At 45.3% G+C, this 114,353-nt stretch overlaps 9 protein-coding genes, 1 long non-coding RNA gene and 1 other non-coding gene across 21 annotated transcripts; 5 read left to right on the top strand and 6 right to left on the bottom strand.

Moving 5' to 3' along the window:
* Window positions 1-6,115: 6,115 nt before the first annotated feature.
* On the bottom strand, window positions 6,116-25,686 carry LOC100843050 (transcription factor MYB3R-2). Of its 5 annotated transcripts, none has more exons than XM_024459630.1 (10): window positions 25,444-25,686; window positions 25,140-25,336; window positions 21,640-21,687; window positions 11,088-11,139; window positions 10,842-10,899; window positions 10,273-10,367; window positions 10,081-10,184; window positions 8,887-9,015; window positions 6,733-7,993; window positions 6,116-6,504 (listed from the first exon to the last, which is right to left on the bottom strand). In XM_024459630.1, the coding sequence occupies exons 2-9, from the start codon at window positions 25,295-25,297 to the stop codon at window positions 6,754-6,756; spliced, it is 1,884 nt and encodes a 627-aa protein (XP_024315398.1). In that variant the 5' UTR covers window positions 25,298-25,336; window positions 25,444-25,686; the 3' UTR covers window positions 6,116-6,504; window positions 6,733-6,753. The 5 variants fall into 5 exon arrangements, with proteins under 5 accessions (XP_024315398.1, XP_024315399.1, XP_010231306.1 ...); XM_024459631.1 differs by having other exon boundaries at window positions 25,140-25,297; XM_010233004.3 differs by lacking the exon at window positions 21,640-21,687 and adding an exon at window positions 10,469-10,534 and having other exon boundaries at window positions 25,444-25,683.
* Window positions 25,687-33,221: 7,535 nt separating this feature from the next.
* LOC100842747 (transcription factor MYB3R-2) lies at window positions 33,222-42,883 on the bottom strand. The gene is made up of 9 exons (XM_003568260.4): window positions 42,630-42,883; window positions 42,337-42,518; window positions 40,514-40,565; window positions 40,269-40,326; window positions 39,690-39,784; window positions 39,497-39,600; window positions 35,896-36,024; window positions 33,859-35,117; window positions 33,222-33,638 (listed from the first exon to the last, which is right to left on the bottom strand). The coding sequence occupies exons 2-8, from the start codon at window positions 42,477-42,479 to the stop codon at window positions 33,893-33,895; spliced, it is 1,806 nt and encodes a 601-aa protein (XP_003568308.1). The 5' UTR covers window positions 42,480-42,518; window positions 42,630-42,883; the 3' UTR covers window positions 33,222-33,638; window positions 33,859-33,892.
* Window positions 42,884-45,734: 2,851 nt separating this feature from the next.
* Window positions 45,735-65,406, bottom strand: LOC112271063. The gene is made up of 3 exons (XR_002963851.1): window positions 64,085-65,406; window positions 47,174-47,244; window positions 45,735-45,749 (listed from the first exon to the last, which is right to left on the bottom strand). It is a non-coding gene; the product is annotated as an uncharacterized LOC112271063 (long non-coding RNA).
* Window positions 59,060-63,510, top strand: LOC100842440. Of its 4 annotated transcripts, none has more exons than XM_024459969.1 (4): window positions 59,060-59,469; window positions 60,429-60,506; window positions 61,510-61,682; window positions 62,302-63,510. In XM_024459969.1, exon 4 carries the CDS (start codon window positions 62,431-62,433, stop codon window positions 63,112-63,114), a length of 684 nt encoding a protein of 227 aa, XP_024315737.1. In that variant the 5' UTR covers window positions 59,060-59,469; window positions 60,429-60,506; window positions 61,510-61,682; window positions 62,302-62,430; the 3' UTR covers window positions 63,115-63,510. The 4 variants fall into 4 exon arrangements, with proteins under 4 accessions (XP_024315737.1, XP_014753516.1, XP_003568307.1 ...); XM_014898030.2 differs by having other exon boundaries at window positions 60,602-61,682; XM_003568259.4 differs by having other exon boundaries at window positions 60,597-61,682; window positions 62,305-63,510.
* Window positions 65,407-67,587: 2,181 nt separating the features above from the next.
* LOC100842131 (kinesin-like protein KIN-10C) lies at window positions 67,588-71,500 on the top strand. The gene is made up of 13 exons (XM_003568258.4): window positions 67,588-67,955; window positions 68,149-68,314; window positions 68,421-68,621; window positions 68,712-68,883; window positions 68,982-69,187; window positions 69,263-69,564; window positions 69,651-69,736; window positions 70,136-70,368; window positions 70,453-70,499; window positions 70,625-70,646; window positions 70,740-70,808; window positions 70,888-70,926; window positions 71,026-71,500. The coding sequence occupies exons 1-13, from the start codon at window positions 67,783-67,785 to the stop codon at window positions 71,068-71,070; spliced, it is 1,761 nt and encodes a 586-aa protein (XP_003568306.1). The 5' UTR covers window positions 67,588-67,782; the 3' UTR covers window positions 71,071-71,500.
* Window positions 71,501-74,021: 2,521 nt separating this feature from the next.
* Window positions 74,022-81,204, top strand: LOC100841835 (protein ESMERALDA 1). 3 transcript variants are annotated; one of them, XM_024460290.1, is made up of 12 exons: window positions 74,022-74,708; window positions 75,373-75,442; window positions 76,172-76,239; window positions 76,377-76,465; window positions 77,088-77,285; window positions 78,125-78,320; window positions 78,421-78,588; window positions 78,767-78,934; window positions 79,014-79,204; window positions 79,295-80,150; window positions 80,293-80,439; window positions 80,989-81,204. In XM_024460290.1, the coding sequence occupies exons 1-10, from the start codon at window positions 74,316-74,318 to the stop codon at window positions 79,479-79,481; spliced, it is 1,728 nt and encodes a 575-aa protein (XP_024316058.1). In that variant the 5' UTR covers window positions 74,022-74,315; the 3' UTR covers window positions 79,482-80,150; window positions 80,293-80,439; window positions 80,989-81,204. The 3 variants fall into 3 exon arrangements, with proteins under 3 accessions (XP_024316058.1, XP_024316057.1, XP_003568305.1); XM_024460289.1 differs by having other exon boundaries at window positions 74,026-74,708; window positions 78,116-78,320; XM_003568257.4 differs by having other exon boundaries at window positions 74,030-74,708; window positions 78,116-78,320; window positions 79,319-80,150.
* A 680-nt stretch (window positions 81,205-81,884) lies between these two features.
* LOC100836751 (fasciclin-like arabinogalactan protein 4) lies at window positions 81,885-83,734 on the top strand. The gene has a single exon (XM_003566135.4). The coding sequence runs from the start codon at window positions 81,906-81,908 to the stop codon at window positions 83,493-83,495; it is 1,590 nt and encodes a 529-aa protein (XP_003566183.2). The 5' UTR covers window positions 81,885-81,905; the 3' UTR covers window positions 83,496-83,734.
* Window positions 83,735-99,501: 15,767 nt separating this feature from the next.
* Window positions 99,502-101,135, top strand: LOC100840421 (60S ribosomal protein L36-3). Of its 2 annotated transcripts, none has more exons than XM_003568253.4 (4): window positions 99,502-99,597; window positions 99,689-99,803; window positions 100,404-100,603; window positions 100,927-101,135. In XM_003568253.4, the coding sequence occupies exons 2-4, from the start codon at window positions 99,702-99,704 to the stop codon at window positions 100,958-100,960; spliced, it is 336 nt and encodes a 111-aa protein (XP_003568301.1). In that variant the 5' UTR covers window positions 99,502-99,597; window positions 99,689-99,701; the 3' UTR covers window positions 100,961-101,135. The 2 variants fall into 2 exon arrangements, with proteins under 2 accessions (XP_003568301.1, XP_014753561.1); XM_014898075.2 differs by having other exon boundaries at window positions 99,570-99,591.
* Window positions 101,136-102,824: 1,689 nt separating this feature from the next.
* MIR5056 (microRNA MIR5056) lies at window positions 102,825-102,968 on the bottom strand. Its single transcript, NR_126839.1, has one exon. It is a non-coding gene; the product is annotated as a microRNA MIR5056 (primary transcript).
* A 1,509-nt stretch (window positions 102,969-104,477) lies between these two features.
* On the bottom strand, window positions 104,478-108,088 carry LOC100839302 (probable mediator of RNA polymerase II transcription subunit 37c). Its single transcript, XM_010232998.2, has 2 exons — window positions 107,748-108,088; window positions 104,478-106,425 (listed from the first exon to the last, which is right to left on the bottom strand). The coding sequence occupies exons 1-2, from the start codon at window positions 107,956-107,958 to the stop codon at window positions 104,687-104,689; spliced, it is 1,950 nt and encodes a 649-aa protein (XP_010231300.1). The 5' UTR covers window positions 107,959-108,088; the 3' UTR covers window positions 104,478-104,686.
* Window positions 108,089-110,477: 2,389 nt separating this feature from the next.
* Window positions 110,478-111,311, bottom strand: LOC104583149 (GATA transcription factor 15-like). The gene has a single exon (XM_010234904.2). The coding sequence runs from the start codon at window positions 111,309-111,311 to the stop codon at window positions 110,478-110,480; it is 834 nt and encodes a 277-aa protein (XP_010233206.1).
* Between the last annotated feature and the right edge of the window lie 3,042 nt (window positions 111,312-114,353).

Raw genomic sequence — 114,353 nt, 5'->3', positions numbered from 1 at the left:
TTGAGCCACGTCTTTGACGTGAAGATAAGACCCGTAGGATTCCTACTGGACCTAGAAACGCACCAATTGTTCTTATCCAGTTAATATCGAGTCCCGGATCACACCCGAAGTCACATTCACGACGTGAAGGTAAGACCCGTAGGTTTTCTACTGGGCCTGGGATCGCACCAGCAGCGCCATTCCGGTTGAACACATGCCCATGGCATGACTACTATTCGCGACGGACGCGTCGAGTGCCCATACTCTGTACTGGAATTTGACTCTGTAAGACCCCAGCAGGCTAATTCGACCTACGCCAGTTACCAGGTTCGAGCCCGGGGACTCGAATGCTGATGTAGGCTAACGTTGTTTTTGTCCTAGTGTAATTAACTGGACCCGATCAGTCGTGTGTTCCATGCGCGTTATGTCATTATCCCTATGACTACAAACTGGCTAAAATCAGCAGGGCATTGATTCGATGCACTTCCGAGTCAATGGCGTCCCTCCGTTTGTTGTCACATACTATAACTTGACTCGACAAACTCCCGAGTCAGTGACTTCTCATTCAAAGCTGAAGCCTCGACTCGACGCACTTCCGAGTCGATGGTTCCTCCATTCAAGATTTTCGACTATGACCGGCTCAACGCATGACGAACAAATATTTCGGCTCTAAAGTCTCTACTTGAGTCACGTGGGAGTGACCCACCGGATTCTCATCTTTGGTATACCCGCTGTGGCCCAGCATGGAGCCCATGTAGAAGCCTACTATGACTTCAGGAGTCCGGATGCCTAATCTTGCGACTCAAGATAAGGAAGCTTAATTAGAGTATATTTTTCTAGGGTTTTTTACTTCTGTGCCCTCGGTTCCTTAGTTCTACTCAGTTTTGCCCAGGCCTTAGAACACTGCTCGCCTCTAGCATCCTCCTTTGCGCAAATGCTCGCTTTTACCATCACGGAGCACCTCCTCACGGTCAACTCGGTCAAGCCGTTAGTTGCTGACGGGTGGGACCGGGTATAAGCCTGACGGGTGGGACCAACGCACGCTGCTGACTGTGCGCCGGACTGGGCTTCGGTGAGCTTGACTCTGGCCACCCCAACGACGGCCGCTGCAGCGTGGGGATCGGCGTGAGCACAAGGACAAGGACCGGGATGGGGACGTGGACGCAAGGATGCGCCGCTAGGATGCTCTCGGTCGTCACGACGGACGCCAGGATGCGCCGCTGTCGCGCGCTCACGCCGCGGACACAGCACAACACAGCCATGGAAGAAAGAACCTAGTTCTAATATTCCAACAAGGGCTTGCATTAACGACATTAATTTTGAAAAAAAAACGCCGATCGATCACTCACTCTTCGGCTTCGGCTTCAGATTCCTCCACAGGCGGCGCAGGCCCCTCGACAGCCACCTCCACAGGCGCCTCCGCCTCCTCCATGTACGGGAGGCCGTGCATCTCGTCGGCGTGGGGGAATGTGGTCGTAGTGTTGGTGTACACGTTGTACAGCTTGAATGCGATGAACTCGTATCCAAACCAGTACACGCGGCCAAGGAGGTAATCGGCGTCATGGCTGTTGGTGAGGCGCACCAGGAGGGCGGTTTTGACACCGTGCTCGCGGAGCCTCTCCAGGCAGTACATTGGAGGGCCACCAGCCTTCAGGTGACTGAAGCCGGTGTTGAGTTCCTGGCCAGCGCCATCGAGCTCCGGCTGCGCGACATCGCCCACACCTAGAGCGTCCGCTCCACACGCACGCCAGGTAGGAACAATGCCTCGTTAGTGAGGGGTGGCGGGTTGAAGGTGAGGCCTTCGAACGCCATTGCTTGTTGTCAGTGGGGGCGTTGGGCGATGGGTTGAAGAAGTGGAGTGGAGAGCTGTGTAGAAGAAGGAGAAGAATTGAGAGCAGTGTAGAAGAAGGAGAAGAATGGAGATCTGTGTAGAAGAAGCAGAGCCATGGCGTCGGGTTAAATAGCGATGGTGACAGGGAAAGAGGAGAGGTTTTCCGGCGATCGGTGGGCTTTGAATGCGGTCGCCGGCGCAGTATGAAATGCATGGGAAACTGGCGTACGTGGGAAGTTGGAGTGAACTGGAGTCAATAGCAGGCGTGCGAGGCGGCGCGGCCCAGTGAGAGCGATCCCAGCACGTTTCCCACTCGCTCTCAATAACTGTGAGATCGTCCCGTCAGTTTCCTCTCCCCACTACTCTCTCGGTCCCGTCGGCTTCCTCTCCCCACTACTACTTATGTGCGTGCCCAGTAAATTGATTCTCTCGTCTCCTCTAATCTCATCTACATTCTTCCTGTCACTCTCTATCGAGCTCTACCGCTTCTCTCCACCATGGCCAAGGACAAGGAGCTACTAGACGGTACCGAGAGCTCGGCTGGCTGCGGCTATGGGCGTGAGCTGGCCACCGCTCCGCTGTCTGGCACCCGCCAACATGCGCCGGCAGCATTGTCCCATGCATTGAGCATGGACGTCGCCGCTCGCCGCCGCCAAAGCGTGCCCGCATCGATGTGGACGTCACGTGCTCGTCCTGCGGCCGACTCCCCCTCAACGACGACGACGACGACGACGAGGAGGCCGAGTGTGAGATCAATCGGCGCCACGTCGAACTCCTGCACACCCTCCAGCAGCGTGTGCGGGAAGCCGACCGACGACACATGGCTGTCGCGAAGGTGGCTTCCGTGGCGGAAGATTTCGCCAACGAGTGCGGCCGGGAGGCGGCGGAGGCGAGGGAGCGGTACGAGTTTGAGCTCGCGATGCTAAACTTGGAGAGGAGCAACCTTCTCAAGGAGCGGGGGAGGAAGAACGTCCGGGAAATCCGGGCGGAGCGCGACGCCATCTTCAGCCTCAATGACGGCGACGGCGATGACGCTGCATAATGTTATCTGTTATTTATCTATAGCTGCATATGTATATGTTGCTACATATCTCTATTTTTATTCCTATTTTGTAATCGATCTTGCGTACCCATCGATATATATATATATATATATATATATATGGAATGTTATCCCTTTTTCTCTTATATATATGGGTATGGTAACGACATAAGGTTGTAGTATTTTGAATGAAACAATGTTGGTAAAGTAAGGCCGGTCACTAATTGATTTTGGTCTGAATTTTTTTTTTCAATTGGCAGAATAGGCAAAAACGGTAGTTTAGGTGCAAAAAGAATTCAAATGCATTTGTTATATTGGTTCCACATCGATTTGTGTGAAGTTTCATTGAATTTTGAATTATGAGCCCAAAAGGCTGGAAATTCAAAGAATGGACGAAATATCGTTCCTGAACTCTAGAAAATCTGACATTTGGAGAAAACATCAAGGATGAACACTAAACACTATGAAAATCTTCTTGGACGAAAATTGTGAATCTAAGTGCTGATTGAGGTAACAGTTCCCCAGATTTGTTTGAATTTGTAATTCACAAAATAGGTAAACAATTCATATTTGAACAAGCTTTGAGATAATGACATTAATAGGCATATGTGACTAGTGTGCAAAGTTCGAGTTCATTTGGAGAAAGTTTTGTGATTCAATTCCAAAATTTACAGCGAACTTCGAACATCTCCTTCAGAGATTCTAAAACATCCCAAAGAGATGTGCTAGTTTGAACATCATGCATGTCATCACAAATTAATTTTGGTCTGAATTTTTTTTTGGTGACAGGTGTTGACAAATAAAAAGCCCATGCAGGTTTTCGGATTTTTCCGGATAAAATTTCCTATTATTACCGAAAAGGCCGAAAATTCAAAGAATGCACGAAATATCGTTCCTGAACTCCAGAAAATCTGAAATTTGGAGAGAACATCAAGAACGAACACTAAACACTATGAAAATCTTCTGGGATGAAACTTGTGAATCTAAGTGGTGATTTACGTAACAGTTCCCCTAGATTTTTTGAATTTGAAATTCAAAAAATAGGCAAACAATTCAGATTTGAACAAGCTTTGAGATAATGACATTAATAGGCATATGTGACTAGTGTGCAAAGTTTGAGTTCATTTGGAGAAAGTTTTGTGATTCAATTCCAAAAATTACATTAAACTGGCCAAATAGTGGGTCTGGTCAACAAAAATCAACTTTCTCAAAACAATTTGAAATTTCGTCATCTTGCATAACTTTCTATTCGGATTGCATCTGTGCTAAGAGATCAATTTGGAGGAAGTTCAATTTCCAAGCTTCCTACAAAATTGTCCATTCCAGTGAACTTAAAGGGCAAAAAGTGACTCTTTCTCCCCCCGGTGAACAAAGGCAGCTCATCTTCCTGGCCGCTCTTTCTGCCGTCCATCGCGACACCGTCGCTTCTCAACTCGGCCGCTAAACCTTGCCGCTCTTTCTGCCGTCCATCGCGACACCGTCGCTTCTCAACTCGGCGCTAAACCTTGCCACCATGACCTCGTAGACATGCCGAAGCTGTATCCGCAAGCCGCGCATCCTCTCGTGCTCTATTCTGGCCAGAACGTGAACGGCGTTCGCGCCGTCCAGAGCACGCTCGCGCGCCGCTGCTTTGCGCCGTCAAGGCCAGCGTCCTCCACGAGCCTCGCCACCTTGCCCAAGAGACCTGCATCGGCTCGAGAATCCTTCCTGCAGAAGTAATCGACCCGAGGTGCCTCCAATCGTTGCGTCACCATCTTCTTCCTGACCTCCTACCGATTACTGCCACCGAGTAGATCTCCTTCTCCGACGACCTTCGTACTCGACCGCCGCATCCCTCAGCTGCACCTGATCACTCTGAACCTTCCGGTGATTCTCATCGAGCCTCGCGTGGTCCGAGTCATCCCCGCGTTGTTGCTCCTCTCTGCCTGCCACCCGCCGGCGTCGAGGTTCTCGCGCAGTGCTCCTCCACCCTTTCCAATGCCTCCGTCAGATTCGTGATGACCTACTCATTCTTTTGCCCCTATTTCCTGCCTCTCCCGTGCTCTGTATCGCCCCGCCTCCTAGCAGAGCCCTCCGCCACCGCAGACCGCACGAGCCCGCGGCCAGCAAGATTTCAGCAATGAGAAGCTCCAGCGCCACCTCAGGGTGAAGCGCCCTTGCGCCTACTAGACACGCCACCCCCTGCCTCGCCTATGTCGCGCAGGAGAGCAACTCCAGCGACGGCAAAGCGTCTGCGAGGCAATGGCCAGAAGCCGCCTGATTTTTCCTTCCGACGGTGGACCCACTTGCAAATTAATCATTTCTTCTACAGTCAAAGGGATCATTTTCCTATTGCTTCAGCCCCACATGTCAGTAGCTAGGTTGGCCCCACTCGGCAGGATTTAACCTGGCCCCATCCGTCAGGAGGTAACGGTCAAAGGCCTTGAACGTTAACAGGTCCGCCATGAGGACATTTGTGAGCATTTGCCAAAGAACGAAGTGTAGAAGCGAGCAACGTTTTAAGCCTTGGGCAAAACTGAGTACAAGTAAGGAACCGAGGGCACGGAAATAAAATACCCATTTTCTATTGTAACCGACCTGGATTTCACCCGAGAACTGGACTCTTGCATGTATAAAGGACCAAGAGGGAGATCCAAGGAGGATAAGACGCCTAGACGCACTCGCCAAATCTCATCTGCGCACCCTAACCTCCGCGGCAATTTTGTAACCTCTGCATCAATATTAGATCAGACAAGCAAAACGTAAGGGTATTACCTTCCGAGGACCCCAAACCTGGATAAAACAATGCCCCGTGTCCTTGCTAGCCGATGAAATCACCAACATACACGCAAGTCGCTCTCCCTAAACACAAATCCACTTAACTTGGGCATTGCCAAAGTGAAATTTCATCAGTGGGAATGTGTGCGCCTCTTCTGCATTACCCTCTCTGCCTGTTTCTTCTTTTTAGAAACACAACTAATTTCATTGTCGCTTTTATCAATGCGACAACTTTTGTTATTTTAGAAACATCAAGTACAACCTAGCGGTACACCCATAAATTTACGCATCAGTACCAAATATTAGTCTTAGAGCATTAAGATTGACCGAATCATCAGACTCCCTATCACCTGGCAATCATTTTCACGAGACGCTCGTGATGCCAAACCTGTTGTTTGATCTATACAATCACCTTGTTGTCGACAACTTTAACCTGTTTGGCGAGGAATTCATGCCAAATCTACCTAATTTAATACAGCAGGTAAAGCTAGCGAAGCAAAACTGTGTGACCTATGAACCATCAGAACTCCGTAAGAGAAGGTATACAATGAGAAGAGATTACAAGTCCTTGTAGAGCCCAGTACAGACGTTGATTGAAAAATAACTACCAGGAATCTTATTGAACTGCAAGTCTGTAAAAGCTGGAGTATGATTTATTTTAAATTGTACACAGTTTGATTTCCTAAAATTGCTGTGCTAACTATGAGCTCACAGATTGTAAAAAGAAATGTTTTTCTGTTGAAAAAGTATCACTGGAATATACACCCCGTCAAGGAGAGATGGCGAGGCAAATGATTCTTCTGTACCCGGTAGATAAACAACTGCAAAAGGTTATGTTTCCCTGGTCACTGTCTATGAGGTCTTCTTGTCCTCTTCGGCAGAACACCTGCTGTTTCTGCAAGGTGGGAAAAGTAAACTAAAAATTAAGTTCATGATCGAATCATTTCAAGGACATCCATGCATGCCAAATTTGTGTTTAACTGGTTAAGTCAAGATCTAGCATAGACAATATAATTTGTTCATCGTGTATGCAAAGTGCACAACTGGAAAGACATGCAACTTCCCATTATGTATGTGGTAAATGCATAAGTCCGCAATTAAAAGACACACAATACTATCATACCTGACTCTGAATACTGCATAATTAGCTTGCATCTAACTTTCTTGTGTGTGCAAAGTCATTGATTAGAGTTTCCAATCCAATCATATGCCCAGCACCCATTTTCTCATCTTCCACGCTCGAAATATCTGTGCTGGAATTGATGCTTTCAGAATTCCGGCATGCAGATTTCAAAACCCCAGAAGTATCGCAAATATCCATTGCATCAGACGAAAAATCTAGATGTTTCTCAATGGTTTTCAAGACAGCCATTCTTTTTGACCTTAGTCGGTATGAAGGGGAAACATCACACTTCCCCAAATCAGCAGGCAACCCCTGGTCATCCAGATGGCTAAAGGACAAAAAGGATGCAGTTTTAAATGAATGTGGGCTATCTGTAGTGAAGTTCCCTATAGGAGTCTCAAAACTATCACTATTGGTCTCAATCCTAAGCTCACAATCTTGAGCAGGCGTTGGTTTCTCCCTTTTTCTTCTCCTCAGTATAGAAGGAGTACTTGGGAAGTTTTCAGCGGCGCTCTTCAATATTGATTCAACACTTAGCTGGTCTGATTTCTTTCCCTCTGTGGGAGAGGGAGTAGTATAACCAGTGGGTGATTGAAATCCAATCCCAGAGTTTTCCCGTACATTATGTGTTGAGAAAACTGGGGAATGAGCAAGGTCAGTATCATCCAGCATAGGTATCCAATAACAAAGAGAACCTAAGGACCCAGCTTCATTCTGAGAGGGTGATTCACATCCAATGTTGGCTATCTCACCTTCTGACTTACCTAGTCCTGAAGGTCTCATTTTATTTGTTATGAGATCAATTTTCAGGCCCCTCTCATTTGATAAACTGATTTCCAGACTGTTCTCAGAAACACATTTTAGTTGCATGTCCTTGTCATGACCAGAATCCATTTTCAGCCCCATTATAGCTAAAGCAACAGCAGAATCATCAGACACTGATGCCTCGCATAATGTTAAAGGCTGAGCTGTTGGCATGGCAAGAGAGAGGAAGTCTGAACAGCCCTTGATATTTTTCAAACTGCATACCCGTGGACTCTGGATAAGATCAGAGTGATCAACTATTACCGGGCGGTCTTTCAAGCTGATACTTGGCTCTTTATTCAAGTCAATATGGTTCTCAGCAGATGACAGCTCTGCTGCATGTTTCAAATCAATATGAGTGGCATGTAGTGGAACTGGCATCACTGTCCTGGTACTGTAGTCATCTATCCTTTTTCTCACTGAACTGTTCCAATGGTTCTTGATTGAGTTATCTGTCCTGGAGGCATGAACAAACTTAAATCAGCACAAGGTGAAATATAAGCAGTTGCATGTGTACAATTATTTGATTAAAATGAGATAATTTCATTAATAAAAAGGTACTCCCTCCGACCGGTATTACTTGTCTCAAATTTGCCCAAATACGGATGTATCTATGAGTAAAAAGCGTCTAGATACATGTAATATTTCGACAAGTAATTCCGACCGGAGGGAGTAAAATTTTATGCATCAGGCCATCAGGTAATGACAAAATGCAGTAATGCACTCACGACTGATACTACATGGAAATAATGTGTCTTTCCATTTTGAATGCTACAAGGAATAATGTGTGAAGCATTGCCATTTCTCCATACGTCTACTGGAAATTACAGTTCTTGATCATCTAGCCACAGTAAGAGCAACACACATTATTTGCTTGGAACAGCCAGCTGGCAGAACCTGTAAAACTATAACTGTCCATTCACCATATCAGGTGTAGGTCAAATTCTGTATATGACAATCAATATCTTCGCTAAGACTTTCATTTTATTGAACAAATGTCGACCTTACATCTACTAAGTTGTTATAACACGAATGAGCACAAAGGGAATGGAGCATCAAATAAAGAAGATAAAACAATGTTTGTACAGAGGGCTTGTCCTAAACAAGGGCTTCTATAATCTATTCCTGAAAGGAGACCACATAAAACTTCGAAAGGGCTCAGACTGTTCAAGTCCAAACTAAACTTACTAAAACTCTAGTTGGTGAGACGAGACAGAATAGGACTCCTAAATAGTATAGTCTATTCTCAATTTCTCCCATACTAGGCATGACAGACGGATCATCAGATGACAAGCAACATGATTCAGTATAAACTAATGTGTGAGCAACAAATTTTTGAAGAGGAGGTACCTTCCAGGAAGAAGTTTTGCTATTTCTGCCCATCTATTACCATGCAAATGATGAGCTTTAACAAGCACTTGCTCCTCCTCAGTAGTCCAAGCTTCTTTCCTTATTTGTGGATCCAAATGATTATGCCATCTAAGTTATAAGAGTAACATCAAAAGTAAAGTGAGCTGTATGTTATACTACTTCTGTACTTATTCCGTCAAATTTATAAATAACGTATGCAAGAAACCTTATACAACTATAGATATTAGATAGTGTAATTTCATATTGAGCTAATAGCTTAAATCAGCCTGATGGCCAGTTGAGAATATTTAGTAAGAATCAGTAAACAACGTTCTGATAAAAATTACTCATGCAGAAGACACTAATTTCTGGCTATGTACATAACCCAACAATTGTTTTTTAAAATGGATTTAAGACACGCCATTCACATTTCAAGGATGCTGCAAGTCTGCAACTAAACATAATCACAGCATCTTTTATTAGCTCTATGCCACAATATCATGGATATGTCAGAGTCCACAGATCATCTCCTAACCTTGTGCATCAAAGCACCCCTCATGGTAAGTTAGACATACACTATTTGCAAAAAAACTGAACAAAATGGTACACCTAAAATGGCCATGAAGGAGCATGTCAGCCAAGAGATCCCTTGTCCCCCAGGGATGCAGTTGCACAGGAATGCTGCACCAGTGATTTTTGGGGTTCAGAAGACTGCAAGTTCTTGGATTAAATCTTGTATTGTGAATAGGAGCTGGACCGTATGTTTCTATGGGTGTGTCTAGACAGTAGACACTGCGGAGGACACTGAATATTTTTTAGAACAGTTAGGACAATGTCAAGATATCATGAACAGTTGCTAAATAATTTTAACTCTCTGTAGTAATAGTATCCTGCCGACAATTTAAAACACAATAGTTATTGCTGAGACCCAGAGTTCCATTATTTTTGTGACTAAAAGAAAAGGATTTAGGTCTCATCTATAAAGATTTTAACTGCAGCCCAAATTACCCCGTAACCTCCGTGAGCAGTTTTGATCCCTCAGAATTTGGCTGAAACATTTTTTTTTATTAACCACAATTTATATGAGACAAGAAAACTCAACAATTACTAATTATTAGATCTATGAAAAAACGTGCATTGAGCTGCTAGTTTGTTGATTGCAACATCATAAATGTTACATTATGAAATGAATACCTCTCTCGGCACTGTTTACCAATACGACCATCTAGTGACTTTGCTATAAGAGACCATTTCCTTGGCCCGTGCTTCTTCACCATGTCGACAATAGTGTCATCTTCCTGTAAGAGAACTTAATGAATGTACAGATTACAATATATAATACGCAAATTCTGATTCAATGCAATACAAATTACAAAATGCAACAACCTCTTGTGTCCAAGGCCCTTTTATTAGTTCAGGGTCAAGAACTTTTTGCCATCTATGTAGACATTGTACTTCCGTCCTATCAGGAAAAGATTCAGCTGCATACGTAGATACAAAATTTGTTCTATGAGATTATGGTACTTATAACGAAAATATTGTACAGTTTCCAAAAGTAAGCACGGAATTTATCCTAAGCTACCTTTCATGTTATGAGTAACTCATCTTCAAAATGCGCCTCAAATCCTATAGGGGTGGAACATGAGTTCTGCCGCAAAGAGTAAAAATAAAGGAGGAATATATTTTTTAAATGACTACATGCCTCTAAACCCCAATAAAGTAAAATATAATAGAAGTGTGAAGCCTACCTAGCAAGAAGTTAAACTCTATTCTACCAACCACAGGTACATTAAACATATTTATTGCATGATAAAAATAGACAAATTTTCTGACAAGAGAACAGCACATATAAAACCAAAGAGTGAATAGAATTATCTATGATTATTGACTACTAGTTTTATGGAATTGCTGGTTGAATAGTAACTACTGATGCAGAGCACGAAGGAGATCCACACCTATCTTCTTCCAATTTTTACCCTTGAAAGCATAAACTGCCTTGCGCAACGTTTCATCCTGCAGCCAAATGAGAATAGCTAGGTTAAAAGATGGAACAAAAGGCCCAGACGCACTAGCAGAGCATGATAATAGCAGATGCCAGGTAACAACCAGTTCGACACCAGGAAGTTGTATTACAGATACACTGAACAGATCGAAAATGAAGTAGAGGCGACTTATTTGAGAAGAAAGAGTTAACTGCAAACCTCTTCAGGTGTCCAACCACCCTTAGCTCTCCTTACAGGGCCACTTGTTCGCCTGACACATGTACGAATCGATTAGCAACATATAATATAAGACATTAATCATTATAAAGGAAACCAACGAAGATCCAAAACAGAGTAGCTAGTTGAAAGAAACAACGCAAAGATGGGCAAGGCAAGAATCACCATTCACCAAGTTCACATGAGGCCATAGCCTCGATTTCTCAACACCGACTGTTTTTTTTTTCTCATCATCAAACAGGTTACATGAGTATGGAATTACTGACCCATGACCACAGACATTAGAAATATATTAGCACAATGAATGCACTTTGTTTTAGCAAAGTATCATAGTAAAACTGCTAACTCAAAAAAAATCTAGAATTAGGTATACAAAGGACAACCTAAGCATGGCTGTCAAAAGGAGAACGATTTAACTATGTTAAGAACCTATCGGCCTATTCCACCTCCATTACTAGCACGTACATACACCATAAATTAACTTGAATGAAGCTATATCTCCTAAATGTCCATCTCGATAAGCCAAAATTGGCATGTTCCACTGCTCAGGAAACCAAAAATATAGCATTAATTGCATTATTACAGCACTATGTTTCAGCTACCAAATGACTTCCAGCAGCATGCACTACTAATAAATTTGGTAGGCGACCATTTACTACAGTTGAATAATTCCATCACACCAAGTATGTGGAGATAATTGTCAACTGGCAGAACATATAGCAAGTGCAAACAGAGAAAACCTGCACATTTGCAAATTAGAATCACTAAAACATCAAGAACAGCATAGCAAACAATAAAAGAACTGCTTCGTTTTCCAGAAGCATCTTGTTCTAAATGAAAAGAAACAATTTATTGGCAAACTAAATATAATAACAATTTCGAAATCATATCTCATTTAAGAAAAGCATCTCAATAAATAAGTCAATAAATTGGCTGAGACCATGATTCATCAGCAATTCAGCATAGCACAGTGCAAGCTACATACAGTGAGCCAATCAAAACAATGAGTTGAAAATTTAAAAGGTATTAAACCCAATATAAATCACCAGTTCACCAGTTCCACTCATTGAGGGTTAGTGAGAAAACTTCCACACATTGAGGGTCAGTGAGAAAGCATCCTTCGACTGACCCAACCAGGTAAGCATACCAATTTCTGAGCCAATGGAACTTAAAACAAAATTATCGAACGAATCTGCATAGCAACTTGACACTTGTACCAAACGGACCTCAGAAATGCACTCCGTTCCAAACAATTACTACCCAACACCTATAATACGTAATGATTTAACCAAATGGACAAAATAAGCATCACAAACATATTATATAAACCAGAGTTATATCATAATCAGTAATTGCTAAAACTGAACTAGGATTCGAACGAATGCTGCGTCAGATCCGTCCGGAATCCCACAAACACAATGAATCAATCAAAGCAAAACAAGCGCAGAGAAACCGACGAAAAATTCAACTCAAAGGGTAGAATCGCTAACACATCTCCCTCTCTCGATCATCCTCGATCGCTTATACATCTCCCTCTCTCGATCATCCTCGATCGCTTGCTTATCACCTCTCTCGATCAAACAATTGGTGAACATGAGGAGGATGACGGAGCGAGAGGAGCGAGCGACGTGTGGGACGAGAGGCTTCGCCTCGAGGTTTTGGCGATCTTCTCCAGATGCGGGGGTGGAGGGGATCTCGAGCGACAATGAGGAGATGGCGAGACCTTCTCCGCGCCCCTCGCTGGGGGACTTCATGGCGACGACGATCGATAAGCATCCTCCTCGGCGGAAGTTTGCAACGGGGGGATGCGGTGGTTTTGCTCATCGAGAACAGTGGTGGAGTCGCTTCTCCGCAACGTAGATGGATCATTCAAGTCGACAAGTGGTGCAGATGAGCGAATTGGGTTGGGGCAGATCAGTCGAGCACAGCAGATCCGTCGCGGTCTGCTTCCAATTTGATGGCTCAGAAGGTCAGGGTGGAGGATGAGGTTTTGGAGGAGCGATCTGTTCCTACTTCTCCAATTAGGAGTATGCAGGCTTTGGCGGATGGTGATCCGGAGGGTTCCTCGTATGAAGAGGGACCTGCGGATTGGGGTGGGACGGTTCTGCCTACTGCCACCATTGATGATGATGGTCGTGCTACAGTGACATGCCAATGGAGGGAGATCGTTTCAAATGATTCCCAGGCTGTATTGGTGGGTAGGGGCGTGGGTGTTGGGCTCCCTGAACCTGGCCCAAATAACTTGGTCCATATGGATCCTGGTGGCCTGGTCGAGGAAGGTGTACAAGATACTTTGGGGAATTCTCCTCTCGCCCATCTATCTCCTGTTTTCCAGCATCTAGGATTTCTGAGTATGTCAAGTTGAGGATTAAGACTGCAACAAGGATTTCTGAAGATTCCAATAGAGTAAGTAATGAAGATATGCAAGTTTTCCAGCAGACCTTGATAGGTAATAACCCCATGGTATATAGATACTCACGGTAGACGTTGTTTTGGGTAGTAGACATTTTCCTCCCCATTTAAATCTATTCTTCCCTATCTGAAAACCCAGCAAGAGCAAGGTGAGGACCATACTCAAGCCATGTCCATCTAGTTGTGGAATCACAAGGAAGCAAGCCAACATGATTCTTGGAGTGAACATGAAGCCTACAAGAAGTTAGTACGCAACTCCGAGAAGCACCCAATAAACCTCTTTAGTTTTGGGTTGGACCATCAAGCTGAAGAATGGCGAACCTACAATGCAACATTCACCCTTGAGAAGGAATGAATCACCACTTGGATATTTTACACAAAGAAGAAACCCAGCCTAACCTTGCGAGAGAAAACAAGTAATAAGGATTTCCTAGTGAGTGATGAGTGAACTTTCTCCTCTAGCCTCGTTGAATCTCGGGGTCGAGATTCTGTTTAAGGGGGGTAGTTTGTAACATCCCAAAATTTTCCCATTTTGGAATGTTAATTAATATTAATTATTTTATCTAATTTGTTTGATTTGAACATATTCTGGTTGAGAATTTTTGAGGATTTTAAATTTTTCGGGACTTGTTTGAATTTTTCTCACCATGTTTGAATTTTATAACAAAAGAGTGGATTAATATGACTATCCAAATTATATCACATGGTTGAAAGATTTTTACCAATTCAAAAGTATTTAAGTTGGATCCATTTTTGCATTTTATGTTGTTGTACGGGATTTCAAGAACCAAAATGAATCCTATTCGTTTTTGGGGATCCTATAAAGGATTTATGGTATCCCAAATTTCCAATTTGAATGCCATGACCATTCGAGAGCATCATTGGAATTTTCGAATCAATTCAGAAGTTTCCCCAATTTATTAAATGATAAAGAGAGGGAATAATATGACTTTCCCAAGTATATAGTTGGAAAACAAATTTAATAGTTCACCTATGATAGATTATTATTTTGGTTTACTCTTTTCATTTCCTAATGAAATGATCAAATAAAGAGAAGAGCGTAACATGACATTCTCGCGTGAAGATGATTTTTCGACATTTATTCAAGAGTGGGAATAACGTGACTTTCCTAATCCTATAGTTGAGAAAACATTTTCAAAAGTATGCATGTTGTTGGTATAGCGTTAAACTCTGCTAAATGGTTTTTCCAACACTTGCGCTTTATTTTGTGTTACATACCCATTTGGTAATTTCTCGGCCATCCATCTCTCATCCAACGGCCCATCTCTCTTTCTCTTTTCTTTCTTTTCTTTTTCTCTTTTTCTTTTTCTCTCCTTCCTTTCTTCTTCCTCACGTACACAGGCACACAATATGGGAGTTCTCTGCCCGTGCCCCTCCTGGACGAGAGCCATGGCCGCTTGGCCTCCTCTGCAGCTCGTCCCTGGCCGTCTCCGCTATTCTCCGCCGGTCGCCGCCATCCCTGCCCCTGCCCCTGCCCCTGCCCGCGCAGCGCCACAGCCGAGCCCAAGCTCGAGCTCGAGGACGAGCAGGACTCCATGGCCGCCTCCACCTCGAATTCCAAAATCCGAACCGTTTTTCTCCGGGTTTTCTACTCTAATTCGTGACCCACATGGCAAGGAATCCATCCCAACAAGAATCAAACCATCCCGGACTCTATCTCGTCCGAATTTTAAGCGAAACGGATCCCGTTCAAATCTCACCCGCCGCCAGCCTTATCCCGAGCGCCCCGCGTCCTATAAAAGCCTCTAACCTGACGCCCTCGAGAGCCCCAACCTATCCCTCGAAACCTAGCTCGAAGCCGCTGTCAGTCCCGCATCCAATTTTGAGTTTTCGTCGCCGTTTCCATGCGAACTCCGGCGAGCAATTCCTACCACCTCGCCCCAAATTAGCCCGAGCCATCACCACCACTAGATCCCTCTCGAACCCTAGAACAGCATCCACCACAGCCTCGCCTTTGGAAACCTCTTTTTCGCCGAATCCCATCAACTCCGGGGAACTTCATCTTCTCCGGTGAGCTTTCTTGCTCTGTTTACGAGCTGCAGTCTGTTTTGATTAGCCTACTTCGGTAGCTTGTAGATTGTCAACCGTACATCCTATTTAGCCGATTCTTTCTGCTATGCTTAGACCACGTCGTTCTCTACAGATTAGATCTGTTTGCATGCGTCTGGATTATCTTCAGTAGTTAATCTTTATCTGAAGTTGCTATTCACAGCATTCTGCTTCTGGATTAGCCATGTTTCAAAATTCGTGTAGAATATTACATAGATCCGTTTGGTCTCAAACCTTCGGCAGATTATCTACTACATCATGTTCTACACATCAGTGTACTTCTTGCACAAGTTCTGTATCATCTACACTAGTGCATCGTCAACCAAAGTTGCTACCTGTTAACACTGTTACATGCTATCTGTGTTGAAACATTGGTTAGTTGTATTCCGAAGTCCCTAATTTTTGATCCATTGCTCCAAATTAGATGATTCTTTCTGTCTTGACAATAATACATCAAACCCCACACTCTGAACCCCTTTGTGCACCTTTTCATCTTCATCTACAGTATCCCATGATCCATAGAAGTTTGTATCTGTTAACAGCCAGAACTTCACCGTTTGAACTCCAATTCAATCCTAGCCTTTTGTATTGATTTCTAATCCAAGTTTCTTATTTCTAATCCGAGTTTCCTTTGCATCTATCACATGTTATGATCTGATCAAACATGTCCTTGTCTTCAACTCATTTAGATTAGTTTCCCTTTCTCTATTTTGTCCCAAAAAAACTTAGAGATTCTTTTCTAATCTTGATTATCAACTCTAGGTTCTTCATCTATCTTTTCTAGGTCTGGGTATCACTAAAGTAGTTTGTGTAAATCTATTTTCATACCTATAAATTGCATCATGAGGTTTATGTCATAACTAGCCTTTGCATGTTAATAAGCAACAACTAATAAAATTAACTCTCATATAGCTTAATCAATTTGCATTGATAAATTAAATGTATAGTTGCGTTTGCATTGCATAAATGAATTTAATGCATTGATATTAATTACTTTAACTAAATAACAGCAGCATAGCATGCTAGAACAACAATTAACCTGATGCTTTTTTTTATTATCTGTCATGTTCACCTAAATGCATAGTTTGCATGATAGCTTTGTCATATTGTTGCATATCTTGCCATAATTTAGTTGAATCATGAGATGTGCATTGTTCATGTTTTCATAAATAAAACATGTGGGATATTAAGGGCATAGTATAATTCTTTAGTCATAATTCCTATCAAAGTATTCCCATCTTTTCCGGACCCTATCATGTGCTTTAGCAATAAAGATAATCGTTGATTATCACTTTTGGTTCTTCATTTGGATTTATTTGGAGTTATCGAACAATGTCGTTATTGTTGTTATTTGTTCTTCACGATAGATGATTCGGAATGCGATTGTACCGAGTGTCGTGAAGAAGTTTGTATCAACACAGGCCAAGGCAAGTGATACCTTTGATCATCTGGTGCATATGCTACTTTGTTCTACAAATTGTAAGAATGCATGTGTAGGTCTTATTCTCTATAAAGTATTTTCAAAATGCGTTTGCAAATTATTAGTTATGACCTATGTAGTATGCCTACAGGTTGTTTGTCATGCCACCAATTACCCTAAGCTATTACATGTAAGATTTTACAAAGTGCTTGCTATATTATTGTACCGGGAGGGACCCAAAACTATTTCGAAGTATTAAGTGCTCAGTTTGAGCCGGCATATGTTTGGCAAAAATATTTTCAAAATAAAACCCAAAAATGTTTTCCACTGGGCGGAGTGGTATGTCTGAGACCATTTTTGGTTGTCGACAAGGGCAGCATCCAGTTCGGCTCTACAGATGCTCAAGATTTTCGGTGGGGACTACCGTCCAGTATCAAAAAGTTCAAGTCTTTTCCAATGGAACCCAAAAGCTTACCTGTACAACCACCTGCTATTATGGCTCTGGCTTAGTCGAGTAACTAGCGGGAAACCCTTACTTGGGTATCGTCATCCGGAGAGGGGCCAATGTGCTCATATGGGGTGGGCGGTGCCAGGATTAAGTATAGGGGGCTTCTAGTGAAAGACTTCGTCACAATCTTTACCTGTTGCGCACGCTTGTCGTTAGGCAACACTTTGGACTGATTGTGTCTGGTGAGTAAAGTGTACAAACATCTGCAGAGTGTCAATCTAATCGATTAGCCATGCCCCTGGTTACGGGCAAATTTTGAGCTACTAAGTCTGGTCAAAGAGGAGATTTTCTAAGTTTTGTTTTCAAAATCAAAAACTGTTTTGACTCGATGGTATCCACAGAATGAGTTTCTACTCGATGGAAGTATCCACAGAATGAGTCAGAGGGTTACTATGTGAGTGTCAGTTTGACCCAGAATGCATAGTAAGGGAAAGCTTTGTTGAGTCATCAAAGCACTGATGGCAGATCACAGAGTTAAGTCTTGTGGTGCAGATTTCCACTTGACATATTAGTTTTCAAAAACTATTTTCTACAAAATTCTAGAGTATTTCAAAGAAAAAGTATTATGAGTATTTCAAAATCCAAAACTGGCTTTTTGCAAAAGAAACCGTAGAAGCCTATTTAGGACTTATCCTTAAGCATGTACTTGCATTTCTCCTAACCACACAGGTATCTACTTGCAAGTACATTCAATGTACCGACCTGCACCTATCATGTGCAGATGTTGACGTATGAAGAAAGGTTACGCAGGGTCGCGGGTCTATACTCAACAAGCCTGTGGCGTTGATGGACTCATTGGTGTTCAATTTGATTTTTCCGCTGTGTATTATAAAATATGTACTCTAGATTTTTGTTTATCGTTAATAAAAAGACATGTGTTTTTGGTATTTCATCTTGGACTGTGTGTACTAGCTATTGATCCAGGGACTAGTACAAAATACACAGAGATTCCGGATCCTTACAGGTCTGGGTCGCCACACGGGCTATGATTCCAGAAACTTCAACAACCAGCGGCTGCTGTCTGGGCAGAATCTCGGTAAATCAGAATCTCCGTCCTCAATTGCAATTTGCGAATCAACAGCACTTTGCACAGAACTCTCAGCCGCAACATCAGCAGCAGCGACGGGGAGTGGGTGGGGGTGGGTTTGGGCAGAACAACCAGAGGCAACACAATTTTCAGATGGGGCAAGGGCAATCCCAAATCCTGTATCAGAGGGTGGTTGGTGTCAATGCTGGCGATCAGGGTTTGCCTCGGGGAGGTGCTACCTCAGATGTTTCTGGCATTAGATCTGGTGGAGGAGGTCAGGGGGATTCAGATGGGAATCAAATGGTAAAGCAAGCTGGAGTGGGTGTGCAAGGACATGGGGCTGGCCCTAAGAAAATTCTGCTGTGTCAAAAGTGCAAAGATTTGGGGCATGCTGCTAAGGAGTGCACAACTGTTGTCCGCTGTGTAATCTGTGCCAAGGATACTCATGCCACTGAAGACTGTGTCAGGCCTAAACAAGTGAAGCCTGTTGCAAGTTTTGTGGGATATGGTGCTCCTGGCCTTGGCTGTTTGCTAATTCATAATACCAAAGCCTCCAATCTTAATGAACATGTCAATCCAATGGCAGTCATTCATACCAGAGGTGGGAATGTGGATGAGCAGCAAGTGGTGATGGGCTTTCAAGCTATGTTTCGCTGGAATTGGGAGTGGAGAGCTAAAAGCAATGGGTCAAACCAATTCTTGATGAGGATGCCAAACAGAGCCAAGTTAGAGGAACTCTGTAATTTTGAGGATTTTAGACTGAAAGGCACTGGCATTTTTGTCAAAGTCTCTGAATGGGCACCTGCTGCAAATGCAAATGGGAAATTAAACACAGTTTGGGTGAAAGTTCATGGTTTACCACTCTCTGAAACACTATATGGGACTCTGTGAAGTGGGCTCTATCCTGGGTCCTGTAATAGATGTGGATATGGAAGGTCTTAAAGGACAGAATTTGGTCAGGATAAAAATGGGCATAAGGGATCCAGCAAAATTGCCAGTTCAGACTGAGATTGTTACAAGAGACTTGCTGATGTATGACTTGTTTTTCACCCTTGATGCTATTGTTGAAGAGGGATGGCATTGCAATCTGCGAGCTGTTAATGTGAGGAATGATGACAGATTGGAACAAGGAAATCCAAAAAAGCAGAGAAAAGATTTGAGTATTAGAGAGGTTATTCAGTTGGGCAGTCCATCGCTGGCCCAATTTGAATCTGCTAAAAAGAATGCCAGCAATGCAGTGGGGAGCCGGTTCATTCCTCTGGTTGAGGATGAAGAGATCTCCTCAAGAGATGGGGGTCAGCTCATGCAGTTGGATAAAATCAAGCAAGTTGAGGAGGAGTTGTCAAGGAAAGCTGCTCTGGTGGAGAGGGAAAAAAGAACTCTGATGGAATTGGCGCAGGAAAAAGCTAGAATGGAATCTGAATTACAGCTTCATCAATCTCAATTGGAGAAGACCAACAAGCAGCTGATGGAGGTTCAGAAGCTGCTTGACATTCATAAGGAATATGGTGTGGAAGCTCCTAATAGTCAGAATTCTCAGGAGCAAGATAGGAAAGATGTTGATGATGATGAGGAACTTCTGGATTACACTACTAGTCAGGAGCTTGAGTATCAAAAGGGCAATGTGGAAAATGAGGCTAGCCAAGAGGAGGGGAATATTGAGGAGAGGAATGGCAAAGAAGAAGTACCATTTCCAAGAAGATGTGGGAGACTCAGAGCTAAGGAGCTTAAGAGGGTGGAAGATATGGCAATTGATAGAGCTGCTGCAAAAGATAATGTGGGGAAAGGTATGACTGATGATCTATCCTTTCTTTCATGTGATGATTTAACTTTGCAAAAAATTGCTTCAAGTATTGGGATTAATCTTGGGGTAGCTATAGACATGGTAGATCATAATATTGGCTTGCTTAGAGATTTTGAGCAAGCCAGAATTAATTTGTATACCCAGCAGGAGAGAGTGTCTGATTTAGATAACTCCGCTGAGAAGTTTAATATTATTTCTGGTGATAAAGTGCTGAATGAACTGCTACTTGAACTAGATGAAGAGAATAAACAAGCTGAGGATCTGGATCTGGAAGGATTTCAGCTTGTTGAGAATAAGAAAAAGACTAAAAAATCAAAAAGGCAGTCACCTGATCTTATCAGTGTGAAAGCTCTCATGAAAGTAAGAAAAGGTAAAAGATGAAGGGTGGTTTCTGGAACATTAGAGGGATGGGGAGGGAGGAGAAACAGAGATATCTGAGAGAGTTAATTAGTGAACATCATCTAGACTTCCTGGGATTACAGGAAACTATGAAAAATGAATTTTCTTCTGCTGATCTGGCTAGGCTGGGAGGAGGGGGCCTCTTTTCTTGGAGGTGGTCTCCTTTGAAGGGAAGGTCAGGTGGAATATTGGTGGGGGTTAAGGATACATGCTTCGAAATTGTGGAACAACAAAATGGGAATTATTTTGTCAGACTACTTTTGTATGACAAATATAATGATACCAGATGGAATCTTATTACTGTCTATGGGGCTGCTCAGATTGAGCATAAGGAGGAATTCTTGACTTCACTTGCTCAAGTTTGTCAAGATAGCGCCTATCCTTTGCTTATTGAAGGAGATTTTAATATTATTCGGAAAGAAACTGAGAAAAATAAAGAGGGGGGTTATAATAGATGGAGTTTTTTGTTTAATGCCATTCTGGAACAAGCTGGGCTAAGGGAACTTGCCTTGAATGGAAGACAATTCACCTGGTCCAGTGAGCATGATGATCCAACTTACGAAAAACTTGATAGGATTCTTATGAGCAATAATTGGGAAGATCTCTTTCCTCTCTCAATTGTCTCAGCTTTGGATAGAATCCTGTCAGATCATGTCCCTTTAGTGTTAGACTCTGGGGTTAAGTTGAGGAAGGATCCTATTTTTCGTTTTGAAGCTAGTTGGCTCTTGAGGGATGGGATTAGGGATATTGTTCAGATTGTGTGGTCTTCTGTCCCTGTCTACCTTCCTATATTGGATAAGTGGCAGTGGATCCTTAGAAATCTCAGGAGAAAGTTAAAGGGTTGGAGCATAAATGTAGATGCTTGGTATAGAAAACCCAAGAAGGAAATCTCACCCCAGGTGGCTGAGCTTGATCTTCTGGCTGAAACTTGCTGTTTGACTCCTTTTCAGAGGGAACAGAAAAAAAAAGTCTAGAGTTACAATTTAACAGACTGCTGAAACAGGAGGAAATTAAATGGCAACAAAGATCAAAAGAGAAAGATGTTCTGGATGGGGATAATAATACTTAGTATTTTCACGCTAAAGCAAATGGGAGGAGGAGAAAAAGCTTAATACTTTCTCTGGAACAGGACGAGGGTACAATAAATGGAGAAGATCAGTTACTTTCTTACATAACTGATTTTTATAAAAAACTTTTTGGGAAGCAAAATCACTCTAGCATTGCTCTAGAAATTGATAATGTCTACCCTCTGAGGAATAACCAGAGCGAGGAATTGGTTAAACCTTTTCCAATGGATGAGCTTAAGGAAGTTGTTTTTCAAATGGAAAAACACAAATCCCCCGGACCTGATGGATTCCCAGCAGAGTTTTACCAAGAATTTTGGGAGATAGTTAAGTATGATCTCTACCTCCTACTGGTAGAGTTTCATAGAGGGAATTTGCAAATAGAACGTCTGAACTATGGGATTATCACCCTTGTTCCTAAATGCAAGGATGCTAAACAAATTCAGAAATTTAGGCCCATCTGTCTCCTTAATGTTAGCTTTAAAATAATCACAAAGGTCCTGATGAACAGATTGTCCCAATGTGTGGGTGATGTTATTTCAGCAACCCAAACTGCTTTTCTGAAAGGGAGGTATATAATGGAAGGAGTGTTGGTTTTGCATGAAACTCTGAACTTCATCCACACACATAAACAATCTGCAATCATGTTCAAGGTAGACTTTGAGAAGGCTTACGATAAAATTAAATGGCCTTTTGTCTATCAAATGCTTCAGTTGAAAGGTTTTCCTGATATGTGGTGTGATTGGATGATGAAAATCATGAGGGGGGGAAAGGTGAGTGTTAGAGTTAATGATTGTTTTGGGCCTTTCTTTCAGACTCACTCTGGACTTAGGCAGGGGGATCCTATGTCCCCTCTGCTTTTTGACTTAGCTGCAGATGCTTTAGCAATTCTGTTGGATAATGCTAATAAAGCTGGGCTGATTAAAGGTGTGATTCCTGAATTGATTGAGGGAGGCCTAAACATTCTCCAATATGCGGACGATACAGTTTTTATGATGCAAGATGATGTTGAAAGTGTTAGGAATCTAAAGTTTGTGTTATGTGCCTTCGAGCAAATGTCAGGACTTAAAATCAATTTCCATAAGAGTGACCTGTACTGTTTTGGGGGAGCTAAGAACAAAGAAAAAATCTTCAGCAACATTTTAACTTGTAAGTTGGGGGAGTTGCCTCTGACCTACTTGGGGATACCTGTTGATGCTGTAAGGATAAGGAATAAGCACTGGAAGAAAGTAGAAAACAAGGTAGAAAACAAGTTAAGTTGTTGGCAGGGGAGACTTTTATCGGCTGGGGGGAGAAATGTCTTAATCAATGCTTGCCTTAGTAGTATCCCTCTTTATATGATGTCCTTCTACGAGCTTCCTGTGGGTGTTCGTAAGAGGTTGGACTATTATAGAGCTAGAATGATGTGGCAAGAAGAGGAAGGTGTAAAGAAATACCATCTTGTGGCGTGGGAGAAAGTTTGTCAATTAAAAGATCAAGGGGGACTGGGTATCTTGAATTTAGACATCATGAACCAAGCACTTTTGGGGAAATGGATCTGGAAGCTGGCAAACAGTTCTGGTCTTTGGCAGACTGTTTTCCAGAAGAGGAATGTTAGGGGGGGATGCCTGGGGGGAATTAAACATAGACATGGTGACTCCATGTTTTGGGCTGGGCTATTACATGTTAAGGATAAGCTGCTACAATTCTGTAAATTTAGGATTGGGAATGGGAAAAATGCTTGTTTCTGGGAGGACTGGTGGATGGGGAGCAAGCCTTTAAATCTTCAGTTCCCTAACCTTTATGAGATTTGCTTCAGTAAAAATGTCTCGGTGGCAAGTGTTGTCACTAATAGGGGGGCTCGTGTGGGTTTCAGACGAATCCTGTGGGGGGACCTGTTTTTGGATTGGGAGAGAATTATGGCTGCTTGCTCTAAAGTGAGACTGACTGATCATAGAGATGTTCTGTGGTGGAATCCTGCACAGAATGGGCAATTCTCAGTTAGTTCTTTCTATCGCAACCTCATGTAGCAGGATATTGATTTCCCTCAGAAATTTCTGTGGAAGATCAAGATTCCTCTCAAGATCAAAATATTTTTGTGGCTTGTGAGCCATAAAAGTATTCTAACTAAAGATGTTCTTTTACACCGAGGATGGAAGGGGGACGACAGGTGCCAATTTTGTAGCTTAGCAGAGACAATTGACCATCTTTTCCTACATTGCTCATTAGCTAGGTTTTTGTGGGGAGTGGTGAAATGTGCTTTTGACCTGCCCCAATTGCCTTCTTCGGTCTCTGAACTCTGGGTTTCCTGGCTCCCTGGGTTTCATGGGAGAACAAAGAAACTGGTGTGTGTTGGACTGGCTGGACTGTTTTGGGTTATCTGGAATATCAGAAACAACGCCTGCTTTCGTCGTGCCAAACTAGGCTCGCCGTTTGGGGCTGTGAAACTTTTGTGTTACTGGCTGAACCTATGGTCGATCTTGCAGAAAAAGGAAGTAAATCAAAATCTTCGGCGGTGGGGGACAAGGCTGGTGGAGCAAGTAGCTAAGGAGGTGTTTGAAGCTGCTAACAGGTGGAATCCACTGCAGAGAAGGATCGTGGGGAGGTGATGATCGAAGTTCCTGGAGGTAGATGCTGTTTGCTGGGTCTATCTTAAGCTTGGTAGCTCTTAGGTGAAGATGTGAAGATTGGGAGATTGAAGTACACTGAGAAGCAGTTGACGGTGATGAGGAGGTAGCTGTGTGCTCAGCTGCGTTCCTGTTCTTCTGCTGTAATGGATGATGGTGTACTCCTTTTTCTGTTTTCTTTGCCTGGAACTTGAGCTTCTCTGTTTTTTTCGATCTTTCAGTTTTGTACCAGACATTTAGTGTGGTTTCTTTAATGGAAGCCGGAGGGGGCGAGCCTCTCTTTTTCAAAAAAAAAAGAATCATAATCAATCAAGCAAATGACAACTAGAACGGCAAGGCCTCAATCAAATTGCATTTTTGCATGCTCAATCAATCACTAAGCCACACACAGACAGCATGCTTAAATTGAGATGATCTCAAGACCATGATTTTCTCAAAAACACCAACAATGATCCGAGACCTCCGGTCACAATTCAGTGCAAACTACAGTCCCCGCAGCAGCCATCACACTGCACACGGTCCAAAGATGGAAAAATATTATTGAGAACACAGAGACCTGCCGTATCATTTCAGAACTGCATCTGCTAGCTAAGCATCCCATAAAAAAAATCACCTTTCCCAGGCAAATATGCAACCCAAAGCAAACGAGCATCCTAGTCAGGTAAGCAAACACTTTTACCGAACAGGACAATCACAGGCAGTTGGCAGAGGTGGGGAGGAGTACCTACGACCGGAGATGGAATCCGCGGGGCTCGACACCGCGGGAGACATCCGCGCGTAACCGCCATAGCTCCCCTCTTCCGACGCCGATGGACTCGACAACTCCAGATGCTGCCGGCTCTCCGTGCACCCGCCGCGCTCCTCCACCTTCATCTCGCACATCTGTCAACGAGACCACGTCATCAACAACGACGCCGCCACCTAAAACCACCACCAACAACCAACAAACAAACTTCACATCAAAACCCCCCACAGAGACACGTCGAGAACAACAAAAATCAAAGGGGCGCCGCCGCCCGCTCACGGACCGGGTTACTCCTCCCCCAGATCGGGGGAATTGGGAGGATCAAATCGGGAGACGGCGCGAAGCGGGGGCGCAGGGAGGGGGGTGGGCCGAAACCCTAGGAGGGCGGGGGGGCCAAAAAGAGCGAGCTTTCGCTGTGCTTCTGCCCGCAGGGGTTATCTGTCGCGTCGCACCGTGGCTTCGGTTGTGTGCTGGGGGAGACGAAGGGGAAGAAGATACGGAAGCAGGAGGCGGCTTTCAAAAAACCTCGCCCGTTGAAGCAAAAGGGAGGCGACGAAGCAGAGACGGGAATAAGTTACTCGCCCGGTTTGGATCTTTCCACATCGATCCCTAGACCTTTTTTGTGAATTTGCATTTTTTTTTTAAAAAAAACTGATCAGTCGGTATGTTAGTGCTGAACACTAGCAATTCGAAGAGACAATTTAAAATGCCAGTCAAATAACTGCACTTTCAAAAGTAACAGTCCAATTCAGTTTTTTTATGCAAAGCACTACCGTCTACGCTCAATTGTCGAACCGTCAAGAAAACTAACGCGGAGGTTATACCACCCCAAATATCTGCCCCCATCGTGCTAGCGGTTAGACCATGCATAGGGGCTTGCTGTGCCGTTCATCTGCAATTTGGTTTACTGTGTCTTGTAGAGGGGGGAGATGATTAGCAGAAAAGAATACTACTTTATTTATGTCTAGCAGACTGTTTTGACGTGACCTTCTGTCCTGCTCGTGACACCTTTTCTTTTTCCTTCGTTTCTTTCTCTATCTTTCTTGTTGCTTCTCTAATATGTTTTTTTTGTAGATGAAAATTTTGGGGAGTCATTTATTTATTTTTTACTAATTTTATTCTTTGGTACATATTTCATCACGTCAGGTACATGTACACCAAACATAGTACATAAACAAGTTTTTAAGTACATCATGGTTACCTTAGCAATTTTTAAGTACATTGTGGTATGTGACATGTACCTTATTAGTTTTTAAGTATCTCGTGTATATGAACTTGTGAGATGAGTACATCATATGCTACATCACATATATTTAGAAAAAAGCACAGTACAAGCATATCTCCAAACTTGGTACCTCTTATCCGACGAGTACATCGTAGTTACATCACATGTACCTTAACAATTATTTCGTCATATCAAGAGTACATCAACTCATAGCAATCACCAAGAAACAAATAATAATACAGAGAATACATGAACTTGTGAGACGAGTACATCATATGATACAACACATATATCACGAAAAAATCACAGTATAAGTATCTCTCAAAACTTGGTACCTCTTATGAGACGAGTACATCGTAGGTACATCACATGTACCTTAACAATTTTTAAGTACCTCGTCATGCCAAGAGTACATCAACTCATATCAATCACCAAAAAACAAATAATAATACACAAATAAATTTTAGAAGGTACGTAAAGCACAGAGGTACATGGAAAATTAGTATCTCCCATGGAACACGATGGTACTAAAAATGAGAGCACAGACATTCAAAAAAAATCTCTCATGATACATGATGGTGCTAAAAAATCGGAGCACAAACATCTCAAAAAGAAACCACAAGACTCAAAATAAGAAACCACAAGAAATCACGGCGGCCCGGGGCGGCGGTAGAGGAGGCCGAGACCAATCGACGGGGATGGGGATGGAGGCCGAATGAATCCTGAAGGGCAGCCGGGGCTGAGTCCACGGCCGGCGACCGAGCCCCTCACCTCCTCTTCCCGGCTCTAAGCCAGCGACCGCGCCTCTGACCTCCTCCTCTCCCCATCTCCAAGCCAGCGACGTCTCCCCTCACTTCCTCCTCTTCCCCGCTTACGGGGCGGCCGAGTGCCCGAGCACACGGCCCACGAAGGCAGCTGCGGGAGAGACGAGCCTAGGAAGGAGAGAAGAGCCCAGCAAGGAGACAGAGGAGAGAGAGAGCAGAGAGATAGAGTGGGCAGAGATAGATTATTGCATGCGTCCAGAAAAAGTTGGACCAAGTACTAATCACGGGCAGAGATACAGAGAGATTAAGAGAAAACACTGACCACGTGGTTGGACAATACGATGGGAGTAGATAGTTGGGGTGACACCGTGTGATTTGGCTTAAAAAAACGTCGGTATTCTTTGTTCCGATATTACCTTCTCTTTCTGTGAAAACAAAGAACAACACAAAAGTACTCCTCGCTTATCCTCTCAACCTCACCTCACCTCCACTCCTTGTCGGTGCAACTCTCGCTTGATGCCCTGACTCCTCTGCCACGATGATAGCAGGAGGGTACGCGCCGCCCCGTGTACTCCACCATCGGCTTCTCTGCTCCACCGCAACGTCGGGATCTCCTATGCTTTGTGATTCGGGCTCCTTCTACCCTGCTTTGTGATTCGGAAAAATTGGTCTCAAGGGAGTAGCTAGCGCACGCAGTAGTTCTGACACGACGACATGGCCAAAAGGCTAAGGCTACGTCTACTGTACTTGCCGTAAATATCTTTTCTCAAGAAAAAGAGATATTTGTTGATAATAAATATTAGAGACAACACCGGAGCGACCTCCCAGCCCTCTCAGCCCCTCAGCGATTTCCGTTGTCGGATCTCTTCCCATGGCCATCTTTGGCTGTTGGTCACGCATGGGCCTGCCGCTCGCCGTCTCGGCCACTGCTCCGGCAGAAAAATCGCAGCAAACCCATGAACTGGGTTGGTTTGCAGTTCACGAAGCCACACAGCCGATGATGAGTTAAACCATAAAGCACAGTGGTAAATGAACAGCTCATGAAATACTTTGTTACACTATCTTCCTCTTTTTCTTCTCTTTAAAAACACAATTGATTTCATTGTTGCTTTTATCAACGTGACAACGTTGACTTCTTATTTTAGAAATGCCAAGTACAACATACAGGCACAAACATTCGTCAACAAATCTATATAACCTATAAAGTTTATCCCTACTAAGTGCAATTAATGTTTGCAAGTTTTATATGCAAGGTGTCCACATCATCATCCAAATCATAGACATCATGGACATTCAAATTCTCCACATCACCATCCACGTCATGTTTTGTAGTACACCGGGAATCCATTTTGGTGGTCTATTCAAATTCAATATTTTGATACCTAGGATTTTCATTTTCATGTTGCATAGAAATATTTCAACGAACACACACATTTTCATGTGCAATTAATGTTTGCAAGCTTCAAATGCAAGGTGTCCACATACTCATTCACATCATGCACATCATGAGCATTTAAAGTTTCCACATCACCATCAACATCATGTGTTGTAGTACACTAGAAATCCATTTTGACGCTCCATTCGAATTTAATATTTTGATGCATAGGATTTTTCATCTTCACGTTGCATATAAATATTTCAACAAACACACACATTTTCATGTGCAATTAATGTTTGCAAGCTTCAAATGCAAGGTATCCACATACTCATTCACATCATGCACATCATGAGCATTCAAAGTTTTCACATCACCATCAACATCATGTGTTGTAGTACACTAGAAATCCATTTTGACGCTCCATTCGAATTTAATATTTTGATGCATAGGATTTTTCATTTTCACGTTGCATATAAATATTTCAACAAACACACACATTTTCATGTGCAATTAATGTTTGCAAGCTTCAAATGCAAGGTGTCCACATACTCATTCACATCATGCACATCATGAGCATTCAAAGTTTTCACATCACCATCAACATCATGTGTTGTAGTACACTAGAAATCCATTTTGACGCTCCATTCGAATTTAATATTTTGATGCATAGGATTTTTCATCTTCACGTTGCATATAAATATTTCACCAAACACACAGTCTTAAGATATGTATGACAATTTTTCTAAGAATTCAGGTCGACGAAGCTAATGATAAAAGTCGTATTGTCCTACAATATTCATATTTCTTTTACATTAAATCATATTATTATCATTTGTTTCTAAAATCATATCCAGGCATGCATATAGAATATTCCGCGGCAACGCACGGGGAATCACCTAGTTTACATAACGGCTACTCCCTCTGTCCTCATTTAGTAGGCTTACTATTCAAACTCGGTAGTCCTATATTTGCAGGCATGTAACCTCTTACGGCTCTTAACTTCCGAGTATGCCCTCATCTTTTGGTCCCACACAAACCGCATGCATGATATTTAATCTAGCTTTCCTTCCCAAGGCATTCTCTAGAGAGTGGGCAGGCTCCCGCGCATGTGGGCCACGCATGCAACAGTAGCATAGCTAGGTGATATAACCGAGGGCATGTTAAGGGTATTTTCATCCATAAGTTGGTTGTTGGAGGCTGCCTTGGTACCTGGAGAAAAACTAAAACGCCCCCTAAAACGGGACGGAGTACTAAATAGTGTGATCTCATAGCATTAAAATTGACAAAGTCATCATAGATTCACTGACGATGGATAGGATAATTGTTTTGAACCAGACGCTCATGCCATTGCCCCCCCCCCCCCCCCCGAATTTTAGAGGCTTAGAATCCTTAATTTTTTTTGATGTGGAACTGCATTTCATAGGACACGTTCCAACCTTTTGAAACGAATCCTTTATTTTTCTTATGATGCAAACCAAATCATGTAGGAATCAAGTAACCATGTCATTGTAATTCCGCATTTTTTTTTCAACCCCTGCATTTTTCCAATCGTGTGAATTTAAGAGGCTCTAAATAAATACAACTTGCATAACTTTTGTGTGGGAACCCGGAATTAACTTCCAGACCCCCCTTTGCTAAGTTTCATCAATCCAGGATCAAGCTGATGAACACAGAAGAAATGACTAACATTGCACAACACTTAAGATAAAACAAAGCTTTATTATTAATATACCCAATGGCTTACAAAGTGTAATGTCTCATGACATTGTTATAATCAGAAAACAGCGGAAAGTAAAATGCGTAGCGACTCCATCTCAGCCACAGGCAGTTGATGTAGTCCTCGTGACCTCACTCCTTAGATCCTCCTAGTATTCATAATCAGCATCCTTATCTTCAGGAACTCTGTACAACAACAAAAGCAATGCGATGAGTACATTACGTACTCAGCATGCCCCCTTTGGGAACCCTGATAACTATATGTTAGCTTCAAAGGAAGGCTATATGGTTCTTTTGCATAAAAGCGGTTTTATTTGAAATACTACCATACTTTTGATGAAAGCAGTTTTGATAAAAAAAACAAGTTTATCTCCAAAGCATTATCCAACAACGGGAAGGTCCTCGACCACTCACCCAAATCCTCAGTTCTAGCAAGAAGTCCTAGAGGGAGGAAGGAAGGGAAAGAAGACAGGTCCCGCATGTCAAGAAAGATTCATGTGTTGTCCATGACCGTGGACACGGCCATTCGAATAGTTTTATACTTTGCAGAGGTCGTACGCTGTACCCACATGACACGATCTCGCCCGGTGCCTAACCAGCGGCCTCTGGTGAATACACACACAAATGTGTACCGACAGCGAGTCGTGACAAGGTCTTTCAAAAGAACATACACAATGTGACACGCCCACTAGGTTTCAACACGGAAGGACATCGTCTGACGATTCACAGTCCGGGCCCTCCTTTTGTGCCGAGGGCTCCCTATCTCAGGCGACACCCCATGAGCGGTACGGCTATGACAACACTAAGCATGAACTCCATACTAAACCAAGCCAGAGACCATATAGCATGTGGTCGCACGGTTGTCACAATCTTCAAATTCAAGACTTATTAGGCCTCATCCGCTACGGGCGGCTAATTGCTCCCACATAGGCTAGAATTTGCTCCTTCAACCAATGATCCAGCTACCGCCCGCACCAGTTGTATGGTAAGTTTCACCCAGAGTAGGTAGAGAGAGTAGAAGGAGATTCCAAGAAGAGGGACTACACCCAGCTCAGCGAGTGCAACAATTTTCAGCAATGATATCATCGATCCGAAGATCACATAGAATCCTCGAATTGGCAAAAGAGTGATTCCTAATGAATAATATAAGCAAGGCTAAGCATTTCTACTCTACAAGATTACTATATAAAACTACTCCAGGTATCAAAGAAATGGCGACAAACAGATTATGCCAAAGTGTCAATCGACCCACCAGCTACAGGAATAAAATAGCATGCATGTTTATAAAACAATAAAATAACTAACTAATGCCCATTTGAAAACATATGATAAATATGATAAAAGAGAGGAGGGCATGCCTCCGTTGATGAATTCTTCTTCTTCAGCTTCAGATTCTTGTCCTGGTTCCACCTCATCACTCTCTACTCGTCGTAGCGGTAACCAAAACAAACAAAATAATTACAAATACAATAAAACCAAATGAAATGCAAATAGGGGAGTGAATAGACAAGGCGGCTAAGAATAGGTTTGGAAACTTGGAAAGGATAGGAACAACTTTGATAAGATGGAACAATGAGATTGATTCTAACAAAGTAAACTATATACTCAGAATGAGGGACATAACTTGATTGGTCTTACCCTTTATGAAGTAATAAATATTATACTATACCATATAGTCACACTGCTACTAACCATATAGCTCAAGCATAAATGTAAACAGTCACAAAACAATACACCTTATCATGCTAGTTTGCAAGCATCAAACAACTCCTATCATACTAGTGATACAAACAAGAAGCATAATGAATCTAGCAATCATAACAAGGATAAGAGCCTGACAAGAGATAAGATAAATCTCTATGCAAGATAAAGCTATACATGGATTTATAGTTAGATCAAGACAAATGATTGAACACATATATAACATGCTAACAACTGATAAGCATATGTCATGCAAACACCAACTGATAGAAGACTATTAAAGCATGTCGTACACAATTATATAATAATGAGGAAACAAGTATATGATCTATATTAGTAACATGAGCATAGTAACACATAATAGATGCATCTTAACTATATGCAATGCACCACAGGGTGATGGAACACATATGCATTGAGATAAGTAGAACTTACACTAGACGTACAAAAAACAATTAGAATTTAGCAACAATATAACTTCCAAATGCGCATGATGACAAAGGCATAGTAAATACTAAGCATACAAGCATATCATAATACTTAGAGAATCATATGAGACAACAACTATGAGCGAGCGAAATTATGTTTGGTGGGCCGTGGTGGGGGATTGGGAAAACGAATGCCAACAGCTGGCATTCGGGGCGTCGGTTCAAATAAAAGAATAGAAAGATGCAACTGACGATTGATTTCCTGAATCGGGTCGCTGAGTGATGGAGATTAATTTGGTGGTTTCGGTTTGTAGAGTAACGGTCGGGGCCGAGGGCAACGAAGGGGAAGCCAAGGCGGCGGCGTGCAGCTTGTGCGTGCCTGCTCTCCTGGGTCTCTCGAACGAGGAAGACGGAGAGTGGCTGGGCTGGACTGGGGCGACCTGGATGGGCTCGCGGCTGGCCAGAAATTTAGGCCTGAGGAGGTGGGAAGCTGGGCCCAGCCCAGGGCGAAGGAGAGGTGAGAAAAGAGAGACAGGAGCTGTGCTTCGGCCCAAACAGCTCAAGAGAGAAGAAAGGCTGTTCTTTTTATAGAAAAGCTTGAAAATCAAATGAACTTCAATTAAGATTCAGAGATGCATATTTCAGAATGTAGAATCCAAATAAAAACAAGCAAAACAACATAGCAAGTAAGACTCATTTAAATTCTAGTTGATGTTGATTTATTTTAAAACCAACCCTTTTGGGAAATGTACAATTAAGCTTTGATTAATTCAATGAAATTTTTCGGTCCACATTTTTAGGAAAAATATTTTCGAAAACTCCAAAAACCAGTATGTTACATTTTGTCTCGGTTAAAAAAATATCCAACCTAGCAAGTAGGAACCATCAGAATGCAGTCAGAATGTTTACAATTGAGAAGGGATTACAAGTCCTTGTAGAGCCCCAGTACAGACGCTCATTGAAAGAGAAAGTACCTGGAGTCATATTGAACTGCAAGTCTGTAAAGCGATGTTTTACTTTTACATTGTACACATTTTGATCTTTTCCTAAAATTGAAGTGCTAACTAAGAGCTCACAGATTGTAAGCAGCAATGTTTATCCTGTTGAAAAATTATCACTAGAATATACACCCCGCCCCGTCAAGGAGAGATAGCGAGGTAAATGATTCTTCTGTACCCGGCAGATCAACAAACTGCAAAAGTTTATGTTTCCCACGTCACTGTCTATAAGGTCTTCTTGTCCTCTTCGGCAGAACACCTGCCGTTTCTGCAAGGTAGGGAAAGTAAATTATAAGCAAAATCCATGATCGAATCATTAAAGGAGCTCCATGCTTGCAAAAATTTGGGGTTAACTGGTTAAGTCAAGATCAAGCATAGACTATACAACTCTCTCATTGTGTATGCAAAAGTGCATTACTTAAAAGACATAAAACTTTCCATTAAGTATGTGGTAAATGCTAACTAAAAGACACACAATACTAACATACCTTGCTACCTGAATACTGCATAATTAGGTTGCATCTAACTGGCTTTGTGTACGAAGTCATTAGTTGGAGTTTCCAATCCAATCATATGATCACCCATTTTCTTATCTTGCACGCTTGAATTATCTGTGCTGGAATTGATGCTTTCAGAACTCAGGCAAGCAGATTTCAGAACCCCAGCAGAATCATAAATATCCATTGCATCAGACGAAAAATCTAGATGCTTCTCGATGGTTTTCAAGACAGCCATTCTTTTTGACTTTAGTCGATATGAAGGGGAAACATCGAACTTCCCCAAAGCGGCAGGCAACTTCTGGTCATCCAGATGGCCCAAGGACAACAATGTTGCAGTTTTAAATGAATGTGGGCTATCTGTAGTGAAGTTTCCTATAGGAGTCTCAAAACTATCACTATTTGTGTCGATCCTAAGCTCACAATCTTGAGCAGGCGTTGGTTTCTCCCTTTTTCTTCTCCTCAGTATAGAAGGAGTACTTGGGAAGTTTTCAGCGGCGCTCCTCAATATTGATTCAACACTTAAGTGATTTGACTTCTTTCCATCTCTAGGAGAGGGAGTAGAATAACCAGTGGGTGATTGAAATCCAATCCCACAGTGTTCCCGTACATGATGTGTTGAGAAAACTGGGGAACGAGCAAGATCAGTATCATCTTGCGTAGGAATCAGATAACAAAGAGAACCAAAGGACCGAGCTTCATTCTGAGAGGGTGATTCACATATAATGTTGGCTGTTTCACCTTCTGACTTAGCTAGTCCTGAAGGTCCCATTTTATCTGTTATGAGATCAATTTCCGGGCTCTTCTCATTTGGTAAATTGATTGCCAGACCCTTCTCAGAAACAAATTTTAGTTCCATGTCCTTGTCATGACCAGAATCCATTTTCAGCCCCATTATTCCTAAAGCAACAGCAGAATCATCAGACACTGATGTCTTGTATAGTGTTACTGGTTGAGCGGTTGGCATGGAAAGAGAGAGGAAGCCTGAACAGCCCTTAATATTTTTGAAACAGCATACCGGCGGACTCTGGATAGCATCAGAGTGATCAACTATTACCATGTGGTCTTTCAAACTGATACTTTGCTCTTTAGTCAAGTCAATATGGTTATCAGCAGGTGGCAGCTTTGCTGCATGTTTCAAATCATTATGAATGGCATGTTGTGGAACTGGCATGCCAACCCTGTTATTGTAGTCTTCTACCCTTTTTCGCACTGAACTGTTCCAATGGTTCTTGATTGAGTTGTCTGTCCTGGAGGCATGAACAAACTTAAATCAGCACATGGTGAAATATAATCAGTTGCATGTGTACAATTATTTGATTAAAATGAAATAATTTACATTAATAAAAAGGTAGAATTTTATGCATCGGACCATCAGGTAATGACAAAATGCAGTAATGTACTCATGACTGATACGTGGAAACAATGTGTCTTTCCATTTTGAATGCTACATGGAATAATGTGTGAAGGAGTATTTCCATTTTTCCACACGTCTACTGGAAATTTCAGTTCTTGATCATCTAGCCACACTAAGACCAACACACATTATTTGCTTGGAACAGCCAACTGGCAGAACCTGTAAAACTATAACTGTCCATTCACCGTATCAGGTGTAGGTCAAATTCTGTATATGACAATCAATATCTTCTCTAAGACTTCCAACTTATTGAACAAATGTCTAGACCTTACATCTACAAAGTTGTTATAACACGAATAAGCACATGGGGAATGGAGCATCAAATAAATAAGATAAACAATGTTTGTACAGAGGGATTGTCCTAAACAAGGGCTTCTATAATCTATTCCTGAAAGGAGACCACATTAACTTCGAAAGGGCTCACACTGTTCAAGTCCAAACAAAACTTACTAAAACTCTAGTTGGTGAGACGAGACAGAAGAGGACTCCTAAACAGTATAGTCTATTCTCAATTTCTCTCATACTAGGAATGACACACAGATCAACAGATGACAAGCAACATGATTTAGTATAACTAATGTGTGAGCAACAAAATTTTGAAGAAGAGGTACCTTCCAGGAAGAAGTTTTGCTATTTCTGCCCATCTATTACCATTCAAATGATGAGCTTTAACAAGCACTTGCTCCTCCTCAGTAGTCCAAGCTTCTTTCCTTATTTGTGGATCCAAATGATTATGCCATCTAAATTATAAGAGTAACATCAAAAGTAAAGTGAGCGATATGTTATACTGCTTAGGTACTTATTCTGGCAAATTTATAAATAATGTACAGAAGAAACCTTATGATGACTATAGATATTAGACATGTAATTTAATGTTGAGCTAATAGCTTAAATCAGCCTGATGGCCAGTTGAGAATAGTTGGTAAGAACCAATTAACAACGTTCTAATAAAAATTACTCATGTAGAAGGCACTAATTTATGGTCGTCTACATAACCCCACAAAAAAATGGATGTAAGACACACCATTCACATTTCAAGGATGCTGCAACTTTAGAACGTCCGATATTGCAGCCAACAGCAAATCATATCAGCTATTATTAGCTCCATGCCACAACAGAATATCATGGCTATATATATAAGAAAATGGTACCATACTGCTAGGAGTATTTATTCCTAGCGACCTAGCCAGGTGTCCTTCATTGATTGGCCATCCGTGCTATTGGTTCGTGAATCTCCAACCCGTTAGCTTTTAAATACTATAAAAATAATAAAAGGTGAAAAATACTTGATCTGGTTCTAGTGATTTGATGTTTTTGGAATTTTTCATTGTTCGTTTCGTTGGAACGCATATCCATCTCTGCTATATGCATCAGTGTATTGGAAGCTCACCGCCCCTTGCGAAGCAGCAGCTCTCACAACACATTTAATCAGGGACAGAAGCATCCACCAGCAGAGTGGCAACTGGTCCCGGGCAGCACATCCCTTGAATCTCCCAACCGGCGACCATTAATTGGAAGCTTCAACTCCAAACATAAGTACCAGGCGAAGGGCCATATAATCCAGTGGGAGGTACTGATTAATTTGTCTCTGTAAATTCAGAGAAGCATCTTCTAATCCTTCTCTCATCTCCGAACCCAAGCAGATTTGGAGAACCTATCTATTGATGCCGGATGCTGTCAGAGTTTGCCAAGATGGGGGGGATACCTTGTGAATTCAGTTTGCCTTCAGATGGGTTATACAATGACGGCGAAGCCTTCGCCAGAACTTTCATCTCCGTCGAGATGACAAACTGCTACAACAAGCCTGCACCATCGTGGTTCACATGCATATATACAGGCATGTGTATAAGCATCAATCGGTGAAAGTTTGCATGCTACTATTAAAGTACTTGCGTGTCTTCCTACGAATTTCTATCATCCATGCATCCACCATGCAGAGATGGCACCGGCGACGGCTAGACACGCCCAAGGTGATGTGGGTTTATCTGAATCGTGTTGATGCACTGGCGTTGGCAGTCACGGTGCTTCTTCCCCAAACTTGTGCTGACACGTGACTCTGGAACAACTCTCCGCAAGCAGATCTGCATGGTGTCCGCATTGAGATCCAAATTTGGTGACAGCATGACCAATGGCATCGAGGTTTTATTCATAGACACGCATAACCAGAGGCCACAAAGCTGATTGATATACTCAAAGTTTCTGAAGAGAATTATTTTTCTTTAGATTCGTATAAACTAATTTTTTAATGAATACTCTTTTTCTCACAATAGTATACTCCTTTTGATCAGTATATACTCTCTCTTTTTGTGTACTCTACTTTTATATGAATATGCTCCTTCTGTGAGAAGAGTATTATACTCCATTTTTTATGAATATACTCCTTTGATTTTGTATGAATATATTCCTTTTGTGAGAAGAGTATTATACTCCTGTAGATCCGTATATACTTCATACTTCTTAAAAAACTGTATATACTTCTTAATTCTTAAAAAAACAGTATACACTTCTTAAACTATCAATATACTTCTGAGAGTAAAATACACCCGTGGCCCTAATATTATTACGAGGGTGTCGAGTTAGTCCTAATTTCTTCAGAATGCATATTTGGCTCCCGAATTTATTTAAATTCAGCAGCATATGTCCTAAGCTCGTTCCACTCACGCTGACCGTCTGACGTGGCAAGCTGACCACAGACACGTGGTAGTCAGGCCAATTTGTGTGAACCGCATGTTTCGAGAATTATGCAAAAGAACTCCTCGCTAGTGCAGAAACCTCATTCTCGATCCCTCTCTTGTCCTTGAATCATTATCTAGGCGGCGACGACTGGAGAGCCGAGTTGGACAGCGACGAGCGACGCCAAGCAATTGGCAAGGGGCTTATAATATGTGCAGATCGATGGTCCCTGCACATCTACCCCCAGCGATCCTCCTCCTCTGTACGCTAAGAACCCTAATCGTACCTACTCCTAGGATTGATTTTGAAATTTGTTCTAGCTGTTGATTTCATACTTGACAATTGGTTGAGGGCGCGCCTTGGTTGATGAATGAGTATGATATTATCTCTCCTGGGGACAATAAAATTAAAGGCTCAAAATTTACACGGCGGTTTAGGCATTTGTAGAAGGCTCGGTCGGGATTTAGCTCAGTGTTGGAGACAAAATGCACCACGGTCCTCCATCGACAGGAGGGACATTTCGCCTTTGGAAGACATGGCGGCGGCGACACCAACGCTTGTGTCGGCTGCGCCTCTTGTGCTCCCTTTCTTCTGCAACGCTTCCCCTGTGCTGAAGAGCTCGCGCAAGACATGGCAGCGCAGTGGAGAAAAAGACGAGCAAGGGGAGAAGGAAGAAGGGTTGAGGAAGAAAGATGTGAGGTGGCTAGGTTATAGGGTATTTTTTGCAAATTTTGCCAACTGTCAGTGGCAAGAATTCTCCCACCAAGGCCCGAGTCCGTGTGCCATGTCAGACGAGTAGCACGAGTGGAACGAGCTTAGGACTGCACAACTTAAATAAATTAGAGACCCAAAATGCATTAAAAAAAATTTAGGACTAACTTGACACCTTCGTAATAATATTAGAACCACGGGTGTATTTTACTCTAAGAAGTATACTGATTTTTTTAAGAAGTACTTCCTCCATTCCTAAATGTAACAAGTCCTAGCTTTGTCCGAAGTCGCATCTATAAAGATTTAAAATGCACCCCAAATTAGCATGTAACAACCTCTGTAGGTAGTATCCAGTTTTTTTTTTAAAAAAACTCGACCTGCAAAGGGGTAAGCACCCCCCCCCCCCTCCCAAGGCATTTGCATTAAGGAGACGTTCTCACACAGGTCGAGAAACCCCCGAATCCCTGCCCCACCCATACACAGCGGCATCACGACCCGTGTGAGTCCGGGCGGGCCTTAGATCTGTGCTTAACGTGTGGGACAGACGAGAGGATTTTTTAACCACAGCCTGAAATTCGCTCATTCGCTCCCACGGGGAGTCGAACTCAGGACCCGAGGAGTGCTACTAGAGTTGTTCCCTTAACCATTACGCCAGGCTCGTTCGATCCCTCAAAACTTGCTGACACAATTTTTGGAATATTTACCACAATATATATGAGACAAGAAAACTCAACAATCACTAATTATTAGATCTACAAAAATGAACGTGCATTGAGCGGCTACTTTGTTGATTGCAACATCATAAATGGTACATCATGAAATGAATACCTCTCTCGGCACTGTTTACCAATACGACCATCTAGTGACTTTGCTATAAGAGACCATTTCCTTGGCCCGTGCTTCTTCACCATGTCGATAATAGTGTTATCTTCCTGTAAGAGAACTTAATGAATGTACAGATTACAATATATTATATGCAGATTTTGATTCAATGCAATACAAATTACAAAAGGCAACAAACCTCTTGAGTCCAAGGTCCTTTTATTAGTTCAGGGTCAAGAACTTTTTGCCATCTATGTAGACATTGTACTTCTGTCCTATCAGGAAAAGATTCGGCTGCATACATAGATACAAAATTTGTTCTATGAGATTATGGTACTTATGACGAAAATATTGTATAGTTTCCAAAAGCAAGCATGGAATTTACCCTAAGCTAACTTTCATGTTATGTGTAACTCATCTTCAAAATGTGCCTAGAATCATATAGGGGTACAACCTGAGTTCTACCGAAAACATTAAAATTAAAGGAGGAATAGATTATTACTTTTTTTGAACACACTATATGCCTCCAAACTCCACTAAAGTAAAATATAATAGAAGTGTGAAGCCTACCTAGCAAGAAATTAAACACTCTCCTCTACCAACCACAGGTACATTAAACATATTTATTGCATGATAAAAATATATAAATTTGTGACAAGAGAACAGCACATAAAAAACCAAAGAATGAATAGAAATATCTATGACTATTGACTATCAACTTTACGGAATTGCTGGTTGAATAGTGATTACTGATGCAGAGCACAAAGGAGGTCCACACCTATCTTCTTCCAGTTTTTACCCTTGAAAGCATAAACTGCCTTGCGCAATGTTTCATCCTGCAGCCAAACGAGAATAGCTAGGTTAAAAGAGGGAAGAAATGGCCCAAACACACTAGCAGAGCGAGATAATAGCAGATGCCAGGTAACAACCAGTTTGACACTACGAAGTTGTATTACAGATACACTGAACAGATAGAAAATGAAGTACAAGTGAAGTATTTAAAAAGAAGAGTTAAATACTAACTTCTTCAGGTGTCCAGCCGCCCTTAGCTCTCCTTACAGGGCCACTTGTTCGCCTGATACATGTAGGACTTGATTATTAGGAGCATATAATATAAAACATTAATCATTTAAGAAGAAACCAACTAAGATCGAAAACAGGGTTGCTAGTTGAAAGAAACAAAGCAAAGATGGACAAGGCAAGAATCACCAATTTCCCATGAGACCATGACCTCGATTTCTCAATAGTCAACACCGACTGTTGTTTTTCTCTCATCATCAAACAGGTTACATGTGCATGAATTACTGATCCGTGACCAGAGCCATTAGATAATATATTAGGACGATGTATGCTCTTTTTTAGCAAATGCTAACTTAAAAAAGAGTCAAGAATTAGGTATACAAAGGACAACCTAGCATGGTGTCAAAAGGAGAACGATTTAACTATGTTAAGAACCTATCAGCCTATTCCACCTCCATTACTAGCACATATATACACCATAAATTAACTTAAAATGAGTTTCTCTTGGATGAACCTGTATCTCCTAAATATCCATCTTGACAAGCCAAAGTTGGCATGTTCCACTGCTCAGGAAACCCAAAAATACAACATTAATTGCATTACTTCAGCACTATGTTTCAGCTACCAAAATGACTTACCGCAGCATTCACTAATAATTGGTCAATGACCGTTTACTTCAGTTAAATAATTCCATCACAACAAATATGTGGAGATTATTGTCAACTGGCGGAACATATAGCAAGTGCAAACAGACAAAACCCACACATGCTTGCAAATTAGAACCACTAAAACATGAAGAACAGCATAGCAAACAATACAAGAACTGCTTTGTTTTAAATGAAAAGGAACAGTTTAGTGGCAAACTAAATACTACTCCCTCCGTTCCATAATTCTTGTCTCAAATTTGTCCAAAATTGGATGTACCTATTCCTAAAAAGCGTCTAGAACTCTAGATACATGTAATATTTCGACAAGAATTACGGAACAGAGGGAGTAGTATGTAATAATTTTGAAACCATATCTCGTTTAAGAAATGCATCCCAATAAACAAATAAATTGGTTGAGACCATGATGCATCAGCAATTCAGCATAGCACAGAGCAAGCTAATTAATACAGTAAACCAATCAAAACACATTGAATTGAAAGTGTAAAAGGTATTAAAACCTATATAAATCACCAGTTCACCACTTTCACTCGTTTTGAGGATTAGTGAGAAAGCAGCCTTCCCTAGGCATACCAATTTCTGAGCCAATGGAACTTAAACAAAATTATCGAAAGAACCAGCATAGCAACTGACAACACCACAAGCCAAGCAACACACTTGTACTAATGGAACCTCAGAAATGCTGTCCTTTCCCAATAAGTACTACCCAAGACCTGTAATACGGAATGATTTAACCAAATGGACAAAATAAGCATCACAAACATAATGCCACTTAACATAAGAAATCAAGCAAATGACAACAGCTAAAGCCGCCGTAAGGCCTCAACAAAATTGCACTTTTGCGTGCTCAGTCAATCACTAAACCACACAGCATGCTTAAATTGAGATGATCTCACGAGCATGTTTGTTTTTCCTCAAAAACAACAACAAAGATCCGGGACCTCTAGTCACAATTCAGTGCAAACTACAGTCCTCGCGACAGAAAAATATTATCGAGAGAATCTGCTAGCTAAGCACCCCATAAACAAAAATCACCTTTCCCAGGCAAAGAGCCGATCCATACGAGATACAGCGCAAGCAGACGAGCATCCTAGTCAGAAAAGCAGCCACTTTTACCGAACAAGACAATCTCAGACAGTCAGCAGAGGCGGGGAGGAGTACCTACGACCGGAGATGGAATCCGCGGGAGACATCCCCGCGAGCCCGCCATAGCCCCCCCCTTCCGACGCCGATGGACTCGACAACGCCAGATGCTGCCGGTTCTCCGTGCACCCGCCCCGCTCCTCCACCTTCATCGCGCCCATCTATCGCCGCGACCACGTCATCAACACCAACGCCGCCACCTAAAACCACCACCAACAACCAACAAACAAACTCCGCATCAAAATTCCCCACAGAGACACGTCGAGAACAACAAAAATCAAAGGGGGCGCCGCCGCCGCCCGCTCACGGACCGGGTAACTCCCCCTCCCCCAGATCGGGGTGGAATTGGGAGTATCGAATCGGGAGATGGCGCGAAGCGGGGGCGCCGGGAGAGGGGCGGGCCGAAACCCTAGGCGGGCGTTGGGGGGCAAAAGGAGCGAGCTTTCGCGGTGCTTCTGCCCGCGGGGCCGCGGGGGTTATCTTTCTCGTCGCGGCTTCGGTTGTGTGCTGGGGGAGACGAAGGGGAAGAAACGGAAGGAGGAGACGCCTTTCAAAAAACCTCGGCCGTTGAAGGAAAAGGGGGGCGACGAAGCGGAGACGGGAATATTTTACTGACCCGGTTTGGATCTTTTCACATCGACCCCTAGACTTTTCGTGAATTTCTCGATCATCCTGTATGTGTTTGGTTGGGATCACGCGGTTCACTAGCAACTCCCACTTCAAATTGGAAGATAGTGAAAACCTGCGTGCTTTGCAATGTGGAAATTCATGATTGTCATGTGATTTTCATTAAAAACAGTGCTTGTTTGTGTGTCTTATAATTTTCCGGTCGTGTATTGCAGCTTTTTTTTTCTTTCGGAGTTAGGAACCATCGATTATGTCATTCTTAAATGACCAAGTCCCACAATCACACAACTATCTTTCCTTTTTTTTTTGGAACAAGGAGTGAGCTCCCGATTTCATAGATGAAATCAAATGTTCAGTTCAGATCCACACAAGGTTCAGACATAAAAAAGATAGTCGCCAGTTACTTCTGGACGACCAAACCTTGGACCGGTGACAGAGCACCATCCTCTAATCCTATTACAGAAGCAAAGTAACCAACTGCAGGATTAGGACCAATCAACCAGCTTCTAAACGTCTCCAGTAACTCCATCCATAGGACTTGTTCAGAATCTCTACCACCACCACCTTCAGAATGTCCGAAGCTCTCAACATCTGCACCTTTGTATCAGGCTTCTGTAAAATGGACCAAGCATCAATCCAGTAACATAGTGAGAACACTATATTAGTGGGGTCACCAGAAAACTTATTTTGAAAGCAAATAGCATGTCTACTCTTCCAAATAGACCAACATAAAGCAGCAGAACCAATTATTATAATTTGCCTATATTTGCGGGGAAAAGATTCAAACCATGTATGCATATCTGTCATAGTTGCATGGAAGGAACCAAAACCAAAAGTACACCCAACCATCCTCCAAATGAATCTAGAAACTGGACAGAAAAGGAATAAATGATCTATAGTTTCATCCGCTCCACAAAACACACACTCCTTAGGCTTTTTCCACCTCCTATGTAAAAGATTATCTCTAGTCAAAATGCTATTCTTTTAACCAGCCACATAAACACTTTGATCTTAACGGGAAGTTTCATTTTCCAGAAATATTTAAAAGGAAAAGCAATCTGTTTAGTAACTAGAACACTATAAAAGGATTTGATAGAGAATTGACCATTTTTTTCCAAAAGCCAACGGCTACTATCTGGTCGCTCTCCTAGAACGACTTGAGAACACAAGGCTTTGAGTTCCTCCCATAACTGGAAAGTCTCAGGACTAAAGTTCCTCCTAAAAGTCATATGCTGACACCCCCCATGGAGAGCATCAGCCACAGTGATATAGTGATTCAGAGAAATGTTGAATAATCTATGAAATCTAGTGTTAAAAGCTTCATCTCCCAGCCAAACATCCTCCCAGAACAAGGTATTTTTACCATTACCAACTATTTTCTACTAAACTTATTATACACATCTTTAACCTGCATCAAACCATGCCAAAAGTGGGACTGACCAGCCTTACTCTCACATTGACTAAGTGTCTCTTTACCCAAACTAGTTAGGTGCCCGTGCGTTGCTACAGAATCTCAAATAACAGCGTATATGATGTTAGTTTGTCTTGACGAATGTTAGTTCTTTATTTGTTGTGTGCACCATAGGTACGAGACAATAACAGAACCAAATTTGGACGTTTTTTTCCCCGGTAATCAAATTAATGATGAAAAATACAACGAAGAACATTCACTAAGAAAGCCAAAGTGTGATCTTGACTACCACTGTAGCATCAAAACATGTACACTGCTCTTTTGGAGATGATGTATCATCCATTTTAATTAAGAGTACAAGTGGGCTACCACCATTTTAATATTAAGCCAAAGTGTGATCTTACTACCACTGTAGCACAAAACATGTACATGTGTTGAGAAAACAATGCCTTCGATGAACCATTAGATAGACCTTTTCAGAAACAGATGCAGGAGTCAGCATGAAAATTACTGTTCTGCAGAGGTTGGACGTACAGATGCTCACCAACCTTGGATGCCTCTAGCCTTTAGGCCACATGAGTTAGTTAGTATCATGCTAAAAGATGTAGGTAAGAAGTATATTCCAAACAACAAAAAGCTAACAGAAGAAATACATTGGATTGTGGAACGATTTATCTCTAAATAGACATCACACATGAATCATGAATGGTAGCAAAGTTGTAAAAGAGAGTAAACTGAACAATCCGTGGAATTCCATGTGATGATTTTAATATAGTTCAACTTTCTGGACCAAGTAACGGTATTATGGCTAGCTGGCATGTTTTTTCTTACAAATAGCAAGGAAACATGGACAATTGAGAGCATGCTATTTTAAGAAGCAGATGCTTCCCTCCGTTTTTCTCACATAGTGAAAAGATATATGACGGCATACTACAATTTATGGCTAGTTTAAGTCACAAAGAGATGTGATTAATTAAGAAAGATGGGGAATATAGTGGGATACCTCATTTTGGACAAAGCTGCCATACACTTGCTTATTAGACAAAGAACTCCATTTATCTGATGTGAATTTTAGTCAGCAATTATATAGTCCCTCCGTCCCATATTAAGTGACTTTCTATTACATGTATCTAGACGCTTTTTAGGTATAGATACATTCATATTATTTGGGCAAATTGAATCAAGAAATAACGTAACCAAGCTGTTGCAACCTTGGCTTGTTTACGGAAATGATTTAATAAGGACACCATAACTGGTAGACCATAGTTATTATTACAGTATAACATTGCAAAGCCTTTTTTACCTGAACACAATGCCAGAGCAAGGGAACATCAACTTTAGCAATCACAACTCCATTCTTCAACTTGAAAACAGATGCCAGCTTCTGATATATCTAACAGAAATACATGAATATGGTTAGACATAAAAGAAATAATGATTTTGCTTGCAAATTGAAGCTACAGCCATCAAGTGTATCTTACATAGTTAGGTGCCCGTGAGTTGCTACGGAATCAAAATATTTGGAAAAAAATACTAAGAATAAAGTTCATACAATTGATATCTCATCTCAGTATCGATAAGGTAACATCTCTATATCTGAATTATCGGATGGAATATAGAATCAAAATCTTGCACTACATCAAGTATTCAAGCATTTGCTGATAAACATGGTTGTGCTAATGCAAACATACATGTGAAAAGCACTTAGAACATCTCATTGCAATAATAAATTCCAAATACTTGAAGAGAGCATAGTTGTTTTTAACAAATATTGAAACTGACCATAGCTATCTATTTTTACTAACTATGTCGTGCCGGCAAACAAGATTACATACCAAGCCGTGCGTTCTGCATCCTCTAAAATCATCATTTTGTACTAGAAACGAAGATAAAATTATCAAAATCATCAATGGGGTTCTCTTAATTGCTAGGGCAGCCAGCGTTCTGTAGCTTAATCATCAGTTCCTCAATTCTGAAAGTTTTGAAATTTGTATGAAACAACTCCAAACTACAGCTGTATTAATATCTCTCCAAGCAGTTCTTTCCTAAGTGGGCATCTCAGACTTCCTCTGATATTAATTAGAACCAATAACAACGGAGGTCATCGAGTTCAAAGTATTTTCTAATAGAACTCACCTTTATATTTAATTGGTAGATAACCAGTGACATATAAAGCATTTGTTCTCTATTAATCTTAGGTACCATTAAGACAGAGTCACGACTGCACAACAGTAGTATTTTCAACTCTTTTCATCATCATTGACGCCAACATTCAAAGGTAAAACCTTGCAGATCCATCAACTTGATCTAATAGATATTCCTAGTAGATTTAATTAGATACCTGATCTTACCACAGTAGCAGTCTAACAATATGCCAATAGGAGTTCTGTATGCAATGACTGGATTTTCTTCAACTATGGCTAGACGCTGATAGAGAACAAGCAGAACTGTCCATATCAGTTGGACAGTATGACAGAAATAGAGAACGAATAACATTTCTAAGGTAGCAACAACTAATTTAAAAGAAGTTTAGATTAATTATTATCTGTTCTCTCTACTTGTTTCTCTCTCCTTTGTCAGAAGTTTAGATTCTTATACTACATTGGTAACAATCAAGTAATCCCATATGTTTAGGTTAAAGTACCAACTCCTGGTCTGCAGCTACGCAACATGCATTTGTTTGGCCATAAAAAAAATCTGAACACAAAAAAAAGGAGCTTGAACCTAAATCTGAACTGCACCAGTACTCAGAAACTAAATCACACATAAGCATTAAAAAGACCAATATATATAAGTATACTATGAATAGGAGCTTACCTGCTCTCCCATCGCTTATGTTGTCAATGTCCCCAATTTCGATCTTGGAATACTCTGAACAATCACCAAATCTACGCATCATCAGGACGACCAGCCATTAGAACAGAGAAAAGATTTTCTTTTGTCCAGCAGCAACACAATTGCAATGCAATCTGTTTTATCACCGTAGGAAGTGACAACTGAATCCTCCCCAAAGACGGCAGTGATGGAATTCGCCGTCAGTTAATTAGCACAATGGAACTCTCTGAATCGCTGTGGAGTTAGCTGGTCCGCCCGCACCCGCCAGCGCAGCCAGCACCACCATGGGGAAGTGGGAGGGAGGGAGGCGGCGCCGCGGATCAGGAGGAGGCAGGGAGAAAGATGCAAGCGGCGATGGTGACGATTCCCATGGAGGCGGCGGCGGCACTTCAAACTCTGGAGGTACAGTTCATCAAGGCGGCGGCTTTGATAGGTGATGAGACGAATCGATCTCCAGAGAGGGGTCGGGGAAAGCCGGATTCGGCCGCGCAGGGTCGGAGGAGCCCAGTCCTGGCGGCGTCGAGGCTGGGGGAGGCCGGATCCGGTGACGCGAAGTCGTCGCCGTGCGCTTTTCCTCGAGGGAACGAGGTGGTGGCGACTGGAACCGGAGGAGGAGGCCAGGACGGCGGAGCTCTCCTCAGGCGCCCGTCCTCGGCGGTGGGACTGCGTCCCATGGCGGCGTCCGTGAGGACCGGTAGTGCTCCATCCCATGGCGACGGCGGCTTGGACTGGCACATGGAGGGACGGGCGCGGGAGGGATCGTGAGGGAGATGAAGAAATCGAGTGGGTTCCGGTGGAGATGAGAGATCTAGGGAGAGGAGAGGCAGGTGGGCGGTGGCGGGGCGCACGGGCCGCGGGGCAGGGAGGAGCGGCGGGCCGCAGCGGGAAAGGAGAGAGATCAGGGGATCGGGGGTTGTAGGAGAGAGAGATCGGGGGATCGGGGGTTGTAGGAGAGAGAGATCGGGAGAGAGGAGAGAGGAGCGTGATCGGGAAAGGAGAGCGATCGGTCCTGATTTTCCGATCCTAATTTTTCGGATGGAACAGGAGAGCGATTGGGAGATCGGGAGATCGTCGGGGTGGGGGTGAGACAACGTACCAACCTACGGGCTACCATGGACGTAACTGGAATTAAAGAATAGTAAAGATACTTAGCCCTAAGCATCTGTTGCCAAAGACCATTTCCATTTTCAAGTCTCCATAACCATTTTCTTAAGTAGTAAATATTCTTAACAGTTAAATCAGTCACCCCAAGCGCTCCTTGTTATTTGGGTTGACAAATTATTGGCCAACTCACAAGGTGGTACTTTTTGACACCCTGATCCTCTTGCCATAACAGTCTAGCTCTAAAATGATCTATTCTTTTCTTAACGCCTTGGGGAAGTAAATAGAGGGACATCATATATGAAGGAACATGGCTAAGACTAGAGTTTAAAAGCACTAATCTCCCACCTAAAGAAAGTAATTTCCCTTTCCAGCAACTCAACTTATGCTCTACCTTATCTTCGGTACTTTTCCGGTCAGAATTACTCAACTTCCTAGTATGGATTGGAACAACTAGATATTTCATGGGCATAGTTCCAACCTTGCAGGTAAAAATTTGAGCTAAAGCCAAGCTATGTTCTACAGCCTTACCAAAGCAAAAAATCTCACTCTTATGGAAATTAATTTTAAGCCCGGTAAGATGTTCAAAAAGGCATAAGAGGACTTTTAAGTTTCTTGCGCCATGCAGATCACCATCGAACAAGAAGATGGTGTCGTCTATAGATTGCAACATACTTAAACCCCCTTCTAAAAGATCAGGAACCGGACCATTAACAAGCCCCTGGTTTTGAGCCCTTTTGATCAAGACATTCAAAACATCTACAACAAGATTAAAGAGGATTGGGGACAAGGGATCAACCCTTTCTTAGTTTTGAAATAATGAGCAATCGTATCATTAACAGTAGTACCAACACTACCCCCCAGAACTATTTGCATGACCATCTCAGTAAATTTAGAAGGGAAGCCTTTCATATCTAACACTTGCATAAGGCATGACCAATTTAACCTTGTCATATGCCTTTTCGAAATCAACTTTAAATAACACTGCATCTTGTTTCTTCCTACTAATTTCATGTAGAGTTTCATGCAACAACACCACATCATCTAAAATAAATCTCCCCTTAATGAAGGCAGATTGGACTAGATCTACAGCTTTATCAGCTACCAACATTGCCCTATTATTTAGCACCTTAGTGAAATTTTTTAACAGAGTATTAGACAAACAGATCGGCCTATACATTTGAATCTTATCAGCCCCCTCCCCTTTTGGCAACAGGGTTATATTACCTTAATTAAATCTATCAATATTCAAATTACCATTATAGAATAATGTAAAGAGATACAATAAATCATGACAAATTAAACCCCAAAATTTCTGATAGTACTCTATGGGAAAACCATCATGACCAGGTGCTCTATTTTTTCTCATAGAAAACACAGCCTCCTTGATTTCCTCTAAACTAAAACCAGCAGCTAACATGATTCAATCATTATCATCTAGAACATTGTTAACGGGGATATCTAGGCTAAAAGATAAAGAATCACTAGGACCAAACAAAGATTTATAAAACTTAGTGGCATATTCCAGAATATGCTTATCTCCTACTATCATGCCCTCTTCTTGGTTTAAACTAAAAATCTTAGTTTTTCTTCTCTTATCACTAGCTCTAGCCATGAAATAAGCAGTATTATTATCACCTTCCAATAGATCTTTGGAACCAAACAATTTCTTCCTCTTTAGAAATAAAATCCAACCTTTCTTTCAAATGGTATTTTAAAACTCTATTTTCTACAGAAAGACCAACAGTTTCACTACTTCTATCAATTACATCAATATGATCAGAAAGGTCCTTTTTAATTCTCTTAGTAGCACCCATCAAATTTATATGCCACCCTTTAAGCTGCCTCCTCAAAAAACTACCCCTATTCTGCCAGATATCTTCATAATTTTTACCAGGGAAAGTCTTATGCCAAGCATTGTAAACTATGTGATATAATTCCTGATGTAAGAACCAGCTTAACTCAAATTTAAAAGGTTTAGTCATTCTAGCAGGCACTTTACTAAAAGACATTAATAAACCAGAGTGATCAGAAACCTCTATGTGAAGAGCAGAAATAGTAGTCAAAGGATAATGTGCCAACCATTCCGAACTAGCCAACACTCTATCTAGCTTTTCAAACAAAGGATCCTCATGGTTATTGGACCAAGTGAAATTTCTACCAGATAATTCAATTTCTTGTAAAGCCCAATGTTCAATTATACCATTAAACAGATTGGTCCACTTACTAGGTTTCTTAGGCTTATTCCTTTCAAAAACTTTTCTAATAATGTTAAAATCACCTCCCACCACTATAGGCAGATTGTTAAAACCTAAAATGTGGACAAGCTCTACTAGGAACTCAGCTTTGTCTTTATCATGGGCAACTCCATAGCTAATGACCAAGTTTCATTTAAAATTACTTTTTCTATCACTCACAACCATCCTAATATGATAATCTCCTTTATCACAATCACCAACCTCAAAAAAAGAATCATTGACCCCAACAAAAGCCCCCCAGACTGGCCCTTAGAGGACACCCAGTTCCAAATAAATATATCATTACCAGTTAGAGAATTAAGCCAAGTATCAGTGAAATCTTCTTAGTCTCCTGTACTCCTACAAAAGAAAGCTGATGCTCAAAGATAGTTTCCTGTAGAAACTTCTTTTTATTAAGCTGCCCTAGTCCTCTAGCATTCCAAAAGAGACCTGACATTTATTTCTTCTTTTTAGTATATTTTCTACCCCCAAGCTTAGGTTTTACACTAATATTACCAACAACAATCCTAAGCTGTCTCTTACCACTACTGTTTTGAACTAGATTAACATCAAAGAAGTCAGAAATATCATTTTGATCATCTTCAGAAGAGGAAAATAACTCATGTATAGATTCAGGATCAAAACTATCTAATTTAGCATTATATTCCTAAGTAACTTCATTACTTTTTCTAAGGCTTGATAGATATAGAGCAGTTCTAACCTCCTCCAAGTCCTTGATAACTTTCAGATTGTTATCAATTTCAAAAGTAGAATTACCAATATTCACTCCAAGATGATTAGCAATAGAATTTAAAGTACCATTGGCAGAATTTAAAAGTGTAGGAAAAGGATGGGAAGATTCAGTACCTTTCTATACTTCCAGATTTTTGAACTTAGCTCTATCCATTGCTTTGTCCAAAGCAGCTTTATCATCGTTGGCATCCCTGCTGCTCCTTCTTCTGTTGCCATCATCAAAATGAGTCTTCTTACTTTTTCCATCTTTAACTGGTATTGGAGATTTGTCTGGATTGTGCTGCCCAGACCTGACAGCATCAACATAATTCTTTGGTGTACCAATCCCTACATTAAGTGCTAGAGTTGTACCAATAGATACCACATTTTCAGGAGACTCAATGTTGTAATCCATAGCATTCATCTCATTAATAGCTTGAGTACCAAGTCCACAATCTCTAGCAAACTGAGTAAGACTCTTAGGATCAGCATCTTCATCAGAACATTCCAGATTATCTAATTGTTCAGTTTTCTTAGCAAACCTAGCATTAACCTGATCAACTGCGGAGACTGGAGCACCATGGTTAGTTCTTCAACATTGATTGTCTTCTCCTTTGTTTCTCTTATCAGATAGAACCAAAGCATCTAAACTAGGCTGGCTGGAACTCACCATTTCATCATCATTAACATCCCTGGAGGATTCAGCAAATTGTTTGTCACCATAATCATCCCTAAGCCTTTTCTGTTGCCTAGCATCAGATTGAACAGCTGACTCTCTTTCATTCATAGTACTGGATCTGACCACTACTCCACATATTAAAGGACCTCCCACTTCAACCACCCTCTCTAACTGAAAGAAAATTATGTATATAAAAGGATCCACAGTTAAAGGGCCCCAAGAAGGTATCCTCAGGTGATCCATCACACCAACTTTAACTCTCACCACATCATGCTTCCTATAGCTAATCATTTCCTCCTCCTGCACAGTCCCCAATATTGAACCAGCCATACAAAAACCTTGATAGTTAAGAAGTGATTCAGGCAATCCAGAAACCCTCACCCAAACAGAAGACAATTTGAATTGTGCCAGTGTTTCAGATGACCATCTAGAAACCAGAACTTCAGCCCTTTCACCAATCAACCAGAAACTGTTAAACTCATGCAATTCATCTATCTTCTCAACCGAAGGAAATTTCATCAAGAAGCTCCCAGGAGCATAGGCTCTTGCAGACCAAGTCCACCCCCATTGGAACATCCTATTGAAAGCATTGACCAATTGTTCAGTGTTAATCTCTCCCTGGTGAACATTAACCAGTGCCATGGCATCCTTTGACTCCACAGAGTTCTTCTTTATCAGAGGGGCAACAAACATATGCACGCCGTCTGCTGCACTCCCCACCAATTGGGCTGTTGCCTTTGGCTGGATAGGCAGAACACACTTAGCCGTCAGATGTGTCTCTTTACCACAAATGTCACAGAATAGCACTGTTTTGCAATCCTTGATCCCATGCCCAACCTGGTCACACCGATAGCAAAGCTTAACTACCACATTATCCACTTGCTCAGTAGTTCTAGCACCATCAGACGAGGCAGGCGAAACTTGTTGCAGCAAATTGGCGGCCGAACCCGACTGCACAGAACCTTGAGCACTGCTACTAGCATCTCCTATATGGCCAGCCCCAGTCAATCCACCTGCCGCAGATCCAGCCCCATGTCCAGAAACACCACTAGGAACAGAAATTCCACCAGAAGCCGAAACACCACCAGCAAATCCCCTTTGACCCATCCCAAGAAATCCACCCCGAGGACCATAGTTTAACTGCTCTTGATTCGGAAAACCACCCAAATTCTGATTCATCTGCTCCAAATACTGACCCCCACCTTGATTCCGCGGATCCCAGTTCGCAAACCCATGGCCAGATTGAACATAAGGGTCAGGCGGCAGTACCTGATAAGGTGGCAGGGTTCCATGGTGAGCAGGCGGAGGTCTGATTGGTGGTTACCCTTGCCAATTGTTCCAATTGCCCTGAGCATAGCCATGATCCCATCCCCCACCACCCCCGCCAAACCCGCCATGTCGACCTCCCCTCCAATCTCCTCGACCATCTCCTCAACCCGCCATCACCGTCTGCGAGAAGGAGCGCACAGGCGGATCCAGAAAAACGGCGCGCCCCCAACACCAAGCCGTGGCCACCCCCGGCCCCCCCCCCCCCCCCCGCCCCCCTTCCGTGAGAGTCGCCAACGAAACCCTAGAACTGGAACTGGATTACAAAGCCGACTTCCACTGGCCTCCAAGGATGGTCACGATTCGGGGAAACTACTCCACAAGTGGAGCCCTCTCCCCAGAGACTCGTGAGCTCCCGCCATTGTTGATCGACCACGTGTCAACACCTGAAAGGAAAGGAAACGTAGAAAGGGAAAGCGGAAAGCAAAAGTGCGCCAAAGGAACAGAAGAAACCGTGCAACCCGCCGGGTAGTCCGTGGACTGCTCCTCCCGATCGCCATGGCCGGGCCCTAGGTAGAATCACGGAGGATTTCTCGACATTGGCCTAGGGTTCGATGGAGAGAAGGGAAGGAGAGAGAGAGGGGCTCGAGAGACATTCTGAGACATTCACAACTATCTTTCCTTAATACTACTATCCTTAAGCACACATATAATTAGCTTTATTTAAGACCAAGTTGTCCAGTCAAACAAGAAACGTTCTTAACCCAAATCCTTGCTTCTAATTAATACATACATCAGCATATTTCTTCGCAAACATGTTTACATCAGCATGTTGTGAGAGGGCGTAGGTTACCACTGTGTTAACACAGAGGACCCTGTAGCTTTTAATACTAACAGCAATTAGAAGAAACACAAGGGAGGTCGAAAACTGTAGGCAACGGAGAAACAGGCGCGATGCGAACAAAACGCAAGGAATTTCGACGTCAGTCGTCAGGTCAGGTCAGATCTCGCGGCCGCGGCTGTGACGGGGGGTAGTTGCGTGCGCGAATCGGTTAACTGACGCGGCGGCTGTTAGCGTGTAGGTACCGTTGCGGGCACGAGGTTTGAACCCTGACGGCTGGCTGAGTTGATGAGTCCCTCGGCCCTCGGGTGCAGCGAGCTCGCGCGTCCGATCGTCTTGCGCCGTCGGATGGTGATGCTCGGGCTACTTTTTCTTGTGGTGGTCCCCAACCCCAAGCATCAAATGTGGAGTCAGCTTCTTTTTTAGAAAAGATTAATTAATTTACCAGAGCAACTTCTTCTCGAACATTCTTTTGGTCAAACTCCACAAACTGTTCTTGAAATTTGTGGTCTTCACGAAATTTGTGACTCACGAAATTACTAGCTCCAGATTGCTACCTTGACAAAAACTGAATCCCAACACCGAATGGACATTGTCTCGAGTGCTGCTTCACGTACGACACCAGAGTTAATCCACTGTACTAAAATCGTGTGAGTCTCCGTCATACCCGAGGCAGTTCCGTTTCGACTCATACGATTTCGACTAGTTGAGACTAAATCTGCTCATAAAAATCTACTCCTTCCGTTTCATAATTCTTGTATAAATATTACTTTCTCCGTTTCATAATTCTTGTCGAAATATTACATGTACCTAGGCATTTTTTAAGAATAGATACATTCATTTTTAGATAAATTTGAGACAAGAATTATGGAACGGAGGGAGTACATTTATCTAGACACTTTTTAAGAATAAATACATCCATATTTGGTCAAATTTGAGACAAGAATTATGAAACAGAGAAAGTATTTGTTATTACCATCTTAGCACCAGTCTGCCATCTTTACGGCATGCTTTACACGCTGGGAGTTTAACGATAGAGGACAGCATGAAATCGACCGGCTTCACTTGGTCATTGTTAATATTGTTTGTTGTTGTTCTTGACAACAATTAGAGTACGGGGTGCCAATGCTCGATAGCACAAGTGCGGTATAAAGGTAGGATGTGTACGCCGGCCTTATAGCAAATGTCGTCGTACACTTGTACAAGTTGACACGTCGATATTTTTTGAATAGGTTCGGTCGACCCTGCGGGTGCGACTTAATCCTATGTTAGGAAACGCTTCGAGGGGGTTGTTAGCCAAGGGCTTGGGCCGAGTGGATTTTTCCAAGATACCTTTTAGCAAGAGATTCCTCGGGGCCGCCTCGTACTTGGACCGAACGCGTCTTTCCAAGTATCGAGGTTAGGATACTCTCGGAACTCTAACCCAACCCCTTCTCCTTCGAACCCGTGCCAACCTCGGAGCCTCGAAACTAGAGTTCCCTAAAAGGCTTTCTCGAGGCCAATCGACTTTTCGTCGAGAGCGGCGCGCAAGAGCGAACCTTAGAGGGAGCACTCTAGTCCTCTCCCTTGAGTTTATTCAAGTGAGAGTGAATGGTACATGCCCCCGGGGGGATATTTATAGCCTAGGGGTACATGACAAAAGACCATGTCTACCCTTGAGGGAGAAAGAAAAGTGGGGGCAAAATGGTAAAAGTGGTTCCTTGGTTCATAACTTTTGTGTGCTCCATGAGGTGAAAAGTGAGGGTTGATCCATTGTCCACCATGGACCAAAGGCCTCATCCCCACACCTTTCTTGCCCCCTATTCTAACTCATTCCACCTTTTGATCAAGGCATGAGAGGCTTGACTTGTTGACTTGCCTTCTTTTGCCACGTAGAATTGACTGCGCTACGTGGGCGTCTTGACTTATGCTTGGAAAATGTTGACTTAGTTGTCGCCACGTAGGATTTACGGCTCGACACATATAAGGGTTTTATTTTATTACAACATTGTTGTTGTATAAAATGGTAGTACAATATTTCTTAGTACACTCTCCGTTCCATAATTCTTGTCAAAATATTACATGTATCTAGACACTTTTTAGGAATAGATACATCCATTTTTAGGCAAATTTGAGACAAGAATTATGAAACGGAGGGATTAGCATTTTTAGTCCCTCCGTCTAATAATATGAGGCATGCACGCATCCCAAGATCCTCAATTTGATTAATTAAATATTTATGTTTTTTGAAGTGCACCATTAGATTCGTTATCAAAAAGATTCGTTATCGAAAGAACTTTCTAATAATATAACTTTTTTAGTTATTTAATTTATATTTAGTTAACTAAATTGACGATCTAGTGATACGTGCGTGCCTCATATTATGGAGTAGTTTAGTTAGGACCCGCTTGACATTCCAATTTCCAAGCGAAGCCAACAATATATATACATCCTATACATTGGGAATTCAAAATTTATGAATTTATGAAAGAAAACACAATGGGTTGAAAATAACCAAAACAAACCCCAACACAAAGGTCTCTCATGGACCCCCAAAAAGAATTCTATCAAATCCTTCATTTGCACTTTGACGTTTTGTAAGAGCATCTTCAACAATATACCCATATTTGAGGAGAATACCCAAAAACCATCAATATGAGTATTTTGGTCAAAAAACAGCTCGAGAAACATACTCATATTTGTTGAATATCAAAAAAATTTGGTTAACTACCCATATTTTGACCCGAATACCTGAATATGAATATTCCCACCAGAATACCCAAAGGACCCATTTGTCAGGCGGGAACCCCAACCGTCGATTACCCGAAGATTCAGCACCCGTCCCCGACCTGCTGGCTCCGGCGCCGATTCCGGCGGCCAGACCGCACCGTCGCCGCCCCCTGCGCCACCGGTCGGTCCGTCCCGCCCCTGCGCACCTTCCCCCCGTCGTTCCCCGCCCTCGCGCGCTCTCGCCAACCCCCATCGGCGGCCGCCAAGCTCGAGCCCGCCGCGGGCCGCCGCCGTTGTCTGCCCTCGCGCGCTCTCCCCAACCCAGGCCGGCACGCTGCGGGCCGCTGCCGTCACGCGCGGCGTCTCCGCCCCCCGTTAGGCCATCGGCGATCCCGAATTCCTCCGCTATCGGCGCCTTCCCGACCTCCCCTCCCACCCCTTCACCTGATTCCGAACACCGGCGGAGCAGCAGCAAACGGCAGCGGCACATGGAGCAGCGTGGCCGAGCAGAAGCAAGTGGCAGCGGCGCTTTGAGCCGCACGGCAGAGCGGGGCGAGGAGCAGCGCGGCCGAGCAGCGAGGGCGCGGAGCGGCGACGCGCGGAGCAGGATGGAGTTCGGAGCACCGCGGCCGAGCGACAGCGCGCGGAGCAGGGCGGCGGAGGACCCCGGCTTAGCAGCGAGGCCGAGCGGCGGCAAGCAGAGCATCTAGCTAGGCGGCAAGTGCACGCGCTGAGCAATGCATCTCCAATTTTTCTTCGTTTTTTGACATCGCATGTGCGGGTTTGTGCAAGGTATCGGCTTGAATTGGAGAGCATCTGATGTATGTGTGTATGAATGATGCAAAATCTGTAGTTTGTTGTTTGGGTTTATACTTCGGTCGGCAGTGAGATGCAATGCACACGAGGCGTTCGACGTAATAGATGAGAGAGAAAGATGGCATAGCATATTCGGTTTTGGGTATTCCGTAAAAGTTGGAGTCACGTTGAGTACTCATATTTTTTCTATCCCTACCCATATTGGTTTTGGGTACTCAAAATATGGACAATGTCGTTGGAGATGATCTAACAAGACCGAAATGCTGTTGGAGATGATCTAACAAGACCGAACCCAGACATCTTGGTCTAATTTTGTGGGTTTTTTAGAAGTTGCAATGACTGTCAGATATAAAACTTCTGATTTCATTATCGAAATAGAACAACACCAGCTAGAAACACACTGCAGTCTTCAGCTACATCAGCTACAGATTAATAAAGCTAAACAATTAATCTAGATAGAAGTTCAAAAAGTAAGATTGCTTAGTCAAAGAATATTTTCTTTGGTAAAAGACGGTGTTTCCATTATTAAAACTTAAAACAGAGAGATCATTACAAATGATATTTTGGACAGTGGCACCCCCAAAAAGTCAAGTAATAGGTATTAATTTGTGTTTAGAACAGGAAAATGAGCATTTTGGCACCTCCATCTTAAGAATTAGAACCATTTTCATCGAAGGAAGACGCAATCTTGATTTACCCGTCCAACATGTGACACAAAACATGGACTCTGTGGAGGGTAGGCGGCGGCCGGAGACCCTGCTCCCGATGGAGATGGGATGGAGATGGGATCGATCGATGGAGAGACGGAGAGATATTTCACGGGCTAGAGATGAAAGAGAAATAACGGGCCGAATTCATTTTAGCGGTGGCATATGCCTGGTAATTTCTATCAACTTCCAGTGGACAGCGGACGTGAGTTTTCAAGAAGCCCGAGAAGTACCTCGTGCACGTGCTTTGCCCAATATAACTAAAAGCAGCTTTGGGCTTTGATGAGAAAGCGGGTCCAAATTTGTTGTTTGGTTGGGTTTCAGCTTTTTTTCATTGAAAGCTGGTCTGAAAGCCCAAACAAACGGAGCCAATGTCTACTGGAAAACCAATTCTCAGACATTTTCAATTACCCCCTCCGTCCAACAAAGAATGTCTCAACTTTGACCAAATTTGAATGCATCTATACACTAAATCATGTGTAGGTACATCCAAATTTTGACAAACTTGAGACATCTTTTGTTGGACGGAGGGAGTACTTTTTTTTTTAAAGGAATTACTTATCTTTTTTAGGATCTAACTTTTTTTTTTAGGACAATCCAACTAATTTTCATGTTTTTCTTTTGTCACTTTTTCTGCCAACGTCTTTGTTGGACAAGCTCACAGGCCCATAACTGTAAGGAATTCGTCAAAGGCCCATATCAACGCCATTCGGTGTCTGAGAGGCCCATAGATGCAAGACGCCGTGGCCCCTTTCGGCCTTATCCTCGGCCCAAAATCCAAATGCATTGCCTCTGCGGCTCGGTGTCCATGGCCGGAGATACGCCGCGCGCCGCCGCGCCGGGGTGCTATCATATCAGGCGCCAACCCCACCTTAGAATTCCCGTGGAAATCTGAAGTCTCCACGTTGTCTGCCTTCTCCTCCTGGATTTGACCTGGTTGCTTGGTCCTGCGGCTGGTTCCTTGGTGGCGCCACGCCTCGCTCACGGCGGGCCGCGTCAGCCAACCGGAGGCGGACTCCTGCCACATCTTCTCTCCTCCTCTCTGGAGGGGAATTTCGGGATCCATCCCTGGATAACGGCATGCCTATGCGCGTAATCGAGGTTCTGCTTTGAGAATTGAGGCAGCCCAGCTATTCGAGGGAATTCCCCTCTCCTGTCCCGTAGTCCCGTTCGACACGGAGAACTTTGAGGTATTGCTTCACACCCTTCTGAATCTGATATTGTTGTCTCTGTTGCATTGCTTGTAGTTGATTCTTCTTTGTTCTCGTTGGTTGACTTGTCTGGTTGTATGCCTGATTGCTTTCCGTGGTTAATTAGCGTCTGCAATCCTACCAACTCTGTTCATGTATAGTTGCGCTGCCCGCTCATACATGCTCTGATTGCACGCTGCATTTCAAGGTCAATTATGAACATTGGGCAAAGTGTCCTTCCGTAGTTCCATGGATGGGGTGTTGCTATCAGAATTATGTCCAGTGTAGCGCATGAATGTAAGGCCTGATTTGAGCTCACATGTTAGCATTGTGCGGCATGTCTGCCTGAATTCAGTGAAGTATGTTCTTTTGCAGCGAAAGAGACAGCTAACCAAGCCTGGGAAACTAAATTTTGATTAATTGTTTGCTTGTTGCCTTCCGCTGTATCATTGCTGCGGGAAGCTAAACCGATATTTATGTGTTCTCTATATATTATTTTTCCTTCAGAAAGGTTGGTGATTGAAATTTGAAAACTGGTTGCATATGTATTAATTATAGAACTTCATGGGAAACAATCAAGAGCCTAATTCGACATGAAGGGCTCATGATGAAAACATAGATCACATAGTTTGCTCTCTGCAAGGGCCACATATTTATATTTGTCTTTTGTATCTGCTTAAATGTCTTCATTTTTACTGTACTGCTATATGATCTCTGTTGAGTGACCTGCTTCTTGGACTTAATTTTGGCTTTATTTGTTACATTATGCACTCACCATGGTGTTTATAAAGTCCTGCCGGTTGTTCTATTTCTCATAATAACGGGGTTTTAATCAAGAACATGTTGTATTTTTTTAGGGACATAACAAACTCTCTTTAAAGACACTTTGCATAAATTTTTTTTTATTTTTCTCAAATGTTTTCATGGGTCATTTAACTTATTTATGCAACCTCTCCTAGGGGGTGTTTTGTGCTCCAGCTGTTCCTAATTCAGAAGCTCAAAATACCTTAACACTCATCCTTTTATTTGGAACCAAGGTAATTCTTAGGCTTAGCTCCGACAACTTTCTTGCATTCTACTACCAGATATGGTGACTTTAATTTTAACATCTACCCTGGTTTCCATAGTGCAGATGAGCATAGCTGTTGGGCTACCAAATCATGAGTTTCCAAGGATATTGATGTCACTGAGCTACAGTGCTACATCTCATGAGGATTGATTTAGACTAGTGCATCTATATGTTACGATTGGTTGTTGCACTGGAAAAATCATTGTCCAGCTGTACTTTTAAGATATACTTAATTTAATATCAACCACCAGATGGGAGTTAGGTTTTCTCACTCCAGTACGCCATAGTAATGTAAGCTGACTGGAAAACTGAAAGGGGTGCCATCCAAATCTGTGAGCTTTAAGTAGGAAATGGCAGTACGTTAAAACTTTTGCTGTCTGCAGCTCTGCAGATACAGCAGTGTTGAATATTGAAAATTTATGCCGTCTCGTCTTAGAGTGTGTTTGGGTTTTGACTTTTCTTGCCCTATCAATTTTTGCCAACCATTGGCTAGCCAAAAAATTGGCTAAGGATTTATTGGCTCATGGTTTGCCAGAAAGTCGGCAAGATTTGTGAAGAGATGTGTGTGGAGTTGGTAAGATTTCTTTTGGCAACCAAATTTTGGATACCAACCAAACAAAGACCAAATAAATATGTCAAAATTTTGGTAGGGCAAATTTGGGTATGAACCAAACACACAAAATCTATATGCCAATCACTAGTGAAAAGAAGTATTACATATATAGGATACTATGTCAAGAAGAGATACAAATACAAACCAAAAGAGTTGGTTTGAGATTTAGGAGTTCCTGTACGGTATCAATTTTCAGCAAACTCTACTGATAGCTATGTTAGCTGTTGTGGTGTCGTTGTTGTCATAATTCTTCCATGGATTCTCCTTTAAGCATGCCATACTTCTAAGTGTAGGAAGTGCCATCTGTGGCAGATAGCCTTTTAATTGTCAAGATCCTCACCTGATCAGTCTCCGACAGGTTACAGACCTTCAAGGCCGTTCGCTTTCATGGATGCTGTGGCTGGAAAGCACAACAAAGGAAGTTTGAAGTAACCTGCTCATCTGATCTTCTGAGGATTGTTGCTGCTGCTTGGCGAGGTGTCTCGCAGGAACATTTGTTCCTTACTTTCTATCAGGAACAACTGTTGACGGGTATGTAACATGTTTGAGAGTTATAACCGCGATTGAATCCTCTTATTGGTTGCTCTATATCGATGATCTTCTTTAAATATCCCTACTTTTGTATTTCTCCAAGGAATTAATCAATCATCATGGACATTTAGGACAAATTTAATTATAAAGTGGAATCAGATTTGCAAATGCGCACCAACAGGGTCTCATTATTCGGTCTAAAACTACTCCGTTGTTCTTTAGCACAGCCTATGATCATGTGGCACCTTTTAAGAGAGCACACAGAAGTACTCGTATCATCTTTAGTTTGGTCGCGGTGTAGGGCTGGCTGGCTGCTGCACGAAAAAGCATCAGCAAGAGAAGTATACATAATACACAGAGGGACCAAAGGAAGCAGACACGCACGCGTGCGTGTACTTAGATCCTGAGTAAACAAAGTAATTAACTCGTTTTAATTGACGGAGATGGGGGCCGGCATCGGCAACCGACAATGTCTCCGCATTCTCTGCCCAACCAGAAAGATCACAAAAATGATACGAGTACACTAGTAAAGCTAATTAACCTCTTCCGTAATAATGCCGAGTGGTGAAGTGGATGGTCCTTCAGTCTGACTAGCTAGAAACTTGTGGTATGGTACCAGCAGGAGGCCCAGCGCAGGGGAGGGGAGGGAGGTGGTGGTGGGGCTCGTCATTACGGCCTTTTCCCTAGCAGCACAGCTCACTCCAGCAGCAGCAGCAGCAGGGGAAGGGAGGAGTGGCACCAGCACGCCATGGCAGAGGAGAAGAAGAAGAAGCAGCACAAGCATAGCAAGCACAAGGAGAAGGACCAGAAGACCAAGGCCGGCGGCACGGGGGAGGCAGCAGCGCATTTCAAGCCGTGCTGCGACGTGAAGGGCATCCGTTTCGGGGGCCAGTTCATCGTCAAGTCCTTCACGGTGCGGCGCGCGTCGCCGCTGGAGCTCCTCCGGCTGCTGGACATCCCGCCGTCGTACCTGAGCGAGCTGCAGAGCCTGCCGTTCCCGTCCACCACCGCCTACATGCCCACAAGCTTCACCATCCTGGCGCACCAGGCGTGGCACACGCTCACGCTGGGGCTGGGCACCAAGAAGTCCAAGGTGGTGCTCTTCGTGTTCGAGTCCGAGGCCATGAAGGCGGCCGTGGACCAGCTCTGGCCGGCCATGATCCCACTCGGGGACGTCAACAAGAAGCTCATCCGCGGGCTCACCGGTAGCGAGATGGCCCGGTTCAAGTTCAGGAAGGGCTGCCTCACCATCTACGTCTACGCCGTGCGCCGGCAGGCCGCGGGCGCCGCGGGCTTCGTCTGCGCCGACGACCTCAGGAGGATCCTGCAGGCCGTGGTGGAGCTCAAGGACTTCTTGGATCACACCGCCATGCTCGCCATGCCCAGCCAGAAGAGCATCACCTTGCAGTCCCGGCCCGCCGTGGCTCACTGATCGATCCTCCAGCTGCGCGTAGCTTCCTCGGTCCATTTCTGCAGAGCAGGTACTCTTGGTTGGCTCGCAATTTGCAAAGCAGTCTTGATTCTTTCTTTCTTTTTCGGTTCCATTGGTTTGTTCTGTGTCTGTGTTTCCCTGCCGCATCTGCCGGGAGCTGTATAGATCTATATGTTGAGCAAAATCTTTTGACAAATCAAGCATAGATTTTTCCCAAAGGGAAACTTTTTCCCCAGGGATCTTACACTTTTAGCATACTCCTGTCCCTGAAATAATCCTTCATCAATGAAGCCATCTGTTCCGTCGCATTTCCTGGTAGCATCATTGTACATCACTTGTTGCTACAAGTACTCGTACTGTACAGGTTTTGGAAATTGCTGTGTCCCATTCGTCCTTTTTCCTCCTTGCACTTATTATTTGACAAACTTACACTGGAAGCTTGTAAATGGGATTGGGACTACGGATTTTTTCTTTGTGAAACTCCCTTTTGGAGATTGCAGCTATCCAGAATTCCAGATTCCGAAGGGGAAAGTGAACTGTACAGAGAATCTGAGAGAAAGACAGAAAGTGGGTGTTGTTATCTGCTTTTTTTTTTCTTTCTTTCTGTTATTTGCTTGTGTGGGAGGAGCAGAGAAGAAGAATATGATGTATGTTTTCACCTCTCGGGAAGACGAGAAGTGAGCTTGTAGTCTATTCTGCGGTTCTGCCCCGCTTCCTCTCCATACATGGTGCTGACAAAATTGGACTCTTGGAGTACATGCGATACTACCGCTCTGATAATGACTCCTACGCGTTCTCTTTGGACTACAAAAATCCATCGGGTGTGCGCACCCAATCTTAGGCAGGTACAGTACAATCAAGGAGCGAGACAGAATTAGAAATTATCTTACTACTCTATTCTTTAGCAGTAAGGCAAGAATCCCAAAGCAGTAAAAAAGACCCGGCGGGGCTGTGAGGCTGTGTGAAATACCGGAAAGTTTCGTCACCAACTTGCTCGCGGTGCCGTAGCCTGCTTCCTGCAATGTGTCGTCGAGCCCGGAGGTAGAATCTGGGATAGTACTAATACTTCATCAGACCGTAAAGGCAAGAATCCAGGGCCTAGAGTACAGAGTACCAAGAACAACGGAACTACTCCGTACTACTAGTTTTGACGAGGAGTTCAGACCCGTGGATTCTCAGTTTCATCATCATCAGAGAAGAAATTTAATACCACAAGTCCACACCAAGAGGACAGATGGGTGCCGCCATCATGATCACCAAGGAGTTAAAAGTTAGTTGGGCAGGAGAACTCAAACAGTGGAGTGACACGATATTATCCAGTGATTGAGCAACGAACAGCATGACTGCATGGGCCACCCACCAGGCCATAAAAATCATTAAGAACCAAAGCCATCTCTCATGGTCTCAATTCTCGTCTCACCTAGCGCGTGCGTCTCTGGATCTCAAGTCCTGGGGATCTCTTTGCATTGCATCGCGGGCGATATGAACGCGAGAACTATACGCTGCCCGGCCAATTTTTGTGACGGAACATTTTTTTAGAGGCGAGCAAGGAAGAGGGAGATGAGACACACACACACGGGGACACGGCCGTGTTTCAACCGTATCCCGGCCCTGTGTCTCCTCCAATTATATGCTGCCGGCCGCGGCCGGGACCCTGCCCGACCCAATTTGCCGCTCGGTGGCATGGGAAGGCAGATCGGGGTCGACGTATTTATGCAAGCATGTGGCGGGGGCGCCGGGAGGTGTTGTATGGTTGCTTAACTGGCGCGAATTCCGTTGCCGCATGTTCCGGTTCTGATCTTTGTCTGCGGACCCTCGCTCCCGTCCCGGCTCAGACAAACTGCCGGCCTGAACCCTAACCAAGAACGAAAAAAAGTTACTCCCTCAGTTGACAAGAATTTAGGAACTGAAGGAAATATCATCTATACAAAAAAAAATTCCTCAAAAAAAGAAACAGGGTATAAACGTAAGCGAGGACAAGTGAGTCACGAGGTGAGAGATCATGACTCCCCAATCAGCTAGAATAGTCTCGCAATGTTACGGAGCATTGTGCAAGGACGATATGTGACTCTTCCAGTCTTCCTCGTTTCTGAAAATCAACGATGAAGGAAGTGCAGATCTTTGTTGGTCTATCTATACCCCAAGACTCGGCGATAGAGTTGCAAAGCGCTGGATTGAGCTGGAGCATGTACACTGCATCTCAAACCGGGCGCATGTGGATTCACAGTGGAGAAGCTTATGCACCATGGACTCCGGATCGGAGCAGAAAGGAAAGGCGTCTGAGGAGGCACTCCCTCGTCTGAAGGGGCGATTATCAGTGAACAAGTATTAGAGGTTTCTTATAAACAAGCGGCATGGTGTAACTAGTCTTTTTCACCAGTCAAAAGATGAGTATCCCAAGGGGAACACCTATCAGTGAATGGTGGCGCCACGACTCCATTATGATTTACACTAGGGATGCAAGCCGGATCCCCTTGTCTCGTTTATTAGGTCATGAATTTCGCTCAAATTCTGACATGAATACTTAAAAGTTGGCATATAAATAAAATGTATTCATCACCTCTCTTATACAAATAAGCATCGGTGCTTAAGAAGATGTTTGGTTTATTTTCATAACCACCCGTCTAAACACTTTGCATTATACATGCTCTTTTATGGAAGGGATACTGTGAGATGTAACTCAGACAGTTGTTTCAAAATTGGCGAGAAACCTTTGTAGTCACATCCTCAGGGATACAAACGCAAGGCGAACCTTCCGAAGGTGCGCGCGTTGCATATGTGCATGCGTGGAACGTCAGACAACATAATTTCATTTTAATTCTCCACTTTTCACATGCACATTTGTATGTAAAATACCAAAATATATCACGTCTTGGCTACGTAAGCTAGCGGATTATCGCATTATAGAAAGAAAATGTAACCAAGTATTTAAAATTGTGCTCATTAAAAGTATCGTGCCAACTATTTTAGTTAGAGCAACTACAAACAAAATTGAGCGTGCTAGCTTGGCTTAAACTCGGCTCACTTTCCAACCGAGCTTCAAAAGGTGCTTATACTCCTATCATTTTATTTAAGTGGAGTTGAGATATGTGTCGAGTTTGGACGGCTCACGAGCCTAGAGATTATTTGCGACCCTATTTTCAAGCTTTATTGGCCGCTATTTTGACTTGCTCATTGGCTTTCACTTTACACCTTAAAAACTTGGACATCTGAAAACAACCTCACGTCCATGAAAATCAGGCCTTGAAACTTACGAAACAGAAAACAGAGACCGCGTCACGTGATAAAATGGCTCACGCCTAAAGTTGACGATATCGAAGGAGAGGAACCGCAGGTTGTCAAAACACCAACTTTTAATGACAGACAACTTGCTAACTACCTATTTTATTTAATTTGGCTAATACTGGCAGACTTTTACTTATTGTTCCTTCACCAGCCTACTTAACCTGAAGTAGTAACTGTGTACATTGCCGGTGAGAGAAGTTGTCTAAACGATTGAAGTAAATTGGATTGATCGGTAATTCAATTTATTGAGGATTTCCATACTTGATCAAACTATTTTTCAAATTAGTGGTGTCGTAACTTATGGAGGACTCACGGACGTACCAATGGCATTGGTGAGTAATTGAAACAGAATATACAATGTACATCATCATTAAAGCGAAGTGAGATGTTGGATTTGGCCAGCTGAACGACTGAGATCTCTAGGATCCACCATGACCTATGTTTTTAGTCGGAGAGATATATTAGTTGTTTGCTTTGACCCTACAAATGGTTGAGAATTTGTTTGCCCATGAGTTGGCCAATTTTAACAAAAAAGTAAACTAGAATTGATAATGGGACTTTGGCTTAGGGCGTGTACAATGGGGTGACGTCAGCCTTCTCTTAGCGATGTCACATAGGATAAAATCTGATGTGGAAGAGAGAGAATGAAGAAAAAGCACAAGCTTTCTCTTAATTAAGAGATGATCTCTTCACAAGAATGATAAGGCAAAGATAAGACAAATTTATCATTGTACTAGACTTCACCTTTTCTTAGCATTTATTTAGTTAATTTTATTCATCTAAACATTAATTCTAAGATAGAACACTAAGAGATAACCCATTGTACAACATGTTTTGTTGTCTTTTCTGATTGACGTGAAATGCCTAAGATAAAACAGTATTATCAACCATTGTACATGCACTTAGTTGGCTCTCATCCAAACGACAACTAAATTTTGGTCAATGACCAAAAATTCGATAAGGCAAGATTTGGTCTCAATCCAAATTCTGCAGACAACAAATATTCTTCGTTCCATAAATCAAACGCGCACGTCTGCATTCACGTGGTTTCTGATATATCCTATTTTTGTGTTTTCATTTTTCTACTGTACATTTTTTAGTTTGCACGTGTATTTGTATCAGTGTATCACAAATTCACCATAACTCTGCCTACCTCACTGGTCCGGTCGCTGCTGGATGCACCGCCTCCCGTATTCAAACTCGAACAGCCTCCCGGGCGGCCGTGTATTCACAGCTCACAACGGTCATCCCATCCACTCATGGTCTTCCTCCCTCTCCTCGTCCCACGACCTCGAGTCCTCCACACCAAAGCGAGCAAACCCCTCGCGTCCTCCTGATCTAGTCCCCGCCCCTCCGCTCGTGTATTGAGCCAATCTCTCTCCGATGTCAAGCGCCACAGCTGCCGGCGCCTCACCCGCACCGCCAGTTCGTCTGGTTCTGCGGGTTCGCCCACTCCTCACGTCGGAGGCCAGCTCAGCAGCGGCGCCCTGCGTCTCCCTCATCGACAGCCGTCCCCGCGGCGAGGTCACCGTCCTGCTCAAGGATCAGTACAGCAGGTGCGTTTTCCTGTGCTGCTCGAGCATTACCGAGATTTCCCCCCAATTCGTAGCTCCCTTCCCCAAAACGTACTATGATGATTTGATTTTCCTTTTCAAAAAAGCGAAACTAGTGATTTAGTCGACCACCCTCTTGCTTGCTTGCTTGCTTCTCCTTGTTTTGGTACAATCATTCATTTCCTGAACCCTGCAGCCGTAGCGGGTGCTACAAGCTGGATGCGTTCTTCGGCCACGAGGATCGAGTCTGCGACATCTTCGACAAGGAAGTCAGCACCGTGATCCCGGGCATCTTTGAGGGTGTCAACGCGACAGTATTTGCTTATGGGGCCACTGGCAGCGGCAAGACCTACACGATGCAGGTGCCCGTTCCTTTCTCGGGGTCTTGCCCGCAACATGTTCGACGAAATGTCGCTCAGCTCGGCTGCCGACCTATTTCAGTGTTTATGAAACATTGTTGCTGCGCAGGGCAGCGAGGATCTGCCGGGGCTCATCCCCTTGTCGGTGTCAACCATCCTGGCGCGCTGCACGGGCACATGGTGCTCCGTGGAGATCTCGTACTATGAGGTCTACATGGAACGGTGCTACGACCTGCTTGAGCCCAAGGCAAAGGAGATCATGGCCTTGGATGACAAAGATGGTAACCTACAGCTCAAGGGCTTGGCTTGGGTAATATGCTGGGGCGTGCTCATTCTTGAATGTGTTTGCCGGAATGTAGCTTCTGCAATGTGCTTACTACTGCCTTTTGATGTGTTTAAGGTCCCTGTCCGATCAATGGAAGAATTTCAGGAGGTCTACTCGATAGGTGTGCAGAGGAGGAAAGTAGCCCACACAGGTCTGAACGATGTCTCCAGTAGGAGCCATGCTGTGCTCTCCATCAGGGTGATTAATGATATTGTCAAAGGGAAGCTTAACCTCATCGACTTGGCTGGTAGGACTCCGATCCTTGTAACGAGTTGCACATAGCCATATACTTATACAGCCTTTATAATTCCAGTTTAAGACCATTGCTGTTTTGGTTGTATATAGGTAACGAGGACAACAGAAGGACTTGCAATGAAGGGATCCGGCTTCAAGAAAGTGCTAAGATCAATTCTTCGCTGTTCGCATTGTCTAATGTCATTTCGGCGCTCAAGAAGAATGAGCCATGGATACCTTACAGAGAGAGTAAATTGACCCGCATACTGCAAGATTCTCTAGGAGGCAATAGCCTTGCTATCATGATAGCTTGCCTGGTGAGTTTCTGATGTATACTATACATTTGATCCCACAGAGTATAGACACTTGCTGATTGCCTTTGTTTCTTTCAGAATCCCGTGGAATACCAGGAGGCAGTCCAGACAGTAAGTCTGGCTGCTCGTTCAGGTCATATTGCGACCAACATGCCTTCTGCAAGCAAGGAGCAAACTCCTAAAGTAAAGGTTGACATGGAAGCTAAATTGCAAGTGTGGCTGGAAACAAAGGGGAAAACCAAGAGCACCCAAAGAATGAATGGGCTTTTCTCCCCGACTAGATGCAAGACTCCTTCCATGAGCCAAATGAAACAACCAGGATCTGCCCGTCTTTCTAGTAGGGCTAAAGAAAGGAACCAAGATGGTGGTAAAATAAAGAAGTTAGTGTCTCTTATTACACTCAACATGTCTACATAGACCACAAGGGTTTATAGATTTCTTAACTCTTTTATCTTCTGTTGCACAGGGTGCTTTTTGATTCAGCGGTCTGTACTCCAGCTGAAAACATACCAAGACTGAGCTCACAAGATGAAGGAAATACGATTAAGAAAGGTATGGGTTTTAAACATGCATAAGAGTTATATATTTGTATTATTGATTATATATTTCTGAATGTACAAAGATCAGTTAGCCAAGAAGCATAAAGGAGAACTCTAATGGACATACAAAAGCTTTTCATGTCGTTGTATTAGAATGAAAATGCTTAAGAGTCATCGCCAAAAAAATATGCTCAAGAGAGAAAACACTTTACACAAATAACAGACTCGCACCAGCCCTGAATAGACTAAGGTTCACAGCTTGCGCAGAAGCAGAAGCAGAGCTTTTAAAACAAAAGATAACTATTCAATAGAAAGTAATCATATGCAATCTACTTGCATTTTACTTATAGCCAACTTTGGAGCTTGATCCATGTTTCTATATGAGATTCTGAGGTGTAGCATGTTTATGCAGTGGTGCTCCCTTCATTATCTCCTTGCGAAGAGGATAAGTCTGAATCGCCTCTTAGGAAAGCTCTTTCTCCCATTTCTACAAACACGGTTTCTCTCAAGCAGCATACAGCTGATGATGCCAATTGCCTCCCTTCATTGGAGCCTAAAACTCCAATAGGAGCATGTAACATAGTTGAGAAGATTCGAGGTGGTACGCCTCTTGATAAATTTAATGCGGTCCAATCTAACCTGAAGGTCTGCATGGATTTCCTCCTACTTTGTATATCAGCAAACTGTTTTAGTTCAGTGTTGATCTCTAAATGTCTCTGTGTTGCACAGGAATCACTTATTGAGCAATATCTTGAGTTCTTGAATGTTGCAAACAAGTAAGTTTAAACTCTGCCAAAAAAATTATAATTACTTTCTGAAATTTGATTTACTTTGTACCCTCGGACTCATTTCACATATTTCACCCTTTCTAACTATTCGTGTTGTCTATCCATGGATGCAGGGAAGAGCTACAGCAGCTCAAGGTATGGTCCTCGTGCTTCATAATAATCTGATGTTCTGATAGAGATGGTATAGCAGGGTGATAGTTTCCGGCTAATGTTTCTATTCTTTGTCAGGGTATTGGTGAAAAGAGAGCAGAGTATATTCTTGAGCTCCGGGAGGATTCACCCAGACCATTCAAATATGTAAGTTTTCTGGACTATGAAATAATCCCCAGTGAATGCCACTTCATTTTTCACATTCTAATATAATGTGATTTGGCAGCTTTCGGACTTGGGAAATATAGGTCTATCATCAAAACAAGTAACTCTAATGCTGACTTTCTTTTATGTTCTTGTATTCTTTCTTGTACAATTTATCTACATAAAAAGTGCTCAACCTATTTGTTGCTGTATCAAACAGATCCAAGACATCCTACGCAAAACAGCTACTGGAATCTTCAAATGATCACTGGAATTGACAGATGCCTGGAATCATTAGAATGGACTGCTGTAATCTACCACTTTAGAGATGCTGGGTCATGCTAACAGTTGGATTCTTGTCAGTTGTGTTCGCCATTGGTGTAGTTGTGCTGTTATAACTGTCGGGCTGTTGCTGATGTGGTTGGAGTTGTACTGTTAACTGTCAGTCTGTTGCTGACGCTAATATGGAGCAATGGGTTGCTCCGCTTTGCTGCAGCTTTTCTCTTGTACTCCCTCTGATCCTAAATTGTTGTCGAAATATTACATGTATCTAGACGCTTTTTCAGAATAGATACATCCATATTTAGACAAATTTGAGTCAAGAATTTAGAATAGTAACTTTTTTCTGCGAGATTTTCTCTTGTAATCTGTTTTCCCGATGTGATGACCTACTCTATATATTATGTGATGATCTACTCCCTCTGTTACTTAAAGATTGACATATTAGTTTTCATTAAGACCGTACTCTTTATATTGAGTGGGACGCTATTTTCTTGCACTGAGGAGAAGAAAATGAGTTCTACTCCGTAGAATATATCGTGTACCTTGAGTTGACTAACGAGTAAAGAGTGGGCAAACTGCTGTTACTCTATAAAACGAAGAAAGAATTCCATACGACGGACGAGTGCCGGATCTCAATGGAGTAGCAAATTTAAGCTATCGCCCAGCGTGGCGACCACAAGGTTAAGAGCCTTGCGCTCTACCAACTGAGCTAGACGGGCTTTCGCTTTGGATTCAAAAACACATTTACTTATACTATAACTACTACATGTCATTATATGACTATCCTGTTTGATTCTGTTACTTAGAAATGTGCAATCAAGTTCAACCTCATTAAATTTAAAAATATTTAATGCCTGCAATAACTACGATAAATATCTACATTAGAAAAGTTTATGCAGTGCAACGACTATCCAACTTTTGTGCAAGAAAACATCTAGTATTACATAAACAAATGGGCGGCACTTTTTATGAATTGGAGAGAGTAGTATTTATGTATTATAAATTCTGTGACCCATGTGACACATTTTTTTTTTGCTGTGAAAACATTTTAAGAAAGCAAAAAATCATGTAAAAATCGTCCTTGTGATGCAACAATACATAGCATATGTAGAAGTAATAAGCAATTCTAAAAAAGGAACATGTGTTAAAGAAGTGTTGTTCTACAAATATGCAAAATTTCAAGTCAAAACACAGTTGCATTTGGAGGAAATTATCAAAAGCAAATATAAAAATGCATCGTATAATTCCAAACGTAATTGAGTTTGAACTTGAAACTTCACACGCATATTTCAACATGTGCTTTTCTTTAGAATGTTTAAATATTTATTTTAATTTTATGGAAAAAAAATTGTAAAGTGATTTTTATCTGATAAAATGCCTTTTAAAAATCCCAAGAATCAAAGAAGCGGCAATTAACTTTGAGCCAATGCCCAAATTATGCAGTAGTTGTACCGCAGTGTTGTCATTCGCAATAGGAGCACGCTTAGTATATCAGCGTGGCAGCATCGTTTAAATATATGCAACCAGGAGCAACCTTGCCCTGTTTGCAAGGAGAGTCCGAGAAAGCTTGAGATATGAAGCAAACATCGATCCTTTCCTTCAGCCTAGTTGCTACTCCAGCAGTCCAGCTCACAAATCCGATTTATTATTGATTGATGTATTCTTGCATGGGAAAAAATAAAAAATAATTAGGGTGTAACTATTTCTCAGTCACCTGATTTCTAAGAAAAAATCCTTAAATCTCAGTTGGCATATTTGACCCATTGGATTAAGATCTGAAAGTCATTCTCACTCTCGCCTCTCCCACTTGATATCGTTGGATTAAGATCCGATGTAAACACGTCACTGATCTCTAACAAAAAACAGACGACTTCTCGACAAAAAGCCGAAATAATTAACCGTAAAATCACCGCTGACTTCAAGTCTTCAACATGTGGATCACGGATATTCAAAGCGACTTCTCACTCCACACGATCGCCCAATTTTGGAACATGTGGTCGCGGTATCCCCTGGATTTTGATGAGTTCTCTTGAATTCGGACAGCGTCGCGGCAGTACTCTCCACGTTTGTCTTGCTGTCCAATTTTTCATAGATCCACATTAGCCTCTCTAGCACCGATGAGTTTCTGGGCACCGTTGAAAACTCGAAAATAAAGTTCTCCGTGTGCCGCGTATCGTGGAGCACGTGTTGGACGTCAGATTGCTGCGTGTATCGTGGCCGTGGCCTCCCTTTCCAGCTGAGCTGCCCGTTGTCTAACCAGGAGCCGGAAGCCAACAAGCATCTAATGATTCATTGCTATCGCATAGTTTGGTTTCAAGTCCCACGGAAGCCGGGGCTGGGAGATGCACGCCGATCATGAGTCCTTAAATGAAATTTAGTTTGTTTTCAATCAAATTTTCCAAAATTTAATCAAATTTATAGGGAAAATGTATAACCATCTGCGACATCAAACATAGTGACGACAACTTCTTGTGATCTTGGCTTTGTTGTTTGTTCTAGTGTATTTCATTAATCAACAAGACCAGATCATTCAGAAAAAAGAAATCCATAGGCCTAGTCAAATCACACGGTTCCACTTTTATGCCTCCACCGCCAAATCACACTGTTCCCTCGATCATGCCTTCACCAACCTACCCAACCCGGCACCCGCACAAGCACAACGGAACCATCGCTATCCCGATCGAAGCACTCCCATCGCTGTTTCGCACCACCTCAACTGCCCAGTTTAAGCGCCGGAAACGCGCTGTACGTTGTTTGACTTATCAGTCGCTTTCTTCTGGCCCTTTTCCGTAATGGAGCAAGCGTACCTCACCTCACGCCACCTGGACCCCTCGGGAACTCAACCGAAGATGCCCAGGTGAGGTCTCGTTTCTTACCGTTGGATGTGCTTCGAAGTCGCCGCTGCTGCCTCTGTTCTGCATCCTTTGGGGCTCCGTTTTGACTCTGGCAAGTGGCGAGCACGAACGAACGGCTCCATCGTATCGCACGCATCGCATCGGTGCCCGCCGTCGGGTGAGCGACCGAGGCCGGCCGACGTGCCGCGCACCACCCCGCCCACACCCCGCGCACCCACGCCGCCACCACTCTCCCTCGCGTTTAAGCGCCTCGCCTCCATTGCGCGCCGATCGCGCGCGGCGGGGGAAGCCCTAAACCTAGCTCCTGAGTCCTGACCAGGCTCCCGTCCAGGGCAGTTTTGTTCGCGAAGGCATCGGGGTAGCCAGGGCCCCGATGCAGGGCCAGGTGTACAGCCGCCTGGGGAGCTTTGGCGCGGGCACGCCGTCGCCTCCCCCGCCCCCGTCCCCGGTGCGGGCCGGGGGGAGGCGGACGCCGTCCAAGGCGGGCTCGGCCAGGGGATCCCTCGAAGCGGCGGCTGGGGTCGGGTGGGCCGGCGCCGCCAAGAGGGCGGCGTGGGCGCTGCTCGCCGCGCTGCTGCGGAGGCAGGCCGTGTTCCTCTTCGCGCCGCTGCTGTACGTGGCGGCGATGCTGCTGTATATGGGCTCCCTCCCGCTCGACGTCGTGCCGCGGATCATCGCGCGCTCCGCGCCCGGCTCGGTGTACCGCAGCCCTCAGCTGTACGCGCGCCTCCGCGCCGAGATGGACGCCGACAACTACACCGACGCGGTCAGTGGATTTACTTGCCCGTTCCTTGTCGCATTTGTATTCCCGAGTTGCAATGTGGCGCAATGTTTGGGGATTTTTGTTACTAACAACTGTCCAGTGTAATGTTGGATTGGTTCACGTGTTGAAGTTTTCTCTTATGTTCTGATCGAGCAGACATAGTGTACCATGCGAGTATTAGCAAGTGACTGCTAGCTGATGTGTATTAGTTCGAGTTGAGCTCTGGTCTTCTTCAAATAGCCGGAAATGGCACTGGAGTGGTTGTTGACTTGTTCTTCAGTTACATTTTTGCGGCCTCCTGGGATGACAAGAACAATTAATGACGCATCATTGTCAGAAGCTTGATTCTGTTTGTGGAGCATCGTATGATATAGTCACTCCTTCTAAGATCATGGAGTGTTTTAGTTAGATAAGTTGTCTCGGTTTGCCATCTGCAGGCTTGAGGGATGTCACTGATCTGCTCTTGACTTCCTTTAGTAATGTAACCTGTCAAGTGTCAATGCCCACAAGGTGTTCGACAGGAAGACCAATTGTGGTTAATACTACTTTATTTGTTTTATGCTATCTCTCTTGCTTCATCCACATAATTGTCTTGCTCGTTTCTTATTTACAATGCACGGTATTCCGCATACATGCTTCTTTCTCTCACATTGTCATATTTTTGTAGTTAGCAACTGTATGGAGACAAACTTACAAAGGTGGTGTCTGGCGACCTTGCATACACAATATGTCAAAAAGTATGCCATCTATACCTGTCTTCTTTTGTCCTGACTAAACTAAATAAGATACAGCTGATGTGAACACTTATCCATTGCCCTAATTTCTTGATTGCTTGATTTCTCTGTTATTATGTATTTTACTCTCTACTATACTTGTTCGGATCTATGGTAGAAAACTTGCTTTCTTGTATGTTGTCATGCAGAAAGTTAACTGTCATGTCTTAACAATTTGTTAGTCCGACTTACATTTTTACTACTGTATTACTCAAATGCCAATATTACGACAGATCTTGTTTCCTTCTGTTATCTAGTCACAGCTCCTCTGTGGTGAGTTCCTAATAAAACTTACCAGCACAGCATGACAACATGTTGAGACCAAGTATGCTTTACTACATATAGGAAATTTATAACAGTGCCACTAGTTGATTCTGGTACTCTGACTTCGCCATTGCGAAATTTATGACAATGCCACTGGTTTATATATGAGCTGGTAAATTATCATATAGATTAAGTTGATCATCTAACTGATACCGTGGTCCTTTGTGTTATCCAATGAACATTGTACGCTTTTCTTTTAATATCTATTTTACTAAGTTTAACTTGCTTGGTAGTTGGAACACTTTTATAATATACCCAGCTTATTATGATTCCTTTCTCTCCTTGTATTACTTTCATACCACATGGACATATTTACAAAACACAGTACTTCGAAAGTAGTGCCTAATAGCCTTTTTGTTACGTGTGTAGGTTTGCCTGAATCAAATGGCTATATATATGTGGAGGCAAATGGGGGTTTGAATCAACAAAGAACATCGGTAGTTGCCTTTCCTCAATGGTTACTGATGCTTCTCTTCATATTTGACAATTTATATTTGTTCATGGCATAATTCTTTCCTAGTAACTTGAGGTACTCACGTGTGCTTCCCTTTCTTCTGTTTTTCTTGGCTTTCAGATATGCAATGCAGTTGCTATTGCTGGTTTTCTAAATGCCACTCTTGTTATCCCGAATTTCCATTTTCACAGCATTTGGAAGGATCCAAGGTCTCCGAATTTCCCTCTCGCTCCATCCTCAAATGTTTCTTTGACTGATTGTCCACTTTGACATTAGTTCTGAAATATATTTTGAGAGATAACAGTGTGTTTGGTTCGTGGCTAAATCAATTGGTCTTTGTTTGGATGTTTGCCTATTTTCTTGGCATGCACATGTCCCTTCGGCCGTTTCGTAGCCAAATTCTTGCCCGTCTTTGGACAAACATTGGCAACTAAAACCTTGGCCAAAATTTTGGTAGGTTCACGAAAAGGACTAAAACTGGTGTGAGTTGTTATCCTTGTTTGCATATCATAGAGTAACTTGAATTCATTGAAGGGATGGTGGTGTGTCTTGCTGAGAAACATAAAATAGTAAGATTAATTAGATAATTTAAGAGATGAATTGGCACACATTCCTGATGTTTGGACCCCTTTGCCTATAGTTGGACATCTTATATATTCGCTCTTGTTGGTTGGATGCCTCTGCCATTAGTTCCAGTTCCTTCAACCACATTCGTATACATCTATTAGAGTTAGCATTTTTATACTAATAAAAAATACCACCTGTCAGTATGCAGAGTTACAGACTTAAAGTAACAAAAACATGATTGCTGACGTTTTCTTTTGGATACAGCAAATTCAGTGACATTTATGATGAAGAACATTTTGTGAAACGACTACAGAATGATGTTCGCGTAGTTGACAAGGTACCTGACTATATAATGGAGCGTTTCGGTCACAATCTAAGCAACGTAATCAATTTCAAGATAAAAGCTTGGTCTCCTATTAAATACTACAAAGATGTTGTTCTTCCAAAGTTGGTTGAGGAAAGGTGAGTTAAAATCCGATTCAGTTGTGTCTTTGAAATTAAAGTTGCTTGTGTGTAATTACTTTGGCTTTATCATGGTTTGATATGCATATGTTTATTCCTAGTGTATTAGTTTTTTGGTAGTGGCTTGGCTTCAGTATAATGTAAATATGTAACTACTAAGCTTTTGCAAGTGCTTCTAGCTTCAGTTATGGTATAAACACTCACAGAAGTGCTAGTGTGCTAGAAAGGAATTCGATGTCGTTCTCACATGGAAATCTATAACTTTGGTAAATATTGCTAGCTCTTGATCTCTTAGAGAGGGGATGGTGGGCCAGGATTAGGCTAGGGTCATGAACTTGGCGATTGGGCGCCGTGGAGGTGCGTGCAAATAAAACAATAGGATGTGCTGGGGCAAATTAAAGATTTATTTCTTTTCTAATTTTTTGTTTGATTTAATCACGGCGGCTACCTCATTGTATAGAGGGTCTGCCTAACATACTGACTGCACATTTAAATTTTCAAGGTAAAATTCATTCTGCCAAATATGAAATGAAAAATCAAAAGGAAAAGGGAAAAGGCAAATGTTACTACACGTATCGAATTTCTCTCTTTTTTTGTTCTTCTAATACATATAATTTTCAAGCGGTTATGTAGAAGGGGTTTCGGCCACTGTATAGACTACATCATAAAAATATTCGGAATTTTCTGTTGATTTGATCCCCTGAATCAAAGTTTAATTGCACCATTGCACTTCAAGAGGTGATTACACTTGATATGTTGCATTCTAATTATGATAGTATGCTTACTTTATTATAATGCGGCTCTTTCTGAAGCTATTCTCTAAACTACAGATTCATCAGGATTTCTCCTTTTGCAAATCGACTCTCATTCGATGCCCCACCTGTTGTCCAACGGTTGAGATGCTTGGCGAATTTTGAAGCTTTAAAATTTTCGAACCCGATTGCTACTTTATCTGAGACCTTAATTGCTCGCATGAAAGAAAAAAGTGTTGGAAGCAATGGGAAATATATCGCAGTGCATCTCCGTTTTGAGGAGGTTTGATTTTTTTTTATGAATATTCTTTTTTGAAACCAGGGATTCACTCTTTTCCTGTGCTACGAAATATTGGTGGTATCCACTAATTGTTCTCTTGCAGGATATGGTTGCCTTTTCTTGTTGTGTCTATGATGGTGGTGACGAGGAGAAGAAGGAAATGGATGCAGCCAGAGAAATAGGTTGGAGAGGGAAGTTTACAAAGAGAGGACGGGTAATAAGACCAGGAGTTATACGAATGAATGGTAAATGTCCACTTACACCTCTGGAGGTATGTCCTCGTGGATCTAATATTAGAGCAACTTCTGATTGCTATTAGTGAAACTCTAGAGTTGTTTTTTCTTGAGCGCATTTTGGTAGTCCATGATCTGTTCAATTTCTTTCGTTCAGTAAGACAGATTCCATTTAGGATCTTGACGATCTACATGTATATGATACATTACCTTCAGGTTGGATTAATGCTTCGTGGAATGGGTTTCAGCAATAATACCGCGATTTTTTTGGCGTCTGGAAAGATTTACAGATCGGAGAAAACCATGGCGCCTCTTCTTGAAATGTTTCCTCTTCTGCAGACAAAAGAAACGCTAGCATCAGATGAGGAACTTGCTCCATTTGAGGTATCGCAGAGTCATCTACAAACAAATATGCTGTGGATTTCCATATGGTTATTGTTCTAAAATGACAAATTGTTGCCAGAATTTCTCCTCAAGGATGGCTGCTATCGACTATAGTGTTTGTGCCTATAGTGAAGTTTTCGTGACCACACAAGGTGGGAACTTCCCTCATTTTCTTATGGGACACAGAAGATACTTGTATGGTGGACATTCGAAGACAATTAAGCCAGACAAGAGAAGGCTGGCCATACTCTTTGATAACCCACGAATTGGGTATGATATTACATTTCACACTCAGATTATTTTGACACTTCAGATCCGAAGCAGGCACCTCATATTTATGGCGCCTCTTCATCTCTACAGTCATCCTTTTTCATTTTTATGCAGATGGAAGTCACTGAAACGACACTTGCTTAATATGAGAACGCACAGCGATGCCAAAGGAGTTGAGCTAAAAAGACCGAATGAATCCATATACACCTTTCCATGTCCTGACTGCATGTGCCGCTTGAACAGAACAGCACATTCGAAACCCATACACCCTAGATAGTATACTACTGGCATCTCCGTAAACTAACCTGTTCTTTTCTGGCACAGTAAAGTTTGTTCATTCCATGTGCCATGAGGTGGTGTTTCAACTTCACCTGCAACCTTTCCTGCCAGGGGGTTGTACATCAATTTATCTTCTCCCTAGGGCGGCTCTTTTCCTTGTATAGCCTGTGTCAAGATACCTCAAATTCTCTGCATCTTAGACCATTGTGTGCTAACAATACTGATTTAATCTAACAGTTAGCAGTAGATCTCACTCTGACACCTAGAGGACTCCTATCAGTTGTGGACAGAGTATGTTTGTGATGCTAACAATACACCTTGTACATGGCTCATTAGCAACTTGTCATCATATACAAATTTTGATGGGGGAGGCAAACATTGTAAATTTGTCTCTTAATTATTTTTCCTCTTGCTCGAGAAGTGGGAATTCTTTCTGTATTCTTTACCTTGGTCTTCCCTCTGTTGTAACTTCGTCTGGCACCTATCCATTTTTAATATCAACAACGTAAATTGTATGGTGCTACTTGATTCTCGCTTGTCAATACAGAGCCAAGATATCTTCTTGCAGTATACGCTTGCCTACCTGCTGATTGAAGAATTCTTATGAAGGTTACTCCGATACTCTGTATCGACCAACTGGTGTGTCGTCTGTTCGTCTGCTGATAAGGTACACCATTGTTCATCCTTTTTTTTTATCTTTTTACATCAGTACTATCTCTGTTGATAGGGGACACCACTGTTTATCCTTTTTATCTTCTTACATCAGCGCTATCTTGTTTGTCTATACTGAGTAACCCATTCTGTTGTAGGCCCGAACATTTAAACCTGTCAGTGTGAGCAGCAAGCTTTGATCTCTGAAGGCGTCTCACATGCAAGACCGTTGATGGGGTTGGGAATCTGGGAAGGATGAATACCCGTTCCTCTTAAGCGACAAGACCTGGCAGAGGGATGATGAGGTGAGTTCACAGCAAGCTGAATAGCTTTTTCTCTTGAAATCGGCAGGTTTAGTCATTCAGGGCAGTGCTTTCCTTTGTTCCATCTTTTCAGTTTTCTATTGTTGGGCAAGACGCATAGCTCCCGACATAAAACATATGGCTTCGCAAATTCCATATGGAGCAGTAGATTACGCCGGCCTCGTGATCATGGCGGAAAGCTTGGCCCACTACTTCATACTCCTGCCTTTCCTCACTTGTCCCGTTTCATCCCTCAAAGATACACTGTCTCAGCAGGCAAACTACAGAAGCCAGTCTTGATTCTCTTGAAAGAACAAAAACAATTTGGCCAAAACAGTAACGTGCCTTTACAAAGCAGTCAAGTAAAAACTTTTTTCACTATGATGTAAGGGCCCTTTTGGTTAGAAGAAGTTCCAAAGGAAAATGTAGGATTCCCATATTCGTAAGAATTTTCACCGCTTAGGAAGTTAGGAGCGACGTAGCATAGTATCTTCTTTTCTTGGATTTAACAGGAACACATCAATTCTAACTTGATTTTTCTCATTCGCGCAGGATCTAAGGCAAGAATATCAGACCGTTCTTGAATGCCTTTTGTTCCTTCTTCTCTGTTCGATCGCCTATTCTAGACATGCATTCTTGTACCTGTGTCGGCGTGTTTGTTTCACAGAATATTTGTTCTTGTGTATCGTGTTCATAATATTCCAAACTGGGCGGTCTGAGTGGCATGATAAGGTAAATAGGCTGTTTCGGGTGTTGATGGAGATCCAATGAGAAGCAGTCTTTTCGTCACGCTTGATTCATTCCTAAACAAGGCACACCATAATCTGATTAAGGTGACCGGGTAACGTGATCACGAGTTCAACACTCGCTTTGTGTGCCTTTTCCGGCTCTTTTATGGCAACTCGATTTACGGTAAAGCTAGCCCTTTCATGGTTTTATCCAAGTATAGTACTCCCACTGTTCCATGTTATCTAAATCAACAGTCAGACCCACAAAAGATTCTTAGCCTTTTCTTCAAAAACAATCTGAGCAAAGCTTTTCCTTTGGACTTACCATTACAGCACAAGACTACAAGATCAAGCGAGCAATAAAACCGGCCCAACCAGCAGGCCTAACTGACAGCTGGACCAACATTGCTTGTTGTCCTGGGGGTGACCCACTACTATCGTACCAACTTTTTCCCGAAGACGGTGCCACCACAAATATATGCTCCCCTTCACAGTCACACATATGTCCACTTCTTTATTTAATATTTTTTTTAATTATATCTCGTCTAATTAACTAAAAGAGACAAGTGAGAGAAGGCGGTGACGAATGAGTGCAAATACTTGAGATGCCACGGCCTCCACCGCGTGAGTGTCTGCATGGGAGCTTTGGCCAGTCCGGTAGTTCCTATTCGTAGTTCCTCCCCGCTGCTACTGTACATACAGTCCACCATGCCTGGGGCTGGGCCAGCCGCCCACGCGGCCATGCCATTAATTTCCACAAAGCGCGAGTCACAACGCGCAGGAAGCAGAACAAAAATTTTGCAGTTCGCTCGCACTGAACCCAACCCAACCCCAGAGGTTTACTCCATAAACAAAAAATCGAGATTTGTATCCTACGGGGAAGAAAAAAAAAAGAGTGAGGACAGAACGAAAAAATATTCATTCCGCTCGTGGCTCGTCTCACCACCTCACCGCATCTCGAGCTCTCTCTCACCCCACTCCCTCACTCCAGCACTAGCAATAGCGCTGTGCTCCCGGCGGCACGGCGAGATGCGGGGACAGATCCCTCCCATCCTCCTCGTGGTGCTGGCCGCAGCGGCGCTCCTCCCGCCGCAGCCGGCAGCCGCCGTGGACGTGGCGGCGGTGCTGGCGCCGTTCCCGGACCTCGCGGGCTTCGCGCGGCTGCTCGCGTCCAGCCCCGTGGGGCGGGAGCTGGCCGGGCGGTCCTCGCTGACGCTGCTGGCCGTGCCGGACCGCGACCTCCCGCAGTCGCCCTCGGCGTTCGCCGCCGCCGCGGGCGCCGACCTCGCCGACGTGCTCCGCTACCACGTCCTCCTCGAGTACCTCGCCCCCGCCGACCTTCGCCGCCTCCCTGCCTCCGGGAAGCTCGTCACCACGCTCTTCCAGACCACCGGCCGCGCCTCCTCCGACCTCGGCGCCGTCAACATCACCGCGGGAGGTTCTTCCTTAAGCTCAACCCTCGCAGTCGTCCGCTCACCCGCGCCGTTCCCGGCATCCAACGCGACAGTGCTCGGCTCCATCACGGCCGTCCCCTACAACCTGAGCGTGCTCTCCGTGTCCGGCCTAATCGTCCCCTCGGGGTTCTCCCTATCAGCCTCCGAGTCCCGCCCGGCGCCCGCCGTCAACATCACGCGAATCCTCTCCGACGCGAGGGGGTTCAACGTGGCGGCGTCGATGCTTGAAGCCTCGGGCGTGGCGGAGGAGTTCGAGGACGACGAGCGCGGGGCGGGGATCACGGTGTTCGTCCCCACCGACGACGCCTTCGCGTCCCTCCCCGCCGGGCCCGGGGACCGCCTCCAGTCCCTCCCGGCGGAACGCAAGGCCGTCGTGCTCCGCTACCACGTGCTCCACTCCTACTACCCGCTGGGGTCCCTGGAGTCCATCGTGAACCCGCTGCAGCCCACCCTGGCCACCGAGTTCAGCAGCCAGGCCGGGCGCTTCACGCTCAACATTACCAGAGCTAATGGCTCCGTAGCCATCGACACGGGCGTCGTCCAGGCGACGATTACCCGCACCGTGTTCGACCAGAACCCCGTCGCCGTGTTCGCCGTCTCCAAGGTGCTGTTACCCAAGGAGATGTTCACCAGAAGCACCGCCGACCCTGCCGACATTGTCGCTGCCGGCGTGGCCGCCATCGCGCCCCCTCCGCCGGCCGCCGGATCGATGCCGCCCGAGAGCGCGCGGACGCCGCCCACCAAGCTGTCTTCCCCGCCCGGAATGCGCGGCGGGGACGGCGGCGGGAACGGGAACCTCACGGCGTTGCCGTCGTCGGCGATGGGGAGGAGAGCAAGGATTGGCTGGTGGTGTATAGCGCTGTTGTGTTGTTTCTAGCCGTGCTGCTGCTGGCTGCTCCGGCCTGAGATCCGGCGGTGGTTTAGCTCGGTCCATTTTACTGTCCCTTGATGAGCTCAATTTTTTTTTTTTGCTTTGCGTTTTGTTTTTTGTTTCGTTTCTCCTTTTGTTATTACTAGAAAAATCTTTGTACTGTATACAGTGGGAATTGGAAAGGTGGGGGAGAAAGAGAAGCTAGAGGTGAAGATTTGAGCTGCAAAGCAGCAGCATTCATTTTACTGCTCGCGTCATGTTGAAAAAAAAAGGGGGAAATGATAGCGCCATCCTTTTAAGAATCACGCACCACGACGCGAGACCAAGGATTACAAGGACATCTTTGGTTCGTACTTGGTGCTGGAGTTCTTCCTGGACGCAAGGCAAAAACTCTATGCTTCCGGTCCATCCATCTCTCTGCACCGGGTAAACGGAAGGGGAACGGGGAGAAAGGCGAAGGTGGTGTAGCGGGGTGTGCTTACCGGGGCGGTGAGGGGAGGGCGAGGGTAGGTGGGGGTGGGAATGAGCTGGCGGGGTCCGTCGTCACACCCACAGGCGTCAGCGCGCGCGCGCCCCCCCGTTAGATTCGATCGATCTCTCTCGCCTTTTCCAGTGCTCGCGTCGCCGCCCGACTCTCCACCGCCATTTGTGTGTCCGCTTCTTGTCTCCCGGCGTCCCTGTGTAAAATGCCCTCTCGCCATCCACCGTGGTAGTAGAACACTGCTGGCTACTGCCATCGAACGAATGTGTGAATTCCAGGCCGAAACGTGAAGCGTGGAACTAGCCAGCATCTGTCGCGCATCTCTTCATCCTCCCGGGCCGGGACCTCCATCCACAGTAAAGTCCCATCGCACATTCACGTTTCACATGGGCATCTACAGGGGGCGGGGCCTCCTCTGCCGTTGATGATCTCGCGCGCTTGGACTCCAGCGACAGTCAGCAGGGCTCGATCCGCCCTTAACATCATCAGCAAGCGAGAGATGCAGAACAAGGGGCCGGATAAAGGCGAGATGGATTAGATCATAGATGGTGGTGTCCAAGCGCGCGAGACACTGGATATTTTCTGGTGGTGTCCACGGGAACGAGGGAGAGTGCCCAACAACGTCCACCAACTGGATCGATCCCTTGATCTGGTTTACGCAAAAAGGGCAGCAGCACCGGGTCGAGTCATCCGTGGAGAAGCAACGAGATGCTTCTTGGCTCAGACCTCAGAGTGGAGTTACTAGGCCTAGTGGTCTCTGGGTCCATCCGTTTTGTTTGTGGTTTTGCTAAAGGACCGTCGTGGCCGGGCCGTGTTGTGTTGTCTAATTGGGCCCCGTGTCCCGCCCATGTGCCAGCGCAAATGTGCTTTGCTTCATTGGGGGGGTCGGGTCTCGGGTGATGATGACCAGACCAGATCGTCGAGACTGTGGTAACGGAGTTCACAAGGGGTAGGGTAGTAGCACGGCGTTACAGACGGCTGATCTGACCATCGCGCGCCGTTGGTCTGAGCCTTTTGTTTGACTTCTGGCTCGTCTACGCGGCCACTAAATGAGGCTGCATCTCTGCCGTTTGTTTGACTTGTGGCTCGTCAACATGGCCACTGAATGAGGCTGTAGTGTGGAGTACAGTTGACCAGACCGGACAGGTGTGTCTAAAGAATCTCAAATACTCCATTTTGCGACTGTTGAAATGTGTTATGTTGGAGCTGAACGGTAAGTTTCTGCTGGTCCTGGACCTATAACAGATGACAGATGACGTTGGATCATGGGCGGAGCCAACGCCCAGCCATCCCAGACAGTTGCACCGACTCATCTAATTTTTATTTTATTTTTTTTGAAAGGGAAGGGTCATGAAGGACCCGGGAACTGCATTACTCCATTGAAGCGGTGTGATTACAATTTTCAGAGAGGACCTCAAGATAAACAAAAATTACAACGTAGTCCTCCCTTTTTACAAAAAGGACCCACAGAGAAAGATTTAGATTACAATCCGATCCTTCTCCACCGTTCGTGCTCTGAGACCTCTGGGCATGGCAACCCACTTCATCGCCGGGGACGACACCACTTGGGATGAAGCAGGCTTGAGGCGCCATACCGGAGGCAGGTGATCTCCCTTTAGGCATAGCAGTCGGGAAGAAGAGAGAGTTGCAATGCCTGACATCGGTCAGCACCAACTCATGGAGCAGCCGCTTAAACGGCCAATAGATGCAGCGACGGGACAGCAACAGCCACCTAAACATCGCTGGGAATGGGCTCCGACGACGAATCAGAGAAGCAGCTTCACCAACTTCCCATGGAGCTCCAGATCCAAGCAACTCGGCCCATACAGCGCCACCACGACGCCCAGGACGGGACAAATTGCCACAAATCAGAGTTCCAACAAGTTTATTGACCGAAGGGAAGGCAAGATCCACCGTCTTCAAGAACATAACTCCTCCTCTAACTTCAGCCCAAGACCCAGCATGGGCAGACGCCGGAGGGAAGGAGGAAGCACTGACCTGAAGAAGAAGATTCACCACAGATCTTTTATTGGCGAAGCGACCGACCCGGTAAATCTCGCCGGCGTCAGTGACCAGAAGACCAGAGAAGACGACGAGGACAAACCAAGGCAAAGCGCGTCGGTGGGGATCCGAAGCCACCAACGTTAGGCTCCTGGCAAAAGCCCCTAAGGCAACAACTAAACAGAAATATACAAAGGACCGGACTTCCTCTCCCCCTCCTCTCCGGCCGGCAAGGCCGCCGAAGAGAAGGAGGAGAGGAGTCGGGGGTAGCAGAAGCGCTCGGAACTGTAGCAAGGTGGGGGAGAGGAGGAGCAGAGGAGGGGGGAAATGAGCGCCCCGACTCATCTAATTAGACTCCCTTTAGTCAAAAGTGTTGACACCCTAGGATCATCTAGGAGTAGATCTATCCGGTAGTTTAGGTTTCTGTCATGAACCTTGGTTCGGGATTGGGGATCGAGAGAGACAGAGAGGAAGGGAGGAGGAGTACCTTCTCCCTGTGACGACGAGCTCGACGACGCGGCCATGTCGACGACGTTGAGTGACGGCGAGGGAGATCGATGGCCGGCGTTGGGTGAAGCAGTGGCGGGGCTTCCCGTCGCTGTCTGCGCCTTTCCTCTAGATCGGGTTAGGTGTGTCGGTGGGGTGGCGGCGACGCAGAGGAACCTCGTAGTGCGTGCCCCGGCCCCCCACCTCTTTATATAGCGCAGCGCGATAGGGGTCCGCCAACCATATTGGGTTGGGCGCCCCCGATCAGGGCGAGTCAGATCTAGGCCCGATGGGTCGTTGGGCCCACACGGTTGGGAGATCCCTCTAACATTCTACCCCCTTGATCTCAACTTTCTTTTAACTGTATACCTTTTGCTTTACTCGTTGCACCACCGATTAGTACGTAAAGCATGTTTCATCGTCTCAGCTCAATTGCCGATAGAATCAGACAGCTACAACATACCTTTCTGTGTTGAAACAAATTCTGTTTCTTTTCAGGCCATTCTTTATCCAGGAATCATAGGCTTTCCCTTAAACCCAAGCCGGCTAAGTGTTCTTTGAACACACTAGGTGGTAGGCCTTTCGTAAGCGGACCCGCAAGCATATCCTTTGTCTTTATATGCTCGAGACTTATAGTGTGATCCTGGATTTTATTTTTCACAATATAATACTTTATCTCTATTGGTTTGGTAGCATTACTCGACTTGTTGTTGTGAGTATAGAACACTGCGGGCTGATTATCGCAGTACATCTTTAGTGGTTTGTCGATACAATCCACTATTTTCAAGTCGGGTATAAATTTCTTTAACCATATCATCTGCCCCGTGGCCTCATAACACGCTATAAATTATGCATACATCATGGATGATGCAACTATTGACTGTTTGGAGCTTCTCCACGAAATAGCCCCGCATGCGAGAGTGAATACATATCCAGACGTGGATTTTCTATCATCTCTGTCTCCCGCAAAATCTACATCCGAATACCCTTTTATCTCTTGGGAATCAGATCTTCTATATGTTAGCATGAGGTCTTTTGTGCCTTGCGCGTTGAAAGAGCATTTCTCTCCTAGTTAATTTTGGTGGTGATGACAACGTTGTGTTGTGGACTAATCGTGCGTTAAGTATTTCAGATTTGATATCAAATGGCGCAAGACGATTTGATGCCCTCAAGTTGGAAAACGAAGAGTAGTGGAGTTTTAGCGGCTTTTTCAGTTATTGAGTCGTAGGAACTCCGTACTATTAAGAGGGAGTCCCTTTTATCTCCAGGGAATCAGATCTTCTATATGTTAGCATGATGTCTTTTGTGCCTTGTGCGTAACGCAATGCTTTCTTTACCATTTTCCGTGCTCTATGCCTGGATTTTCTTGATATCTACCGAGTACCCCGGTGATAAAAGCTAAGTCAGGGCGAGTGCACACTTGTGCATACTGTAGGCTTCCAACGGCCGAAGCATATGGAACCGCTTTCATTTGATCGATCTCATATTGACTTTTGAGAGCCTCCAATTGAATTGTGGAGCTAGCCCCGGTCAAGTTTGTAAAAGTTTGGTCTTCGCCTTCAAAGAAGCCATTAGTGGAGCTCACTCACCTTTGTGGTGCCGTGAGAGGAGAATAGAGTGAGCCTTTGTGGCGTCTCTACCTTTGTGGTAGAGCACTCCTCCAAACGGAGACGTACACCTACCCCAATCGGTGGAACTCCGGTGAAATCTTCGTCTCTCGTGTGGTATCCATTCTTACCCTTTACATTCTTGTTATCTAGTTGCCTCAAGGTGTGCCCCGCGGAGAACGAGATCCCAACGTACACGGAAACGAGCAAGTGGCGGAGTCCGGAGCCCTTGCCGGGGGTGAAAGAAATCCTCACCGACGCTCCGACCCTCAGAGAAGACGCCGAGATCCCTCTACAAGTGACCCATCTAGCGACGAGAGCGACCCCAACGAAGGAGGATCTCGTCGCCGGAAAAACCAGAAGGGCCGACCGTCTTGTAACCTGCTCACGCGGGAGATCCAAGACGCGGCTTTCCCGCCAAGGTTCAAGCCGCCGACAATACGGCCATACGACGGAGAGTCCAACCCTCTTCAATTCCTGGACGTTTACCCCACCGCCATACGAGCGGCGGGTGGAGGCCCCACCGAGATGTGCAACCTTTTCCCGCTCGCGCTCACCGGGATGGTGCAAACCAGGTTTTATAACCTGCGGAAAAATTCCGTGCATTCGTTGGAGCGCCTCCAGGAGGTCTTCATCGCCAACTTCCAGGGAAATTTCAAAGAACCCGTGCAAGCTCACGAGCTTTACGCCGTGAAACAAAGGCCGGGAGAGTCTCTCCGAAACTTCTTCCATCGCTTTGCGAAGGTTCGAAGCCAAATCGCCAACCCACCGTCGACGACCGTGATCGACGCTTGCATGCAAGGCCTTCTACAAGGAGAAGTGAATCACGCTCTAAGTCGAAACCCGCCAAAGACGACTGAAGAGTTCTACCGGATCTTGCAAAAATACGCTCAGGGCGAAGATGGAGACATCGCCAAGAAGGACACGCCACGCGGCATGCCTGAAGGGACTCCTGCATCGGATCAGCCCCAGGCATCCGCACCATCTTCCAAGAGGAAGAGGAGGTGAGGGAACAAGGCGCCCGGCGATCAAGCTCGAAAGATCTTCGCCGTCGAAGGGCAAAACTCGTCCCAAAAGACTTGGCAGCCCAAGAAACCTCCTCGACCCGCCGAGGGAGCCGCCGGGAGATGCCTCATACACAACTCGGCAAGCCACAACACCGAAGAGTGCAATACCCTCATCGCAACTCACGAAGAGTTCCAAGCACGAATGTAGGCCCGACGCAAAGACGAGAAGGCGCCCGAGGCCCCGCGCCCGCCAACGTCATCTTTGCCGACCCTGCGCCCAAGGAAGAAAACCTCCCGTTTCAAGAACCTGCTCACCATGTCGGGGTGATACTCGGGGGCTCCACCACAGGCCGAGGGTCAAAGAGGCAGCGCAAGGAGTATGCGCGCGAAGTCAATGTCGTTGGAACCATCACTCCAACACCACCACCCAAGTGGGCAAGTGTACCCATTTCCTTCACCGAAGAAGACGCTAAGGGGATACGCTTCTCACACGACGACGCCTTCTTCGTAACGGCCATCGTCTCAAATTGCGAGCTCAATAAAATAATTGTGGATGGCAGAAGCTCCACCGACATCTTCTACCTGAGCACGCTAAAGAAGCTGATGGAGCCGCAAGGAGGATACAAGAACGGTTACTTGCAACCTCGCGTTACCCCCTAACCGGCTTCGTCCCAGGCAAGTCCATCTAGCCAAACGGCCAAATTGAGCTCCTCACAACCTTCGGGGATTGTCGTCGCACGGTGCTCCAACACCGGGGGCGTGCGGTCACGGCCCCCTTTTAGGTTCGGTAGGGGCGTCGGGGTTCGCCCCGACGATCGTCTGCACGGCCGATGGGCCTTGCGGGGCCGGCAAAATGATGTGCTAGAGGTGCACGCTAATCAAAGAACACATGCACGCACGTTTTTACCCAGGTTCGGGCCACCCGGAGGTGTAAAACCCTACGTTCTGCTTGTCTGAGCTAGTATTGATTATGGATCAAGTGTTTACACCTTGCCGGGGGAAGGTCCTTGGGCTCTCTCTCTCCCTTTGCAAACGCTACTTGCTACCCTGAACCAACCCTTGAAAGCTTGGAGCCCGAGGCCTCCGAACCTCTAACCGGAACTTGAACCAAGACCCAGCCAAACCCGAACCGAGCAGAACTTGAACCCCTTTTACCGCTGACGGGGGTCCTCCTTTTAGACTCAAGGGGATGCCACAGGTGCCACGGTGCATGGGCCACAAGTGTCGAGCGGGGAGGCATACAACTCCCCCCCGGTGAGCTGGTGGCGCGCATGGACGCCACCTCCGCCGCTAGGGGTCTAAAACCCTAGAGTAGGATTGGACAGCCACTGTTTGCTTGACTTGGACGGGTAACGCCCCTCCTATCAGCTCATTTAATGAGCCGTGCGCCTTACTCCTTGCCCCGGTAGGGCCGCGCACCCCACGCCCGCCACGCGCCCGCGTGGCGCTGTTGATCTGCTAACTCGGCCCCACCCTTGAGGCGGGGGCATGCACCCAGGAACCCCCCGTCCCGGCAAGTCGCTCCCCGGGAAGCGCCCGGGCCCAACACACCCGGGAACCTCCCCTCGGGAAGCGGCTTCCCGGGAGGTGCCCAGGCGGGAATATTCCCCGAAGCCCCGCTAGACCTTTCGGGCTACTCGTAGCCGCTGCCCGGGATGGAACCTTCCCGGGAACTCGGGGACGGGGCCCACGCGTCGCGCAGCGGTGGTACCCCGGGTGCCACTGGTGCGACAGTAGCCCCCGGGCGTGGGCCGGCATCACCTGTTCCCGGATGAGTCTTCCCCAGGTCGGTTGCCGGGCTACGCCCTCAACCGACGTGTGGGCCCCGATTTGCCGCGGGCCCGCGTCCCTTCGCTGCCCCGTGTACGGCGCCGTTACAGACGGAGTAGTGGGCGCGTGATTTCCGCCCTAACTCCCTCCCTAAATAGGGAAGTTAAGGCCACTCCGCGCATTACTCCTAATGATTAGGAGTTATCCCCGCGCATCCGTAGGGTACGGAACCGGCCGTTACCAAACGGCCGGGTGTTATAAGGCGCTTACTGTTGACAAAAAGGGAAAAACACTCTGCCCCCATAGCCTTCGTCTTCATCCCCTTCCGCATCTCGCATCCCAGCGCTCCTGCTAGCTTTCGCCTTCGCTCCCCATGGCGCTCCCCACCACCAAAAAGGGGAAGGAGGTCCAAGTCTCAAAGAAAGCCGCGACCGGCAAGAGCGAGGCGGCAACCAAGGCAGCCACCGCCAAGGACCAGAAGAAGCAGAAGATGCGGGCCACGCTCGCCTTCTACCGCCCGGGGTACAATAGCGAGGCGCTGGAGAAGGTCCGGCATGCCGTCGCCTCCAACTTCAACGAGCACGGGGAGACCTGATCTTCCCGACGGGCGTCGAGCACCAGGATAACGACTTCCGGGTATTCACGCGCTTCCTCCTCACCGGCCTGGTGCCGCCCTTCTCGCTGTTCCTCCACGCGCTGATGGAGTCTTACCAGCTGCGGGTGGCACAGCTCCATCCCACGTCGCTGTTCCTCCTCGCCACCTTCTAGTTCCTCTGCGAGACATTTGTGGGGGTGATGCCGTCGGTGGGGCTCTTCCGCCACTACTTCTACCCCCGCATTAACAACGCGAAGGCGAAGTCGTCGGGGGTGGTGTTCCGCGCCCGCGACCAGCTGAAGTCCGAGTTCATCGTCCGGTCGGGGAAGAAGATCGAAAAGGAGTGGCGGAGCGATTGGTGTTGGGTCCGAGTGGATGACCCCCAAGAGTTCATCCAGCCGCCCACGGAGCTGCCGCACCCCAAAACGGCTGGCAGGACAGGTACCACCGCGACGCCGACCTCCTCCCTATTGTGGAGAAGATCAAGGCGCTGCGGCTAGCAGGGCTCACCGACGTGGATGTGGCACGCACCTTCGTCCACCGGCGCATAGCTCCGCTGCAACTGCGCTCCCGGCCCGCGTGGATGTACACGGGTCTCAGGGACAGGACACGCCTCCAGCAGGACGGCGTGGACTTGGAGACTCACGAGGAGAAAATCACCTCGCCGACAGATTGGCCCGAACGGCCGGTTCCAAGGAACCTCTGCCACTCGGCGCATTCTTCGAGGTGATCCGTGCCCTATCCATAGGAGAACAAGCCGATGACTCCGACGAAACTTCAAAGACCAGCATGGTTATCGACAATCCACCCTCTTGGATGACGCCAATTATCCGCGCCCTGAAAGGAGAAGTGGATGAGGAGGCGGAAGGCCCGAGCGCCAAAACTTTGCTTGCAAAAGCAAAAATGTACGTTCTCCTCGATGGCATCCTTTACAAGAAGGGTGCGGCCATGCTACTCAAGTGCATAACCCCCGACAAGGGGGCTGAGCTCATCCAGGAGATCCACTCCGGAGTATGCGGCCATCATCTTGCGCCAAGAGCCACCGCGGCGAAGGCCCACCATGATGCAAGACGCAATCGCGATATTGCGAAGATGTGAAGCTTGCCAAAAAATGGCTAAGTCAATCCATGCACCGGTGACGACCCTGCAGAATATTCCAATAACTTGGCCATTTGCACGCTGGGGAATGGCCCTTCTCGGGCCTTTCCCCGCATGCATCGGGGGCTGCAAATACCTCGTGGAGACGATTGATTACTTCTCCAAATAGATAGACGCTGCGCCACTCGGCAAGATCACGTCACAGGCCATCCACAATTTTTTCTGGGAAAACATCATATGTCGATATGGTGTCCCACGAGAACTAACCGTGGACAACGGCAAACAGTTCGACTGTGCAGAATTCATTAAATTCTACGAATGACTCAAGATCAAGTTGCACTTCGCATCCGTGGCCTACCACAAGAGCAACGGCGCATGCGAGAGAGCCAATGAACTAATCCTCCAAGGACTCCGCCGAAGGATAGAACACACGGCCAGCAAGGCAAGAGGAGCATGGGGGGACGAACTCGCCAGCGTGGTTTGGGGCCTACGCACCTCTGTAAGCCATTGCACGGGCCGAACAACATTCTCTTTGGTGTATGGCGCCGAAGTAATTCTTCTCGCCGAGGTAGAATTCCGTTCACCTCGGGTCGAAAGACTCCAAGAAGCTACTCCACTCGCCTTCATCGAAAATGAAGAGCATCACAAGACGGCCGTCGATCTTGTGGAAGAAGCTCGTGACAAAGCCCTCATGAGGCACGCCGTCTATGATCTGAGCGCCGCACGCTTCTACAACACGAGGGTGCAGGAACGAGCTTTCTCCCAAGGAGACCTCGTGCTGAAAAAGAACGTCGACCCAAAACTCCAGCGCAAACTCGACCCTAAATGGGAAGGACCGTACCGCATCGCCACGGTGTTGGGAAATGGTGCATACCACCTCGAGAACATGGAAGGGAAAAACGTCGTCCATGCCTGGAACGGCGACAAACTCCGGCGTTTCTACGCCTAAGGATGAATCTCAAGGACGACCCTCGCCACTCCCGAAAGAAGACTATCAGTGCCCAACCGGCCACTTCCCTACGAAACTTCGGAGGATCGTTAAGCGCCAATGAGGCCACGTCTATATAAGGCTTGTAAGTGCCCATCGGGCCATACCTTAAGACAAGCAAGCGAGGGATCAATAAAAATGAGTCCTTGATAAAGAGTGACACGAGACACTCGTACGACCCACCGTCGTAAAGGGAACCCCGCCGAACAGCAATGTCACGAAGGGACGATCCCCAAAACCGAGTTGCTGCCCTAGTGCCGCTCACCGAGGGACGCCAAAGGACCTACGTTAGCTCAGGCATCACCTAAAAATGTCTCCGGACATAAGTCGCCACCAGCGACCCGTTCCTTGGTGGATCTTAGCACGCCTCGAGGCCATCCGCCAAGTAGAACCAAGTCCCCCGAGGGCCGGAAGCTCCTTAAAACGCATTTAAGGAGAACCGTAAATAAGCGAGTTATGCATGAGCTTACTTACCTTGGAGAACCGTGCTACCTGCGTGCGAGACGTCATGCACGGGCCTGGATGATAGTAACCGAATTAAGGCTCCATAATAATCGCGGGAAAGCATAGCTTCCTGAAGTTCGAAGAGGAGGAATTCCACATGAATTTCCCCGAACGGCAGGTCGAACTATCCGGATCACTACCGGCATATCGATAGCGACCCCCACCAGGGTACTAGGATCCATGGCTCGTAACCATGACCTAAGGCACCAAAGCCAAGTCGTATCCCAACGGCGACAGCAATTGATTACGCAAAAGTGTGATCATAGCGAACGATCGCGAGCTGTATAAACTAAGGAAATAAAGTACTTCGCTAAGAAGGAAATAGAGTATTTCAAAGAACACATGTTGAGCCAAGTTAACATTTCCGATAATGTTGACCACATGGCAAAAACATAAGAAAATACATGCCGAGCTAAGTTGACATTCCCGACAATGTTGACTACATAGCAAAGCATAAAGCACATCAAAAAGTCTGCCTTACAACCTCTATGTCTAAGCCTAGAACATGCAAGTCATGAGGCTATGTCATAAGTGGATATGCAACATCGCATAAGTAAGCAGCTGGGGTACCTTGTCGACTCAAAAGGCAACAAGACTCAAGGCCCACCATCGCTCTCCTGAAGAGCAGGCTCAAGGCAACGCACAAAGCGTCGGGCCAGAGTGCGAAGAGGAGCTCCCTAGTCCGCCAGAAACTTCTTCGCCCCGTGAGTCATCTCACCCTCAAGACCGCTCGTCCCGGCACCGCCGTCCAGGACAGCCACGACTGTCGACGAAACAAGTCGAGCACCCGTACTCAGAAGGCACCTCTTCACGCGGGCTCAAGAAGCTCCACCTGTGAAGTGAGCACCCTACTCGCCTCATCGGTCGCGCGACACAGGGGAAGATCTGGCTGAGGGGAGCCCTTCAAACAGAGTATCATCTCTCGAATCTCCGAAGCCTGGGCAAGCAGGAGCGAGACCACCTCCGGGCGGCTATCCGAAGGGGCACGAGCACGAGGGGCGAACACCGGTCCGAACCCGGCATCCTCCGACTCCGCCTTGAGAAAGGCGACCTCCGCTCGGGCGTGCTCCACGTTGAGGCTGGCCACCACCAAGTCCTCCTCGGCATGACGGGTCTTCGCAATCGCATCCTTCTAGCCCTCCTCGGCAAGGCGAGCCCTCGCCTCCATGGCCGCAAGCTCCGCCGACACCCGAGAAAGCTCAGTCTCGACGGCCTCCCGTCGCGCCTGCTCCGAAGCCAACTCACTCAGGGCAAGGGTAGCCTTCGAGGTCTCGGCATCCAAGGCCACCGAAAGCACCCCAACCTAAGCCTTGAGAGCGGGAAGAGTGCCCACGGCCTCGACCAAGCCTCTCACCTGGCAAAGGAAGAAGAATCGTGAGCGCGGGCCGGCAAAATGGACCTAGCAAGAAGGGAGACGAGGAAAGCAGACTCGCAAGCTCCAATGCCTCGAGCGGATCTCTCGCTCCTCCCTCGGTCCTCGGAAGCGCTTCTCCCTCCTCCAGAATTGGGGGCTCGGCCCCGGGAGCATCAGGCGCCGCAGGCTCCGTACCTGAAACAAGACAAGAAAACCCCGTGAGAACATTCCTGAAAGGGAATTAAAACGCTCAACATGCGTGCACTCACCGGTGACGGGAAGCTCCTCCTCCACAGGCTCACGAGTCAAAGAGAACACCGGAACACCCGTGCCGCTGGCTTCCGAGGAGGTATCCACCACAAGCTGAAGCCCGGTCCTCTGAGTGAAAACCGCACGCTCGTGAGGCGACGGAGGCAGGATCTTCTCAATGTCGATCTTCTCGGATAGGTGCATGTTCATGGACTCTCTCAAGGGAGACTTCGACTCAGCCACGTCGGCTAGATCAGGAGAAGGTGCCTTCCTCTTGCATGAACTCGGAGGACGAGGGAACTTGGGCATTGGGGCCACCGACACACCCAACCCAAGCACGACCTGAGGCTTCACCTTCCCACAAGTATCCCTAAGGTGAGAACCAACGGCGATCATCGACGAAGTCGCAAGACGAGAGTACCGCTCGCCGGTTTTGATGAGCCTCCCGAACTTGGGATCCGGGCGCGTCGGTACCGAGTCGTCGAAGCACGCCGCCACGACGTCGTGGCATCCTCCCTCACTGATGGTATCGACATAAGCCCGATGCTCCACCGAGTTGTACGGCCCGACCATCTGGGAAGCCCACTCAGCCGCCCTCTCTCAAGAAAAAGCTGCTGAAAAACAAGCACAACCACTAGCCAGGGTACATATGGCACACTTGCCATGTTCAAAATGACATTCATAATCAACTTTGTCCAAACGTGATACACTAATAAAGTTTCTATGTAATGAAGGAACATAAAACACATTTCTAAGCAGGATCGTGAATCCATCGGGAAGTTCCAAGGAGATGTCACCGATAGCTTCTACGTCCGCTTGGACTCCATTTGCAACTTCAATGCATATTTCGTTTCTTTGCGTAGTCCGCGTCGAAAGGAATCACTGTAAAGAATTTGTAACATGAACAGTTGCATCAGAGTCAATCCACCAAGTAGATTTTGAAAATTATTTATACAGGGATTCATTTACAAAGGAAATGGAGTTTATACCATTCTTTGCCATGATTGACTTTAGCCATTCCGGGCAACTTTTCTTGTAATGCCCAGTCTTCTTGCAGTGGAGGCATGTGTCTTTGTCCACTGGAAAAGCCTTTTGCTGTTGCTGATGTTGCATGGGAACTTTACCATGTGGCTTTGAAGGAGAACTTTGATTGCCTTGAGGGGAGTTCTTTTTTTATTATCTCTCACATAGTTTAGGGAACCACCATATGAGGATTTAATTATGTCCTCTTTTTGCACACACATGGCTATAGTGTTTTCAATAGCCCACAGCTCTGATACCATTGTTGACACCCTAGGATCATCTAGGAGTAGATCTATCCGGTAGTTTAGGTTTCTGTCATGCAACTTGGCTCGGGATTGGGGATCGAGAGAGACAGAGAGGAAGGGGAGGAGTAGTACCTTCTCCCTGCGACGACGAGCTCGACGACGCAGCCATGTCGACGGCGTTGAGTGACGGCGAGGGAGATCGATGGCCGGCGTCGGGTGAAGCAGTGGCGGGGCTTCCCGTCGCTGTCTGTGTCTTTCCTCTAGATCGGGCTAGGTGTGTCGGTGGGGTGGCGGCGACACAGAGGAACCTCGTAGTGCGTGCCCCGGCCCCCCACCTCTTTATATAGCGCAGCGCGACAAGGGCCCGCCAATCATATTGGGTTGGGCGCCCCCGATCAGGACGCGTTAGATCTAGGCCCGACGGGCCGTTGGGCCCACACGGCTGGGAGATCACTGTAACAAAAAGATGATTAATTTTGCAATTTTTTATGGACAAACATGAAACATCAGTTTAGAAGAAATGGCATATATTTTTGCCCAGGCTTCACTAATTGGCTACTCGTCGCATCTGTTTTGTTTGGGATATGTTCCTAGGTTGATATCACCCATTGATAAACTTATAACCGGTTAATGTTAATCAGTCAACCCATAGTGCATTTTGTTCGCTAGCATGCAAAAATGGGCTGAAAGAGCAAGGAAATTGGTCCCCACAATATCTGATGTTGTCCTGACAAATAAAGTATATCACACGAGTTATACCATTTTCTATCCTTTTGTTTCCTAGATTAGAGATTTTGTACTTTTGCTTTTACATCACAGTACGTTTAATGTTACAAATTTCTTTGATTATTCTGTAAATATCAACATGTGCATTAACTTGAAATTTTAAGTATTTTCTTATTTTTGATGCATTGGCTCACATTCCCTTGTAAACAAAATACAAATTATAAAAATGCTGAATTTACAAATATTATAGGGTTACATTATTTTATTTCTCGATTACGTTAATTCAATTTCCTAAAGAAGGAACGAGCTGGGGAGAAATAATTTTTTGCACCGTGTGCGACAGCTCTACAAATTATCATCGTACAAGCAACTTTAAGGTGGGCTTAGTCGGCGGTGAGGGTATTGTGAATGTAATTGGCGTTAAGCAATTTACGTGCACTAATTTTCTTGGCTTTGCTTGATATGTTACGGGACCATGTGCTGCTACTTTTTTTTGACACCATGTTTCATTGTTACTTTTTTTTTCAAGAATAACGATCTAACTTTATTGATTTAAGAACTAAAAACACAAAACATTGATACAATCGAAACGATCATTAACATCGTAGATCCTCGATAAAACCAAACGATTCATGTTGCTTCTTCGAAATCAGTTTCTCTAGATCCATACTTCACACCCGGTGAATTCCTCCACGTATTTGGTGACAAAATTGTAAAATACGCTTGCACAAGCTGGAATAACCGCATATGTTTTGAAAAGTCACATGAGTCGTCCACCTTTGATTGTGAGAACCTAGGATGGTTGAACACACCATGCACAGGGACGCACCTCTTGCAAGACAAGTTGTAAAACCGTTGCTCTATAGATGGATCGACAAGGAAAAACACCAAAAACGGAGTTAACCAATCTGGTAGACAACACCGTCCCCTCGCCAAGACACCGCCGCCAAAAACACACAAATCTAATGAAAAATGATAGTAGCGAATTGGATGTCACAAGTTGATATGTGGTTTCTCCTGTCTCTCAACCGCGAATAGGCTATCAGGGACGAGAAGACCCGATGTCGATCGCCGCTCCCTCCAAAAATAGTGGGGTTTTCCAGTGACGAATCTCATCAAGAAACCCTAGATGGAGATTGTTCCCTCTACTTTGTTTGACTCCGGACTACTCTCAACAAAAACTACTCCCTCCATCTCATATTAAGTGATGAGATATTAAATGTATATAGATGCCTTTGGATATAGATACATCCATATTTGGGCGAATTTGAGTAACTTAATATGAGACGGATGGAGTACATCCTAGTGCTATCTCAGAGGATGTAGCCATATGGGCCTTTGCTTCCCTCTGCTAAATGACAAATGAGCAAGTGAAGTATAGAACGGAGGACCGCATGTAGCGCGTGTGGTGGAGAGCCAGTGGTAGCTCCACTCGACCCCGAGTTCGACTCAGGGTGTCCTTCATAAGTGGCATCTGTGCTTGGGTGCTCTAGTGGTAGTGTAACGTATCTGTTACCAGCATAGCCCTGAAAATCTGTTAAACCACGGTTTATAGTTTGCATGTCTAACTTGCGCAGCCGTGTGGTGTCGTGTGAGACGTGTGTGTGGGTGCGTAGGTGCATGAGTTCAGATACTACAATACTGTAAACGAGTAAGGCCTTCAAAAAAAAGTGGAGTATAGAACGCACGTACGGTCCAATTGGCACACAAGTTGTGCGCGCAAATCAGTCCAACCCAAACACCGAAAACATAAGCCCAACTAAGAAACTCTTTCCGAACTGGCTAGACGCAAAGCACGTCTGGGCCTGCAAGCGTAAAGAAAAGAAATGGAAATATAGATCAACATAAAGCCCATCTTAGCCTTAGCCCAGCCCATGTTTACCAGGCGCAAAGGCACCCGCGTGTCCTATATAATCCCCTTTTCCCCCTAGGGTTTCTCCTAAGACGCCGCCGCTTCACTTCTCCCAGGTAAAGGTAAGCGCGCCGCCGCCGCCCCCTCCCCCGATCCGAAACCCTCAGCCCTACCCCTTCAGCTCACGTTGATTTCTGCTGATTGCTCAAGCAGGAAAGCTTCGTCCATGGCGCCGTCGCAGCCGAAATCCGGGCTCTTCGTGGGTATCAACAAGGGTCACGTTGTCACCAAGCGCGAGCTGCCGCCTCGCCCGTCCGACCGCAAGGGGGTAAGGTTCCTCCAATCCACAGTAGTAGATTTCCTTGGTTGTTGATCCGTGTCGATTTTATGTAAAGCAACGTCAAGCCCCTGAAACGTCAGATCATGGTTTGTTGCTTGTATTATGGATCTAATAATACCATTTCTACTGGAGGGTTAGGCCCTTCGGTGTGTCGTGATGTACTCCGTAACTTTTTTGGTCATAAGTTTAGTCGTTCTCTGAAGCCTAGATAATTCACATAACCTGTATTTATCGAATGATGTCCATGTTATGTTCTAATGCATCTGTTACAATGCTGAATTGGAATAAATTTGGTACATGATATGTGCTTAGAAATTTCTGTAACTAGGAATAAAGAGAACTATGCTTGCAAGATAGTTTTCTGCTCGCTCTAGTTTAATTGGAAGATTGAACAAATTATATCAAGATTCTGAAGATATATGTTGTGACTAGTTGCATTTTCTTATCTACTAAATTTTTTGTTTGATGTCCAGCTTCCTTTGTTATCTGTGTGAAAGAGCAAACCCTTATTATGTTGTGACTAGGTGTTACATCTGACCGTAGTTTTTCATTGTCATTTTTCTTACCATTTGCCCTGTTGATTTGCAGAAAGGTACCAAGAGGGTGCTTTTCGTCAGGAACTTGATCAGGGAAGTTGCTGGGTTTGCTCCCTATGAGAAGCGTATCACTGAGCTTCTCAAGGTTGGCAAGGACAAGCGTGCACTGAAGGTGGCCAAGCGAAAGCTCGGTACCCACAAGAGGGCGAAGAAGAAGAGAGAGGAGATGTCCAGTGTCCTCAGGAAGATGAGGTGAGTAAATTTTCCCTTAGTCAGTGCTGTCACCCTTTTATTCATTGCAGTGCTCTGAAATTTTTGTTACATTATCTTGAGATCCATTTGCTGTGCTGACATGCGGCAATGTTGTATAGTTCAAAACGTGTTTCATATGTTACATTATCTGAAATGGTAGCTTTGTTTCCCCAATCGAAATCAATAGTTTTATGGTAATTGGGTTGTCTGGAGGATTTAATATTGATGCTCCTTCTGCACTCTATTTAAGCCTCTGTCAATAAGTCTTGTTTTCAATTCTTTATTATATTGTTTCTTAACTTCTATACTCTTGTGTAATACAGATCTGCTGGAACTGGCACGGACAAGAAGAAGTAGAGCTCATGTTCTTGAAATTGAAGGCTGTCTTCTGTTCTGGTGTCGAGTTTTTCCTACTTGTAGAACCTGCTAGACTTGGAACTGTGTTATCAGCCAGCTAAACATTATGCTATGTTGAACCTACTGTCTTGTGAGGTTTTGATCTTATTATCAATGCGTGTTTTGTTACCTTATATCCTTTTCTGCATCTTGATATGAAGTATACGTTAACTGGTGATCCTGTGAATATCGCTGGATTCCATATTACGAATTTACGATCGAAACAGGGTTCACTAGATTATTGAGAACGATAGCTACCTTGCTTTGTACATTGCGAGCTATGAGTTGCACATCGTATGTTCCTATGGTCCTATTGGCTTGACGTGGATTTATCACCGTTTTCAGGAATTACTGAAGATTTCAGGACGCGTCTGTTTCGTTGATTTGTAAGATCGTATTTGTGGTCTAAGCTAGTGCATCTTATATCTTAAAAAAATATCTTTCTTTTTACTTTTATTGAATTTATTGAATTATTGAATTGGGGTAAAGTATTCTAATTCAATAAGGATTTCGCGGGCGGATATTTACTCTATTCCTGTCTTATTTGGTAATTTATAACATTACCAAATAAGACAATTTTTGAGGTTTGTTCCGCCATCCTGTCGAATGAGGTTTTGGATTCTTTGCAGTAAAACTATCGTCCGAATTCATTATTCCCTTCCCTGACAGTTTGTTTTAAAACAACATATGAAATGTGTGTTGCTCTTGTATTCAATTTCTTTGTGTGGGATAAAAATTATCTTAAAATATTCATCAAACCAGTCAACCGTAGACAAAAGATTGTTGTTCTTAGCAATTTAGAGAACATTCTTAATGGCAATTACGGAGTAGATATTTGTAAATAGCAAAGGTTCAAGGTACGAGGTTTCTACTATTTTAAATATTTTTACTGGATCCATTTGTTGGTGTCGATTGCTAAATATCTAGGTCTGTCATCCATTTGTTGGTGTCGATTGCTTATCCAGTGGACAATGTGTCACAGAAAACATGCGAATAGAAGTAGCCTAGCCTTTTCTTTCAGTCTCTATCTCTAGATTCCCTTGTTCTTACTGTAGCTGGCACTTGTTATTGCAGTCAAGGAGCCAGGAAGCGGGCGGGCCTTCAATCACATTTTAGCTTGACGTTCTTCTCCTTCTTGAGGGTCGACTCGTAGTAGCAGGCGTACAGGACGAAGCAGAACAACGCACCGAGGTCCCTGGGGATCTGCAGTGCACGAACGAAGACAAGAGCCGGCACGGTTAGAGAGACACTAAGTGGTCCTCTACTTTTCATTATAAAACTGATAAACCAGAAAAAGAGGATTATTTTGCGAAAGAATCTTTGGACCCATTAAAAGCGGAATTTGCGCTCGTGGAAATTCTTGAACGAGCGGGGCTGAAAACGAAGATGAAAGATTTTGCCAAAAATGCGGGGTAGAATTTGCGGATTCTCAGATACGAAGATATCAAATGGGATACATCAAACTCGCATGTCCCGTGACTCATGTATGGTATTTGAAAGGCCTTCCTAGTTATATCGCGAATCTTTTAGATAAACCTCTGAAGAAGTTGGAGGGCCTAGTATATGGAGATTTCTCTTTTGCTAGGCTCAGCACTAAAAAATCTACTTTCTTACGATTACGAGGTTTATTCGAAGAGGAAATTGCATCCTGTAACCACAGCATTTCTCCCTTTTTTTCTACCCCGAGCTTTACAACATTTTGAAATCGGGAAATTGCGACAAGAGCAGGTGCTATTAGAGAACAATTAGCAGATTTGGATTTGCAAATTATTATAGAGAATTCGTTGGTCGAATGGAAGGAATTAGAAGACGAGGGCTATAGTGGAGATGAATGGGAAGATAGAAAAAGATGAATAAGAAAAGTTTTTTTGATTAGACGCATGCAATTGGCGAAACATTTTATTCAAACAAATGTAGAACCTGAATGGATGGTTTTTTGCTTATTACCGGTTCTTCCTCCCAAATTGAGGCCCATTGTTTATAGGTCCGGGGATAAAGTGTCTCAAGTTATAAAAGGAATGAAAAATACTCACGCCGTCACGCCGGTGACTTTTTTTTGTCATTGCCTTTTTATTTTTATTTTGTTGTCATTGCATTTTTATTTGTCACCGCATCTTATTTGTCATTGTCATAGCGATGAGGTTGTGTCTTCGAAAGCTGTCATCGAGCTGGAATGTATTCGTTGGCTGAAAACCTTAGCGTTTTTAGACTTCTAGATTCTTCATATGATGGCCAAAAGAATCTCACGGCTAGAATAGAGCCGTCGGTCTGTGGCTTTGACAAGACGCAAAACATCCTTAGCTAATCGGACAAGCTCGCCCTGTTGGCCGAGAACTTACCATCCCTTGCCAGTTGGCACTGGTTCCCTTTTTTTTAAAAGGTAGGATCCCGAATTTATTCATTACTAGTAGCACAAAGTACAAGCACACTCACAACAGATTTCGAAATACAACAAAATCCTTGGACTTTGCATAAAGGACCCTCAAAGGAGAAGAAGAAACGCAATTGGGTCCTCGACCCCCAATCGGTGCTCTCCTCACCGTCGTCGGGGACGACGAGCTGTCGCAGTTGGTTGCTGCGACCACCAACCAGGGGAAGAACTGTCTCCAAATCGGCACTCTGGTCAGGAGGAAAAGATTCGGTCGCCCTTCGACCAGAAGATGCAGAGGAACGGCAGGAGCCGGCGACCGATTGCAGGCGCCGACGCTCCTCCACGGTATCCCCTGCTGATGAGCTCGACCACAAGAGAAAATCTTCAACCCGCTTCCATCCTCTCGCCGGAGAGCCACCACCACGATGACTCTGACCTCAAGAGGAGGAACTGAGGAGTCCTTGCAAAGAAATGTCAGCGAGTTTATTTGGGAGGTTGACGTCGTCCATCTCCATAACAGCCGACCTCCGGCCACCACAGGGACGTCCGGCACCAAACGCCGCCGACTGCTACTCGCACGCGGCTCCGGATTACCTCCTAACGGCATAGCGTCACACCCCGGCATTAAGCCGAACATCCCAAAGGAAAACCTAACTCCGACGGTCCGAACACCTACCCCATCCCCATCCCCGGTAATCCGGGTTTCGGCCCGAGCTCCAGGCGAGATCAGAAGAGAGAAGCGGTAGGTGTTTCGTCCCTGACGGTGACTGATCCGCACTGGTTCCTTGTGGTTTCGATCAATCTGGAACAGCCAGACTCCACGATCCCTTGCTTACACCGGAAGAAGATTTTCAGTTTCTCTCGCGAAGAAATTTTTGTGGCTTACATCGAACCAATCTGTAGATTACTGTACAATTGACTTCTGTACCTAATGTGCAGCTTAACGTTGAAGAAAACCCCCCCGTTAAACCGAGCTCTTCTGTATTTTCACCAGTGAATACCAATTTCCTCCTCCCGGAAGCGTGAAACAGCGTGCACATCAAGAGTTCTAAGATTAAGTCGTAATTTGCCAAATTACGAGTAATAACTAAAATTACGAGTAATAACTAAGACTAAAAGAAAAACAAATATAGCAGAATAGAAGAGGCACACCATTAAATTTAACAAAAGCTCCTACTCGGTTCCAAACCATTGATGTCTTTCCCAAATATAACCTCATCGAACTACTACGACGGTCGCCATATGACGACGACCAACAACTGACACGATAGAGTACCACGAAACGACACTAAAGAACCAAAGAACCTCCAAACAGCCTAGTCAACCTCCTCGATCTTGGGGCCGGCGCCGCTGCTGCCACCCGCCGGCGCGTCCTCGTCCATGCCCATGCCTCCGCCCATGTCGGGTGCGGCGCCCTGGTACATCTTGGCGATGATGGGGTTGCAGATGCCCTCCAGCTCCTTCATCTTGTCCTCGAACTCGTCGGCCTCGGCGAGCTGGTTGGTGTCCAGCCAGCTGATGGCGCCGTCAATGGCGTCCTCCACCTTCTTCTTGTCGTCCGCCCCGAGCTTGGATGCGATCTTCTCGTCCTTGATGGTGTTGCGCATGTTGTAGGCGTAGTTCTCCAGCGCGTTCTTGGCGTCCACCTTCTTCTTGTGCTCCTCGTCCTCGGCCTTGTACTTCTCCGCCTCCTGCACCATCTTCTCGATCTCCTCCTTGCTCAGCCGACCCTTGTCGTTGGTGATGGTGATCTTGTTCTTCTGGCCCGTCGTCTTGTCCTCCGCAGAGACGTTGAGGATGCCATTGGCGTCGATGTCAAAGCAGACGGTGATCTGGGGCACGCCGCGGGGCGCCGGGGGGATGCCGGAGAGCTCGAACTTGCCGAGGAGGTTGTTGTCCTTGGTCCTCGCGCGCTCGCCCTCGTACACCTGGATCAGGACGCCGGGCTGGTTGTCGGAGTAGGTGGAGAAGACCTGCTCCTTCTTGGTGGGGATGGTGGTGTTCCTCGGGATGAGCGTGGTCATGACGCCGCCGGCGGTCTCCAGCCCCAGGGACAGCGGGGTGACGTCGAGCAGCAGCAGGTCCTGCACCTTCTCGTTGCCCTCGCCGCTCAGGATGGCGGCCTGGACGGCGGCGCCGTACGCCACCGCCTCATCGGGGTTGATGCTCTTGCAGAGCTCCTTGCCGTTGAAGAAGTCCTGGAGGAGCTGCTGCACCTTGGGGATACGGGTGGAGCCGCCGACGAGGACCACGTCGTGAACGCTGCTCTTGTCCATCTTGGCGTCGCGGAGGCACTTCTCCACGGGCTCCATGCACTTGCGGAAGAGGTCCATGTTGAGCTCCTCGAAGCGAGCCCTGGTGATGGTGGTGTAGAAGTCCACGCCCTCGTACAGAGAATCAATCTCGATGGTGGTCTGGGCGGTCGACGACAGCGTGCGCTTGGCGCGCTCGCAGGCCGTGCGGAGCCGGCGGAGTGCACGGGGATTGCCGCTGATGTCCTTCTTGTGCTTGCGCTTGAACTCCTGGACGAAGTGGTTCACCATGCGGTTGTCGAAGTCCTCTCCTCCGAGATGAGTGTCTCCGGCAGTGGCCTTCACCTCGAAGATGCCCTCCTCGATGGTGAGGAGCGACACATCGAAGGTGCCGCCACCGAGGTCAAAGATGAGCACGTTCTTCTCGCCGGTGCTGGTTGCCTTCTTGTCCAGGCCGTAGGCGATGGCAGCAGCGGTTGGCTCGTTGATGATGCGCATCACGTTGAGCCCAGCGATGACGCCGGCGTCCTTGGTGGCCTGCCGCTGGGAGTCGTTGAAGTAGGCCGGGACGGTGACCACGGCGTTCTTGATGGAGTTGCCCAGGTAGGCCTCGGCGATCTCCCTCATCTTGATCAGCACCATGGAGGAGATCTCCTCTGCCGCGAACTGCTTCTCCTCGCCCTTGTGCTGGACGACAATCATGGGCTTGTCGCCAGGTCCAGGGATGACCTTGAACGGCCACAGCTTCATGTCGCTCTGCACGGACGGGTCAGAGAACCTCCGACCAATCAACCTCTTCGCATCTGCACACACAAACAGAGCAAATGCATTGAGTTGGGATTGTTCACCGCTGCAATCAAAGCAGAGCATTCAGATTCAATTGAGACGCATTTCGTAAGGTAACGACACAAAATTAGCACACTAATTTCAGTCCTGAGCAAAATTTCTAGCCATGCTGTCTACAGACAATTAACAAACTAATTTCAGTCCAGAGCAAAATTACTATCCATGCGTCTATCCATGCGTGTCTAATTTGAGAACCATACAGCAGAACTCGTAATTTCAGAGTACTACAGACATACTCGTAATTCGGCCATGCTGTCTAATTTTAGAGTCATACGGCAGAACTAATTACCAGCTAGCATCAGCATACAACAGAACAAATCTAATCTAATCGAACATGCTATAACTAACGTGAGAACAAATCTAAAGATTAGAACAGTACGGCAGAACTAATTACCAGCTAGCATCAGCATACAACAGAACCAATCTAATCAAACATGCCATAACTAACATCAGAACCAATCTCAAGATTAGAACAGTACGGCAGAACTAATTACCAGCTAATTTCAAATTACAGATATGATGGATCTGAGTCCAGTCTCAACACACAAAATTTGAAAATGTCAGTCTTAAGCATAATTTCTAGCCATGCTGTCTAACTTGAGAATCATAGAGCAGAACAAATCTTTACCTGGCTTCAGAATGAAATCACCACCTAGTTTCAGAATACCACAGACATAATTTCTAGCAATGCTTTCTAATTTCAGAATTACACGGCAGGACAAATCACCACCTAGTTTGTCTCAGAATACTACATCCGTCCCATTTTAAGAGGCACACACGTGTCCCAAGATCACAAATTTAACTAGCAAATCATAAATTATGCTGCATAAAAAATATATCATTAGATTCGTAATCGAATGAACTTTTTAATGATATATTTTTTATGTCATATAACTTATATTTTGATGGTTAAATTAATGATCTTGGAGGGCGTGCGTGCCCCATATAATGGGACGGAGGGAGTTCTACATAACCAATCTAATCGAACATGCCATAAGCACTATCAGAACCAATCTCAAGATTACAACAGAGACACTAGTGTATTCTGAACCTTTTCTCAATTGGGTGAAGAAAAACAGCAATCCTGCTCTTAACAATTGATAAATCTAACAGGACAGATACCACAACAGACAGATGGCACAGCAGTTTACATAAAGCAAATTTTCTCAAGAGACAGATACTTGCATAGAACCCACGGAAATCCACGTCATAATCACAGGCACGCATGCACGAAGGGTGGCGAAGCGTGTAAGCAAGGAGGGATGGACAGGGCACGTACCGAAGACGGTGTTGGTGGGGTTCATGGCGACCTGGTTCTTGGCGGCGTCGCCGATGAGGCGCTCGGTGTCGGTGAAGGCGACGTAGGAGGGCGTGGTCCGGTTGCCCTGGTCGTTGGCGATGATCTCCACCCGGTCATGCTGCCACACCCCGACGCAGGAGTAGGTCGTCCCCAGGTCGATCCCGATCGCAGGCCCCTCTCCCTTCGCCATCTCCTCCTCCTCTGCTACTCGTGCACGAACGATTCGCTTGCTGCGGTTTGCGGTGGAAAGAGCTGTTTTGCTTGGTACGATTAGCCGGAAATCTTGCTCTGGAAATCGAAGTGGGGAGGGAGGGGAGGAGACGGCAGGGGTTTTAACGGGGGGCGACGGGGGTTCCGGAATGTTCTGGTGCGGGCTATCGGAACCGTCCGATCGGGGTGGTTCTGGAAGGGTCGGGAGTGTGCGGGGTGGCGGTGGGGGAGGACGGGCCACAACCAGGAGGCGACACACGGCGGACTGCGTCGTCGGGCCCACATGGCTGCTTTTGAACGGTCTCTCTGGTAGGTTCTACAGTGTGCACGAGAGCTTGGCGAGGGACTCGAGTTACCGCCTTACGGGAGGAAAATGGGCCTGGCTGGGTTGAAAAAAAAAACGAAAGAAGTTCGTATAAATGTCTCCCGAGACGCATAAGCCTCTGAAGTACAAAACTGTCTGATTTACATCTGAAATCCGTAATACCAGATAAATCAACCCAAGACGGTATTAGAACTGACGTGTCACATCTAGAGCGGTTAGAGCGGTTTACATGGTGATTTTGGTAGTTTCACGCCACATATTCTATGCCGTTAACCATGACGTCCCCTGTGTGCTTCATGCCACTGCCGAGCCCATCCTTGGCCACAGCGGCGTAGGCCAACCTCGGTGTCATCTCCCCCACGCGCTTCCTCGTCTGCCTCGGGGATGGCTGCCAGCCTGCCAGCAGGCCAGGCACGGTCAGGTTGCAGGCACGCACAGATCGTGGGGTCAATGGACATGCACATACCACTCCTTCGACCACCGCCGGCGTCGGCGTTGCTCCGTCCTCGACCACCGCCGATGCCCCGGATGATCCGTCGTCTTCGATCTCGTCCGCATGGAGCACAGGCGCGCGGCGGGGCTATCGAATCCCGAGCAGATGACATCAAGGGACGATGTGTCACGCGATTAATACAAAATAGGAAGTTTCTGTACAATTAATACATGTGACCAGGTTGGAAGAACCTTGTCCGCTATCCATGTCTTGGCCGTTGTCAGCCGGCATGTACCAATTCATACTGCAAGTACGTTGTCTGCCGCCAGAACAACATCGGCACGACGTCGGCCACCATGCATGCCAATACCGAGCGCCGCGTGCCGCGTGTAGCTGTCCCCGCGTGTTTGGAGGCAGACCCACCCGCCCATGCATGAAGAGTCTGCTGGACGAGCAGCCCCGGCCTTCGACGCAGTGCATGGTGCCGCACGCGGCCCACAGCGGCCTGGCACTCCTTGAGCAACACGGCCCGGAAGTCCGTCAGAAACGAAGGCGAAGAGCCAGGGGCGCGGGACGCCGGAGGCGACGTGCCGCTGCCAGCTCGCGGGTGCAAGCAGTTATGCCGGGGCCCGGGGTACGGTATGCCGATGTCCATGGCGTCCTTCAGGTCGCGCGGAAGTCCCACGTGATGCGGCCCGCGCAAGGAAGTGGTCACAGCCAGGATACCCTCGGAACTTTAACCCAATCTCTTCTCCTACAAGCCCGTGCTAACCAAGGTTAGCTCGGAGCTTCGAAACTAGAGTTTTCTAGAAGTCTTTCTCGAGGCCGGTCGACTTTTAGTCGAAAGCGACGCTCGAGAACGAACCTTAGAGGGAGCACTCTAGCTCTCTTTCCTTGAGTTTATTCAACTTGAGAGTGAATGATACATGCCTCCATGAGAGGTATTTATAGCTTAGGGGTTCATGACAAAAGATCATGGCTACTTTTGAAGGAGAGAGAAAAGTGCAGCCTACAGAACTTCCACAAAGCAAGCCCACAGATGAGTGCCGCGAGCCTTTTGAACTTTCTGTTGCCCCCAAATCGGAATTCAAAGACTAATCCATTACATACTAAAGTTATATCCGGTATATTAAACGGAAAATCGGTCTAACGAATGTCCACAACGCAATCCAGAAGACCGCACTCAGGACACATTGGCTGTCACCCCACTCACTCCAGCACGATCGCACGCTGTCAACAAAAAATTACCGTCGAGATTCCACGCAAAAGTTATTGTTGTCACACCAAACTCGTCATGAGTTGACGACCGCAACTTTCCCTACCAACGCCGACAGGTCCCAACTCGTGCAGAGGAGCAAGGTCACACAGGCTCATGCCAAACAGTCACCACCCACGCTAGCGACCAAGAGACGCCTCCAATGGCGTTGAATACATAATGCAAAGCTTGTGTTCGGACCCCCACAGACCTAGTAAACAATATCTTCTCCAGAAATATTTGACTAACATTCGATTCTAAATTACCGATGTTCCGAGAACCAAGTGGTTTTCACTGGGTTAGTTATCTTTCGAGATACTACTCTGTATATTTCTGAAGAAATAATCCCAAAATGCAAATTTTTTTTTTTACAAATACTGTCTGAAACTCTGAAAACGCAGTAGTACTTCTGAAGAAATAATTTGCGCCCTCGCTTTCGTGCGCCGCCGTCCAGGTTAATTCAATCGGTCTATGCGAACTGCGACGCTACGTACGCTTCTTCCTGACAACCGTCGCAGAGCGGTTCTTGTTGCTTTTGGAGCTTCTGCCGCGGGGCTTCGCCGGCAGCGCCAGGCGCTTCGTGGCCGTCGTCGTAGTCGTCTGCGGTGCCGCCATGGCCGCCAGCGAGTTCTTGTACCTTAGCCCGCACGCGTTGCACAGCGTCTTGGGGCCCTCCGGCCCGGCGCGCCACAGCGGGGTCTCCACCTTGGAACAGCCGCGGCACCAGTACCCGCCCTGCTTGTTGCCGCCGCCGCCTTCCACGACGGCGGTCGGCTCCGTTTGCTGCGGCTTCCTCTGTCCCGTAGCAGCGGTGCTCTGCTGCTGCTGCTGCCGCGGAAGACGGCGTTTCTTGCCGCTGCCGGTAGTAGCGCTAGTGTTCTTGGAGGAGGACTCGGTCGGGAGCCAGTGCTCGTCCGCGGCGTCGTCCTCGGACTCGCTTGAGGGATCCATCCATTCGTCGTCGTCGTCGCTGGACGACAACGACGGGGAGACGTTCATCGTCGCCGCGGCATCGGCAGCGAGGGCGGCGGACGACGACGACTCCCCGTCCAGCAGCATTTCCAGGAAATCCACGCCGGCGCGGGTCGACATGTCCATGCTCCCGCCGCAGAACTCGTCGAACCAGGCACCCTCGACGGCGCCGAAGCCGATGAAGCCATTGATCTTCTCCGCGTCCATGATGCCGTCGTCGAGCGGGTCGTCGGGGACGGCGAGCGCGGAGACGAGGTTTGCAGGCGGCGGCTGGCCGACGTCGTCGACGTCCATGTCGTCGTCAGCAGAGGCGCGCCGCGCTTGGCGGTGGCGGATCTCGCCGTGCATGTTTTGTGCGTCCTTTGTGTGCTGAGGGCTCGGAGCGGAGCGGAGCCGGAGCCCGGAGATCGATCTATATGATGGCGTCGAGCGCATATTATGGCGCGCCTTACCTTGAGGTCGAGTCTCTTTGTGGTGCCGTGCGTGCGTCCGAATCGGCAACAGCAGCGTGTGACGTGTGAGTGGGTCGCGGCGTGTTCGAGTCGGCAACGGACGTGGGCCTCCGTCTCTGCGTCGCCGTAGTTCTGGTGTATCGGGCTTAGCCTGGCCCAACCCAAGTACCCAGCGGCCCAACGGCTAGGTCCGGTAGGGAACATTGTTCCCATTAAAAAAGCATTCGTACCGGTCTATATTAAAATGCTCCTCTAAAAAAAGTCTATATTAAAATGCCAGAAAAACGTAAAAACACAGTGAAAAAGGTGTATGCTGGTAGTATACAACTGACTCTGCCGACAAACACAAAACAAACAATTTAGGAACAAGAAAAAACCCATCGTCCAATGGCTTTATGAGACGTTGTAGCCACACATGCGAAAAACACAAAACAAACAATTTAGGATCAAAGATTTGCTGATAAATACAACTGGGGGCACATCCCATGCTTTTCTATTCCCAAATCACCAACGAGTGTCTCGAGGAAGATACATAGATAGATTTGCTGGCCGCAAACCTGAAGATACCACAACCGCCTCTACCGAATTTAATGGTCACATCGTCGCCAACAGTGTATGGAGGCGAAGTGTTGGTTGACCACCGATTCTTGAACAATCCAAATCGAAAAAAATGACCGAAGGATTGAACTCTTCATGCGGTTCCGATGGAACGGGGTCAACAACATCGGAAGGGGAGGACTTATTCCGATGCGAGAACACCGTCACCACCTCTCCGAGACAACCTAACCTACAATGAAGTAGGACCTTCTTCAACCCGCTGCTGTGGAGCTGAAATCTGCTGCACCTCCAAGGCCATGAGGTCAAAATCTGCAACAGAACCACATCGACCAGGTGGAGCCAAAATCTACCCCACATTATGATCCGTGGTCATTAGGCATTTGAAAGCTCTAGAGAGCATACTTATCTACCCAAGTGCTTGACGATAACATGTCCATCATAAACTCATGGTCCGACATGAGCTTGTGCACTTGCAGGGGCAGGGATCCCATTCTTGGTCGTTGGTGAGGAAGTGATGCTAACATCCTTGATGAAGAGCTTAATACGATGTCACCAACTCAAGTAGGACCAATCAAAAGAGCTATCACAGCATCAGGTGAATCTTTTCCTACTTGACACTCCATCTAATATTCAGGAAAATGTGATTCTACATGACACATCAACATTGTGTGTCCTTAGGTTTGAGGAGATGGATGAAGGAAAAGAGCTCAGGTACATGTTGGAAGGAGCTAGACACGAAAGACAAGCTTTAGGACATGCAACTACAAGTCTGAAAATGGAGGACAAGTCTTAGGACATGTCCTCTATGTGCAACCACGGATCTGAACCTGCAGGACATCCCCAAGGACATGTCATTTTTTTTTTCCTGAGAAAACATCTGGCTTTATTGATTCAATGAACAAAGTACAAGTGATCGAAAATGAAACGAAGACCAACAACAAAAAATCCTAATGAAACTAAAAGTTACATCAAGATTCTTTGAAGTATAAAACTCTTGATCTGTCATCCGTATCTTGAATATTCTTCATGTCTCTAGTGATGAAATTCCAGAAGACCAGATCTGCACAAGTTGCACTAACCTCATAGGTTTTGAATAGCTGCATGGGTCGCTCCATAAGATCGTTGAACGCACTATGGTTAGGGACACCCTTGCAAGGCAGGTTGTCGAACCGACTAGAAAGAAGACCAAGATAACAAAAACACAAACCGCGAGATCCAATAGCTCCGTGGAGTAGATCATGTTGACTACGCCAGAAAGAGGATGGAGCCGGGAGACCATTATTCTATACACCGTCGCCTCCTCCACCAAGACGTCGTCGCGACGACACAAAACATCACAAAGAAGATAAATAACTTACAACCAGACGTTGATCTATGGTTCCCCTCGTCACCCAATGCCAAATCGGCGGTTGGACACGAGGGGAACCGGAAGAAAAACGCTGATCCGAAGGCTCCTGGCCAATAGTATAAGTAGATGGCTGCCCTTATCTTCTAGGGTTAGAGAAGAACTGTGAACTAGTTTAGCTTTGCTCCTTTCCTAAAGTTTGAGCTTCTAAGCCACCCGAGTTTTTGGATTTTGTCCATTGTATCAAACGAATTTTAAAAATGGAAACGAGAAACTAATTAAAAAAATTCTTCTATATTCCAACTTAGAAAAAAGCAGTTCCAACTCTTTCAAGCAGTGTTTCTATTAGGCAAAGCAAGAGTTTATTGTAAAAAAAATCGCAATGATACTGCAGTGATAGAATAAAAAATGACAGGAGCCTTTTTTCCCCAAATCCCTAAAAAAAGAAGAAATTGTACCTCTTTCTATAAGATTTAATGAAAATCGATAAATCATTTAATATAATTGCTATGCTTAGTGTGTGGTCGTAGGTCCGAATCCTACTTGGGGAGATTTGATTCATTCTTTAATGAAAGAATAAATAGGATTGAGAGATCCCCTCCATCCTAGATCTAGCAATTCCTTGTGTTTGTAAGAATCGAAGAGCGTATCTTCGAGTGGAGATCAAGACGTCCATCAAACGCTTTGTTGGGTGAGTTTACTGTCAAAAGCTATCACAATGGTGTGTGTTGCTGGCATTTGGTTCATTAGTCTTGGTAACAAGTTATCTTAGTTCTATCGTGAAGATCGGGGACCACGGGAACCTCCTGTATCAGGAAGTCTGAGTGGCCAAGTCAAGTAGAGTGAGTGTTGGTGTCCAGGTTGATCCGTGTGTGCTAAGTGCGATTTGCATCCGATTTTTTCCTGATTTTCTATTCATTATTTGGGCAACTCTCTTCTTTTATATTGATATACTGATTATTTTCGGACTCCTGTTCATAGGATAATAATGAAAAATGTAAGTACGACCACTTTTGCCGTGAGATGTGAGAAAAA

The sequence above is a fragment of the Brachypodium distachyon genome, chromosome 2, assembly GCF_000005505.3.
Source record: "Brachypodium distachyon strain Bd21 chromosome 2, Brachypodium_distachyon_v3.0, whole genome shotgun sequence".
NCBI classification, from domain to species: Eukaryota; Viridiplantae; Streptophyta; class Magnoliopsida; order Poales; family Poaceae; genus Brachypodium; species Brachypodium distachyon.
Note: the sequence above shows the minus strand (reverse complement) of the source record. Positions and strands in the feature narration are given on the sequence as shown.

Excerpts from the sequence above, each read along its gene's own strand:
- LOC100840421 (XM_003568253.4), top strand. The coding sequence starts at position 99,702 with ATGGCGCCGTCGCAGCCGAAATCCGGGCTCTTCGTGGGTATCAACAAG. Across the intron at positions 99,804-100,403 it reads GCCCGTCCGACCGCAAGGGG|AAAGGTACCAAGAGGGTGCT; the intron begins GTAAGGTTCCTC and ends GTTGATTTGCAG. Across the intron at positions 100,604-100,926 it reads AGTGTCCTCAGGAAGATGAG|ATCTGCTGGAACTGGCACGG; the intron begins GTGAGTAAATTT and ends TGTGTAATACAG.
- LOC100839302 (XM_010232998.2), bottom strand. The coding sequence starts at position 107,958 with ATGGCGAAGGGAGAGGGGCCTGCGATCGGGATCGACCTGGGGACGACC. Across the intron at positions 106,426-107,747 it reads CCCCACCAACACCGTCTTCG|ATGCGAAGAGGTTGATTGGT; the intron begins GTACGTGCCCTG and ends TTGTGTGTGCAG.
- LOC100842440 (XM_024459969.1), top strand. The coding sequence starts at position 62,431 with ATGGCAGAGGAGAAGAAGAAGAAGCAGCACAAGCATAGCAAGCACAAG.
- LOC100841835 (XM_024460289.1), top strand. The coding sequence starts at position 74,316 with ATGCAGGGCCAGGTGTACAGCCGCCTGGGGAGCTTTGGCGCGGGCACG. Across the intron at positions 77,286-78,115 it reads CCAAAGTTGGTTGAGGAAAG|ATTCATCAGGATTTCTCCTT; the intron begins GTGAGTTAAAAT and ends TCTAAACTACAG. Across the intron at positions 79,205-79,294 it reads TTTGATAACCCACGAATTGG|TCATCCTTTTTCATTTTTAT; the intron begins GTATGATATTAC and ends TCATCTCTACAG.
- LOC100836751 (XM_003566135.4), top strand. The coding sequence starts at position 81,906 with ATGCCATTAATTTCCACAAAGCGCGAGTCACAACGCGCAGGAAGCAGA.
- LOC104583149 (XM_010234904.2), bottom strand. The coding sequence starts at position 111,311 with ATGCACGGCGAGATCCGCCACCGCCAAGCGCGGCGCGCCTCTGCTGAC.
- LOC100842131 (XM_003568258.4), top strand. The coding sequence starts at position 67,783 with ATGTCAAGCGCCACAGCTGCCGGCGCCTCACCCGCACCGCCAGTTCGT. Across the intron at positions 69,737-70,135 it reads AGGAAATACGATTAAGAAAG|TGGTGCTCCCTTCATTATCT; the intron begins GTATGGGTTTTA and ends ATGTTTATGCAG. Across the intron at positions 70,927-71,025 it reads TAGGTCTATCATCAAAACAA|ATCCAAGACATCCTACGCAA; the intron begins GTAACTCTAATG and ends TGTATCAAACAG.
- LOC100842747 (XM_003568260.4), bottom strand. The coding sequence starts at position 42,479 with ATGGGCGCGATGAAGGTGGAGGAGCGGGGCGGGTGCACGGAGAACCGG. Across the intron at positions 39,785-40,268 it reads TAAAAACTGGAAGAAGATAG|CCGAATCTTTTCCTGATAGG; the intron begins GTGTGGACCTCC and ends CTATGTATGCAG. Across the intron at positions 39,601-39,689 it reads AAGGACCTTGGACTCAAGAG|GAAGATAACACTATTATCGA; the intron begins GTTTGTTGCCTT and ends GTTCTCTTACAG.
- LOC100843050 (XM_024459630.1), bottom strand. The coding sequence starts at position 25,297 with ATGTGCGAGATGAAGGTGGAGGAGCGCGGCGGGTGCACGGAGAGCCGG. Across the intron at positions 11,140-21,639 it reads ATCAAGCTCAGCCACCTGGG|GCGAACAAGTGGCCCTGTAA; the intron begins GTGAGATTTCCT and ends TACATGTGTCAG. Across the intron at positions 10,185-10,272 it reads AAGGGCCTTGGACACAAGAG|GAAGATGACACTATTGTCGA; the intron begins GTTGTTGCATTT and ends GTTCTCTTACAG.